Here is a 144,179-nt window from a genome sequence, read left to right as displayed (position 1 = left end):
ATCTTTGTAGGGAGTGACCCTGTGTAGTTCCTCTGGGGCTGCTCTAGCTAGGGAGTTCTGGTTGTGTAAGCAGCTCTGGTTTGTGACACACCAGGATCCAGCAACAGGGCTGGGGGTGGTGTGCACGGTTCTGGGAGTGCCAGGCGCCCAGTGACTTTGGCAAAGAGAGCCCAAGGCTCCAGCAGTCTCTGGCCAGGAGAAGAGCTTTGTGCAGAGGCAGGGAGGGCTCCAAAGGGCACACAGCTACCAGAGTCCTTGTCCAGATGAACGGGCTAGTGTGGAAGCTGGGAGGACACAGGAGGGAGGATGCAGGGTTGTGTGGCTCCCACAGTTCCTGGTCAGGGAATGTGGAGGCCCGGTGGGTGCGGGTCACCGGTCGGGGGTCGCTGCACAGCTCTTATGGAGGTCTGGGCAGCGCCAAGCCCAGGAGTTTGAGGTTGCTATGAGCTGTGACGTCACGGCACTCTACCCAGGGCCACAGCCCAAGGCTCCAGTGTGCCAAAACTGTCTCACTCTGCCCCTAAGGATTAAGGCTGTAAGGCAGCTCAGTCCCCGCCTTTAGGCTGCTCAGTCAGTAGGTTACTTTGACCAGCCCAATCCTTGCTCTGAGACCCTGAGGGCAGAGCTTGCTGGGGCAGTTCTTTCACAATGGCTTCCTGCGCCCAGCTCAGTGGCTCAGTCTGGGGCCCCAGACAATGCCCAAAGTTCTCCACACTCCTGCTCAAGCTCTCCCCAATGCAATTCAACTGAGCACCAAGTCCAAGAACACCAAAACAGTTCACAGGTAACTTTCCGGTTTGCAGTCTCACTGCTGCTTGTACTTACAGTTGCTGGAGTGATTAGGTCGATCGAACACACGCAATCACTTGCCAGTTTTCCACTGTTTTTGTCCTCCAGAAGTCCCTTGTTGGGGTCCAGAAGTCCCTTGTTGGCTCCCTGTATCCTCAGAGGGATGATTATAGGCAGATCCCACCAGCCAGAGATGCCTTGAGTCTTGTCTCCCCAGACTCGCTGTTCCCAGTTGCAGGGAAGCTGTTACTCGGCCGCCATATTTAATCTCTCTCCTTTTTTTTTGAGACAGAGTCTCACCATATCACTCTCTATAGAGTGCTGTGGTGTAACAGCTCACAGTAACCTCAAGTTCTTGGGCTTAAGTGATTCTCCTGCCTCAGCCTCCCGCATAGCTGGGATTATAGGCGCCCACCACAAAACCTGGCTATTTTTTTGTTGCAGTTGTCATTGTTGTGTTTAGCAGGTCTGGGCTGGGTTTGAACCTGCCAGCCTGGGTGTATGTGGCCGCCACCTTACCCACTGTGCTAGGGGCACCAACAGTAAGTATATTTTTATATGCTAATGAGATGACTGTTGGCTGGGGGCTCCTAGATGGCCTCAGGATAGGAGTGGTTGCCAGGGTAACCAAACAGAGGATTGGAGGGGTGGGAGAGGTAGGAGAGAAGGGCTGAAGTTTGAGTAGATCTCAAATGCCCAATGATTTAATAAATCATGCCTACATAATGAAACCTCCATAAAGACCCTTTGGGCTGTGTTTGGAGAACTTTGGATACTTGAACACATGGAGGTGCCTGGAGGGCAGCAGGACAAGAGATGGCATGGCAGCTCCATCCCTTTTCCCTGGGCAGCTCTTCTGTCTGACTCTTCTTCTGTATCTGTGTACCCTTTGTAATATCCTTTATAATAAAAGGGTAAATGCAAGTAAAGTGTTATCCCGAGTTCTGTGAGCCACTCTAGTAAATAAATCAAACCCAAGGAGGGGGCTGTGGGAACCAGGATTTATATTTCATCTGTGAGAAACAGAGATAAAACCACTAGGGGTACATGTGAAACCTAGTAAATGTAGAATATAAATGTCTTAACACAATAACTAAGAAAATGCTGGGAAGGCTATGTTAACCAGTGTGATGAAAAAGTGGTCTATAAAACCAGTGTATGGTGCCCCCTGATCGCATTAATGTACACAGCTATGATTTAATAAAAAAAAAAAAAAGGGAAGTGAGAAAACAAACAAACAAAAAAACCCACAAGGGGCTTGTGATTAGCATCTGAAGCAGGGGAAGTCTTGTGGGACTGAGCCCTTAACTTCTGAGATCTGACATTGTCTCCAGGTGTTGCAGGAAGACGAGGTCCAACCGAGAGAATGAGCCCCCAAACACCACATTTGTAAGAGGAAGGGCTTTATTCACAAGCCGGGAGCTTATGGTATAGAAGAATTCCAAATGTCTGCGCTCCCCGACTGGCTTGGTCTTTCCCTTTTTATTAAAAGTCAAAAAGTTCCACCCCACAGGTACCCTTCTCATTGGTCAGTTTGAATCAAGCGGGAGATGCTATTCCCGCCCCTACAGAACTACAGGATTTCACAGAACTTGGAAATTTCCAAGTTCCAGGAAGTTAAGTTTACAAATTCCCAAGAGCTGAGTCACCATGGAGAGGACCCTGCATGTGTATCCTTGTGGTCTCCTTGAGAAGACCTGTTCTCCTAGACCTCACCCTTCTCAGCTATCCTCTCTCACAGGTAGGCAGAGTCAGAATTGAATTAGAGGATATGCAGCTGGTGTCTGCTGAAGAATTTGAGGTCACAAGTATTGCCATGTTGCGTGACTGAGGAGGAAGAGCACTTTGGTTTTCCTATATCTCAGAGGCCGCCCCAGGCTGGTGCAGTGGCCACAGGTGTATTAGACCCAGTCTCCTTAAATCTCCTGCTTTTCATCTGTCGAGACTCAGGAAATGATATCCCAAAATATGGTGCTTTGGCATACAAAGTGCTTTGAACAAAGGAGATTGAAAGGCCACAGAAATAAACCTCAGAACCATGACCTCTCTCTGACGTGCTCCCAGCTCTTTTTTATCCCCAGTGCAGGGAGGAGCTGCCCCTGAATGTCCCTTGCTGACCAAGGGAAGCTTTTCCAAAAGGAATGCAGTTGTCTTGAACCCCATCTCTAGGGCTCTCATCAAACATCCAGGGAAGATTAATCACCAGAGAACAGATTAAAAGTCATTACCACACCTAGGTAAGCTATTGCCTATTCTTCTGGAGGCTGTTTGAAAGCAACTTTTATTATATGAGACACTTTTATCTGCATAATAAGACAACTTTTGTTCACCATGCATTCCTCCCTTTTCTCTCCCATAACTTGTTGCCACCTCCCCCCACAGCCTGAAGCCCCCTCTTCCTTTCTGTATTCAAGCATCGGTCATCTAACCCCTCTTTGAGTCTCATATTTTGTGTGGCTCCTGTGTACAAATGTATGTTCATAAATTTGTATGCCTTTTCTCCCGTGAATATGTTTATTATCAGTTTATTTCAACAGACTCGGGTAATCAAATCTGCAGAAGGAAAATTTAACTATAGACCCTTACATTCGTCCCCGTGGTTGCAAGACATCTGCTATGCCTTGGCAGCTCTTTTGAATTCCAGGCAGGAAGAAGGGGGATGTACCTTGGCACCTCTCTTTGAGAGATCTTTCTCTTTGTGTTCAGAAAGGGAAAATCTCCTTGGGGATCATATGGCTACCCGTAGGTGCAAGGGATACTGTAAAGGTGTGCATTCTTCTCTCATCCAGTTGCCCTCCATAGCAGAAGAGAACAAAGGGAAGGGTGTACCCAATAGTTTTTAGGCAGCCAGTCTTTATCTGCAACTGTGTAACTAATCCTTTATTACTATTTTTTTTTATTTTTTTTTTATTGTTGGGGATTCATTGAGGGTACAATAAGCCAGTTACACTGATTGCAATTGTCAGGTAAAGTCCCTCTTGCAATCATGTCTTGCCCCCATAAAGTGTGACACACACGAAAGCCCCACTATTTTAAGATGGAGATCCTATAAAAGGTTTTTCCACTTACTACTATAAACTTTTATTTAAGATTTTAAGGACATTTAGATTGTGTATATGTAGCTAGTGATGAGCGTGATGGTCAGATAACAAAATGCTGACCTTAAATATAAAAAAACAACCTGCTGGTGGGAGGATTATAAATTAAGGCTCCATGTTCACAAAATTCCTCAGGCACACAGAGTTGTTTGGAAAGAAGGGTCCCAAGAAGTTGAGTGGATGCATGGACGGGATTTTTTTCCTTCTTTTAAAAATGATTTTAGGTATAAAAATTGAATCCGAAAATCTGACAGCTAGACAGGCTGTTGTGAATGTAGGTTGAATTTGTAGCAATGAAATACTTGAAGTGTTGTGTTTGATCCAAGAGGGTTATTCTTTTGTGCCTTTTCTCTTAGATTTTCTATTCCTTTTGATAGGGAAACAGGCCCAGTTGTGTGAGCCATATGTTCCTAAGCAGTGTTCAGGAAAGCCTTACCTGACACCTGGAGAAGTTTATCCTTCACTTTGGGAACAGACGGACTCAATCTCATTTACATGTGTCACTGCAATCTTCTACAAATTTGTATTCTGTATTCCTTATCTCTGCTTTCTATGACTTGGTGGGAGGTACAGATAGTTAGCTTCTCTTTAGAACTAGCTTCAGTAGGGTCAGCCTATTGTCCCAAGAAAACGTCTCAAATGATATTTAACATCTGGATGGGGATTATAACTATGATTTACTGACTATTATTGTCTAGGTATATATAAAACCACTCCACATGTCTTATAATAATCCATCCCTCTGTAACAGAGGTAAAGATCTGAAAAAGGGCAAAATATATTACCAGTTGTCTCTTTAAACCACGCCTCCCTTTTGAGAACAAAACCTGCATTCCTGCCTGAGGCCAGGAATCAAAGGGGCAGAAAAATGTTTTTTTGTTCTTTGTTTTCTAGTATCTTAAACCTCAGGAGATGGATCCACAGAATTGTCTGGAGGTCAAGAAGATTATCCTCACCAGAGTTAAAGTCAACCAAAACCATCAACTACAGTTAAAAACGACATGTGACAATGGTCACATAAATGTGAGCCATTCTCCGAAACGCCTCGTTTAAAAAGCACCATATTTCTGCTTAAAAGACAACAGTTCTCTAAGACCCGAGTCTACCATCCTTCTCGTTTGCCAGCAAATCAGCACACTTCTCTTTCCTTTTTCTCAAAGCCCTGCTCTTGTTCTTGTTATTCATTCTCACTGTTTTGGCCTCAGGGACAAGTCCTGAACTTTCAGTAACACCTCCTCACTCAGGTGAGTGGTAAGAATTGTCCAACTGTGGTAAACGAGATAGATTCATGACTCCTTTCTGCCTGAAGGGAGACTGTCATTGCTGGCTGGCAACCTATGCAGTCGCTGGTCTTGTCTGGAACAGCTGTCACCTCTCATAGCATTTTGGCCATTGATACTCTTGCTGCTATGTGAGCCCCTCTGGCTCTCAGCTCTAGCTGTTAGCATTCTTATTTTCCCCTGTTTCTCTATGGCAGTTTTCTTCTCCTCCTTTCTCCTGTATGGAGGGGGAAAAAGTCTTTTTCTTCTTGGCTGGGTTTCTGTAACAAAAGACAAATCCAAAAAAACTCCAAAAGTTCATTAATATATATATTGCATACATACATGGGAGAAACTCGGGGATGCATAAGTCAAAGGATTGATCAAAACGTGGGTTAAAATTTCAACACAGAAAAAGGAACTTTGGGCTTCTGGATTGGACAGGCTTATCCAGAAAAAGTACAATAAGCATGGGTAAGTTTTGTTATGCTTTCTCCACTGGTAAGACACCAGCAGAAATGGAGATTTCCTTTATAAACGTGAATAGTCCTCACAACAGGGAAACTTATGCTCTGTCACTAGAGCTTTTCCTGTCTCTGCTGTTTTTCAAAATAATCTTTATGGCAAAGAGGTGTAGTCTAGGGTGGCATATGCTGGTCTCCCACATTCCTGTGCCTTTTCTTGGTTCACTGTCAATTTCTCAGGTTGGTGTTTCCTTTTGACGCCCTTCTCTCCCTCACAGCGAAAGGTGCTCTATTTCCTCTCAGGATGAAACCAGAAGAACAATCTCCTTAGAAACAGAATCCCCCTTTCTGGGAATTCCTGCCTTTTAGAAGTAAAACCAGGTAGATTTTCAAAATGTGTATGGTCATAGTTGGCAGGTGAGGCCTTCAGGGATCCAAACTGCTGCAGTTCAAAGGCTGTGTGCAGATCAGTGCTCTGAAGAGGCTGAGGAAAATGTGCCTTTGAATCTTATAGGTGGAGGCCACAATGAAAATTACACATTTCCTTTTTTTTTTGAGACAGAGTTACCCTGGGTAGAGTGCTATGGAGTCATAGCTCATAGCAATCTTAAACTCTTAGGCTCAGGCAATCCTCTTACCTCCGCCTCCCAAGTAGCTGAGACTGAAGATGTCCATCACAACGCTTGGCTAGATTTTTTTTTTTTTTTCTTTTTAAGAGACAAGGTCTCACTCTTGCTCAAGCTGGTCTCAAACTCCTGAGCTCAAGCAATCCACTGGCCTGGGCCTTCCAGAGTGCTAGGATTATAGGTGTGAGCCACTGTGCCCAGCCCACATTTACATGTTGATGGAGAACTGGAGAATGAAGAACCAGCAGCTTTCTGGGAAATGGCAGTGCCAACACCACAGGTGTTGGAGGAGGAGCCTGGCCATCCGTCACCACAGCTATGTGGGCAGTTATGTGGCCAAGTGGTGCTTCCAGGGCTCTCGTGAGCAAACTGGGAGAGAATGGGGAGTCAGCAGGAATAGGAAATCCAGACCATTCTCTACCTGTATGTGGACTGTGGAAAGAGCCCTGAACCCTAAATGAGGAGTCTTGGCTTTGTCTCTGGTTAAATGTGTGGATCTTACTTTCCACCATACTTTACATCCTTAAACTACTAAACCTATAGTTTCTAGTTCCAAACACATAATTCTATGATATCCTGGCATTTTCTATGCTCAGTGAACTATACCAACAGAACCCCAGTGAAGAACAAGGTTGTTCTTTGAAGACTGGTACCCATAAAGAATGTTTAAGAGGAGGCATTGGTAATGCAGGGCAGACATTACATTAAGGAGTAGCGGTGCTTTGTAGTTGGTCTTAAATTTTTTTTTTGTTAAGTCAGACTAGAACATCTCATGCTGTTTCTCGTGTGTCCTTGGAGTGATGGATTCAAAGAGCTTAAACAACTTCAGAGGAGAAACTTCAAAAGATATAAAATGGCATAGAGGCTTTGTCTCCCATCTTTTATCCCTCCTCCCCCTCCAAAAAATTAAAAAGCAGAAGCCCAACTCTCGGATAGCAGATACATGCTGAAACAAAGATCTTTCAAAAGTAGAAACTATAGCGACAAAGGGAACTTTCTTTTCACTTTCTGAAGGTTTGATAATTGAGTCTCTGGAATAAACTTTACAGTAGACAGGATAACAGGAGAAATGCATACTAATTTATGATGTGCATGTGAAGGCACATGTAGTGAGAATAGGTGGAGGCAATCAGGCTAGGGCTGACACGACACAGCTGGTCTGGTCGGCTTTAAGTCCTACATGACCTTCACCTCCTCTCTCCCATTCTTATTGTTTTGTAAATCTAAAGATGCCTATTTTGAGTACTTTAGGATGCCTAAATTGATTTAGGAGATTAACTTTTGAATTGGAAATATTATAATGGGTCACTGGGTTTTGATGATTATTATTTAAGAGTTAATGTGATCTTTGCTTTGAACTTTTACGTATAAAACTGTGGTTTTGGAAGTGGAAGGACAGAATAGTTCTTGGACTGGGTACTCTCACTGTTCTCCAGAATTTCTAGCCTTCTGTCAAACGAAGTTTGGTAGACCTATCCCTGTCTCTGCATATTGGCTGACGGTGACGGTGACAGGCGGCTAGACCCTCTTCGTTCAGTAACACATGTGCACATAGTACATCCATGAAATACGAGACTCAAAGAAGGGCCAGATGGTCCTGAAAGAAATAGTGGTTTGGGAGTTTTGGGGAGAAGGGCAACAGGTTGTGAGAGGTTGAAGGAAGGAAGTGCATGGAAACAAAGGCTGTCTTGTTATACAGATACCATCTCCCAGGAAGCTGTCCTCAGTAGTATGGGAGGTACTTAAGTCTCTTTTCCCGTGAATTAATCTTCCATGTTCAGTGAGACTATATGGAGGGGGAGCATGATAATTGCATTTTTTCTGGAGGGATTTCCCTTAAACAGATAAAGGAACTTCAGAGACAGTCCCTCCTACATTCACTGTGGCCCAGGTCCTCTCTGTTTGAAGTCCAAAGCCACACATTTTGAGATACTGTTTTCTGAGCGCCACCCCCCCCCCAAATACTTCTACATTATATGCCACTTTAAGGAAAGATCAGTGAACAAAAAAAGGTCAGTGACCAAGAGGGAGAGAGATATAGATAGAGAGAGGCCTTGACATTATGATTGTGAACTTTTGGGGGCAGAGAAGAGGTGAAAACATGGCAAGTAGAGTTACTTCTCTTTGACCCAGTGCTTCAGTTCCTGATAACACTGGCAATAATTATTATAATTACTAGCCAAGGTTTACTGGGTGCTGATGGTTAGCTATAGTGTTTAAGTGCTTTCCTCATTTTATTGTATCTTCACAACTGCCTATCGGTAGTTCACATTGTTATAAATGAAGAAACCATGGCTCAGATAAGTTATTCACTCAAGTTCTCCAAATGAGTAAGTCAGGTTGTCAGGATTTGCATCGATATCTGTAGGTGAAATTTGTAGCAGTGGAACATTTGAAGTGTTGTGTCAGATTCAGAAGGCTTATTCTTTTGTGCGGGATCTGACTCTAGAGGTTGTGCTCTCAACTGCTTGCTCTGGTGTTTCTGATTGCCATCAGGAGGTTGCGGCTTCACTGAGAGCAGCTGCTACCAACACCACCGTGAGAGATTAGAATATGCCATCCCCAAATATGTTACTTTGGCATAAGGATTATTTGAACTAAAAACATTTGAGAAGGAATAAATATAAGAAAAGCACTCTGCCCTCTCTCATTGCCTAAAAGCAGGACATAACTTTTGAATGACAAAGGTATCTCACCTCCCCTCTCTACCAGGGAAGACAAAGTAGAGTAGAGGAACTGCTAAAGCAGTCCTAAGACATTGGATTTTATCAGCCTGAAGTCTATGCCAAAGGAATTTATATAACGAACCCTCATTTATTTGCTACCCCCCAGTTTGTCATCCATAGACCCTCAAAATCCTCTTCCTTTGTCTTGTCACTTCTTTAAAAATTTGCTATTTTTTTTTTGTTGTTGTTGAAATGGAATATATGCTGGAATTCTAAGCCATCTCTTTTGAGAAATCCTCATTTCCTGGGAATTTTCCATGTATATATGAGGTATTCATGTTAATAAACTTCTGTTTGTTTTTCTCTTGTTACCCTATATTTTGTTCCTAGGGTACATCCCAGCTAAGAACTATGAAGGGTAGAGAGGAAATAGTTTTTTGTCACATGTATTGCTTCCAGCATTGAACTGTCCAGATGTTTCTTCCCGGAGGCCTGGGGATATGTGGAAATGTACTAGGGTTCTTATGAGGGTCACTTTTAAATTGGAGGTAGCCCCAGTCGTCATTTTAATTTTGTGAATAGTTTATTTTTTTCCCCTTGAGTTCAAGTCTTTTTTTCTTTCCTTCTCCAAATTGCATCTTTATCTTTATTTCTAATGCAATTAGAATCTGTTCCAGAATGCTAAATCTGCAAGTGTTTTTGGCTAAAGCAGAAAATTCATTACATTTGTATAATTGTAACCCAAATAGAAAACAACATGAGAATGAGATTTTTATTACAATTTCTACCCAATCTACATCTCTAATAACATTACCCTATTTTTCCACTGCCTGGTTATTCAAAGTTTCCTCAGAAGGGGTGGGAGAGGGCAGAAGGAAGGCTCTAGTATGACCACCTGGATGGGACTAAGGCATACTTGGGTCCTTGGTTATGACTTCATCGAAATATTGTCCCGGGGGCAGTGCCTGTGGCTCAGTGAGTAGGGTGCTGGCCCCATATACTGAGGGTGGTGGGTTCGAACCCGACCCTGGCCAAACTGCAACAAAAAAATAGCCAGGCGTTGTGGTGGGTGCCTATAATCCCAGCTATTCAGGAGGCTGAGGCAAGAGAATCGCCTAAGCCCAAGAGCTGGAGGTTGCTGTGAGCTGTGATGCCACAGCACTCTACCAAGGGTGTCAAAATGAAACTCTGTCTCTTAAAAAAAAAAAAAGCCCCAATTCATAGAAGTTGAGGGTTTCAAACAGTGTCCTCATGGTTTTCTCCATTTTGAGTGAAAAATGTTTAATAATAAAGGAAGAGGAAACCCGCTCCTCACATTTATTCTCAGATGTATGTTTTGAATGTTGGTATGCGAGTAGTTGTGGTGTATAATAGCCAGACTTTCAAAGTCAAGAGTTTCAAATTCAAAGTTCACAAGAACAATCAGGTGACCTCACCAAGCTGAAGTGCCCTGGGCAAGGGTGACAATAAGGACAGGTGAGAACTGTGGTAAGCATATGCCCTGTCTGAGGGGCTGTCCCTGGCCAGCTCCAGTTGACTGTTGCTTCCTGGAATTGGAAGTTTAACATAATCATATCTTGCAATTTTTCAAGAAGATCCAGAAGTTTACATGAAACCTCTCTTTCTTTCTCTCTCTCTCTTTTTTTTTTTTTTGAGACACTGTCAGCTGGGCTAGAGTGCAGTGGCGTTAGCCCAGTTCACAGCAAACTCAAACTCCTGGACTCCAGCCATCCTCTTATCTCAGCCCCCTGAATAGCTGGGAGGACAGGCAGCTGCCACCACACCTGGCTAATTTTTCTATTTTTAGTAGAGATGGTGTTTTGCTTTTCTTACACTGGTCTTGAACTCCTGACTTTTAAGTGATCCTCCCACCTCCCAGAGTGCTAGGATTACAAGTGTGAGCACCATGCCTGGCCACCAAACATCTCAATTTTTGAATGTTGGCAACTAACTTTGAAAGTATAAAACATTATGTAGAAAAAAATCCATGATGTAGGATAAACAGAACACAGATTTAGGACCACAGGCTTCCATTTTGCAAACTTTAGCACTTTATTGAGTGAAGGTAAAACCAGAATTTGGGTAAAAAGAAGAGCATTTGAACTTCTGACATTTCAGAGGGTATTAGGTGATGCTCTGGAGAGCTAGGCTTACTCCACAATTATCTGCATGAGAACTGAATGCCCAAAGATCTTGAGAAGAGGCTAAAAGGAAACCACATACTGGAAATGTAGACAGAGCACCCACTTGATGTGTGCTACCTTTGGCTTTCTTCTAGTTGCATAGGTCTGTTGATATTTATGCAATTAGGAAATAGGAGGACAAGTAGTTCCAGTTGTCTGAATCAAGTCCATCACTTTGGCAGAGTTGCTCCTTATGATATCTTTGAAAGGAAGGTAGGGGGCAGAATGCTGGGGATTAGACTGCTTGATGCTTGGGTATCTATGAGTAAACTAATCAGTGCAAGAGAAACAACCTAATTGGCACAAATGATATGACATTCAAGCTGAGAATAAAAGAATAGGAAGAATGTAGATAGAAAAAAAGCTTGGATAGGAAAAAAACACACTAACTTGGAGGAAGGTGCAGTGTGAGAAAAGTCACAGAAAATGGGACATCAGATAAGACAATTATGGCCCCAACCACAAGGGGGTTTAGGTCTGTGTCCATTTGCTTGTCCCACAAAGGCCCAATTATTGAGACAGTGAGGACTTCCATGGAAGAAAGGAATTTCTTTTCTTTTTTTTTTTTTTTTGAGACAAAGCCTCAAGCGGTTGCCCTGGGTAGAGTCCTGTGGCATCACAGCTCACAGCAACCTTCAACTCCTGGGTTCAAGCGATACTCCTGCCTCTGCCTCCCAAGTAACTGGGACTACAGGCACCTGCCACAATGCCATGCTATTTTTTTGGTTCAGCTGTCATTGTTGTTTGGTGGGCCCAGGATGGATTCGAACCCACCAGCTCAAGTGTATGTGGCTGGTGCCTTAGCTGCTTGAGCCACAGGCACTGAGCCAGGAAGAAAGGAATTTCTAATATGACGGCTATCTTGTAGGGGGAATGGGAGAAGCTGCCTCAAATTCATCTCTCAGACTAAGATATCATGGACTTTTAAAGAAGGGGCCATGTGCTTTGGGGCAGGTTATGGTGTATCTTACAAGGGGCTACATGCTTTGGGGGCAGGTTGTGTGGGATGGTTACTCTTGCTTTAGGAAATCTGCCCAGGGGTCTTCAGAATTTCAACTCCTTTGTCTTGTAGAAAATCCATTATTTCAGGCCTGGTGAAGTGGTTTATTTCTACAGTCTCAGCATTTTGAGAGGCCAAGATAAGAAGGGCATCTGAGGCCAGGAGTTGAAGCCCACCATTTCTGGAAAACAACTCAAAGGATCAAGTAGTTAGTTAGGGGAGAGGATTATAAAAATCATGTAGGGGTTCATGGAATAAGTTACACAGTAAGGCAGTCTTCTATAGTTAGGTTTGACTATATCTTTTATTGGTTTAATAAACACTGGTATAGTTTCTAATGAATTTACAAATATTAACTCATTTAATTCTCATAACATTACATTGAGGCAGTGATAATTAATGATACTAATTATGTTCATTTTATAGATGGCGAAACTTAACATTTTATTATTTAGACTTGTGTTAAGGTCTCATGGTGAGTGGAACAGAACAAAATAACACCTGGGTGGGTGAAAGACAGAGTATTTTATTACTTATGGCTCCCAATGAGAGGAGGTTAATTCCATGACTGGACTCTCCTCCCTTTTTGTGCCTTTGACAAGACAGCTGACATTTCACAATGTGTTCCTTTCTGATAAATTGCCACTGACCATGGACTGGTTCTGGTTAGTTTATAGATGGCATACACAAAGTGTCTTTATGCCCTCTGCTTCACCCTTTGAAGCCTAATTTTACTGTATCTTAATGTTAAGCCTCCACCCCAAAGTGAACATGAGCTGTGTATAACATACATGCTTACTTACACATGCCTGACACCTTCCTCAGGAATATTGGTAGCTCCTCCTGTGACCTATTGAATGTGCCTATTTTTATTTTATTTTTTTATAGATAATTATTTTATTTTATTTTAACAGAGTCTCACTTTGTTGCCCTTGTTATAGTGCTATGGTGTCACAGCTCACAGCAACCTCAAACTCTTGGGCTCAAGCAATCCCCTTGCCTCAGCCTCCTGAGTAGCTGGGACTATAGGCACCTGCCACAGTGCTCAGCTATTTTTAGAGGGGAGGTCTCACTCTGGCTCAGGCTGGTCTGGAACATGTAAACTTAGGCAATCCACCTGCCTCAGGCTCCCAAAGTGCTAGGATTACAGGCGTGAGCCACTGTGCCTGGCCTGAATGTGCATATTTAGCAAACAGATTTAGCATAAGACTCCTGTCCCACCCTTGCTATAGTGAAGTACCTGCTTTTGGTCTCAGCTGGAGGCTCCACTTCCTAGCCTGCAGGTCGAAACCCCTTTAAGAAATAAAACTGCCCTTCTAAATTTATATTTTTTTGATTTTTAAGTTAACAGTAGATAAGGGGAAAAGACCTTACAAATATGCCCTTAGGATTTAAATTCAGATATTTAAAATTCCTGGCTGGACTTAGTGGCTCACACCTGTAATCCTAGCAATCTGGGAGGCCAAGGAAGGAGGATCCCTTGAGCTTAGGAGTTTGAGAGCAGCCTGAGCAAGAGTGAGATACTATCTCTACTAAAAATAGAAAAATTAGCCAGATGTTGTGGCAGATGCCTGTAGTTCCAGCTAGTCAGGAACTGAGGCAGAAAGATTGCTTGAACCCAGGAGTTTGTGACTGCTGTGAGCTAGGCTGAGGCCAAGGTACTCTCGCCTGAGCAATAGAGCAAAACTCTGTCTCAAAAAGTAAATAAATAAAAATAAAACATTTCTTTATTATAAAAAATCCAGAAAGTACAGAAAAATAGAAAAAAAATCATAATTCTCCAACCTATATCTATTTTGGCATATTTCCCTTTAGTACTTTTGGGTGCATATATATTTCAGTGTTGTTGTGATCGTATGTCATATTGAAAATGGTACATATACATTTTCTGGGAAAATATTTGGCTTTAAAAATATAAAAATAAAACATTGTCTTTGCAGAAAATTTGAAAATACAGGTTCGTATTCCTGCAATATGGCAAAGTGGATTTTCAGAGAAATTCTTACCAGTGTATCACACTTAAAAATGCTATGTATGTGACCAATGCTAAAAATAAAATAAAAAGAATGCTAGAGAAGCTTTGTTTTTAATGCACAGTTGAATTAGAGGAAACTAAGGTAATATTCCTAAGGCAAAAGCACAGAAAGGCGGGAAATTAGAGAGAAACATGCTCTGGGGCTGGTGTTTGACCTGAGAATATCTACTGATCCTTATGAACCAAAGTGTGTTTAAAAGACCACTTATACTAAAACAAGATATCAGATAGGGTCTAAACAGATGGCAGATTAGAGAATACAGTCCCTCAGGAAAGCTGAAACTCCCTGAAAGGTAACAATATACTCGGGGTGGAACAAAAGTATGGGAAAAAACCCTGCCCTGTTGATAGACCAGATTGGAAGGCAAAGAAAAAAAAAAAGTCTCTCTATGAATTCCTAAGTTTGTAGTTGAAAAGGTTTAGGGCTAGAATTCATGCTTTTATTTGGCCTTATGAAAATCCAAGTTAAAAATTTAATTTAAACTGGTCCTGGATTTGTTGTGTCCTTGGGTATTTGGTAGGAACAAATGCAAATTATCTCTGGAGGGACTAACATTAAATTCAAGCCTGAAATAATTTCACAGATAATGTTCCAAGGAATATAAACTTGCAGGTATAAATCACTGAACATATGAGCAAACAAGCTGTGAAAGAGAGTCAGCAGAAATGGTTAGCCACATAGAATTAGATTGATAAAGACTGTACATGTTGAAATTATCAGTAATAAAACATAAAAGAAGTATGTTCATGTTTAAAGAAATTAAGTTGAGGGGTGGCACCTGTGGCTCAGTGAGTGGGGCGCCAGGTTTGAACCCAGCCCTGGCCAAACTGCAACTAAAAAAACAGCCAGGCATTGTGGCAGATGCCTGCAGTCCCAGCTACTCGGGAGGCTGAGGCAAGAGAATCGCCTAAGCCCAAGAGCTGGAGTTTGCTGTGAGCTGTGATGCCACAGCACTCTACTGAGGACAACAACAAAAAAAAAAAAAAAAAAAAAAAGAGAGAGAGAGAGAAAATAAAATGAAATTAAGTATTAAGTTGAGGTTAGTGAAAGTATATAAAGGGACAATTTATTTTTATAGTTGAAAAAGAACTGAATAGAGTTTATAGAAACGAAAAATGATGAAAATTAGAAAACCATGCCTTGGTTAAATGGAATAAACATTCACAAATCGAACTCCAATTAAAGGACAAAACTTGTCACATTGCAAAAATTTTTTTAAAATATATTCAATATTAATAAAATAAAAAGTTCTTTCAAAAATCAATAAACCTTTGGCCAAGATTAATTAGAAACAGAAAAGTAAGATCTCTAATAACCTCAATCAGAAATGAACAGGGAGAAATAACAACGGATACCATAGAGATAACAAAAGATCATCATCAAATATTACAAAAAACTATATATCCAGAAATTTGACAATGTGGAAGAAATGGACCCATACCTGAAATCACTGTACCTCCCTAGACCTAACCAGGAACAAAGAGAACTCTTGAACAGACCAATATCAAGCATCAAAATTGCAACAACAATATAAAAGCTTCCAACAAAATAAATGTCCTAGGCCAGATGGTTTTACAGCAGAATTATATCAAACCAGCAAAGAAGATCTTGTACCAATATTATAGAATCTATTCCAAAACACTGATAAAGAAGGAAGCCCCTAACTCTTTCTATAGGCAAATACCACTCTGATACCCAAACCAGGAAAGGACCCACCAAAAAAAGAAAACTATAGACTAATATCATTAATGAATATCAACACAAAAATTCTCAATAAAATCCTAGCAAATAGAATATAGCTACACATTAAAAAATCATACATTATGATCAAGTGGGCTTCTCCATAAAAGTTATTCACCATATTAATAGAAGCAAAAACAAAGACCGTATGATCCTCCCAATAAATGCATTGAGATCCTTTCAGAAAAAAACATTTGACAAAATTCAGTATCCTTTTCTGATAAGAACACTTAAGAAAATAGGCATAGATGAGACATTTCTTAAACTGATAGAATCCATCTATGACAAACTCATAGCCAATATCACACTCAATGGAGTAAAACTAAAAGTGTTTTTCCATTTGAAACTGGACCCAGACAAGGATTCTCTATCGCCACTACTATTCAACCACCATAGTGCTGGATTTTCTAGCTAATGCAGTCAGGCAAGAGAAGAACATCAAGGGTATCTAAATAGGGACAGAAGATGTCAAATTTTTGCTTTTTGCTAATGATATAATCTTATACTTATAAAACCCCAGAGAGTCAACCACAAGACTCCTGGAAGTGATCAAGAAATATGGTAATGTCTTGGGATATAAAATCAATTGTCCACAAATCAGTAGCTTTCATATATGGCAACAACGGTCAAGCTGAGAACCAAATCAAAGACACAATATGCTTCTTAGTAGCTTCAAAGAAAATGAAATACCTTGGGATGTACTTAACACAGGATGTGAAAGTTCTCTACAGAGAGAACTATGAAATCCTGAGAAAAGAAATAGAAGATGTTAATGAACAAAAGAACATATCATACTCATAACTATTGTTAAAATATCTGTACTACCCAAAGGAATCTATAGGTCTAATGCAGTTCCCATTAAAACACCACCATTGGCTGGCACAGTGGCTCACACCTATAATCCTAGCATTGTGGGAGGCTGAGGCAGGTGGATTGCCTGAGCTCAAGGGTCTGAGACCAGCCTGAGCAAGAGCAAAACCCTGTCTCTAAAAATAGCCAGACATTGTGATGGGCACCTGTATCCCAGCTACTCAGGAGGCTGAGGCAAGAAAATTGCTTGAGCCCGAGAGTTTGAGGTTGCTATGAACTATGACCCCAGGGCACTCTACTAAGGGTGACAAAGTGAGACTCTGTCTCAAAAAAACCCACCATCATACTTTAAAGAACTTGAAAAAATAGTTCTTCAATTCATGGGAACCAGAAAAAAACCATGAATAGCCAATGCAATTCTATGAAATAAAAACAAATGGAGGATTGTACTTACAAGTCTATAGTGATCAAAATAGCATGGTATTGGCATAGAAACAGAGACATCAATCTATGGAACAGAATCAAGAACCTAGAGACAAAACCAGCCTCATGTCACTGTCTAAGCTTTGACAAACCAAACAAAATCAAACGCTCGAGAAAAGAATCCCTATTTAACAAGTGGTGCTGAGAGAACTGGATAGCCACACGTAAAAGACTGAAAGTAGACCCACACTTAGCACCACTTATAAAAATTAACTCATGCTGAATAAAAGACTTAAATCTAAAACATGAAACAATAAAAACTCTAAGGAAGTGTGGGAAAAACTCTTCAGGAGACCAGCCGTGGGAAATAATTCATGAAAAAGACCACATTGGCAACTGGAGCAACAACAAAAATAAATAAAAGGGACTTGATCAAATTTAAAAGCTTCTGTACAGGTAAGGCCACAATCAACAAAGCGAATAGACAATGTTCAAAATAGGAGAAGATATTTGCATGTTACAAATCTGATAAAGGGCTAGTGAACAGAATATACAAAGAACTCAAGCAAATCGACGAGAGCAAACAGCCCCATCAATCAACGAGTGCACGACATGAACAGAATCTTTTCCCAAGAAGACAGACGAATGGCCAACAAACACATAAAAAATGCTCATTGTCCCTAATCATCAGAGAAATGCAGATTAAAACCACTTTGAGATATCACCTAACCCCACTAGGAATAGCCCATGTCACAAAATTGCAAATGTTGGTGTGGGTCGAAGAGAAGGAAAAACCTATACATACTGTTGGTGGGATTGCAAATTATACAGCCTTTTTGGAAAGAAATATGAAAAATCTTCAAAGAACTAAAAGTAGACATCCCATTTGATCCTGCAATTCCATTACTAGGTTATCTACTCAGAAGAAAAAAAAAATAATTTTACCATGAGGACATTTGACTTCAGGCTGTACTTACAAGTCTATAGTTATCAAAACAGCATGGTATTGGCATGTTTATAGCAGCTCAATTCATAATCACAAAGATGTGGAAACAGCCCATGTGCCCACTGACTCATGAATGTATTAATAAACTGTGGTATATGTATACCATGGAATATTATTCAGCCATAAAGAAAGATGCAGAACTTTACATCTATTATATTTACCTGGATGGACTTGGAGAACTTCCTTCTAAGCAAAATATCTCAAGAATTGAAAAGAAAGCATCCCACATACTCAGTACTAATATGAAAATAGTAGATCAAAAATCACAGGCCCACATCAAAGAAAAATACAATTAAATTTAAGAAGGAGGGGCTTGGTTAGTTCCCACCTACCAGGTACAATGTAGGAGTTCGTGGCACACTTCCTGAGTAAAGGACTCAACTTCAACTCAGACTTTGGACTTTACCTTACAAACACAAACAATGTAACCTAATTGTATGTATACTCAGATTAATCCTTTATAAAAAAAAAAAATCTATCCAATGACTGTTTACATAAGACATATCTAAAAATTCAGAACACAGAAAGGTTAAGGTTAAAAGCATGGGAAAATATGCAGGCAACTGGTAACAAAAGAAATATTGGCATATCTATGCATATTATTAGCAGATAAAATAGACTTCAAGGCAAAAGGCTTTACTAGAGACGAAGGGGTGTCTAAATGTTAGTTAAAGCTTCAAATCATCATAAAGGTACAATAGCTTTAATCTTGGATACACCTATTTATATAGTTTGTAACTGATGAATCTCTGAGGAGAAATAGAGATGCAGAGTAGGAGATTTTAACACACATCTCTCAATAACTGATAAACGAAGCATACAAAAAAATTAAGAACATGCAAGATTTGAACAATACAACAAGCAATTCTGGCAAGGTGGGGTGTCTCATGCTTGTAATCCTAGTGCTTTGGGAGGCTGAGGTGAGAGAATCTCTTGAGGCCAGGAGATCAAGACCAGCCTGAGCTACACAGCAAGACCCCTAAAAAAAAAGTTAGCCAAGCATGGTGGTACATCGGTCGTACCTGCTACTCAGGAGGTTGAGGTGGAAGGAGCCCAGGAGCTCAAGGCTGCAGTGAGCTATGATAGCGTCACTGCACTCTGGCCTAAGCAACAGAGTGAGATGCAATAGCAAAGAAAAAAAAAAAAGCAATCCTATTCTGATGGCCATATAGAGCCCTTTATCCAACTCACTGGGACTATATACTTGTATCGAGTTCTCATGGATCATTTAAAAGAAATGATTTTATGCAATTAAACAAATATTTACAAATTTTAAAAATTTGATATTATTCAGACTATATTCTATGATTGCAAGTCTAATAAATTACAAATAAAACCCAAAAAGATAACTTAATAAAACTCAAGTTTGTTGATTTCTTTTAGATAATACATATGTCAGAAATAATATTTAAAAAATATTTTAGGGCTGTGCCTGTGGCTCCAGGAGTAGGGTGCTGGCCCCATATGCCGAGGGTGGCAGGTTCAAACCCAGCCCCAGTTTTTAAAAAAAATTGTAAAAAAAAAAAAAATTAAAATGTATTAAAAGTAAAAAGCAGTAACTGAATTGAGTACTAGAGTAAATTTTCATTAAAAACCTATAGACATAAACATGTATAGATGTATACATGAGATACAGTCAGGAAATAGACTTCCCAAGGATACTTGCCAAAGTTTTTTTATTCAGAATGAGAGAAAATAAGGTTATTATACATATTTTTGTAACCAAATTAATGGACTGGTAACTTCACAGGGACTGAACACTATGTTGCCTTACTCTGTTCACTATCTTTGTATTCAGACCTTAAAGGCAGAGTTTATGGTCAGATTATTTATAACACTATTAGTACTAATTAGGCATCCATGGCTTCTTGCCTGGGGATTACCAGAAAATTTAGATAAGGCATATAGACTGTGACAGATAGTGGTTGTTGTAAACTGTCAGCAAAGTACAGATTGTAGGTATTACTTACAGGATTCTTTTGCATTTAGAACTGAAAAATAAAAAAACTACATAATAAAACTTATGGTATTTGGTTGTACTCAAAGGGAAATTTATAGTCTTAAATGTATGTGGTTCTTTGAGGGAAATGCATCGTTTATTATGCTCATATTAGAGAATAAGAAAGGCTGAAAAAACTAGGCAGCACATCCAAATTAGGAAGTTAAAAAATAAACTTTCAAAAACATAGAAGGAAGAAAACAATAAACAAAGGAACAGAAATTAATGAATTATGAAAAAAGTTATAGTAGAGGATCAATAAAACTAAACACTTTTCTTTGAAAAGCCTTAAGAAATTGACAAATCCCTGGCAGGAAGGCTTAAGAAAAAAGCAGCAGAAGCTACAAATAAACTAGAATATAGGCTATAAATAAATACCAAGAATGAAATGAAGCATAACTACGGATGCAAGGAAGTTTAAGGATATTACAAAAGAACGCTATGAATAGCTTAATCACAATGAATGGAAAAGTAAGAGAAATGTGAAATTTGTACAGTCTAAATTATCATAAAATACAAAATAGGGATAAAGTAGCCAAAATTCTACTACCTTTTCATGTCTGTCTTGTCTATAGCTCTGTTCCTGGCACCTGTCACACAGTAGGGTCACATAGTTAAATTCAGGCACGGAAACTGTTAAGATTTTGGTGTATTTAATTTTGCATATGTTTTAAAGTATGGTTCATTTGTATTGTGATTTTTAAGCATCAATAACACAAATACCTTCACAGATACTATATAAAAAATAAAGTGTAATGACAGCATCTGTTTTGTTGTTCTTTACCACTTAAAAAACTATATGAGTTTTAAAGCAGCTAATCTTATCTAAATTTCCTTGGCAATGAAACGAAAAATAAGTTCTTCATGCAACTACACCTTCATGGAGGAAAAAAGATTTTTCTAGCAATTCTTTTGGGATAGCATCATGGTCACATAGTGTTTGATCATTGCTAGCAAGGACTGGAAGAGGATTATTATTATTTTATGATGTTATTAAACAAAATTAGCAATCTCTGGGGAGTGAGGAATATGGCTTAAGATCCCAGTTTCCTGGCATATTGACAGATGTGGAAACAAAAAGGGAAAAACAGAGTGAAACCTTGTAAGGAAAGACTGCCTATAACCACAGACTTCATGTGGAAACACACAACTCTGGATTTTAAAATAAGTGGAGATAACCCTGGAGTTCTTTGTGATCATAACTTTTCTGTCTTCCCATTGATGAAATATTTTAAGAGATTTGTTTCAAAAAGGATACACGGTCTATGAACCAAGTGTATGGTGCCCCATGATCATACTAATGTACACAGCTATGATTTAATAAAAAAATAAAAAAAAAGGATACATGAGTGGTATATCTTTTTTTTTTTTGTAGAGACAGAGTCTCACCATACCGCCCTCGGGTAGAGTGCCGTGGCGTCACACAGCTCACAGCAACCTCTAACTCTTGGGCTTACGCGATTCTCTTGCCTCAGTCTCCCGAGCAGCTGGGACTACAGGCGCCCGCCACAACGCCCGGCTATTTTTTGGTTGCAGTTTGGCCGGGGCTGGGTTTGAACCCGCCACCCTCGGCATATGGGGCCGGCGCCCTACTCACTGAGCCACAGGCGCCGCCGGTATATCTTTTTTTTAGTGCTTGCTTATCTTGGAAGTCTTTTTGTTGCCTTCCCAAATGAAAGGCAACCTATCCAAGCAGAAAATTCTTCTTTTTGAGCCAGAATCTTACTCTGGTGCCCTGGGTAGAGTGCTGTGTGTCATAGCTTGCAGTAACCTCAAACTCTTGGACTCAAGTGATCCTTTTGCCTCAGCCTCCCGAGTAGCTGGACTACAGGTGTCTGGCTAGTAATTTTCTATTTTCTTAGTAGAGATGGGGTCTCGCTCTTGCTCAGACTGATCTTGAACTCCTGAGCTCAAGTAATCTACCTGCCTCAGGTTCCCAGAGTGCTGGGATTCCAGGCATGAGCTGCTGCACCTGACTGAAGAGAAAATTCTTTTTTTCCCCTTTCATCTTTTTTTTTTTTTATTACAATTTAATATGGGATACAGATGTTTAGACTACATTGTTTTCAGTTCCAAGGTAAAGTTCAAGCTGTAGCTGAGCCCTTCACCCAGGGGGTGTGCTGGACATTGTCATATTGTATATCTTAGGTGAGATCCCACAATTGCCCTCCCTCCCTCCTTCTCTCTCTCCTTTCCCTCCTCTTCTCTCCCCGGTGCTAGGCTATATTTATATTTTTTCTTTTGTGGGGGCATGTAGTTATTTATATCTTGGTTTCATATTAGTATTGAGTACATTAGATTTTTTTTTGCCATTCTTGGCATATTTTACTAAGAAGAATGTGTTTCAACTCATCCAGGTAAACACAAAGATGTAGAGCCTCCATCTTTTCTTATGGCTGAGTTCCATGGTACACAGATACCACAGTTTGTTAATCCATTCATGGGAAGACGGGCACTTTGGCTGGTTCTACATCTTGGCAATTGTGAATTGAGCTGAAATAAACATTCTGGTGCAAATGTCCTTGTGGTAAAAAGCTTTTTTTTTTCCTTTTGAGTAGATACTTAGTAATGGGATTGCAGGATCGAATAGAAGGTTGACCTTTAGTTCTTTGAGAAATCTCCATATTTCTTTCCATAGACGTTATATTACTTTGCAATCCCATCTGCAGTGCAAAAGTGTTCCCTTTTCTCTGCATCCATAACAGCATCTTCGCACAGAAAATTCTTGAGGACTCCCTCAACCTCACAAACAAGCATTAAGTATTTTTTTTCCTAGGTACATGTGTACATACATAAAGGCATAGAGAAAATTGAGAAAAAAGTACATTCTGAATTTTCAATAGTAACTATCTCTGTTGTATAAAAATGGTATTTTGAGTGTGTGATACTGGGGTTGGGTAGTGGTCAAAGACCCATTAATATTACCTGTAATATTTTAATATTTTTAAGCAAGGAGGAAATGAAACACTAATAGTAAATTTAAAACTTAAAAATCTCTTGGGTCATAACATTTTTCTGTCAAGATTTTCTAGACATTGTTTTATTGCCTTCTGGCTCTAAATTTCTTCAACAAGATTTGAATGCCAAACATGTATCATTGAAGAGGGAATACAATGATGAGTTGTACCAAACTGGAAGAGAGACCCTACTTGAGCAATCCTAAAACAAAAGCAAAACAAGACAAAATACCACTATGGTAAGTGATTTGAAAGGGAGGTATATGCTGCCTGTGACAGCAGGTGACAGGAGAATGGTCCTAATCAGGAGGTCAGGAAATCCTTACCTGACACCTGGAGAAGTTTATCCTTCACTTTGGGAACAGACAGACTCAATCTCATTTACAGGTGTCACTGCAATCTTCTACATCCAAATTTGTATTCTGTATTCCTTAGCTCTGCTTTCTATGACTTGGTGGGAAGTACAGATAATTAGCTTCTCCTTAGAACTGGTTTCGGTAGGGTCAGCCTATTGTCCCAAGAAAATGTCTCCAATGATATTTAACATCTGGATGGGGATTAAAATGATGATTTACTATTATTGTTTAGGTATATGTAAAAACAACCCCACATGTCATGCAATAATCCATCCCTCTGTAATAGAGGTAAAGGTCTGAAAAGGGGCAAAATATATTATCAGTTATCTCTTCAAGCACCCCCCACCCTTTTTGGGAATGAAAACCTGCATTCCTGCCTGAGGACAGTAGTCAAAGGGACAGAAAAACGTTCTTTATTTTCTAGTATCTTAAACCACAGGAGATGGATCAACAGAATTGTCTGAAGGTTACAAAATTGTCCTCACCAGAGTGAAGGTTGACCAAAACCATCAACCTCCAAGAGTTTCCCCTGAAGAAATGACTGTGTGAGGTAAGAGAAGAAAAGACCACTCCAGGGATAGTGAACTGTGAGTGTAAATTCCTGAGGTAGGATCCAAGCACTGAGGAGGGACCAAGAAAAAGTTGGTGTGTTTAGATAGCAGCAAGAACAGCTGGAGAGCTAGGTAGGAGCTAAAATGTGGAAAGCCTTGGATGCCAACTAAGGATTTGGTTTTTATACTAACAGCCACTGGAAGCAATTGATAGGTGTAAATATGAGAGTGACATATCAGATTTGTATCACGAGGAGGTTAGTTTGGATAATGTGTGGAAAATTGAATGCAGAGGAGTACAGGTGAAAGTCGGAAGACCAAAGAGGAGTCGAAGGCAGTAGGCTGAGAGAGAGATAATGGTTCCTCAGACTAGAGTGAGGGTGGCTGTAGAGATGGAGAGGTAAGTATATTTGAGAGATGCTTGAAAGATAACATATATAGGACTCTGTAATCACCTGAGTATGGGTGGATGAGGGAGAGGAATGTGTCAAGGACAACTCCTAGGTTTCTAATAAAGTGACTGGAGTGAGTGATGAGGATGGCATTCATGGAGATGTCACAAGAAGAGACTAGGTTTGGAGAGAATATTATACATATAGTTTTGAATGACCTACATCTGGTTGAATAATTTTTTGCAAATTATACATACAACTAGCATGTCTCAATCCTATATCTAGATATACAACTGTCACTTGAATTCAGCAGTTGCACTGAACTTAAAAAAAAAGTCAGAAAGCTGAATAATGTATGGTATAGTATTGTATTGTAGGGATTTTAATACGCATCTGCAAGTTCTTGGACATTCTTCCTATTAAGAGGTAGAGAATAGTTTCCCCTCACTGAATGTGGGCTGATGGCTTGACAGTTTGCTTCTAATGCATACACTGTCTTGGAAGTCATGCTACATGATTTCCAGAGCTAGATTCATGGAAGTAATGTTGAGTGACTTCTAAGACTAGAAAGGCCATGTGGAAAGAGACAGATGCCTAAGATACAGGCAGATGCCTAAGGAGTATCCCTAAGCTGGGCACCAGACATGTGAATGAGACTTGAATGAAACTTTTTTTTTTTTTTTTTTTTTGAGGCAGCTCCAGCCTCATCACTGTCTGAAATTGTATGGGAGACCTGGAGTAAAGACCACCCTGGTGAGCCCAGTCAGCTTCCAGAACCATGAGAGTTAATAATGAATTTTTGTTGTTTGTTTCATACCATTAAATTTTGAAGTAATTTGTTGTGAAACAGCATTTGTTTATTAAGAATTAATTTTTAGTATAAATTTTAAATATACCTGCCATGAAATTATTTGGTTTAAAAAATTAAAAATTAAAATTGAAGAGAAAAAATAGTTTTAAGTGAAAACATCTTTTTCCTGTCATAAAGATGAGAAAAAAGAATATAAATAAATTTCAAGTAAGACTTTGTTATTATATCTTTATTCTTTTATTTTTTTTAGGGACAGAATCTCACTTTATTGCCCTCAGTAGAGGGCTGTGGTGTCACAGCTCACAGCAACCTCCAACTCCTGGGCTTAGGTGATTCTCTTGCCTCAGCCTCCCATGTATCTGGGACTACAGGCACTTGCCACAATGCCTGGCTATTTTTTGTTGCAGTTTGGCTGGGGGCGGGTTTGAATGTGGGGCCAGCACCTTACCCACTGAACCACAGGTGCCACCCTACATCTTTATTCTTAATGAATATGAATAACTAATACTTTTAAAGTAAGTATGCGAAACTTGGTAAATGTAGAATGTAAATGTTTTGGCACAGTAACTGAGATAACGCCGGAAAGGCTATGTTAACCACTGTGATAAAAATGTGTCAAATGGTTTATGAAGTGAGTGTATGATGCCCCATAATCATATCATTGTATACAGTTATGATTTAATAAAAAAAATAAAAGCCATTGAAAAGAGAAAGCTGATATAGCTAATAAAAAAAAAAACAAAAAAAATAAAGTAGAAAATCTGAAACAGGCATTTCAATAAGCTAAAATGTTAATCTAGTGCATCTAATAGATTGTTCATTTTGAATATTAAGAATAAAGTTTATAATTTTAGAATAGCATATCGTTTTTTCCTCTTTCTTCCCCATCTAAACAAATGTAGGACAAATATTGAAGAAATATTTGTTTGAAGGATCATCATAATGTTAAGCTTCATTGTGTGCCTGCAGGAAACAGGGCAAAGAAGAGTACCTTAGTGCAAGGATAAGCTGCTCATGTTCCCGTTTGGTATAGACCTTGGGTCCTAGAATCAGGATGTAGGAAGGAAGAGGAGGTATGGCTATTTTCAGGCTTGGTTGCCAGAAAGAGAGAAATGAGGCATGAAATAAATTTATTTTCTCAGTCTCGCTTTCTATAGTTAGTAAAAATTCCTTCCATATTCTGACAGTTGTTTTTTTGTTTGTTTTGTTTTCTCTATCAGTGATTTTCTTATCATTGGGAGTTCTAGTAAATGTATTTTCATGGGAATTTTGGAGAGTTGGCATAGGGGCTGCTGGGTAGATGTAATTTAAATTGGGAGCCATCATCTCACTTGCATAAAAAATGATAAATTACCCCAAAATGGTGTGCTACCAGCTATAGAAGTTCCTCGGGGAGCTTAAGATATTAATGGTCTAGTGTGCAGAGGGGCAGAAAAACAATCAAGGGACTAAGGCTAATGGAGTCCCTTAGTCATCCCAGGAGACAAAGAGGTTGAGCAGGGCCAATAAAGTGCACATGGCGGTACAGACTGGGCAGAGCCACGTGGGCTGATTGGGGCTGCGATTCACCAGTCCTCTGCTCAGATGAAGGGAAACTGTTATTTGGCCCTTTGTAGGAGGTGCCTTTTGTTAGTCTGCACAAAGGTAATTTATTGGCCAGCAGAGATTCTGCTTGGGTGTGCACGTGCATATTTTTAGGACAATATACAGTGATAGGTGATGAAGATGAGTTTTCAAACCTTGGGATTAATTTCTGAGTCATGTCTTGGGAAGTCTGCACTTGTGTAAGCTGCTATAATTGAGTTTCTGCTACACGTTAATGTAACAGAATATAGCTGATCCTTCTCTGCCTACTATACATTCCTTCATGTTCCCTCAATCTCTTCTCCCTGTTCTGCTTATGCTAATCATGCCTACTACAGAGTACGAGTAAGTGCTTGATAAATGGCAAACACTAGTTATGTAATATCAAGGTCAAGGGGTGTAGAAAGAATTTCTTTAAAAAAGAAAAGTATGCTTCTGACTACATGAAGGTAAGTGAAGATATTTATCTGACATTAGTGCCATTTTGATGCATCAGGCATAACCTTGGGTTGTTAACCTTTCTTAAATGAGGCATGGTGGCTCTTACCTGTAGTCCCAGCACTTTGAGAGGTCAAGGCAGGAGGGCTGCTTGAGCCCAGGAGTTTTAGACCAGTTTGGGCAACACAGCAGTATATTTGTTGACTCTACAAAATTTTTTTAATATTAGCCTGGCAGGGTGGTGTTCACCTATAGTCCTAGCTACTCAGGAGGTTATAGCAGGAGGATCACTTGAACCCAGGAATTTGAGGTTGGAGTGAGCTATAATGGTGCCACTGTACTGCAGCCTGGGTGACAGAGTGACACTGTTTCTGAAAAACAACCCCGTGCTGTTTCTTAAATGAAAAAAAACCGTATGTGCTATATTTTGTGATGCCAAGACAGGACTAGTACAGCAAGAAAGAAGCACCTTGCTTTGATTAGGTAACTTGAAGGAAAGAGAGATTTACACCCTGGAAAAAGTCCTGAGGCTGCAGCAGATAGGTGTTCCCTTGGGAGAAATATGAAAGCCAACCAATCCCTCTGATCAGGAGTAGCCAGACTAAACTGCCCCGACTCCTGGCATAGGAGGTGCCCTTCCTGGAGCTAAAGATTTCATGCCAGCCAGGGAACTCACTTTGACCATTCTGTGCTGTCTACCACTCTATAATGAAGACTCCTTTTAAAATGTCTGGGTATATAGGACAATTGAATTTGATCGAATACCCCTGGGGTTAGTCAGGCTACAGAACAAGGTGCTCCTATTGCTGGGGGCAGTTTGGTCAAATTTTTAGTCCAGTTCTAGATCTGGATTTGTAGTGAGGTGCCCTGGGAAGCAGGAATTCTCTAGAATTGTGAGTTCAGTGGAAAGTGAAACTCCAGCACTTCCTCGAGCCATAAGGCTCTGTACTTAGACTACACTGGAAGTAGAGGAAACCAGAAATCAGCAATGCCTCCTAGATTTAGTGTTACTACCCTATGTCCCCAGGAAAAAATATCCCTCTGTCTGCTTTTGATATCTCCTTCCCTAGGAAGTTCCTTGACATGGTCTGTCAGGGAATCACAGCCCAGACTCACCTAAAGCAGAAAGTAGTCTCTGGCCAGTTAACTTCCCTCTCTTCCTTTGCTTCATCTGTGCTGCTGACATCATCTGGAGGATGGAATGCTTTTGTTACAAATGGGGCTGACCAAGAGAATAGGAAGAATCACTTGAATTATTATGTCTGGGAATCCAGGGAAGGTGTTTTGAACAAAGCCCGTGTGAGGATAGTTGCTTTACATGACCAACCAAGCATGACCAACCAAGCAAAGACTGGAGGCTGGTCATGTAAAGCAACTATCCGAGAGGCTGTCAGCAGTCCTCCACTGGGACAAGGAGTTCAGCAGTCCTGGACTTTTCCTCAATCCCTGGGAGTAAAGAATGTGTTTATTATCTGGCTTGAAGAGGTTCATGCCCAGGAGATAGCCAGTTTGGAGCATGACATTGGCAGACTCTGGCTGTGTCCTGTGGGCCAGGAGCTATGGCACCAGATCTGTGGATGGAGACAAGGGGGAAGGTAAAGGAACTGCCTTTTACTGCCTGTCTTCAGTGGCATCTTGTTTAGCATTAAGAAATGCTCTTTATTGGGGGCTAGAGAATCCATGGTGAATGAACTTTTAAAAGTATAAGACCTGGGCTCTGGAGATTAATTTACTTCTTTTTTTATTTTGAAGTATTACAAGGTACAAATATTTTTGGTTACATGGATCGCTTTTACAATGCTTGAGTCAGGGTCATATGTACACCCATCACCCAGATAGTGTTCATTGTACCTGTTAGGTAGGTATTTGCTCATCCCCTCCTCCCTCCACCCTCGCCAGTTCCCAGGGAGTTTTACTTCCCTCTTTGCACATGTGCTCGATTGGTTAGTTCCAGTTTAACAGCACGTACATGTGGTGTTTGTTTTTCTATTCTTTAGATACTTCCCTTAGGATAATGGTCTCCAGTTTCATCCAAATTGTTGCAAAGATATTAAGTAGTCCTCCTTCAGGGCTGAGTAATACTCCATGGTATACATATACCACATTGTTAATCCATTCGTGAACTGATGGGCATTTGGGTTCATTCCACGTCTTTGAGACGTAATTGTGAATTCTGCTACAATAAACATTCGAGTGCAGTTGTCTTTTTGATAAAATGATGTCTTTTCCTTTGGGTAAATACCTAGCAGTGAGATTGCTGGATCAAACGGTAGGTCTACTTTCAGTTAACATTTAGTTTCTTATCTCAATTAGATCCTCCCTCCTCTTTGGAATCCAGCTGTCCCTGGCAATTTTGTCATAAGCTGGAGGCTTACAAGGTCTGGAACTGAGCTTATTACAAATAAATGAACCTGGGTTCAGACTCCTGAGGGTTTTGTTTCTGAAGCTAGGCACAAATAAAACCTCAGCTGCCTAGACTATGCATTTTATATTTTCTGGGTTGTATTGATCTCTAGAGGATCAACTTTATCTATTTCTAAGTTGTTTGTTTTGTTTGTAACAGAGGAGATCAAATTTTAAACAACCCTCAATTATCAGAGAATCCCCCTATAAAATTTGAGCAGTGAAACAACTATTTTAAAATATCCCTTTCCCAGTCAATATCCTGGCTCCCGGAGCTGTGGTCCTGGTGCTGACTTCACTGGTCAGTCACAACTTTTTGCTCCAGTTAGGATTTGTTGAGTCCAACACAGTTATAGGCTGGGGAATGATTTCTAATTTTTCTGTTGCCTCATCAGCAAAATTGACAGCTAAATTCCAAATGCTGAGGCTTTATTACTTTTGAAGATGTGAGAGGCAGGAAAGGAACACAGCTGGGTCCCTCATCCCAGGAGTTTGCAGGACTGGCGGATAGAATTAAAATCAGCTTTTGATCCTTAAGGGAGGAAAGTTAGTCGGGAGGTGACTGTGGGGAGATGAAATTTGAAACCCCTGATGTTGATTTCTGTGGATACATTTCCAGGAGTGCATGTTGGGGTTCAGCACCTCTTCTGTTAAGTGTGATGTAAAAGGCCAAGGGACAAAATGTTTGAAGAAGCTCAGCTGTTGCAGTGAGGCAGCTATGGTGGGTTGCTGTGATGGGTTAAGTCATCTACCCAGCATATTTGCCTATCTCCCTCTTTCCTGGAAATGCCACAGCCGAGAGGCAATGGAGCTCAGCCTGAGGATGCAGTGGAATCGTGGTGCTGTTTCTTGTTATGTGTAATTCTTTGGGCAGAGGAAGCCACAGAAAGCCTTTCAGGACTAGGGTCTTTGTTGAATCATTGGATACTTATTTTGTGGCTACAAATGTTCAGGTTTCTATTTTCTGAAATGCGAGCTTACCCTAGAAAATATCCCTATTACACAACATCGGATGCACATTCTCAACCATCCTTCCTCGGTGCCTTTGCTCGAGGTGGTAATTTACTGAAAGAGTGTAATTATGCAAGTGAAAGGCTTTAAATTAGATGGGAGGGCAAATGCTGTGGACCTTCTCAAAATAGACTAGGTGCTGACTATAAGGTAACGTGACAGACATGTACATTATTATGTGCCTGTATAAAACAAAAGCTTTTGAACTCTGACTTACCTCTTCCCTGGCTTAACTAAGGGTGATGGTGGACACACTGTGCTAGAGCCATGTTTTCTCTATTTTTAGTTGCAAACTCTCATGGAGGGTTCCTGTTTCTTATTTATTTGTTCATTGTCTCTAAGGAGGGGAGGTCTCTTCTGATCTGGGGCTCATGGATGAAGAGGGCAGAAGTTGCTTCGTATGTCCTCACACATGGGCACATGGGTGCTTTTAGAATCCTCTCAGCTCCTGACCTGGAGCTGTGGTGGAGGTAAACAGTCAATTTCTGGCAGTCTTTCTTTTGTTCTCATATTTTCCAGAGAACTCTAAGAAAGAGGTGTGGCAGGTCACCAACTTTCTACCATTTTATCCAGAAATCTTTCCTCTGTTATTTTAATACACTCCCCCACCCCCCTCCATTTTTGTGGTTGGTGTTTGAGTAAGGAGTTCTATGGACCTAAAACTCTTCTGGTTTCTTACTGGAGAGAATCTTAAGGCGCTTGAAATTAACATGGGTATTTTGCAACACAGGCATTTCTGACATGTGAGTTGCACATACATTCCCTAAAACCATTATTTCCCTTGGAACTAGTCACCTTAGGACTCCATGCACTTATTCCTCAGTGATGCCATTGTTCAGACTGGCAGCCTATCTCCTCTTCTGGAACTTTCCCCCAAGCTGATCGGCAAATTGTGTGGGAAAACTAGTCATAAAGTAATGCACAGTCTCACCGCCCCCACCCTTTTTGACCAAATCCAGTATTGCACACTTGGGTCACCTCCATCTAATTTCATTTATCGAAATGGGCTCCAAGTAACTTTTTTCTGAAAATCAAATTCGTCTTCAAAAGGTGAATATTTACCAGCCATCACCAATAAAAGTCTAAAGAAAATGCCATAGGCTATGAAAGCAATTCCTAAAATAAAGCTCCATGAATTTTTTAAATGGCAATAGTATTTGAGTAGTATAAAAACTCCCAAAGAGACTTTTTTTGGAGCAAATAATACTTGTTTAGATGTACAAGTTCTGACAAGTTGGTTAAAAAGTCTTATTTGGTCTGGGAAAGAAGATAAGCTGGTTTATAAGGAGTGTCTCATTTGATCTGGGATAGGAGATAAATGGGTCCCAGCTCTGCCAGTGAACACAGACGAAATCCTTAGCATCTCTAAATTTCTGATTCTTCACATTTAAAATGAAGGGTATAGGTAAGATGATCTCTAAGGAGTCTTTTAGCTTCCATACAGTATGATTCATTCATCAAACATTTATTGGGCAACTACTGCAAGTGTTTTAGAAAATGTAATACGAAAACCCTGTCCTAAAAGATTTCAAATCTAGCCAGGCATATGGATAATATATAGTTTTTATATCATCAATATTATTATATGATATATTCATATATAATATAACATAATATTTTTGCCAAATAAACTGACTACTATCACAAGATATTTTTCTTTTCTCCCTGGGACTCATAGGCTAGACTCTTTTCCCCACCCAGACTCTCATGTAATTAATTAGGTGCAGCCAACTAACTGGCTATCAGATGTGGGCAGAAGGGTGAATGCCACTTCTAGGCCTGATCCATGAAACTCTCTTGTGTGTGAGTCTTTTCTCTTTCTCTATCTACTTTCTGAATAGAAAGAAGTCCACAGCACCAGAAGAACACAGAGCCTCAAGGTAGACAGAATCTGGGTCCCTAAATGACTGTATGGAACATAGGACTCCCCATATATCCTGTTAACCTGCAGTGATGTGAGAGAGAAATAGCATTTATTGTGTTAATGTATTCCAAATTGAGACTTGTTGTTACAATGGTTAGTCCTGCCTAAGATGTTTCCCTTATAAAGGCAGAAGCCTCAAGTCCTCAGATGAGAGTAGTGAAGGTACCCTCAAGTGGGCAAAGGGCTAAAAGAGCATGAGGGGGAGAGGAAGCAGAGTAAGCATATTAAAGGAAGAAGGTAATATATATAGAGAGGGACAGACAACAAAGAACAGAGATTGGCGTAATTATTAGAGTAGTTAATTGCCTATCCACAAGATGTCTTTTTAAAAACTTACTGAAAGCGTGGGCTAATCAGGACTTTTAGAAAAAGTGGGGAGATAATGAACAAATGATCATTATTTTATTTCTCTAACACTTACAAAACAAAAGAAATTCTTTTGAAAATCATGTAGTCAAAATGAAGCCTGGGTAACTGGTAAGAATGTTATCTGAAGTGATGACTCTGAAATGTGATTGCTTACTATATCGCAGTTCAGAATTGGATGTGGGGTTTCCTAGAGATTTAAAATGCCATTTTAATGTAAGATTATGCTGATAACATTAAAGATAAAACCTAAGTGAATGTTCAAATTCATCTAAAAGCCTATGTTTTGGCTATTTTTAGCCCACTTCTAAGGAAGATAGAACTAAATTCAAATTGAAATTATATTGTAGTAGATAGATTAATGGCCCCCAAAGATGTTCGTATGCTAAACCCAGAAACTTGTGAATGTTACCTTACATGACTATGGGGATTTTGAAAATGGGATTTAGTAAAAAATCTCAAGATAAGAAGATCATGCTGTTTTATCTGGGTGAACCCAATGCAACCACCAATTTCCCTTACAAGAGATAGAAGAACAGGAGAGAGTCAGAGTCAGAGTAGGAGATGGGACGAGAGAAGCAGAGCTCGGAGTGATATGTATGTATGAGAGGTCTTCATAGATTCCTGGAAAATGTGTATTATGAAAAAAATGCATGGATTTAAATTTTTTTACACCAAAATAAACTCATACTAACTTGCTACAACATGTCTGAACAGGATCTAGTTTAAGACACTAAGCAGAATAAGATATCAGTTTGAAAAGAACCCTTATTTATTTGAACAATACAAATTCTGCTAAAATCGAAGTAAGAACAAACATCAAATTCATAATAAAACTTGGGTAGAAAAATGATGACGTCTTTGATGCTTTATGGAATATCTCTTGATTTAGATTAGTCTGAGGCTTTCCGGTGATTAGAAGGAGGCTGTGCAATTTTTGCATGTATGCCCTGCAGTGATGCTGTAGTCTTCTCAGGGCATCATATCAGGGAGTTCACGTTGTCAATATGTCTTATTCCTAATGATGTTAACTTTGATCACTTGGTGAAGGTCATATCTCTTTACTTGAAAATTAGTACTTTGTGATTAGATGTGTCTTTTGGGAAGAAGATACTTTGAGACTACACAAGTATTCCTTTTCTCCTCAAATTTTCACAAATATTTGTATGTGAATCTTTACTGTGATATTTGCCTAATGGCAATGTAAATTCTTTAAATTCTTAAACAATCATTTTGACACAGAATATTAAGATATTCAGTAAAACGCATTCTTTAAGAACAAAAGTCTACAACTCAATAATAAAAAGACAGATAATGCAATTGAAACAGGAAAGGTCATTTCTTCAAAGAAGACATACAAGTGAAAAGAAGATATGCATTTATCATTAGCCACTAGGGAAATTCAAATCAAAGCCATGATGAGATATCATTTCACACCATCTAGAATGGCTGTAGTCAAAAGGATTGGTAACAGCAAATGCTGGCAAGAAGACAAAAGAAACTATAAGCCTCATCTATGGCTGATGGGAATGTATAAAGGTGTAGTTGCTTTGGAAAAGAGTCTGACAGTTTCTCAATATACTTGCCATATCACCCCACCATTCTACTTCTAAGGATACCCAGTCAAAATGGAAAGATATGACCACACAAAAACTTGTGATACAAATGTGAATAGCAGTATTGTTCTTAATAGCTAAAAAGTGACAATGGCCCAAATGTCCATCAGCTGATGAATGAATAAATTAAATATGCTATATTCATACAATATTATCTGTCTATAAATTTAAATGTAGTAGTGATACATGTTACAACATGGATGAACCTGGAAAATATTATGCTAAGTGAAAGAAGCTAATCACCTGAAGACCACACATTATATAGTTCTATTTCTATAAAATGGCAAATATATAAAAGTTAGTAATTGCCTAAAGTTGTAAGGGTATAGGAAGGTGGAAGGCAAAAAATGACTGCTAATGAATATGGGGTTTATTTGGGTGGTGGTGTAAATGTTCAAAAATTGATTCTGGCAATGGTTGTACAACTTTGTGAATAAACTAATAAACATTGAATTATACATTATAAATGTGTAAATTCTGTGTATGTGAAATATATTTCAATAAAACCATTTTAAGAAAAAATAACAATGGTGAAGTAAAGACATTTCTGATAAAAAAAAAAAAAAACCTGGGAGAATTTATTGACAGAAAATTTGTACTACAAAATGATATAGGAATTTCTTCAGATTGATAGTCAATTATACTATATGAAAACCTGAATCTTTAGGATGAAATAAATAACACCAGCAATATAAGTATTTATGTAAATATAAATGATTTTTATTTTCTTTTCTTTAAAATATAAACAACTTTTCAAAGCAAAAATGTTAACATTGTTTTATGGGATTTGTTATGTAACAATATATTTTAGGTCTTAGTTAATGCAATAAAACAGGAATAAGAAATTAAAGATATGAGGATTCTAAAGCTTGTTTGCATGAAAAGTGGAGAAGAATTAGAATTAATAATGAATTTAGTAAAGTCACTATATAAAATCACTCTACAAAAATTAATTATGGAGCTTGCTTCAGCGGCAAATACACTAAATCTGATTAAAATAAATCTCAGATACTCTAAAAATAGTGTTTAACTTCATTGGAAATACAAATAAAAATTACAACAAATTTCTACAACTTACCTAAAAGAATAGCTAGAGTGAAAAAGATTGAAAATACCAAGCATTTCTGTAAGAATGTCCACATAGTGCATAGCCTGCCAGTGGGTGTAACTATTTTAGAAAACAGTTTAACACTCTGTGCTAAAGTTGAGGACATATACACACCTATGGCCTATCTTCCACCCCTAGATACACACTCAACAGAATTGTATGATATGTGCATCCAAAGACATGCACAAGAATGATCATAGTAACATAACTCATAATAACCCCAAATTAGAAATAACTCTGATGTCCTCCAAGAGTAGAACGCATAAGAACATAGCAGCATATTCATATAATAAAATACTAAGAGGCAATTAAAATGAATGATCTACAACTCTGCAAAGGGAACCTCACGCCATTGAGTGAAAGAAGCCAGACAGCAAAGTGAATATAATGTATAATGCCATTTCTGTAAGATTCAAAAAACAGGCAAAACTAGTCTATGGTAACCGGAGCTGGAATAATAGTTTATGTTTTAGGATGTGGGCTGATTACAACCAAAGAAAGGCTACTTGTGCGTTCATGTTTCCTGATGGCAGTGATCTTCACACAGGTGTGTTCACTCTGTGAAAATCCACACAGTTATACATGTAGGGCTTGTGCAACTTTCTGTGGAATGTTATAGTTCAACAAAAATGCTGAAAAATCTAAAGAGAATTTTTGCATACAGAATCATCATTGTAAGGACATATGTTGTATTGTTATAAATACTTTTTAATCATTTTGATTCCTCCCATTCCCTCTCCTCACCATTCTCTCCCATTCCAGTTTATTCCAAGCTTGCGAACGTTAACTTCCCCAAACCTCTTAAATCCATCCACGTCCACCTTAGGTCCACTGCCACCACTGTGCTTTACTTTCCTAGGATACATTCCCATCTAAATGGCCTCCCTTCTGGTTAGATAACCTGGATCCTCTACAGTCTCAGCTCTTCTGCCTTGTCGCCAACAGTGATCTTTCAGAATGCTAATCCAATCATGTCATTTACCTGCCTGTACCTTTCAGTGGCTTCCCATTGCTTTTAGGACAGACCCAAATCTTTCACATAATCTTCAAGGACAGCGTGGCTTGGCTTTCCTCTGTTTGGTTTAGTCTCATCTTGTCTCACACCCTCCTTTATCTACTGAGCTCCCCTCATTGGAGTATTCTTTCACATTTCTTTCTTTTTTTTTTTTTAACCTTTTATCTTGAAGTAAATTAGACTTGCAAAAATAATACAAAGAATTCTTGTAAACCTTAACACACGTTCCTCAAATGCAAATTTCACCACATCTGTTCAATCATTCTTTATTTTTCTAAACCTTTCAGAGATTATTATAATAAAACATTGATATATTAGCATTTTCTAATATACAAACCTTTTTTTCATAATTCACTAACTGATTGTCACATTAATGTCTTTTATAGCAAAATTAAAAAAAAATTCAGCTCCAGAATCACAGATTCTACTTAGTTGCTGCCTCTTTCAATTCCTCAATCTGGGACAATTCCTTAATCTTTCTTTGTCTTTTAAGACCTTGACTTTTTTGAAGAGTCTTTGTTGATTATTTTGTTTTTGTTTTAATTTTTATTTTTAGCAGCCCCTTCTAGTGATGCCATGGCCAATTACTTTGTAGTGTATCTTGTTTGGGGTTTGTCTAATGATTCCTTATGATTAGATACAAGTTATAAATTTTTTCACAGGACTATTACAGAAGTGACTTTGTATCCATTTTAGTGCAACATACCAGGAAGCATCTAGTATCAATGTATCCCATTACTGCTGATGTTAATTTTTAGCCCTTGATTAAAGTGATGTCTGTCCCATTTCTCCACTATACAGCTAGTATTTTTCCCTTTGTATTAAAAAATAGCTTGTGTGGAAATACTCTGAGACTACACAATAAATTTTCATCTTCTAATATCAGAATCTATTGATGATTTTTGTCTTGTTTGAAATGCTTATTATTGTGGTGGTTGTCAAATGATAAGGCTTTTATAAAATTTAAAATATCATGTTCTCTTCTGCTAGCATAGTTCCTGGTATATCTAGGCTGGGGGAGAGGCAGCCCTTCTTTTCTCTTGTCTAAATGTCTCAAAACATTTGGGGGAGGGAGTTATGATTCAAATCCAAAAACTGTGCTCACTCAAGGACTCTCTATTGCTTGAAATCAAGTGGAAGTTTCAAGACTTAGAGAAATTTGAAAAGAAACAAGCTAGTAACAGCAAAGAGTTTGGAAAGAGGGATCTTTGGTGAATACATAATTTCAAGAAATTCCCAGAAGAGAGCAAATGAAAGTGTGTTAATTAATGAACAAAGCAGACGAAACCATAGGTCAGGTGAGTTCTGCAGGGGAGGTGGGAGCTGATCTTACCTGTGAAACTTAAAGGGTGCTGAACTCTGGATAAGATCAGAAGAGCATCAGAAGTGGGTCCCACACTTTTCCTCTCCTTGGCATTCATTTACAGAACAACTAGTAGCTTGAATTTACACCCAGACTAACTAACAAATAAAATCCAACAAGAAATCAAACCCGGACAAAACACTCTATGAAAGAAAGAAAATCATTTTTAAAGAGCAAAGACTTGTATATAGGTATTGTTGCCCCAGAATAAAGCTTTTTTTTCTCCAGAATTTGGGCAGAGTGTAAAGTAAATTTGAGGTGCCCTGATCACCCCAAAGCAAACCCTGTCATTACATAGAATATTTCATCCAGATACACAGATTACAGTAAGTGTTACTATTCAGGGCAGAGGTTTATTGGGGAGAAATAATCATATAGTTTCTGTAAAGCAGGAGAAGATTATTATTATTATTTTTTTTTTTTAGAGACAGAGTCTCACTTTGTCACCCTCAGTAGAGTGCCATGGCGTCACAGCTCGCAGCAACCTCCAGCTCTTGGGCTTGAGTGATTCTCTTGCCTCAGCCTCCCGAGTAGCTGGGATTACAGGCACCTACCACAATGCCCGGCTATTTTTTGTTGCAGTTTGGCCAGGGCTGGGTTTGAACCTGCCACTCTCGGTATATGGGGCTGGTGCCCTACTCACTGAGCCACAGGTGCTGCCCTGTAGGAGAAGATATTCTATTACCTGGAATAGAATAGAGAGCCTTGTCTCTCATTCTTGAATATGCATGAACAATATAGGAGTATAAAGAGAAGTATGTAAAAGCAAGTTCAAAAATAAATAATATTGATCCTGAGGAAGTAGAGCTATTAAGGAAATAAAAGATAACTTAAAAATAATCTGATTATATGAGAGAGAATTCAGAAGACTTTGTGTTTAAGACAAGAATAGAAGGATATAATAAAGGGATTGTCAAAGAATTCAATCTTATAATAAAGTATTAAAAATAAATAGCAAATTTTGATAAAGTCAAAGCAATTTTCTAAAGCTGTAGAGTGAACAGATAAATGGAAAACATGAGAGAAATATAAAGTGGAACATCAATCCAGGGTTCAACAAATGACTAACGGTAATTCCAGAATTTTGACTATGTGATACAGTAGAACTTTTGGTAATCACGAGGAAAATTTATGTGAGTAGAAGAAAAGCACAAGTCTTCGGTTTGACATCAAATGCTGAGCCATAAAAAAGGGAATTTTGACTCAGAAAAGTCAAAATTGAGAGAAGACCCCAAAAATTTTTAGAGTGAAACAAACTAGCAAATCAAGTAGCCTGTATTGTAACAAAAAATTAGCTAGCATCAGCAACGGGGATGCTGGAAGTTTCAGAGAAATGCCACGAAGTTCTAAGGGAAAATGATTTTGCCCTGGATTTAATGTGACCTAGAATTCTGTATCCTGCCAAACTGTCAATCAAGTGGGAGGAAAAATACATTTTTAGACATACGGGGACTCAGAATATTTGCCTGGCAGAACAAGGGAGTAATTTTTAGCAAAAACAGGAGGAGAGAAAGCTGTGATTAAGGAAAGAGTAATTCTAACCCGATAGTGTGGTGAAGGAAAGTTCCAGAACGGCATTGGGCCTACAGAACCGTGACCCATGGGAAAGAAGATTGGAAAGCTCCTGGAGGCTGTCTCCATGTAAATCTAGGGTTCCATGCAACACTGCCACTGAGAAGCAGGAGGCACGCCTTAACAGTTTAACAATCTTCTTTCAATAAGAAAAATGAAAGGCAATTAGAAATCTTATGAAAAGCCAAACAGAACTAAGTTATGGGTCACATTGAAAGTTCACTGTAGGCTGGGTTTGGTGGTTCAGTCCTATAATCCCAGCACTCTGGGACGCTGAGGCTGGAGGATACCTTGAGCTCAGGAGTTCAAGACCAGCCTGAGCAAGAGCAAGACCCCTTCTCTACTAAAAATAGAAAAATTAGCCAGGCACTGTGAAGGGTGCTGAGTATTCCCAGCTATTTGGGACACTGAGGCAGGAGGATCACTAGAGGCAAGGAGTTCAAGGCTCCAGTGAGCTATAATTGTACCACTGCACTCCAGCCTGGGCAACAGAGTGAGACCCTGTATCTTAAAAAAGCACAGAGGATGGGTGAGGTGGCTCACAACTGTAATCTGAGCACTCTGGGAGGCCCAGGAGGGAGGATCCCTGAGCAAAAGTGAGACCCTGTCTCTACTAAAAGTAGAAAAATTAGGTGAGCATTGTGACATGTGCCTGTAGTTCCAGCTACTCGGGAGGCTGAGGCAAGATGATCACTTGAGCGCAGGAGTTTGAGGTTACTGTGAGCTAGGCTGACACCACAATTCATCTCTGCCCTCCTAATTGTTCTGGACAGACAGGTGAAGCTTGGAAATGTCTGCCCTTACCACAGCCTCATCTAAGGCATTGGCATGCACTGGCTTCTAGCGACAGAAGGAATTGCTGAGTTCTGAGCCTCACTGCCGTAGTTTAGACCACATAGACCAGTAAAGGTGTCTGATGTACAGATACGCAGATCCACAGGCTAACTACCCTGTTTCCCTGAAAATAAGACAGTGTCTTATTTTAAGGTGTGCTCCCAAAGATGTGCTAGGTCTTATTTTCAGGGGACGTCTTATCTTTCCTGTAAGTAGGTCTTATTTTCAGAGGATGTCTTATTTTCGGGGAAACAGAGTAATGGCAGCCAATGACAGATGCCACACAGCTCGAGAGCTCTGCCAAACAGGACAACTGCCTCAGATATTTGAACTAGCATTAGAGGGAGAGGGCAATCAGTTTGTAGGAGTGACAGGGTGGGTGGGTGGGGCAGCATTCCGTGAGAAGACGGTACACAGATACCATGATCTGGAAGAGTCTGAAGTACGGAGGAACCACAAGCATACAAATTCTCAGGTAGAGAAGTCACGAGCATAGAGGCTGACATGGTTTGTGGAGGCAGGAGAGGCAGAGGCAGAGAACAAGGTGATGCCAATGCTGGAGCTCAAAGAAGACGCAAATGACATTCTGCAGGAGTGAGAATGTCTGAAGGAGGCTCTGGTAGTCCCTCGAGGCCTGGTTCTCAGCTTCAGGGCGTCACCTTGCTACCATGTGTGTCCTTAGGGAGCCCCCCACCATCCGTGTGAACTCACCTTCATGCGTGTCTGTTCTCTGCAGTCCAAAGAGCATGGCCAAACACACCAGCTCCTCTGTGCTGCCTGTCTAGCTGGACCCACTCTTTTGAAACTGCTTTCCTGAGGAGATGACAAAGTAACCGAGGCAATAATAATAAAAAAAAGTCTGAAGCAAAGAAAATCAGCAATGCCCCGTAAAGCCTGAGAGCAGCACACCAGTGCAAGTTCTTTTCTGGAAGTTCAGGGAAGGCAATTGAGAGGGAACTGCTAAGTGCTTGGGGATTATGCCAGAAACTCATTCCTAATGCCTCCACTGTCAGGGGATCCCCACCTTCCCATCCCACCCTCCACCAACCACTTTGATTTTTCTCCATGGATACTGGGTTTTGGAAAGATTTAATCTAGCAAACCATCTGTGTTGATATAGCTAATAAATCATTTTCTCATTCGGGTAGATATGAACCTTACCCAATAAACTCAGGGTACATAGATAATAACCTTATTCTCTATAATGCCCCTAATTTGACACTGGAGACTTCTGTCACTCTTGAGGCTATGTTTCCCAAGTGAGATAGGGTGTAGGGAATGGCACTGGCCATCTCTGTCCCCATGACCAGCTAATTCTGAGATCTCTGTGGTCCTTTCAGCTTCATCTTCCACACCTCCCAGGACACGACTGGTCATTGAAATGTTCATTGTGGCTGGAAACTCAGCACTAGGGTCCCTTTCCCTGAGTGTGGCCCACAGCCACGCCTTCTGACCTCCAACCCTTGCATAGGAACATTGTCATGGAAAAGAGTGATGGCCCAAGATTTTTCTCTTTTCCTTCTGGGCAGGTTGGAAAATCTTTGCTGTGTATTTGGGGAGAGCCTCCCCTGTAAAACTAATCTGGCTAGTAGGAAGTTGAACAGCAAGCCCAGTGCCCGTGGGAAATATACAACTGTAACTTGAGCTCTCAGCCCCCCTCCCCACACATGTGTTCATGTGAATTAAATTTTTCCCTAAAACCTTGTTTTCTCTCTCAGAATTGAATAATAGTTATGTTGATTGAATGTACACTGTTAGGAAGCAACATGGCAAGTATCAATAAGCTGATGGGATTTCTGGAGTTTCCTTTGGTTGAATTCCAAAGCAAAGAGAAGCCATGTGGATTATAGAGACACTCATAAAATAAACTCCACGAAGCAAGTCAATGAACTGTCAGCTCAGTCTCATTAACTTTAGGAAGACCCCAGATGAGGCCTGATTTCTAACGTATCTGGTTGTGGGAAAAAACCTGCAAATGTCTCCCTAATGTCTCTTGTTACTACTGAATTGCTTCCCCCTTAATTCTCACCCTGGGTCTCTGCAGGAGGAACTGAATCAGCGAGGGTCTGGGAGTTCTCCCCCACCCAGATCCTTGTTCTCCTGGGAGTGCTCTCTTGCCCTTCACCATGAAGATAGCCCTCTTTCTGTGCATCTCTCATTGTCTGTGATAACAGCCTTGAAATTATAGACTTGTTCCCTCTGACTGGTAAGTGCTGGTTCATAAGTTCCGATGTTCCTAAAATGTGTCTTTAGTAGCCTATTGGGGTGAGGGGGTGGGAGAGGGAAAGAGAGCAGGAAATATCTTCCCTGGGTCCAATGCCTTAAGTTCAGTATATTTGGGACTCTGTGAGTATCTTTTTTTTTTTTTTGAGACAGAATTTCACTGGATAGAGTGTGGTGGCATCATAGCTCACAGCAACCTCAAACTCCTGGGCTAAGTAAGTGATCTTCCTGTCTCAGCCTCTGAGTAGCTGGGACTACAGGTGCCTGCCACCACATTCAGCTAGTTTTTCTGTTTTTAGTAGAGACTGGGGTCTCACTTTTCCTCAGGCTGGTCTTGAACTCCTGAGCTCAGGGGCCTTGGCCTCCCACAATGCTAGGATTACAGGTGTGAGCTACCGTGCCCAGCCCCATGCCTATGATTTCACTTGACTTCATGCATCCCTGTGTGGAGAGGTGGTGTACTCATCTCATAAATGTGAAAAAAGGGGCTCAGAGAGGGGGAGGCACTTCCTCAGGGTCACAGAGCAGAGCCAAACTGGAAGCCAGCTCCTCTGTTCCTCACTCCTGACCTCTTTGCCCAATGCTCAGACTCCTTCTCAATGGAACCACTGGTCAGTAGGCATATGAGGAGCTTTTAGTGTGAACAGAGCACTAAGGAACAGACCCTGAGGAAATAGCACAAAAATTATCACACACATTCCTTGCCCTCAAATTGCATGCAGCTGAGTTGGGTGCTTACACTGGTCTGCTCATGGCACACAGTTAGGTTAAGCCAAAATGCAATTCTTGTCCTGAGGAGCTTATATCCTAAAAAGAAAGTCAGACTTGATACTTGGCTTCCTTGTAAAAGGTGCAGAGAACCCAGATTGGACCTGTTTTCCTTTGCTGACCTCCATGCTCATCCATTCTGCCTCCCTTCTCATGCCCTGGATCCTGTCCCTGAGCCTGCCCCGGATCCTGTCCCTGAGCCTGACCTGGATCCTGTCCCATCTCATGCCCTGGATCCTGTCCCATCTCATGCCCTGGATCCTGTCCCTGAGCCTGCCCCAGATCCTGTCCCTGACTCTGCCCCAGACCCTGTCCCTGAGCCTGTTCTGACCTTTTATTCTTGCAGGGCAGGAATGGTCACTCGCTAGGTCATTCCCATCCACATCAAATGTGTACCACAGTAGCTCCCAGCTTAAAAAAATGTTACCCTTTCCTGACCCTGCTTTTCTCTTCTGCTACTACAGCCTCATTTCTCTGCTTCTCTTTGCAGCAAAATTACTCAAAAAACATGCCTGTACTCTCTGTTTGTGCTTTCTCTTCTTCCACTTCCCCTTGAGACCATTCGAACAGGTTTTTATCCTCACCACTCCATAAAACAAGTCTTGCTAGGGTCACTGTGGGCCTCTTGCTGCAAATCTGGTGGCTCAATCCTACCCCTCCTCCGACTTGGCTTGCTACAGTATCTGATGCTTTTCTGTCCCTGCTCCTTGCAGCCTTTTCTTCTTTTGGTTTCTGGGACACCACTCTTCTGGTTTTCCTCATACCCTGTTTCCTGGCTTTGCTTCTTCCAGATCTCTAAACTATCACCTGCCTCAGAACATAGTCCTCTTTTCTCATTATATTCACTCTCCAAGAAGTCTCTAGTTTTGCTTTGGAAAGAGCAGATACACACTGTCAGTTCCTCTGAGCTCCTGACTTTTACACCCAATTACCCACCCAATGCCTCCACATCTATTCTCTTACACACCACATCTATTCTGTCAGCAAACCCTGCTGGCTGCATCTTCACATTTTGTTTAATATTCCACATCTCACTTCCCTTCATCAACTGGTCCCAGCCATCATGGTCTCTCTCCTTTACTACCACAGTAGATCCCTAAGTGTTCCTGCGTCTCCACTTGCCTCCCCACAATGAGTCACTACATGACAGGCAGCAAGAGTTATCCTTTTAAAATGTAAATTGTAGGTCATTCTGCTGTCCAAACTCTCCAATGGCTTCCCATAAGATTCTAGAGCCTGCAAAGCCCCCACATAACCCCACCCCTACCTATAGCTTTGATCTCATCCTCTAACACTCTTTATCACTTTGCTCCAACACCACTGGCTGACTTGCTATTTTTAGCACATGCCAGGAGCACTATCTGCAAAAAGGTTCCCTGTGCCAGACCCTTTCCCCAGACAGTATATGGCCTGTTGCAATAGTTTTCTATGGCTGCAGTAATTAACTGATTACTACAAACTTAGCATCTTAAAAAAACACCTGTTCATTATGTCACATGTCAGTAGGTCAGAAGTTTGCCACCATGTGTTGGAACATTCCACTCCTGGGTGTATGCCTGATAGAGCCTATACCCGTACACATGAGCACCAAGACACATGTGTAGCAATGTTCAGAGCAGCATTATTCATGACGACCTTATGTCGAAAAGAGCCCTAATACCCATAAGCAGCACGATGGATAAATAAATGCTATATATGCATGTGATGGAATGGTAGACAATGATTAAAAAAAAAACACGTTATGGCTACACACAACAACATGGATAAATCTAAATAACTGGGGGGAAAAAAGTAAAACATTTTATATGTGTGATTTATTTAGTTAATTCAAAACTAATTGTACCTATGATATTTCAGGATGATGTTTATATGGCAAAACTATAAATAAACAAAAGGGATGATTACAAGTCGAGATGGCAGTTTCCTTTGTGGAGGCAGAAAGGATAGATAATAGGGTCAATTCTGAATGTTCTCTTTTTGATCAGGGCAGTGGTCACATAGGGCATCACTTTGTGGAAAATCACTGAGTTACATAGCTTTTATTTTTGTGCTTTTTTGTATATGTTACAACCAAAAAAGAAAAATATATATATAACTCTGGAAATATAGGCTATTTTCTATCTGGAATGCTAGACTGCGTCTGGATTTTTTTCCATAGTATTAAAAGTTGAAGTGCCCATTAGTTAGGCAAGAATATGATCTTTTTACTATAATATCAGGAGAAATCCAAATAAAAGGGAAATTTTCCTATAATACCATCATTTTTGTCTTTGAATACTTTTTTTAAAACCATCTTTACTAGGTAAGTGGATAAAACAAGGTATTTTAATACTTTTTAAGAAGAAATGGGTCACTAACCAATCTTTATAGTAATTTTTATTGACTTTATAATATTCATTTGAGCAGATTTACCTTAATTTACTTAACCGTTCTTTTGTTATTGCTTCAAATCCTTTCTGACATTTCATTTTATAGGCAATACCTCATAAACATTGTTTCCTCATTGAATTATTGCCTCAGAATACATTTGTAGAATATCATTTTAAGGTCAAAGATTATGAATATCTTAATAAATATTGATACTTGCAAATTACTTTCCCAAAGAATTTTTGATAGCTTATATTGTCAGCCAGTACATATGAACAAATTCATTCACTCATTTAGTCACTCACCAAGTATTTAATGAACACCTATTATGTTCCAGGACTATCTCAGCTGTTAGAGAGTTTAATGTCCAGTGAGGGACATACACAAACAAAACCCAGCTACAGTTAAGGGGCCACTGAAGGTCCCCCAGAAGACCAGGTGCACAGCTGATGAGCTGTGAAATGTGTTGTGCCTATGATTTGGGGTGTGAAAGCCGTTGACTGTTTTTGAGTAGTGATTTGTGCAAATAGATAGGCTAGCCTTTCTAAGTGCCTTTCTAAAGCCAGGGTAAAGCCCACAGATGGGCCACCCCTGTACTCCTAATTGAGAAGAAAGAAATCTGAAGGTGCCCAGTCAAGGGAATGTCTGCCTGACTATCCCTGTATGGGGAAATCAGCAGTGCAGGCAAGCTGAGGCCATCAACTAGTAGCTTAGGCTAGAGAAGCTGAGATGTCTTTCTGAGGAGATGAAACGTGCTCTCCCCCTCTCCCTTCTGGTTGCACCATTATCTGGCCACTTCGGATGTTCCACCACCCTATGTCCCTGTTTACTCTTTACACAACCTTCCTGGGGGCTGTAATCTCCCTCTGTCATTCTTAACTTTGACTGCTGACTACTGACTGCTGTGCAGTCTTGCACATGTACTCTGTTACATACCCAACAAAAGGACTCCAGGAAATGGGACAGGTGCTGTATTGTTTTTATGCTGCCACCAGGCACATAAAACAGAGTATGCCCTTACAGGCTTCCATTTTTATGCACTAAGTTTGGTGTAAATTTTGTGATTTCCTCAGTGCCGTCTCCCTTGCTGACTACTGTCCCAGGTTGGGGGTCCACTATCCACCCTAAACTGGTGCCAGAACAGACACTAAGGTCAGCTCCAAGGAGGTGATGTGATCCTGCAAAAGCCCAGGTGGATATGGGAATGACTGGTCACTCATTAAAGATTGAACAACAGGCTATGGTGGTAAGTCCAGTAGACTGTTGTTGGGATTACATTTTCTGTTTCTGTTTATTTCCTCAGAACCACTTCCCTTGCTGGCCACTGTTCCAGGTTGGGGTCCACTAGATGCCCAACACTGGTTGATATAAGTAAAGTAGCACTTTAAGAGAAATTGGTTGGGGAAGTGACTGGTGCCAAGGAGAAGCATGTATAGCTTTGGGGATAAAGGCAATAAAGATTCCTTAATCAGAGAAGTGGGGAAGGAAGAGCAGAGGAGAGATGACAATGGCTGTAACACTATTTAACAAGCTAGGAGATAATGTGTAAGCCATATAAAATGTTAGAGTATAAACACAAAGTATGATCAGACCATTAGCACTGACAATTCCACACTGCAGATGGATAATTGGCTTTGGGGGCTCATTGTGACACCCATCAGCCCTGCTCAGTGCTATCCACAACCTGATGGTTAGATAATCATGTGGCTTGGTTAGTGTGGCTGTGGGAACCTTAACATTTATTTCCCTAATTTTCTGTGCATTTAAAAATATGCCCTAAATGATACTTGAAGGTAGCTTTTTGCATCCTGGATATATGTGTGATTTGCCCATGACGCTGCTGGCCTTACACCATAATAGACACTGACCGATACATTTGCTCTTGCAACACCATCACAATTTATTGTTGAACGTGAACACAAGTGGCATCAAAATGCTCCCCAGCAGCTTTTACCAGCTCTCTTCGTAAAGTGAGGAGGCCATAAATCAGGCAGATATTAAACATCTGAGCCGAAGCTGCATCTCTAGGCCTGAGCCAAAGCCTCTGGGCTGGCACTGATGTGTGGCTGGGAATGGTTTATGCTTGTCTTCCCTGCCAGAGCATATGGGACGGCACTAACCAAGAATTACAGTCTCGGGATCCTGAAATCCCCACAAAATTAATGAACTGTAATGTTTTTATAGAGATGGGGGGCATGGAAGGAGTATAACTTGGGAAAATGGCTTGGTCTAGCAGCCCTCAAGCTACTGTTATGCTGCTTTTATGTGTGTGGGTGTTGAGGTCCCCAGTGCTGTGTGTGTGGGGGGATGGTGGCACATGTTGCTGCTAAAAGCATTCAAACCAACACAAGGAGATTTTGAATGTTCTGAAGATATTTACTTGACTTAAATAATTTAATGTCTTATAAAATAGGAGCAAATCCTGAAAAACTAAAATCTACATAAAAGAAGCTTAGGTGTTCATATTTTATTCTATTTCTATTGGCTGACCATGAATTCCTCTGATCTTCTCTTCACTTTCCTTCATGTAAGTTTTGATTTTTCCTGTTCTTCCCAGTGATTTTTTTTTTTCTAATCTAATTTTATCTTTTGTGTGCCTGTGGAACATGGAGAACTCTGTTAAAATCTTTCAAAACAATATAGGTATCACCTACTACTTACTGCATTGTTTCCTTACATAGCTCATTTCTATAAAGTTATCATCATCTTTTACCCAAGACAGTGGGAACTCTGGCTGGTTACGTATTGTCCAAGGTTAAAAGTTAAAGTGGTTTATTTGGTATCCAATTAATATCTGACTGACTCGAAAACTTATTTTTATTTCCATTCTGGCTTCTATCTCCCATCTGAAACTCAATAAAATATTATAATCTAAACCCAGTTTTTCTCCCTTAAGAGTTTTGCAGAGTTTGATGTTTTATCAAATTTAATTGCACATTGCACATCATTACTGGCTCCAGCTCTCAGGAGTGATTAATGCCTTGCTAGGCTTCAAGCTACAACTCTCTTGGACTCAGAGGCCTGGCCAGAGTTTTGCAGAGAGTAAGGAAAATCCCATTTCCTCCAGGCTGCAGACTTTGAGCAGTTTGGCTGCTGAGTCTGGGTCTTGTCCTGGAGCTGAAAAATATCACTAACCATATCCTATCTGGCAGATAAATCCTGCTGTCATCATGCCTGTTGCTGGCCACACCTCACATGCCCCAGGCTGTCCCCAGCAGGATTGCTTCTCCAGGTAGCTATTTAGGCCTGAATCACTGCTGCATATGTCACCCAGGCAAATCAGATGACAACAAGAGCAAATTCATCGCACATGTTGAAGAGCGAGTTCGCCAGGTAAAATACATAATGCATTGCAGTTGATCTAGCAATCGCCAAGGCAACTTTGCTAAGCATGGGATGGTGGGTTATTAGGAAAAGCAAGGGGTTGAGAGAGGAGTTAGGGAATCACCACAAAGTCACTGGCAAGTCCACAGTGAGGATGAGCTCCTAAAACAATGCTGCATAAAAAGTTGTCACCTGTTCATAGTTATTTCCTTTCTTTCCTTTTTCAGTTTATGACCAGGGCTGGGTTTGAACCCGCCACCTCTGGCATATGGGGCCGGCGCCCTACTCCTTTGAGCCACAGGTGCTGCCCTCCTTTTTTTTTTGAGATGGAGTCTCACTTTGTTGCCCTCAGTAGAGGGCTGTGCTGTCACAGCTCATAGCAACCTCAAACTCTTGGGCTCAAGCGATTCTCTTGCCTCAACCAACTGAGTAGGTGGGACTACAGGGCCTGCCACAACGCCCAGCTACTTTTAAAGATGGGGTCTTGTTCTTTCTCAGGCTGGTCTCGAAACTCATGAGCTTAGGCAATCCACCTGCCTTGGCCTTCCAGAGTGCTCGGATTACAGGTGTGAGCCACTACACCTGGTCTGATAGCAATTTTCAAATACACTAAAAATTAGTGGAAAGGAAACAGTAAAATGAAGCCTCACACACTCATCAAACCAGACTTAATAATTATTAAGATTTTGTTACATTTTTTTCATTGATCTCTAAAAAACCAACTTTTGGGGTCAGAAGTAGCTTATCAGCTCACAGGCCTCAGGTCTGCAGGAGTCGAGCTCAAACTTTCTATTTCCCCCCCCAGCAAATACATACTCATTCATTTGTTTAAAAATGCTTACCAAGTTTCTACTATATGCCAGATGCTGCTGTGCTTAGGCACTAAAAATGACAACAGTATGTTGTATTGGAAAGAAAGTTGGCCCTGTCATACACCAGGTGCTCAGCAAATGGTCGTGAACAATAGTCATGGAACTATAATTACTGTGATACTATCAGGATAAGGTCCTGCCTGGAAGGGGCTCTCCAACTCATTGAATGAGGCAGGTATTCAAAATAATAGATAGACTCTGAATTCTGTCTAATTAGGATTCTATTTAATGGGATAGAATTATATATGGGGCATAAAGTGGAAAACAAAGAGGGGATTCATGGTGTTTAAGATGAGTAGTAATTAGACTGTTCCTGGACAGATATAGTAGGTGCCCTCTAGGTGGGGGCTTGGGTGCAGGTGGGGGTGGGTAGAATGGCAATCCTGACAGAAGGAAGAGCCCGAGTAAAGGCACAAAGGTAAAAAACCCTATAGGGAATTTATGGTCCTGCAGTTCATTACTGAACTGGTGGGTAGACAGGGGCCACTTTAAAAAGAACCATTTATACTTTGAACTTTGAAAATGGGGAGCCAATGAAAAATTTCAATCACAGCAGTCACAGGTTTATATTTGGAAGCCATAGGTGATGGGGAACTTCTAAGATTGGAGGCAGGGAAACTAGTTAGTAGGTTAGTCCAGGGAAGAGATGATGTGTAAGTAACTTGTGAGGACAAAAAAAAGAGACTAGATACTAGGACCCCTGAGGTGCTAAAATAAGCAGAATGTAGTGATTTACTAGATCTTTGAAGGGGTGAGGGACCAGAGGTGTCTGAGGAAGAAGGAGTGCAGGCTGACTCCAGGGGTCCAGCTTTGGTGGCTGGGCTGGGAGTTCATGCCAGACTTCACAGACATAAGGAACTCAGAACTCTGGTCGCAGGCAGGGTTGGTCAGAAAGCAGCTGATCACATACTGTGATGCATCATCCTACGGTTCTCGTTATCATTATACTTCGGCTTTTACAACAGGTCCCTCAGGAACTTTATAGGCATATAATATTTATTTAACAGTTTTTTTAATAATTACTAGGTTCTGCTGTTCTGAGTACTGTGAATATTGATGAATCTCATTAAAGCAGGGATCCCCATGATTCAATCTCAAAATAGGATCATGATTAAAACAAAAGTGCATCAACTAAAAAAGAAGTTTCCAGATCACCAATTTTTAAAATTACCATTCTTAGACTTGTTATAAGGACCCATAGACGTGAGAAACATTTATTTTTTTATAACCCTTTTCTCTTTCATTGATTTTTCTCAAATACCTCAAACACTCCTCCACCTCCTTCTAAGTCACCCCTGCTAAGCCTTCTCCCAGCCCTCACTCTGCTCCACCTCCCTTCCAAGTCGCCCCTGCTAAGCCTTCCCCCAGCCCTCACTCAGGGCCCTCTTGTTTTCTATCCCTCCCCCTTCTCTAGATTCTGTGCTAGAAGAGGCCAAACACCAGGGGTAAGAGCAGGCAGAGACTGGTCAGACTGACAAAGCTAGATCTCCCTTTAGTAGTGAACAGCGAGAGAAAACAGACTGGAAATATATATATACAATTATAATTTTGGTTTCATTATGCAAAGATGAATGAACCATCTGTGATGATGGACACCTCGCTCCTCAGTGGTGTGTATTTCATAATCATTTCGTGTTTATTTTTGTTGTGGGCAACTTTCATCTTGTGGATGGCAATGCCAACATTATAATGAGCCAGGAGAGCTTGCTTACTGGAAGAGGGCTTGAGGGCAGCTTCTGTTAAGGGAACTGCCTTTGCCAGTAAGCTGAAACTATCTGTTCTCTTTCTCTGAATTTGCACTTCAGGCTGCTTTTGGCTGATGTTTTAGGGAGGTGTTTTGGGATTGACTCTCACAAGGGTAAGGGAGTATCAGTAAGGCATTCAGGGCTGAATCAACAGACTGCTTTGGCATTTGGGGGGGGGGGGTCTCCTTGCTGTTGGTAACCTGTAAATATTTTCTGGCCTGCTGGCCACTCATGCCCAGCCTCTTCAGCATTTCCAATTTCTGCCCCTGTCTTTGTCTAGTCCCTTTCCTGTTTGCTCCAAAAGCTCCAGGGCCTTCTAATAGGTCTTAATGTTGGAGACTGTTTGCTATCTAGCCTTTACCCCCACTGCTGCTGTGCTTCCTGAATTTCCAAGGGCCCTGCTTCTGGCCTGCCTGCTTAGGACCAGAGAGCAGCAGTAGCAGGTCATGAGCCAATCAAAGTCATCCCATGGAAAAGCATTAAATTCACAGAGAAGGTACCTTATGAGGAACTGGTAGAGTATGCTTTTAAATTCTGTGGCACATTAGAGTTGCCTAGGGAGTTTAAGAGAGAGAGAAAAAAAAGATTGGGTCTCAAACCAGTTAAATTAAAGTCTTTGGGATTGGGCCTATGGAGGCCGGTCTTGAAGATGGTCCCCAATGTTCTTTGCCCCCGATGTTTACACCCTTTTATAATTTCCTCCCATTGAGTGCAGATGGAATTTAGTAACTTGTTTCTAATAGAATAAGGTCAGTGAAGATACATGACTTGGAGACTGAGGCAGTGTGGCATTGCTTTGGGGAAAGCCAGATGTCATGGCATGAGCAGCCTGGTGGAGAGACCCACCTGGTGAGGAACTCTCAGTTCAGTGAGTGAGTGAGCTTGGAAGTACGGTGTATCCTCCTACCCAGACAAGCTCAGGTGACTATAGCCTCAGCTGACACCTTGATTGCAGCAGGATCATAAGAAACTCTGAGTCAGAACCACTTCACTAAACTGCCACCAGACTTCTGGCCCACAGGGCTCTGACATAATGTAAGTGTTTTAAGACACAGCAATAGACAACTAATGGGGCTCAAGCATCTGTATTTTTTGTAAGTTTCTCAGGTGATTCTGAAGTATAGCCATAGTTGAGAAGCACTGGTACCAAGGATTGAATGAGAAAAGCAGCTCCCTGGGATTTGTGAAATGGAACAAATACTGTGTGTCAGCAAGGGTGCCATCCATTTGTATATGACTTCTCTTGCAGAGTTATGTGCTATCATCCCTGTTTTACAGATGAAGAAACTGTGGCTTAGCAAAGCAAAGTTGCCTGAGTTAGGAAGACTTGGAACCCAAGTGTAGCCTTATTCAGAAGCCTGTGTTTCCTCTGCTGTTTCTAACGCAATGTCCCTAATTCCCTGGGAAAGAGCTAGGGCCAAGGAAAGGGGTTTGGCTCTTGCTAAGTCAGGAGCTAAATTTGCCTGTGTGTCAGTTTGTAGCTTCTGCTCCAGTGGCTGGTGAGCGCTTGCCAGAAGGGGTATTGATTTTGCATTCACCAGGGATGGTATGTACATCAGCATCTAGTACTCAGTAAGCTTTGCTGGGGAAGCCTGAGGCAAAAGTGCTTTTGAGGAGAAGAGGCCAGGCCAAGCTGTGCTGTCCTGCCAGTCCTGCCCCAAGTGGGGGGGGGGGAGGCCTCTCCTTTCATCCCCTGGGGAATACTGGGAGACCTGAGGTCCTGAGCTGCTGCTCTCTGACATTTTATGTCACCATTTAGACAAGATTACTAAACATGAAGCCTTTCTGATTTCACCCACAATGTACTGAAGTGGCCCAGTGTGCTAAGTGTGCCTGGATCCCAGTCGCTAAACACACACTGCCTAAGTCTACGCCCATTTCCAACCCCAGGGAGAAAATCCGCCTTGAATTAAAGATGGCTGTAGAATGAAGTTTAGAGAGCAACTAGCCACAGAAGAAATGAGAAAGCATATCTCCTTCCATTGGAACTTTACTGGAGGTTTTTTGTTTGTTTGTTTGTTTTAAATCATATTATCATCCAAGCTGCATAGTGTTCATCAGGCTTCAGCTACAAAAACCATTGCTAAAAGAAACATATTATCATAATTGAATAATCTTTAATTACCGATTCCCAAATGAAAAACAGCAAAACAAAATCCAAACCCAGCTCTCAATTTATGTTTAGTAGGGATTACATAAAGTTAATATCTTGTGGAAATAGCTCAGTAAATTTAATTACTCAGCAGTGGTGTCCTATAAATCTGGAAGTAAATAGCTAAGTCAATTAGCTGCTGCAACCTAGCTTACACTATCTTCACCTTCTATGGCGGCTTCTGGGTAAGTGTCTTTAGTGACCCACAGCTGTTTTTTTTTTTTTTTTCCCTAGTCCTCAAGCATTGGAGATAATCCTGGGGCTTTGACAAGGAATAACAGTCACAGGGAGACACCACATTCCTCTAGTGACCATCTATCACTATAGGACAGAGAGCATAATGAAGCAAAACACACCAAAGCAACCAGAGGCCTGGGACGCCGGGAAAGTGGAAATCAATGAGGTGCAAACAGTTCGTCCATGAGGTCAAGGCAACGTTTCCCAGAGCCCTCTTTGTTCCTGCTCTTCAAGTCTGAATACCATTTGAAAACGTATGTTTCAATAAAGGTAAGAGTGAGATATTTATGGCGTAAAAACATTTTCTTTAATATGGAAAAATAAGAAGAAAATAAAATCACCTGGTTTCTCATGATCCATAGATAACTTTTGTATTATTATTTTTTTTTTTTGTAGATTTTTTGGCCAGGGCTGGGTTTGAACCTGCCACCTCTGGCATATGGGGCTGGCGCCTACTCCTCTGAGCCACAGTCACTGCCCCATAGATAACTTCTTTCAATGTTTTGGTGTTTTACTTTCTAGTCTTTTTTTTTTTTTTTTTTTTTGATACAGGGGTATTGTGTATCTGCATAGTTTCCCTTCTTGCTTTTTAATTCACAATTATGTCATGAACATTTCCTCCTGCCGTTTAAAACTCATTTAATGGCTGGTCAGCATTCTATTGTTAGGCAGAGTCACATGTTAGTTAACCCATTCGTCTTCTACTTTTGGACAAGCATTCAACCTTTTGTTTTCAGTTTTTCACTATAAGAATACTGTGTCTATAAACTTTGTTCTGCATAAATATTTGTCTATTTCGCTGATAGTTTTTTAAGAATAGTTTCTAAGAAGTGAACTTCCTGGGCCAGAGAATTGCACCTTTTCAAGTCCCTTTAATCAAACTATTAAAATCTTCTACCCCTTCAGATACAGGACTAGCTTATTTGCTTGTGAAATTTGGACACTTCACATAAGGGCCTAGCCAAGAGGATGAGCTAGGGCTGCAACTCACACTGCATTTCCACTGTCCAACCTTTTTTCCAGCAAGTGCAACACCACATAGAGAGAAAAGAGCACTTTCTACCTTGCCCCACAGCTCCACCAGGTTGCTGTACCATACCACGCACCTGTAGTGGGGTGACAGGCTCTGTCTACGCAGAGGGGACTCACATTTCCACTTTGTCTCCCTACACAGGCAGACTTTGGCTAAATTGTACATAGGTAGCGTATACACTAGCTGGAGTTTGGCTTGAAAGTGTAGTGTTTTAGAAACTGAAAAACTGATAAGCAAAAATTGGTATCTCATTCAAATTTATATTGGGTGTCTCTGGTGGTTTAGATTGTCAAAAACCTCCCTTTAAACCATCTCCCCTATTGTATTGCATCTTATTCTCAAAGTGTCTTCAAATAATTGTTCTCTGGATCACAAAGTTCTTCAAATTGAGCATTCAGTCTTATCACAATCAGCACAGGCCTGATCTAGTGATGCGGATGTTTCTTAGCAACCTCCTCTGTGCGTTCAAGCTGGGTTTGCTGTGAATCTAATGCAGCTTATGATTCAGGGCCCTTTTCAAGGCCCTGAATCTAATTTGGTATTAGCAATATTTTTAAGGAGAGTCACCCAAATTGTATAACCTTCAAACCCAGCAAACATGATTCACCTCTGCCCAGGATCTACCCCCCTCGATTATTCCCAGTCCTAAATTTCATTTGAGTTTCCATGAGCATGAGCTGAGGTCTTAAGAAGCCACAGATATAGGTGACTACTATTTTGAAATATTTTATTCTGACTAATCTTTTCTTTTATTATCTACTCCCCTCTTTCTCCAGTTACTGCCTCAGGATTATAATAATCTCTTCTGTCCGTCATGATTTTTTAAAATATATATAATTTTAAAATACACATATGTTTGTAGAACTTTTGGCTTGTTTGTTCCTCAGCCTCACATGCTCATCATTGTATGTCATACTCTCATAGGGTCCCCAAACATCGCTGGTTGACATCAGGGCTTCCTGGTTATATTCATGATGACTTTGAGTCTCTTGACAACAGGCCTCTGGGCTCTTTAAATATATACACATTATTAGACTAATTTTTTTGTGAGGTACCTGTTCCCATTTCAATGTTGCTAATGGGTCTAGCCTTGCTTTCTAACTATAACTAGGGAGGTTGAATTTAACAGTAGTTTAGTCAAACTCTCTGGTGGTGTAACCAGTTACGTGAACAAATTTCAGTGACCCCTTCCCCCATATGTTTTTTATAATCCTCTCCCCTAAATAATTACTTGGTCTTTTGGGTTTTGTTTCCCCAAAATGGCAGATTTTCTGTAAGATAAAGGAGCTGAAATTTTGAAGGCACCTGGCAGACTTCCTGATGCCAAAATTGACCATACTTTATAATCTTCCCCCAAGGCACAAAGCCCCTTTTAAGTTACACCACACCCTGCCCTAAGGCACATGGCTCCTCATATAAAAGCCCATGAGAGACAGATTTGAGGCAGCTTTTCCTATTCTCTTGACAGTGCTTCTGTCTTATTAAAAGATTCCCTTCTTCCTTGGCAATCCTTGTCTCAGTCATTGGGTCTGTGCAACAAACAACTGGACCAAGAACAATATCCCCTTGCAATTTCTGACAATTATGGGGGCTTCTTTTGGATGGCATTGCTCTTAGTTCAGTCACTTCAGAATGGGGAGAAACCAAAGCTTCCCTTGGCAGCTGCCTGGCCTTATTTGCCAGAGGGCAGCTTTGGACTCAGATCCAGATGCTCCAAGGCATCTTACTGGCTTCCCACTCATTGATGTTGACCTCCTGATTACCTGCCAAGACAGGACTTCTGGAGTTTGAAACTTGCTGGGTGGATGAATACATTTGAAGACGCCACACAGTGGGGGACACCACTCTCAATTTGGGGACTCCTGGTGTTTTGGGTTGGAGAAGCCACCACCCATTTCTGAGGGTGGGAACTAACCTGTTTTGATTTGGCACTCCAGGGGTTTATGAGGTGAAATTGCAGTTCATTTGTTTGAAACCTCCTGAATTTGTCTTTATATTGAGTGTTTATCTGTATTGGTGTGTGACATGTAAATGTGGAGTCTGTTAAGCTCTTTGTCTCTATTTTCTTTTTGCCTGTCTTAAATTTGTTGATGATGATATTGTAAGTACATTTTAACTTCTGGAAGGCAAAAGACACTTCCAAAAGTATTTTCTTTTGTGGGAGGTTCTAAGACCTGATGAATTAAAAGACACCTCTATCCTAACGTATGGGATGTTAGAGACACTTCTGTTCTAAGGTCTAGGAGATCAGAAGACCTCTCCATGTATGGAGGTAACTGGGCCCAGATGCAGGGGCACCCACTGTTGGACAGGGAAAGAGGAATGGAAAGATATTGTATATAGATGTATGTAGACTCTCATAGGATCTCATGGTAGAATTCTTAGATAAAAGCTATTGAAACTTTGTGTATGTGTTTTGTGTGTGTACATGTATTATATGTCTATATGGTACCAAAATTGGCTTGTAAGTAAGAGAAGCTTTCATACATTAGATAAATAAGCCCAAATGCTTTTCAAGTTCTCATGAATTTAGAAGTCTTTAGTAAACAAACTGGTTTTTAAAAATTATCAATACAACAAGAATAAAAATGTTTTCAAAATTGTCAGTATATATTTTTGCTTGAGTTTATTCATCATCTGCATATTTGAAGGTATCTGGGTTTGAGAGTAAGGTTATAAAAGTAAAAACCCCGCCAACACAAAATGGTCTGTATTCGTATGATTTTAAATAAGCAAGGCTAGTTTAAAGTTGTTGGTTTCAGAAAAACAGCTAAATCACCTGCATTATTGGTAAAAATACTCATGTGTTTAATAAAGGTTCTTACTGAGGTAAAAATGCAGATAAGCCTGAGCAGAAATGGGAAAGTAAATTAGAATAAATAAAATTCTACTGACAGCACAAACCCAGAAACTTATGGTCAAAGGTTTATGAAGGTATTTTGGTTCTGGTCATTCATTTCTGAGTTCTGATTGTAAGCTAGCTTTTCATGTGTACATTGTGTTGCCATAGCAAAGACCTTCGCCAAGAAAAAAATTTTTTAAAGAATCCATGAACTGATAATTTTTGTATGGTAATTTATTTCAAAATGAAAAGAAAAGGTTATTCTTCGAATCCAAAGAGAATCTCAAAATAATTTTATTCTTTGAAAATATTACATGTAATTGAATTTGCACTTAAGTAGAAAAGCTCCCATACATTAAATAAATAAGCCCAAATGCTTCTCTGAGACCAGTTACATTATTGTTAAAATAACTTGATCTTGATTCTTATGTAAAAAAAAAAAAAATGTTATGACTTTTTGCCATTATATGAGATGCTAAAGACTGATGATAGAGGTTTACAATCTGGTGATGTCATGTCAACCAATTTTATTTTGGCTGGTATTTTGGTATTGGTATTGGTATTTTAGATCAAATTAGTTAGCATCTTTAAGCAGGACAAGTTCTAAAACTTCTACTGTATCTTAAAGAACTTAAAGATGTTACATTGTTCAGAATAGCAAATCTTAACTAGAATACTTACATTCATTATTTTGGAAGTTTTGTTAAGTTTAAAAGAGATAGTTAAAACTGTATTTTGTGACAATTTCCGGGTCTATATTTTAAAATTCATTTTTGTCTCATTTCTTCCAATTACATTTATGAAAATATGTTTAGATATACTATTGGTGGGATTGCAAACTAACACAGCCTCTAGGGAAAAAAGTATGGAGAATCCTCAAAGTGCTACCCTGTTTCCCTTAAAATAAGACATCCTCCGAAAATAAGACCTACTTACAGGAAAGATAAGACGTCCCCTGAAAATAAGACCTAGCACATCTTTGGGAACACACCTTAAAATAAGACACTGTCTTATTTTCAGGGAAACAGGGTAAATATATACATTCCATCTGATCCTGCAATTCCATTACTAGGTATCTACATGGACGAAAATAAAGCATTATATCACAAGGACATTTGCACTATGATTTTTATTGCAGCTCAATTCACAATTGCCAAGATGTGGAAGCAAGCCAAGTGCCCATCAACCCATGAATGGATTAATAAACTGTGCTGTATGTATACCATGGAGTATGCATATCCATCCATCCTGGATGGAACCAGTTCAGGGAGTCACAGCACCTTAGCAACAATGGGATAAAATTCAGCCATGAAAAAGATGGAGACTTTACATCTTTTGTATTTATGTAGTTGAAACACATTCTTCTTAGTAAAGTATCACAAGACTGGTAATGCAAGTATCTAATGTACTCAATACTAATATGAAACCAACAAAAAAACAACTACAAGCCCACAGGAGAGATAACATAACTACAGGCCAGGTGCAGTGGCTCACACCTGTAATCCTAGCACTCTGGGAGGCCAAGGCGGGTGGCTTGCCTCAGCTCACAGGTTTAAGACCAGCCAGAGCTACAGCGAGATCCCGCCTCTAAAAATAGCTGGGTGTTGTGGCAGACGCTTGTAATCCCAGCTACTTGGGAGGCTGAGGCAAGAGAATCATTTGAGCCCAGGAGTCTTAGGTTGCTGTGAGCTATGACAGCATAGCACTCTACCGAGGGTGACAAAGTCACACTGTGTCTCAAAAAAAAAAAGGAATAAAACAAGTATATTCAAGTGGGGGAGGGAAGTGGAAGCAGGATGGGCAAACGCTCACCTATGGGCACATTCTGAGGGTGTACAGCATACCCCCTAGATGAAGGGCTCAGCTTCAACTCAAACTTTACCTTAGAAACACAAACAATGTAACCTAATCACTTGTACCTTCATATTAATCTGAATTTAAATAAAGGTTAAAACTGACAAAAGAAGCTAAGGATTTTTCTGTATTTATGGTCTTTTGATTATCACTCTTGACTTAATGAATTGCTATTACTACACATTTTACAATAACTGGTGGTTTTGTTTTGATTAACGTTCTGATCCTTTCAACATCTCTGACAAATAACCACAAAATCTAGATAATTTAAGTGTTTAGCTACCTGTAAGTTTTCGTTTTTCTGTCATTATTGAAAGTAGGCAGGACTTATAACCTTTTGTTGAGAATGTTTCTTCATCCTGATATAAGAGTCTCTAAATCTTTACTTAGCTTAAATGGTTGTAACAAATGCTTATGTTTTACATAGTGAATTCCTGTAAGTTTGACAGTTGCTCAATGCTAATAGATAAATTAGTTTTATAACCTTGCTTTTGGCTTTTAAAAATTTTTTGTTTTAATTTTTTTTTTTTTTGAGACAAGTCTTGCTTTGTTGTCCTGGGTAGACAGCTCACAGCAACCTCCAACTCTTGGGCTTAAGTGATTCTCTTGCCTCAGCCTCCCGAGTAGCTGGGACTACAAGCACACACCACAATGCCCAGCTATTTTTTGTTACAATTCTCATTGATGTTTTAGCTGGCTTGGGCCAGGTTCAAACCTACCACCCTTGGTATATGGGGCCGGCATCCTACACACTGAGCCACAGGTGCCACCCTGTTCTAATGTTCTTATGTTACTTAAGAAGAGGTTTCAAAGTTTGTCAAATGGCTGCCCACCTCCCATCTGGCCTAGAATGTTTGATTAGTTATAAGATTTTTGACTTTAAGTCCTTTGGCCACATGGTCCCACAGAGGGACTGGATGGAACCAGGTCAGGTAGCCACACCACTCCAGCAACAATGGGGTAAAACAAAATTTGGTGGTTGATATTATCTCTAGAAAATCTTAGCCAAATGTGGAAAAATATAAACTAAAATGAAATCCTAGGCACCTCCCCTGCTGACCGAATGGACTTTATCTAGGCCAAGGAATATTAAGGGAAAAAACTAAAACTGAATTCCTGGCCATGAAGGGAAGGGCAGATGGACATGCCCCATTTTGTTATACCCCCATTCTGTCAGTCAAAAAGAGAACAACCCTGAAACTCAGGAATACCGGTTTATTCAAGATCTAAGGGCAATAAACCAAACAGTGGAGGATATTCTTCCTATGTTACCTGATCCTTTTACCCTCCTTACCATTTTATTGGAAAATTTTGCCTGATTTTCAGTAATAGACTTAAAAGATGCTTTCTTTTGCATTCCTTTTGCTCCCATATTTCAAGTACTCTTAGCTTTAGAAAGGGAAGACATAAAGACTGAAACCAAATGTCAAGGTGTGGTGGCTCACGCCTGTACTTGTAGCACTCTGGGAGGCCAAGGCAGAGGATCCCTTGAGAGCAGGAGTTCAAGACCAGCCTGAGCAAGAGTGAGATCCTGTCTCTACCAAAAATAGAAAAATTAACTGGGCTTTATGGCATGCACCTATAGTCCCAGCTACTCAGCAGGCTGAGACAGGAGGATTAGTTGAATCCAGGAGTCAGGTTGCTGTGAGCTAGGCTGTTGCTGTGCTCTAGACTGGAGCAACAGAGTGAGACTCTGTCTCAAAAAAAAAAAAAAAAAAGCCACCCTCCCACCAAGGTAGTAAAGTATATCAAAAGATGTACCTATCTGCATCTGGGATTTCTCCCAGGAAATATTGGTCCAGTATTCCTCAAATGGAATCTCTATCCTAAAATTCCTGTAGTCATTCATGAAAACTGTTTTAGGTAGCTGATCCAGCAGAGAGCAATAGATTAAGAGATTTTAACCAAAGAATTGCCTTGCCAGATAAACAAAAATCTTCAGAGGACAAGCTAGATATTCAGGGTATATTGTTCCAGATGTCCCAGGGAGTGTGGCTTGTGCCTCTACTACCTTTTGAGTGGTAACCATAGCATCCCCAGCTTTGCATTGTCCCTGTTTTATAATGCTGCTGCCAACCAGAAAGAACTCCTCGCCTGGGTTCAACAGGGACTGATCAGTCATATCCTGGAGACTAGAATACACCTGTTCAATAATCTGAATGTAATCATAGAACGAGGAGCAGGAGTCCTCAGGCAGCAAGGTGGATGGATTTAAGGTGGACACCTGCTTTGGAGTTACATTAGGATTATCTAACAAAGTTGCCTAACATTTATCCATCTGGCCCCTGACAATTGACCAAAAGCCTCCCCTTTTGTTCTAGTAGGCATAACACACAACGCACAGTGTGAACAGCCACCAGTTGCCAAAAAGTCAACTTTTCAGCTTCCTATAAAATATCATGAGGAGCCGCTACCTACTCACCGACAAGTGGGCCATACGTCTGTCACACATTCAATTGCTCAGACAAATAAGGTCTAGGTCACTTATAATCCTCTAAAGTTTGTGTCAATATCTTGAGTCCAATTCCTTGCCTTCCTTGAATGAGCAGATCAAAAGCATTATATGACTCCAAGGGGCCCCTGGAAGGAGCAGTGAAGTTAGAAATCAAAATCCAGCAATCTGGAAAGAGTTTCTGAGTTTCAAGAGACTGTTTTGAGATGCTTTATATACTTTGTTAGCAAGTCCATTTGATACAGTTGTGACATGTTGGGGAATTATTTTTTAACCCAGGAGTCAGGTTGCTGTGAGCTAGGCTGATGCCAGGGTGCTCTAGTCTGGAGCAACAGAGTGAGACTCTGTCTCAAAAAGAAAAAAAAAGCCAACTATTTTCAGAAAATTCTGGCTGGCCAGATATTTGAGAGAAATAATTTTAGGCAAGGAAATGACTTTATAGTTTGTAGACAATGCCCTGATAACCAGTGAGACGAATGCTCCGTCAAAGCAACAGGCTGGGTTGGAGGGAGGCTGTACATCAAATAGCAGTCTACACCACCCACAAGCAGTTGTGAGGACTCTTGGACACAGCCGGGTTTTGCTGGCTTTTGATTTCTAACTTCAGGCTAGGAGGAAAACCCCTCAATAAAACCTGAAATGGGGGAGGAAAATTACTTACTTGGACTGGGGAATACTATAAAGCTTTCATACTGTACCTCCATTGGGCCCCACGAGAGATGGATTTAAGGCAGCTTCTCCCATTCTCCTGATAAGATGTCTGTTGTATTTAAAAACTCCTTTCTTCCTTAGCAATTGTTCTTGTCTCAATAATTGAATCTTTGTATAATGAGCAACTAGACCTAGACCAAAACCTCCTTTCAGTTTCAAGAACATTGCACTGTGTCTATGCCCCTCTCTAGCTTGAGCAAATTACTTGAACTTTTTGATTTTCACTTCTGTAAAATGAAATCAGTAATAATAATACTTGCCTCATCAAGTTTTCTGAAAAATAATGAGACAATACAGATTAAATATTTAGGACAGAGACTATAACTTCAGTGGTTATTATATAATATTTATTATGTTTTTAAAGCTGTTAAAATGACCATTTTGGAAGAGAAAAGGTTAGGATGAAGTCTGTTTTATTTATTGCTATATCCTTGATGCCTTGAGTAGTCCCTGCCACCTAATAGATGCTCAGTAGATTTTAGCACTTAAATGAGTGAAAGAATGAATCATAAATTCAGAACTTACTGCATTTGAATTGACAGTCCCCCCAAAATTGAGGTTTGGTCCAAGAGACTGAAGCAGCAGATGGAGGATGCGGTGTTTATGATTTAATCAGAGATTGTCAAAACCTTCATGTATAGTCAATCAATAAATAAGACATGATTTACTTAAAGGAGTCTGGGTATATTCTCCAGACCCAGGAAACAACTACTGAGAAATCTGTAGTACCAGTTCAACTGGCAAGCAGCCAACCAGTTGGAGCTGGTGGGATGAAGTGGGGTAGAAGGGATGATTCTCCAGAGTGACATCCTTGAAGGTGTAGCGGCAGAGGCCCTGCTTAGAACAGAGCTTCTAACCACGATTGTATTGAATATGAGCCCACAGGTGAGGGGAAGGTTGTGTGTGAACCTCTTTAAAATTGTTCCAGGATTTGGGAAATGTCTGGGAATGTGCATCCATGCGTTATTCTGGGGATCCCAGTTCTTCTGACAATTCTCATATAGCTCCATGGCTCAGAAAGGGGAAAGAATCTTTTCAGTTGCTTCTCAAAATCAAGAAGCTAGAGGGAGATGGAGGAGGGTTTAGGGTGGAAGATGAAGCTATAGCTTCCATCACTTTTCCTCTCAGGCAGGGACAATGGTTTTCAGACCAAACTTTGTCATTTCTCTCTAGTGTGACACCTATGGGTTCTCACCAAACATTGGCCAGCCTTACTATACTTCTCAAGCCATCAGCTCAACGCTTGGCTTCGGCAGGGGATGTAGACCAGGGGACATCTCTGCCCTAAAGACACCTAGCCAGAAGACACAGAGTAAGCTGCTAGATCAATGTCTGTGTTTATCTCCTCCTTAGTGAGAGGTGCCCACCTTCTTTCCTTTAGTTGTATCACCTAGGAGATCTGGGAGGAAAAGCTTCCTGCAAAGACATGGAATTTTAGGAAGGAGTTTTCTAGAGGAACAGCTGTTGACTTGGATGCAAGAGTTATGAACTCTCACTCATCAGGAAAAATTGGAGTGTTCCTAACTCTGCCAGTTTAGGGGTGAGTTTTGATGGACATGAAGCTGTCACTTTCAGGCTAGCAGATAGTGTTTGGTTTTAAAAAGCCATAAATATAAAAAGCAGCTTTACAGATTAAGCTTCTATAGGATCAGTCTGACTATAAGTTTCTTTACATCCAACAGTCCCATCCATTCCATGTTGTCTCCAAATCTCTCTGAGGTTTGTTAACATGGCAGTCAGATGGGAGCCCAGTAGTCAGACAGGGGTATTCAGTTTCTGTGACCTGCCACCTTCTTTTCTTTTATTGTTTGGGATTCATTGAGGCTACAAAAAATTAGGTTACACTGATTGCATTTGTCAGATAACGTTCCTCTTACACTTGTGTCCCACCCCCAAGAGATGTGCCATATATCATGACCCCATCCCCCTCCCTCCTCCACTCTCCTCGCTACCTCATTCCCCTACCTCACCCCTTGTATCAGCTCATCTACTGGCTCCATATTAGAATTGAGTATATTGGATTCTTGCTTCTCCATTCTTGTGATGCTTTACTAAGAAGAATGCGTTCCACCTCTATCCAGGTTATTATAAAAGATGTAAAGTCTCCATCTTTTTAATGACTGAATAGTATTCCATGGTATACATATACCACAGCCTATTAATCCATGCCTGGGTTGGTGGCCATTTAGGCTGTTTCCACATTTTGGCAATTGTAAATTGAGCTGCAATAAACAGTCTAGTGCAAATGTCCTTATGATAAAAGTATTTTTTCCTACTAGATGCCTAGTAATGGGGTTGCAGGATCAAATGGGAGGTCTAATGAATTATTTGAGTATTCTCCATACTTCCTTCCAAAAGGGTTATATTAGTTTGCAATCCCACTAGCAGTGAAAAAGTGTTCCCTTCTCTCCACATCCACACCAGCATCTGTAGGTTTGAGATTTTGTGATGTGGACTATTTTCACTCGGGTTAGGTGATATCTCAGGGTAGTTGTGATTTGCATTTCTCTGATGATTAGGGATGATGAGCATTTTTTCATGTTTGTTAACCATTCATCTGTCTTCTTTAGAGAAGGTTCTATTCATGTCTCTTGCACAGTGATATATGGGATTGTTGGGTCTTTTGTGTTGATTCATTTGAGTTCTCTGTAGATTTTAGTTATCAAGCTTTTGTCAGATTCATAATATATAAATATCTCTTCCCATTCTGACATTGTCTATTTGGTTTGGTTATTGTTTCCTTAGCTGTACAAAAGCTTTTCAGTTTAATAAATCCCATTTGTTTATTTTTGTTATTGCAATTGCCCCTGGATGTCTTCTTCATAGAATCTTCTCCACATTTTCTTTAATGATTTTTATTGTTTCATGTCTTAGGTTTAAATCTTTTATCTATCTTGAATCAATTTTTGTAAGTGGTGAGACATGTGGGTCCAGTTTCAGTCTTTTACATGTGGTTATCCAGTTTTACTATGTTGAATAGTAGTGGCGATATAGGACAACCTTGTCTGGTTTTAGTTCTAAGTGAAAAAAAGCTTTCAGTTTTACTCTATTCAGTATAATATTAGCTGTGGATTTGTTGTAGATGGCTTCATTCATTTTAAGAAATGTACTACTTATGCCTAAATTCTTAACTGTTATAATTAGAAAAGTATGGTGAATTTTATCGAATGTTTTTTCTGCATCGATTGAGAGGATAATATAGTCTTTGTTTTTGCTTCTGTTGATGTGGTGAATTATGTTTATGGACTTTCATATGTTAAACCAGCCTTGCATCACTGGGATGAAACCTACTTGATCATGATGAATGAATTTTTTTTAATGTGAAGTAATCTATTGGCTAGGATTTTATTAAGAATTTTTGCACCTATACTCATTAGTGAAATTGGTCTAATTCTCCTTTTAAGTTGGGTCTTTTCCTGGTTTTTATATCAGGGTGATATTTGTTTCATAGAATGTGTTGGGGGAAGATTCCTTCCTTCCAATGTTTTGGAATAATTTCTGCAGTATGGGTATAAGCTCTCCTCTGACGATTTGATAGAATTCTGGTGTGAAGCCATCTGGACAACAGCATATTTTTGTGGGAGAGTTTTTATTGTTTCTTCAATCTCAGTTCTTGAAATCAGTCTGTTCAAGAGGTCTATTTCTTCTTGATTAAGTCTAGGGAGAGGGTGTGATTCCAGGTGTTGATCCATTTCCCCCATATTGTCAAATTTCTGGGCATAGAGTTTCTTGTAGTACTCAGAGATGATCTCCTGTATCTCTGTAGCATCTGTTGTTATTTCCCCTTTATCATTTCTGATTGAGGTTATTAGAGATTTTACTTTTCTGCTTCTAGTTAATCTCACCAAAGGTTTATCAATTTTATTAATTTTTTTGAAAAACCAACATTTTGGGTTTTTTTGAATGAAGCTTTTGTTTTCAATTTCATTAATCTCTGATTTAATTTTGGTTATTTCTTTTCTTCTTCTGGGTTTGGCATTAGATTGTTCCTCTTTTTTCCAATTTCATAAGATGGATCATGAGTTTGTTGATGTGCTCTCTTTCTATTTCTCAAATGTAGGCATCTAATGTGATAACTTTCCCTCCTAAAACTGCTTTTGCTGTCCCACAGGTTTGGTAACTTGTTTCTTCACTGTTGTTATGTTTGAGAAATTTAACAATTTCCTCTTTTATCTCTTTCTGAACTCAACTATCATTCTGCATAAGGTTATTTAATTTCTAAGTCTTTGTGTGGAGATGAACATTTTTGTTTTAAGTTGCATTCCACCTTTATTGCTCTATGGTCTGAGAAGATACAAGATATAATTTTTATTCTTTTAATTTTACTGAGGTTTGATTTGTATCCTAGGATGTGGTCAATTTTGGAGTACATACCATGGGCTGATGAGAAAAATGTATATTCCTTAGTTTTGGGATGGTGAGTTCTTTATATGTCTATTAATCCCATTTATTCTAGGGTCACATTTAAGTCCTTTGTATCTTTGTTTAGTTTCTGTTTAGAGGATCTGTCCAGTTCTGTCAAAGGGGTGTTAAAGTCCCAGCTATTATGGTGTTATGGGATATCATTTTGCTCAGACCTATGAAGGTCTGTTTAATAAATCTGGGACCATTTAAGTTGGGTGCATAAATATTTAAAATTGAAATGTCTTCTTGTTGTATTGTTCCTTTGACCAGTATAAAGTATCCATCTTTGTTTTTAGCTTCTTTAAATCCACTGTATCTCAAAATAAGATTTCAACCCCTCCTTTCTTCTGATTTCTATTTGCTTAAAATACTATTTTCCATACTTAAACCCTGAGTCTTGATTTTTCCTTCAGGCCTAGGTGTGTTTCCTAGGTGGTTTTTATCCAATCAGCCAGCCTGTGCCTCTTTAGTGAGGAATTCAATCCATTGACATTTACTGAGAGAAATAAATGAAGTGGAATTCTATTCATCTTATTTTGTGAAAGTCCGTTGTATACTGTTAGCCTTTGTGCCATTATGGAAGTTAAGTTTTGCCTGGGTGTTTACTTTGCTGGTGGTCCATTGTGATGGTCAATGTTGAGAATAGGTCTAAGTATTTCCTGTAGAACTGGTCTTGTTGTGGGGAATTTCCTCATTCTTTGTATATCTGCAAAAGATTTGATTTTGTCATCAATTTTGAAGCTAAGTTTAGCTAAGCCTTCTGAGCTGAAAATTATTTAGTTTAAGAATGTTGAAGGTGGATGACCATGCTCTTCTGGCTTGAAAGTTTTCAGTTGAAAAGTCTGCTGTCATCCTAATGGCTCTGCCTCTATAGGTCAGTTGGTGCTTACTACTATCTGCTTTCAAAATTTTTCCTTTCATCTTTATTTTGGACAGGTTCATTATAATGTGTCTTGGAGAAGCTCTGTTTGAGTTGAAATGACCTGGGTTTCTATATCTATCTCAAAGGAGCGTGCCGGGGTCTTTGGTAAAACTTGGGAAGTTTTTATTTATGATAGTCTCCATAACTTTGGGACAATCTTCTTCCCCTTCAGGAGTCCCTATTATTTGTATGTTTGAATGCTTCATGGAGTCCTGTATTTCTCTAAGTGCCTGTTCTTCTTTCTCTCTCTTCTCTCCCTCTTTGACTAGCTGAGTTAACTCAAAAACTTTACCCTCTGGCTCTGAAGTTCTTACTTCTCCATGGTCTAACCTATTTTTCACACTTTCCACTGCATCTTACATTTCCTGATTGTCTCCTTCATTAATCCTTAAGATCCTTCATATCCTTTCTATATTCCACATATCTCTTGTCTGACTTGCTTCTGTTTTTCCATTTTCCCATCCATTCCGTTTATTGTCATTATCATCCATATTTTAAATTCCCTTTCTGTTAACTCCATTAAATTTTTATAAGTGGAGTCTTCTGCTGTAGCTACCTAATGGTCACTTGGGGGAGTTCCTCTGTTTTGGTTTTTCATGTTGCCTGACTTTTCTGTTGGTTCCTCCTTATGTATTCTTTCTCATTGTTTACCTCCTTGTCCTTCTTTTTCCTTCTCACTTTCTCCTTTGCTTCAAATTACCTTGCCTCAGCTCTTAGGTCAAAAGGAAGAGAAGTAAAGATCAAGGAGGGAGAAACAAGAAAAGAAAGATGGAAAAAGAAGGAAAAAGAAAAAGGAAAGAAAAAGATAAAAGGGAAGGGGGATTAAAGAAAAGAATTGAAGAACCAGAGAGAATTAGGACAGGTGAGAATGAGGGCAATAGAAAACATGGTATTGATTGGCATGGTGTTAAGGACACTCGTATAACTGAAGGATTTTTGAGGGTCTGGGCTGGAAGGTTCCTTGAATTCAGGAGCTCCTTATTAGCCTGAGCCTAGACAAACTCTTCCTCATTACCAAAAATATAGGAGCCCTTGCTCTTGATGAAAGTAAAAATGTAAGTTGGGAATAGAAGCAACCAAACTAACAAAAACAAAATACAACAAAACAAAACAAGTTCAAATAGCCAAAGACTGCAACAACCTCAGCAATATAGAAAAGAAGAGAAAAAAATAAAGAATAGAGAAAGTGAAAAAGAATAATAATAATACAAATAAAAATGAAAAAATACTAAAAAAAAATTTATAGATAGTGGAAGAGACTGATTTTTTTTTTGGCTTTTTAAAAATTTTTTTATTAAATCATAGCTGTGTACATTAATGCAATCATGGGGCACCACACACTGATTTTATAGACCATTTGACATATTTTCATCACACTGGTTAACATAGCCTTCCTGCATTTTCTTAGTTATTCTGTTAAGACATTTAATATTCTACATTTACTAAGTTTCACATGTACACTTGTAAGATGCACCACAGGTGTAATCCCACCAATCAACCTCACTCCACCCATCCTCCCCGCTCCCTTCCCTCCCTCTCCCTCTACCCCATATACTTAGGTTATAACTGAGTTATAGCTTTCATATGAAAGCCATAAATTAGTTTCATAGTAGGGCTGAGTATATTGGATCCTTTTTCTTCCATTCTTGAGATACTTTACAAAGAAGAATATGTTCCAGCTTCATCCATGTAAACATGAAAAAGGTAAAGTCTCCATCTTTCTTTAAGGCTGCATAATATTCCATGGTGTACATATACCACAATTTATTAATCCATTCGTGGATCGATGGGCACTTGGGCTTCTTCCATGACTTAGCAATTATGAATTGGGCTGCAATAAACATTCTGGTACAAATATCTTTGTTATAATGTGATTTTTGGTCTTCTGGGTATATACCTAGTAGAGGAATTGTAGGATTGAATGGCAGGTCTATTTTTAGATCTTTAAGTGTTCTCCAAACATTTTTCCACAAGGAATGTATTAATTTGCATTCCCACCAGCAGTATAGAAGTGTTCCCTTTTCTCCACATCCACGCCAACATCTCTGGTCTTGGGATTTTGTGATATGGGCTAATCTTACTGGAGTTAGATGATATCTCAAAGTAGTTTTGATTTGTATTTCTCTGATGATTAAGGATGATGAGCATTTTTTCATATGTCTGTAGGCCGTGAGCCTGTCTTCTTCAAAGAAGTTTCTCTTCAAGTCCCTTGCCCAGCCTGTGATGGGATCACTTGTTCTTTTCTTGCTTATACGTTTGTGTTCTATGTGGATTCTCGTTATTAACCTTTGTCGGAGACATAACTTGCAAATATCTTCTCCAGTTCTGAGGGCTGTCTGCTTGCTTTACTTACTGTGTTCTTGGCTGTGCAGAAGCTTTTTAGTTTTATAAAGTCCCAGTAGTGTATTTTTGAAGCTGCTTCAATTGCCCTGGGGGTCCTCCTCATAAAATACTTGCCCAGACCTATTTCTTCAAGAGTTTTCCATGCACTCTCTTCTAGTATTTTTATAGTTCCATGTCTTTAGTTTAAATATTTAATACAGTGAGAGTCTATCTTAGTTAATGGTGAAAGGTGTGAGTCCAGTTTCAGTCTTCTACAGGTTGGCAGCCAGTTCACCCAGTACCATTTGTTAAATAGGAAATCTTTTCCCCACTGAATGTTTTTAATTGGCTTGTCAAAGATCAAATAATGGTAAGTAGCTGGGTTCATCTCTTTGTTCTCTATTCTGTTCCATACATGTATCTCTCTGTTTTTGTGCCAGTACCATGCTGTTTTGATCACTATCGATTTATAGTATAATCTGAGGTCCAGTAGCATGATTCCTCCTGCTTTGTTTTTATTTCTGAGTAATGTCTTGGCTATTCAAGGTTTTTTCTGATTCCATATAAAACGAAGTATTATTTTTTGAAGCTCTTTAAAGTATGATAGTGGAGCTTTAATAGGGATTGCATTAAAATTGTATATTGCTTTGGGTAACATGGACATTTTAACAATGTTGACTCTTCTCAGCCATGAGCATGGTATGTTTTTCCATTTGCTAACATTTTCAGCTATCTTTTCTTAGAGTTTCATAGTTCTCTTTGTAGAGTTATTTCACGTCCTCTGTTAGATAAACTCCCAAATATTTCATCTTCTTTGGCACTACTGTGAATGGAATGGAGTCCTTAACTGTTTTTTCAGCTTGACTATTGTTGGTATATAAAAGGTTACCGATTTATGAATGATGATTTTGTAACCTGAGATGCTGCTGTATTCTTGATCACTTCTAAGAGTTTTGTAGTAGAATCCCTAGTGTTTTCCAGATATACAATCATATCATCTGTGAAGAGTGAAAGTTTGATCTCTTCTGACCCTATATGGATACCCTTGATCACCTTTTCTTCCCTAATTGTGATGACTAAGACTTCCATTACAATGTTAAAGAGCAATGGAGACAATGGGCAGCCTTATCCTGTTCCTGATCTGAGTGGAAATGATTTCAATTTAACTCCATTCAATACAATATTGGGTGTGGATTTGCTGTAGATGGCCTCTATCAGTTTAAGAAATGTCCCTTCTATACCAATTTTCTTAAGTGTTCTGATCATGAAGGGATGCTGGATATTATCAAATGCTTTTTCTTCATCAATTGAAAGAATCATATGGTCTTTGTTTTTTAATTTGTTTATGTGCTGAATTATACTTATAGATTTACATATATTGAACCAGCCTTGAGATCCTGGGATAAAACTGACTTTGTCGTGATGTATAATTTGTTTGATGTGTTGCTGGATTCTGTTTGTTAGGATCATGTTGAATATTCTTGCATCTATATTCATTAGTGATATCGGTCTATAATTTTCTTTTCTTGTTGGGTCTTTTTCTGGTTTGGGGAAAAGGGTGATGTTTGCTTCATAGAACGTGTTGGGTAGTCTTCCATCTTTTTCTATATTTTGGAACAGGTTGAGTAATATAGGTACTAGTTTCTCTTTAAAGGCTTGGTATAATTCTGATGTGAAGCTATCTGGTCCTAGGCTTTTCTTTTTAGGGAGATTTTGTATTGTTGATGCTATTTCAGAACTTGATATGGGCCTTTTCTACATTTCCACTTCATTCTGGCTAAGTCTTGGAAGGTGATGTGATTCCAAGTATTGGTCAATTGCCTTCAGATTTTCATATTTCTGGGAGTGAATTTTCTTGTAATATTCATTAAGGATTTTTTTGATTTCTGAGGAGTCTGTTGTTATTTCGTCTTTGTCATTTCTGATTGATGAAATTAGAGATTTTACTCTTTTTTTCCTGGTTAGGTTAGCCAAAGGTTTATCTATTGTATTGACCTTTTTAAAAAGACCAACTTTTTGATTTATTGATGTATAATCCTTTTGTTTTCAATTTCATTTAATTCTACTCTAATTTTGGTTATTTCTTTTCTTCTACTGGGTTTGGGTTTGGAATGTTCTTCCTTTTCCAGTTGCTGTAGATGTCCCATTAAGTTGTTAGCTTTCTCTCTTTCCATTCTCTTGAGGAAGGTGTGCAGTGCTATAAATTTCCCTCTTAGGACTGCCTTTGCGGTATCCCAGAGGTTCTGATAATTTGTGTCTTCATGTCATTTTGTTCCACAGATTTGGCAATTTCCTTCTTAATCTCATCTATGACTCACTATCATTCAGCATAAGGTTATTTAACTTCCATGTTTTTCTATGAATATGCAGATTCCTGTTGTTACTGAGTTCAACTTTTATTCCATGGTGGTTCAAGAAGATGCAGAGAATAATTTCTATTCCTTTAAATTTACTGAGATTAGACTTATGACCTAAAATGTGATCGATTTTGGAGTATGTTCTGTGGGCTGATGAGAAGTATGTGTATTCAGTTTTATTCAGATGGAATGATCTGTAGATGTCTGCTAAATCCAAATGTTGTATGATTAGGTTTAAATCTAAAATTTCTTTGCTCAGCTTCTTCTTGGAGGATCTATCCAACAGTGCCAAAGGAGTGTTAAACTCTCCGACTATTATGGAGCTGGAGGAAATCAAGTTGCTCATGTCTGTTAGCATTTCTCTTATAAATTGAGGCGCATTCTGGTTGGGTGCATAAATATTAATAATTGAGATCTCATCATATTGAGTATTATCCTTAACAAATATGAAGTCACCATTTTTATCCTTCTTTACTTTTGTTGGTTTAAAGCCTATTGTATCTGCAAAAAGAATTGCAACACCTGCTTTTTTCCAATTACCATTTTCCTGAAATATGGACAACCATCCTTTCACCCTGAGTCTATATTTATCTTTTAAGGTAAGATGTGATTCTTGTATGCAGCAAATATCTGGCCTGAATTTTTGTATCCAGTCTGCCAACCTGTGCCTCTTTAGAGGACAGTTTAAGCCATTCACATTAATGGAGAATATTGATTTTGGGTATCAAGTTTTTTGAACGTCCAGTGGACATTTTTAATCCTTTTTCCACTATGGAAGTTGGAGTTTGATGAAAAGTTTCTGAGTGAGTTTACTTTTGTGGTAGAGGATTGGGCTGGTCATTATGGAGGATAGGTCTGAGAATATCCTGAAGATCTGGTTTGGTTATGGCAAATTTCTTCAACATGTGAGTGTCATTAAAGTATTTAATTTCTCCATCATAAATGAAACTCAATTTAGCTGGATACAGGATTCGGGGTTGAAAGTTATTTTGTTTCAGGCGATTAAAAGTCGATGACCACCCTCTTCTGGCTTGAAAAGTTTCAGCAGAGAGATCTGCAGTCATTCTAATATTCTTCCCTTTGTAGGTAATGGTTTTCTTACGTCTGGCTACTTTCAGAATTTTCTCCTTCATATTAACTTTAGTGAAGTTAACTATGATGTGCCTGGGGGATGTCTTATTTGGGTTGAGTCATGCTGGAGTTCTGAAACTGACTGCTATCTGAATTTCTGAATCTCTTGGCATGTCTGGAAAATTCTCTTTCATAATTTCATGGAGAAGGGCCTCTGTGCCCTGCAAAGCTACTTCATCACTTTCAGGGATTCCAATGAGGCAGATATTAGCCTTCTTCGAATTTTCCCAGAGCTCTCTGAGAGACTGGTCCGTTTTTGCTCTCCATTTCTCTTCTTCTTTGAGAGTTTGGGAGTGTTCAAAAGCTTTGTCTTCAATGTCAGAAATCCTTTCTTCTGCTTGCTCCACTCTGTTTCTGAGGGATTCTACTGTATTATTCAGATATTTGAGGGCTACAATTTCTTGGTTCAATGTGTCAAAATCGTTGGTGGTTTTGTCTTAAATTTGTTGAATTATTCAGACAACTTTTGAATTTCTCCTCGAATTTCTAATTCCAACTTTTTAATTCTTCCTCAAATTTCTAATTGCAAAGTTTCCTCCATTCCATTCTATTAATCTTATTTGCGAGCCAAATTCTGAAATCGATTTCTGACATCTCATCTGTCTGTTCATGAATGAGATCTTCAGTTATATCTGCCATATCTTTCCCGGGGGAGGGGGGTGATCTACTCTGGTTTTCCATGTTACCAGAGTTTCTCCGCTGATCCCACCCCATTATTACTTTACACTATTTGACTTTTCCCCTGTAGTTTGCCAAGGATCCGTAAAGTGCTACAGCCTGAGAAACCGGGGATCTGTTTGGTGTGGTGGGGCTAAGTGTCTCTGTCTTGTTTTCAGCTGGTCTCTATCCAACCCTAGTGAAACAGTTACTGTGGGTTGAAGTCTCAGAGGTGGAGAAATACCAGCAGTTAAGTCACCCTGCCCCCAACAGGCAACAATTAGAAAAGGAAAATCAAACCTTCCTACAACCACACACCCAGGGCACCATTTGGATAGTCCTTGGGCAATTGGCTCAGTTCAAAAGGTCCAAATCAATTGTCTCAGTCAGCACCTGTCTCAGGTGTATGAGTTTAAAAGGTCTCTGGCAACTAGATCGCAGAGGTTTGTTGACAACTCAAATATGACTTGCTCTGGTACTCTGTGAGGTCAGGAGGACCCACCCAGGAAATAGATTAGTCTGGGAAGGTTGATGCACCTCTGTCACACCCCACCTTGCACCTCTGTCACATCCAGTCACTGATAACCCCACAGGGCTGTGACCCAGTTGCCTCCAATGAGCAGATACTCTAGGGGTTGGCACCTGCCTGATTCACAAGGAAATCTATGTCTCCTCAGCCAGGCCACTGCTCTCTGCCTCTATCTGGCAGGCAGAGGTGAGGCCTGACAACCATGGGGCTTGATAGAGACTGGGGGCTGTTCACTCAGTTCTAGCGCCACCTCTGATTGATGTTACTGACCGAACAGAACAACTTTGCGGAATTTGTTTCTGTCCCGGCTAAATTTTCCTGAAGAATATAAGCTGTTTTGAGTTCATAGAACCTGCACCTCGGGCCCTGTCTTTGCTGCTGCAAAGGTTTGTATTCGCAGCTCAGTTAGCTGTCAGTTCTAGCCTCCTTCCCTCTTTTGTCTAGGCTGATGATCACCTGAGGGCTGGGTGCATCTTTGGCTCAGTAAAGCAGTCCTCTGGGTCAGCCTTGCCCTGGGAGTCAACCGGCACTGTGCATGCGTTTTCTACTCCCCACTCTCTACCCAGGCTGGTACCACCTCAGGCAAACCCTTTACTCACAGGGCCTGTGTTTCCATCCCAGATCTTCCATCGGTGGTTGCCACCTGAGAAGATGCCCGGCTTCCTCTGGTTGCCCAGAGGGACAGGGGGTGTGACTCCAGAATATCCAGGGATGAGCCCTATTGTTGCCAAAAATGGCTGCTGCTCTGTGCCTCGGGGCACCGCCACTCTGGCATGGTTCCCTCTCAGCCGACTGTCCTCTCCTCACTCCCATGCCACAGAATCGGCACTGACCAGCTGCAGTCCAGGCCCTGTCCACACCCCTCGAGAAATCACCCATGAATTCGGACTCCTGGGGGGCAGGCCTCCAGACCTCAGAGTGAGAGTGGAGGGGAGATCTGGGAGCTCAGAACTGCAGGTAGAGAATATATACACAGTTTTACACAATTTTATGCCTGGCAGGAGATCCCCCGGCACTCTAGTAGGGGAAATAGGTCCAGTTTCTAGAGCGTCTCTCCCATTGGGTATAATGGGAGGACTTTTGAACTCTGCTCATTTGTTTATGGGGTACTCCAAGCCATGAGGGGACTCCTGTCTTCTTGGTGATGGATTTTGTACCTTTTGTTTGTATCCCTGGGGTTGCAGCTCACCTCAACAGGGTTGATGTGCGTTCTTCAACCTTCTCTCTTAGTGCAGCTCTAATCCACCAGGTTACTTGCTAAATTTCTGTCCTTTAACTCTCCTTCTGGACAAAAGCCTCTGTGGAAAGCTGGCTTCTGTCACCCATCTTGTCTCCTCCCTGGAACAGACTGATTTTAATAGGAATATATATGTTGTAATAAGTTGCTGGGCCACCAGGTAGCTCTGTGATTTTTTGGGGGGGAGAGAACACAGCCAGCAACCTCTATAGTCCTTATTCCTAATTTAGTTTTCCTCAGCATTCAGACCCTGCCATGAGATCTTATAGCTCTCCAGAATCCTTCAGGAGCCAGTCTCACAGTGCCCCCTGACTCTGGTTCCCGTGGGGTGTGGTAGTCCCTCAGCCTGTCCCAAGCATGGAGTTCTGATCCCAGCAGACAGTTAAGATGGCCACGCTTTAGGTCCCTGCTAGGACCTTCTCACAACCTTCCCACAAAGGCAGTCCCCTGGACGTGGAGACCTTCCCAATATGGCTGACTTGCCAGCCACCAAACCAATGGCAAATCCACTCCAACAGGTGTTCAAATCTGGTTGCTGTATACTGTTTGAGTCTGTCCACTCTTCCAAGCTTTCCACTCAACTTGCAATCCCACCCACCCCCCCAAACTAAAAACTCTAGAAAGGCTTCCTCCTATCCTGGATCTCCATGGGTGGGGGGGTGGTCAACTGATACTGGTGGTGGCAATCACTTGCCTAATGTACCACATTAGGTTATATCACAGCTTATATCCAGATCACAGGTTATATCCAGCTGATCACCTCCTCACTATGCTCCCTGAGCTATGACTCCAGACAAGGTTCCCATGCCAGGTATGGCTGAGTTCTCTCTTTTTCCCCAGCTGTACTAGGAGAGCTCAGCTGAAAAATTCTTCTGGTCTCCCATGTTGCTCTGCCTCTGACCTGCCACCTTCTAATTCATGGCCTATTTGAGGCCATGAAATCTTGAAATCTAAGAAAGTGGAGGCTTACTTTGAGATTGAATGTAAACAAACTATTCATTTGATTTTGAGAGCTTTGAAATACTCCTTGAAATGTCTATTTTCTTTTCTGCTAATAACTTTTTAAAAGGTATTTTTAGAAAGAAAAATATGAAAATCAGACTTGAATGACTCAAGATTTCTTTTATTTTATTTTTATTTTTATTTTTTTATTAAATCATAACTGTATACATTGATATGATCATGGGGCATCATACACTCGCTTCATAGACCATTTGACACATTTTTATCACAGTGGTTAACATAGCCTTTCCGGCGTTATCTCAGATACTGTGCCAAAACCTTTACATTCTACATCTGCCAAGTTTCGCAAATACCCCTGTAAGATGCACCACAGGTGTGATCCCACGGATCCCCCTCCCTCCACCCCCCCCCTTTCCCACTTCCCCCATTGTTAAGTTGTAACTGGGTTATAGCTTTCATGTGAGAGCCCCAAATTAGTTTCATAGTAGGGCTGAGTACATTGGGTACTTTTTCTTCCATTCTTGAGATACTTTACTAAGAAGAATATGTTCCAGCTCCATCCATGTAAACGTGAAAGAGGTAAGTCTCCATCTTTCTTTAAGGCTGCATAGTATTCCATGGTATACATATAGATTTCATAGGGTTAACTTTCCTACACATAAAGGGATCATACTGATTCCCATATTGTTGGTTGCATGCAAATACCACCCCACACTCCAAGTACACACATAATTTAGGTCAGGGACTTTAGATTATGTGACCTTGGTGGGGTGTAGTGGCTCACACCTATAATCCTAACACCTTGGGAGGCTGAGTCAAGTAGATTGCTTGAGCTTAGGAGTCTGAGACTAGCCTGAGCAAAATGGAGACCCCCATCTCTACTAAAAATAGAAAAATTAGCAGCACATTGTAGTGTATGCCTATACTCAAGAGGCTGAGGCAGGAGGAATCCACAAACCCAGGAGTTTGAGGTTGCTGTGAGCTAGGCTGATGCTATGGCACTGTAGTCTAGGCAACAGAGACTCTGTCTCCAAAAAAAATTTTTTTTAAAGAAGAATAAGATTATGTGACCACTTTGCTGCCACCCTGCCCCAAATATCATATCTTGTCTCTCTATAATGAATATGATTCCAATTATCCCTGCGGTGTTGATGTCCTATATTAACAACAATCTGGTATGAAGATGAAGATGTGGGGAAAAGTGACACTCATACGTGGTTCTATTTTTCTGATGTGTCTTCATCCAGGAGAAAATTTTATTCAAAATTATGCTGAGCATGTACAGCTCATAGTGTAATGAAGGTTCAACCCTATCATTAGTTTTAGCTCCCACTGCTTCTCTAAATTTGTCCCTTGCCCCCAGAAAAAGTTTAGAAAATAATAGATGTTCCTATGGTCATTTTAAGTCATAACACACAATGTCGATTCAGTAAGTAGAATAAATCCAATACATGATATTAATCAATGTCTTTAGCAGGCTAAGGCTGGGGGTTGGCAGCTGCCTGTCATTGAAGTTTTTCTTTCCTCTACTCATCTCCTTGCAGACTCCCAAACTGCTATTTTATGTCCTGCAAAAGCTGAAGGGGCATAGAAGAAGGCATGAAGGTACATGAAAAGGAAAGCTTTGACTTGGCTGAGTGGATTTCTCCCATGGTGTGGAAAGTGGGTAAAATTCATTCTCTTTCTCTCAGGGTCTGCAGGTATGCTGATCACTGGGGACCACTCACACGCACATGTAGGACTATGAGGGGTGCCCTCTGTTCTCTAGGAAGCTGCTTTCCCCTATCCTCTTGGCTCAGAACTTGGTGGTCTTCCCACTGGAGTGCTAGAGCTGGTTTACAGCACCATCAGCTGATGAAAGCTGAGTGTGCATATCACTTCCAACTACACCTTCAGGGACTTCAGACTGGCAGCTAGAAATTGGCCATGTGGAAGTATCCACCCAGGAAACTGGAAAATACAAAAAAATGAAGGCTTTTTCTTTTCTTTTGGTTCGTTTCCAGAGAACTGGTTCTTAAACATTACTCCCATACCCAGGGTCCACCCTATCTTTTCCTGCTGTTTGTGTCCCCTTGCTCTCCTAGGAAATCTTCTTGGATGGGATTTAACCATCTCTGGCCCAGCTCTCTCTTTCCTGGGTCTACAAGAAATCTTTGTTATCTTTTGTCCTACCAAACTCTGGGAGGAGCACAGGCAGAAACCAAGGTAGAATTAGAAGCGCCTCTCCATCACACTCTTTCCCCTCTCCATGCTTTTGATTCTTTTTTGAGAGCCTTTATCTTTCTGAGGGTTCCCAAGAATCATGGAACCAGTGAAACTGATCGTCTTTGTAAACTCTGCATCTGGGGAGGCTGTCTCATAGTCATTTTGGTATTTTGGTGCGTAGGAGTCTCATTTTAATTCTTCTTCATCCATGTGTCATTCTGGGCCAGGTGATAAATCTGGGGCTTCCAAAATGCTGGGGAAGTGAGCACAGTCCCTCATCACCAGCACTTAGCATCTGTGCAAGCGCCACCTTGTGTGGCTACATTAAAATTTAAAGTAAAGTAAAGAAATTTGGTTCTTTAGTAGTGCTAGTAATTTCAAGTACTCAGTAGCTATATGTAGCAAGTGGCTTCTTATTGACAATGTTGAATTAAAGGGACACTGCTGGGAGGGAAGAGGAGAGAGGAAAGGGGAAGAGGGTGGGGGATTGTTAAACTCTCACCTACTGTGCTCAGTGTAAGGGTATACAGCACACCCCTGGGTGAAGGGCTCAACTATAACTTGCACTTTACTTAACAAATGTCAACAAGGTAACCTAATCATTTGTACCCTCACATTAATCTGAAAGAAAATGAATAAAAATAATTTAAAAACCAATTGTTTTTAATAGTCTCTGTTATATATTTTTTCTATTTTATTAATTCTCCTTCTTACTTTTTTGGAGATATTTATATCACTGATTTTTGTCACAGTTTATTTTACTTGTAACACCTTTTAATATTATAAATCTTCTAAATTTGTCACATCTCACACATTTTTAATTTTTTTTAATTACAATTCAGTTTAAAACATTTTATTTCCATTATGATTTCTTCTTTGATCTAGGGGTTATTTAGAAGTGCTTTGTTTAATTGAAAAATATGTGGAGGTTTTCCCATTTATCTGTTACCTATTCCTAGGTTTTTTATTTATTTATTTTTTTGAGAGTCTCACACTGATGTCCCACACTGTTACAGATTTCTAGGGTCTTTTTGAGAGCCTCACACCATTGCTGCAGGTAGAGTGCTCTGGCATCAGCCTAGCTCACTGCAACCTCAAATTCCTGGGCACAAAGGATTTCCTTGTCTCAGTATTCTAAGTAGCTGGGACTATAGGTGCCTACAACCATGCCCAGATAGTTTTTCTATTTTTAGTTGAGATGGGGTCTTGCTCTTGCTCAGGCTGGTCTTGAACTATTGAGCTCCAGCAATCCACCCACCTTGGGCTCCCAGAGTGCTGTGATTATAGGTGTGAGCCACTGTGCCTGGCCCAGATTCTAGTTTAATTACATTGTGATCAGTGATCAAATTCTATCTGATTTTAAACCTTTGAAATGTTTCAGAATTTGCTTTAAGGCTTATCATATGGTCTATTTGAGTAAATGTTCTACGTGCACTTGAAAAGAATATAAATTCTGCAATTGTTGGTATAGTGTTCTATATATCTCAATTAGGTCAATTTTGTTAATTTCATTATTCAAATATTCTATAGTCTAATTTTTTGTTCACGTGTTCTATCACACATAGAGAGATGTATTACAATCATCCAAACATGATTAGGAATTTGTTTTTAAAAAATAAAATAATGGGACTGCCATGAGTTTACCATAGTAGGGATCTGATATGATAACAAAGGGCAGCCCTAATTCAAAATAAATGCCAGTGTGTATTAGATTAAGGTCCTTAAAGTTTAGTTTGTACAGGCTACACAGCATTCCACAATTAAGATTCCACCACTGAGTGCTAGGGGTGGGACAAGAGACTGAGACTGTCCCACCCTGTGACCTTTCTCTGTGGTGCCACAGGAAACAGACAGATTCCTTGGCAAATGTCATGTACATTTGCAGATTTTGACATGTGTACTCTTAACTGTGTCACTTGCTTTTGAAATATGGCAGTCTGTTTGACAACATCAACCTTCCACTGTTGCTAGTCTGGCTGGAGGAGGAAGTTGGGGTGTGGGACTCAGGGAGGAAGCTCAGAGATGTTGGTCAGTGGCCATTGAAAACTGGTAGTTTCAGTAAAGTCCAAATTTTATGCACTCCAGAAACAATGTACTCCATACCAAGCTCCAGAAATTTTTCCAGTTACATGGGAAGTTTTCAAGATAATTAGACTTGATTCAGAGATTTTGACCAGTTCTTGATCAGTTCTTATACTCATATAGGCTGTGGGTTTTCCCCAGTCATGAGCAAGGGGAGTTAACATTTAGTGTGGGTGTACATGTGTGAAGCAGTATATGTTTTGAGGTAGTCAAGCTGGATCTGATCACCAGCCCTGAGATCTGAGCAATGGGTCATGCCTCTGCAATCCCTCAGGGTGATCACCATCAGATTACTGTGCAGTAGTGCGAGACCCCAGGAGACAGAATGCTTGAGTGAAAAATGGCTTTGGTCTTGGAAGTGGCCTTAGGAGGGCAACCCATCAAGTGCAGTGCTTGAGGGGTTGTGTAAGCTGTGAGAAATCTTTATAACCTGGAGCAGAGACAGCAGCGAGGCAGTTTTGCTGAAATATGTAGGCCTAATGGTCTTGATACTGTCATCCTGAGTTATGAGGCTTTTCCAAGGCTGATGGTGGTGGAAAGCCTGAAGGCAGAAGAGGAAGTCAAGGTGGAGAAATGAGACGGGCTCCCATGGTAAATCAAAGAGCCTACGCTGGGTGTAGGAGAGTTGGGCTTGGCCTAGGAAGGCCTGTTTTCCCCTGGGACTCACAGAAGTCTTTCAGGAAAGATCATTAAATCCCTAAGAGTAAGAAGGACATACCCCAAATATTACTTGGAGATTGAAAGGCAAACAAAAGGTGGCTATAGTTTATTCTCCCTTCCCCTCTCTGGGGATGTGCAAATATGGAATTATTAAGTTGGCTGAGTTTCTAGCAACTGGGCAACAGTATCAGCCCCTTCCCTCTGTTTACAGTGTGGAAGCTCAATACTTTCCTTTGCCTTTTGGGGGGTGTTGGGGGTGAGGGGGTGGGAAGTGCAGGAAGAGAACATGGTTACTCTTGGAGAAGTCAAAAAATAAAGCAGACTGTATGCCTTGAACTTTTTTTTAATCTTGTTTAGTTTTCAAGAAATAATATGTATCAGTGTCTGCCTGGAGGAAGTTTTGCTAGCATACCTTAGCCAGGTGTCTTCAGCTGCCTGCTTAACCTGGGTCAGGCAGACCAGAAAGGATGCCTGACTCCACAGGTACCAAATGAAAACTTGAACCCTAAACCAGAAGACCTGATTCTAACGTTCGTCTTACTACTGGTCTCTGGTACCTGAAACTATTGCCCTAATTCTCTTTTGGGGTCTTTCAATCTACTATAAAGCATTTCTTCTCCCTTCCATTGGGATATGGAAAGATTTCCATTCCCTATTTTAATTTTTTCTTTTTTTTTTGTTCTTGCCATTCAGACTTCATCCCTGGAGTCTCAATATCTGAATGTCTACATCCCAGATCATCAGCTGGAATCTCCACTGATAAGCTGCTTCCAGAACTATTAGAAAAAGGACACTGCATTTATTATGGACACAGGCTTAGGCTTGCTCTCCTTATGATGGTATTTTGGAAGCACCAAAGTGAAGAAAATGGATTTACCTAAACGTTGCTTTATTTTTTAGTTACAAATACAGTCATGGGGTGGCACCTGTGGCTCAGTGAGTAGGGCACCGGCCCCATATACTGAGGGTGGTGGGTTCGAATGTGGCCTCAGCCAAACTGCAACAAAAAAATAGCTGGGCATATGGTGGGCACCTGTAGTCCCAGCTACTTAGGAGGCTGAAGCAAGAAAATTGCCTAAGTCCAAGAGATGGAGGTTGCTGTGAGCTGTGATGCCATGGCACTCTACTGAGGGCGAGAAAGTGAGACTATTTTTAAAAAAATGAAAACAAAAACAAGTACAGTCATAGACAGCATAATGATGTTTTGGTCAATAATGAACCACATATACAGCCGTGGTCCCATAAGATTATAATACTGTATTTTTATTGTACCTTTTCTATATTAGATAGGTATAAATATACCAATACACACCATGTGTTACACTGTTTGCAGTATTCAGTACAGCAACATGCTGTACAGATTTGTAGCCTACGAGCAGTAGGCTATACCATAGAGCCTAAGGATCTGGCAGGCTGCACCATCTAGGTTGATGTAAATACGCTGTATGATTTTCACGCTGCGACAAAATAGGCTAACAACACATTTCTTAGAACATTTCCCTGTCATTAAGCAATGAATAACTATATTTTATGAACACTTATTGTGGACATTAACCTATGGAAAATATGGAAATGTATATGACAACTCTATACTTAAACTTTAGTTAGATAAATAAAACAGAAAAATTAAGTGAGACAAATATAAATAGCCAAGGAATTAAATTTGTACTGCATGCCAGGAGATTTACTTATATTATTTTAATCTTCAAAATTATCTTATCTCCACTTAACAGATAAAACCCCCAAGTTTACTTAGTTAACAATTTGTGGTGCCAGAGCCTGTCTTCAAAATCAGACCTTTTCCCTCTGAAATCTATTGCCTTTACATTTGTTCATTTTAACAAGGATAGAGATTATCACTATATATAATATTAGTACTTGGCAAAAAGAGCTATGAGGAATTCTGAAGAGGGAATATATTCCGTGGCCTGGGTGGTCGGGAAGACTTTTTGTAGAGGTGGACTGACTTTATCTAAGGTCCAAAGAATGAGTAGGATTTACTCTTAGTTATTTTGAAATATACCCTTGCATTGTGCACATTAGGTGAGATCCCAGCAAATGCCCTCCCTCATCCCACCAGTCGTCCTCCCCTCTTCTGCTCCCTCTCTTCTCTCCCCTCCCCCTTGCTAAGACTATATTTGTGTTTCACCATTTGTATGAGTGTATAAATGTTTATATATTGGTTTCATAATAATATTGAGTACATTAGATATTTTTTTTTTCCTAAGAAGAGGAAAGAGGGATCAGCCTATGTGCAGGGGACTGACCGGCTTGAGCCACAGCATCCCAGAGTAGGTTTGGAGGTACAGTTTAGTCTCATCTTAGTTCCAACTGAGAGGCTGCTCAGACCTGGAGAAGTTCTAGAGATAAGACTTAGTGTTAGCTGCTGTCCCCATGGTTGGGTTACCTGCCAACACACAGGTCTGCTCCTAGAAGATCTTCTTGTTTTGTTGTCCCCTGGGGCCACATTGTATATAGGCACTGGGAAAAATTGGGGGGATATAAAACAGTGTGGGCAGCTCACTTCTTCTTGGTGTAAGTTTTGCGCCCTAAGACTTGCCTTAGAGGTTTAATAACTAGGCTTGGGGTTTCTTTGGCTTTATAGTTCCTTAAAAACTCTTTAGGCTTTGAGTCTATGTATGTGCTTCTGATCCAAAGTTCTTACCTATGTGCAGAGCTGTTGAGCTCAAGAATCGCTGTCTTATAGCCAAGGGGCTGTGCTCTGATGTCTCTCAGGTTGTCAGATTATTAGTTTGGGGGACCATCTGTATGTAACCTTATCCTGTAATACCAACTTGCCCACCTTGTTCTTCACAATCACCCCAAAGGCAGATTCTCTTAGTACCCTGATTTTACAGATGGCAAGACCAATTCTTATAGCCATTAAGACACCAAATGGAAAGGAACAGAGGTCTTCAGGATTCTCCTTCCTCTCTGGATTGGATACAAGTTCCCTGAGGTGACCCCAGGCACATTCCTCACAGTACTAATCCACCTTAGCAAATGCTTTGCATGTGAAGCTTTTCTTAGGCCACCCCCCTGTTCCTGATCTGGGAAACCACAGACCACAGTCCAGGGAGTGTCAGGCCTCTTGACTCATGGCTTCTCTTTTTTGGAAGAGTCAGTAGCATGTGAAGCTTCACAAAGTGTACTCGGCCTCCTGTGCCTATCAGAAGCACAGGGAATAAATCCCTTCTTGGCCCACAGTAATCAGCTCATGCCTTGGAGTGTGAAATTTGATTAGCCCTTTAATCTCAGCTGCATCACTTGGACTGGGTCATAAAATTTGCTAAGCCCCTGCCGTGCCCACCCATCTGTCAGTGTGACCCTGGTGTAGGGCTCGGTGACCTCCAGGCAACAGGAGAGGGCCTGGCTGCCTACCAAGTGAGGAGCTTTGCTTGTTTTCATTTCTATGAATTTGCATTTGTAGACTAAGGTGATGCTGCCCCAAAAGGGAACTCATTTATCAAGGAAATCTAAGGGTTACTGAGGTTGATTTTTGTACCTTTAATGGACCATTTATGTGGGGGAGGGAAATAGTACACATGCTATCTTGTGTTTGCAATGCAAATTCTGTCCCAAATTATAAGAAGAGCCACATTTACACTGTTGACATGAGTTGATGGCTGGATCTGGAAACAGTAGCCTAAAGTGATTTCCAAAACTAATTTGCAAATTAAAATATTCTAAGAAGCTATAAAAAATATATTCTCAGCACCTATATCATATAATTTGCATTTGAATCCATAATTCTGAGAATTCATCCCAGAAATCTATATTGATCATGCTGGACTGGTGTTCTGGGATGCACAGATGTGCCTAGGCTTATATGCCTCGAGGACCAGGCATATCAGGGCTTGGGTGCTGTGATCTAAGGACACCTTTTCAAAACAATCACTCAAGCTTGAGTAAAGAGAGTTTATTTTGAGGGTTCAACAGGGCATCAAAGCTAGGAGAAAGAGCATTCTCCTGAGCCAAGTGGGGACAGACACTATAAGTAGGAATAGAGTCAGGACAAAGGTTTCCCTCTGGTTCCTCTGGGCCTCTGCCTAACAACAGCACATGCCTCACTCTGCCTGCCCATGACCCAACCTATTCTGACATGCTGGCTGATTCTGCATTTTGTGATCCAAATTTTTTTTTTTTTTTAGAGACAGAGTTTCACTTTGTCATGGCATCACAGCTCACAGCAAACTCCAGGTCTTGGGCTTAGGCAACTCTTTTGCCTCAGCGCTGGGACTACGGACACCTGCCACAATGCCTGGCTATTTTTTTGTTGTTGTTGCAGTTTGGCGGGGGCCGGGTTTGAACCCCACCCTCGGTATATGGGGCCGGTGGCCTACTCACTGAGCCACAGGCGCCACTGTGTGATCCAAATTCTTGAGAGAAAAAAATGTCACCTCCCTGCCAACAGTCTGGTGTCCTCTCAGCCAGATTGACTTGAAGTGAGAAAGCCAGGTCAGTTAGCCTCCTAGGTCTGCACCTGCCAGGGCCCTGAGGATCCTCCTCATTAAGATATAAGGGACAATGAGAAGGACAGGCACGCTGACCATTGCAGAATGATGACATAGGGCATTTTAACAAATACATAACTCTTACATAGACCAGGATTGCATTCTTTTCCTCTAGTCAATATGCAAGGGAGGTCAAGTCAAAGATAGTCTTTCTTATTGTGCTACTACTCTTCCTTTGATTTATTAAAAAAGTATTGACCTTTTGGGGGTGAGACCTAATTTTATAGGAGGGACTTTACCTAACAAATGGAATCAATGTAAACTGGTTCTTTGTACGCTTGATGAATCCCCAACAATAAAAAAAAAAAAAAAGTATTGAGAACACAGGACCTTGGTCCTGTTTAGGTGCAGAGGATACTTTTGTGACCAAATTAGACAAAGATACTTGCTTTTGAGGAGCTTGCATTTTAGGGGAGAGATACAGAAAGATGGATAATAAACAACAAAAACAATAAATAAGTACATTAGGTGCTGTGTTACAAAGTGATTATTTCTGTTGCGGGGTGGGGTGGGAATATGTTAGGGTTAAGAAGATCAAAAATGCCAGAGGGGTGGATTGCAATTTAAATGGTGTGACCAGATCTCATTGAGAAGATGACATTTGAGCAAAGATTCAAGGTGCAGATATGTGTTGGGAGAGCATTCTAGGCAGAAAGAACCGTTTATGCAAAATCCCCAAGGATGGGGGAAATGCCATTGTTACTAGAATGGGGAGTGAGGACAGGGCCTTATGGCTATGGAAAGACTTTGTAAAATCTTTGGAAAGACTTTGGTTTTTATTCTGAATGAGATGGAAGTCAAGGTGAGGTTGTAAACAAAATAATTTAACTTATTTTTTTCATTAATTATTTGTCTTAATCTTCTTATTATGGAAATTTTAAACAAAAATAAAACAGACAAAATGGTATAATAAACCCCCATGTGCCAATCAAATAATTTTATAATTATCAACTCATCCATATTTTATAAATATATTCCCCATTCACTTTCCCTTCTCCCTGAATTCCAGATATATTGCCATTTAATCAGTAAACCCTTTAGTTACATAATGTCTTTTGATTGAGATATAATTTTCAGTAAAGTAAAGCTTCATGAATATTTTCATATGAATATACCTTTGAGACCACCATTTGGATCAGAATATAAAACATTTCTTCTATTACTTAAGATTTACTTGTTAATTCTCAATTCATAATCCCACTGCTGCTATCTACATTATTCTGAAAGCTATCATCACAGGTTAGTTTTGCCTGTTCTTGAATTTCTTGTAGAAGGAATCATATAATATGTAGTCTTTATTGTCTGGCTACTTTAGCTCACAGTTTTGTCTGCAAAGTTCATTGATGTAATTGTATATAGCAGAAGTTTGTTATTTTCTATTGATGTATAGTATTTTACAAATTGGGTATACCACAATTTATCTATTCTGTTGACAGTTTGGTTGTTTCCAATTTGGAGCTGCTATGAATTTCTTGTATATATCTCTGGCAGACATATGTTCTCATTACTCTTGGATATATACCTAAGAGTATTGCATCTACGAGTGTGATTGCTGAGTCATAGGGTTGGCAAATATTTAGCTTTAGTAGATATTTTCAAAGTAGTAAAACTGATCTGCCACCCTGGAATAGATCCACATCCTCACCAACACTTAGTATTATTGTTTTTTTTTTATTTTAGCCATTTTGCTGGGTATGGGAATTTGTACTTAAATAAGGAGTAACATTATTGAACATATTTTTTGAACATATTTTTATATACTTCCTGGCCATTTGAATTAATCTTTTATAAAATATCTGTTTAAGCATTTTTCTCATTTAAAATATGTTTGTTTTACAGTTCTTTTTATGTTTTAGAAACAAAATCTTTATTGGATATTTGTATCATGACTATCTTTTTCTAGTCTATAGTTTGTCTAATAACTTTCTTAATAATTGTTTTGAACAAAATTCTTAATTTAATAAAATCTAATTTTTCCCCTTAATGATTATATTGTCTGGCTTTTACATTCAGGCATATAATCTACCTAGAATTATTTTATGAGGTAGAAGTCAGAGTCAATTTTTTTCATAGAATGTGCGATTGCTTAAACATCATGTTTTGCAAGGATTATTCTTTCTCCACTAAATAGCAGCAACTGGCTTCCCTTCACTTCCTTTTTTTTTTCATGCTCTCTCTCTTTCTCTCTCCGTAAATCAAGTGATCACATATGTGTAGGTCTATCCAGTCTACCTATTCTGTCCCACTGATCTATTTGTTTACATTTTTACCCATACTTCACTGCTCTAATCACTATAGCTTTATAGTAGGCCTTGAAATCTGATAGTGTGAATTCCTCTAACTTGTTTACTCTTCTTAAACATCATCTTCATTATCCTAGGTTCTTTGCATTTTCATACATTTTAGAATCACCTTGTCAATTTCCAGAACACAATCTTGCTGGGATTTTGATTGGGAGTTAATTGAACCTATAGATCAATTTGGCAAAAACTGGAATCTTAATGATATTGATCTTCCATTCATTGTACATGTAATATTTTTCCATTTATTTTGGTTTTATTCAATTTCTCTTTGCAATGTTTTATAGATTTTTGTGTAGAGGTTTGCACATCTTTTGTTAGATTTTTATTGGGTATTTGCTAATTTTTGATTCTATTGTAAATGGTACTTTTTCATTTACTTTTTCAATTTTTTTCTGTAAATACAGACATGCGAATACAATAATTTGATTTGTGTGTTCACTTAGTATCCTGCAACCTTGTTCAACTCACTTACTGATTTAATAGTTTGTAGATTCTTTGGGTGAATTTTAATATATACTACTACATATTATGTTATCTATGAGTAAAAGAGTTTTACTTATTCCTTTGCTCATTATCACCTCCGTGCATTGCTAGGATCTTCAGTACAATTGTTGGAAAAAAAATGGTTATAGTGGACATCTTTATTTTGTTCCTGACTTTAAAGGAGAAAGAATCCAATATGTCACCACTGAGTATGGTGTTAGAGGCATGGTTATTATTATTATTATTATTTCTTTGTTGAAGAATTTCCTTTCTGGATGGATGCAGTGGCTCACACCTGTAATTCTAGCACTCTAGGAATCCAAGGTGGGAGGATCCCTTGAGCTCAGGAGTTCAAGACTAGCCTGAGCAAGGGCAAGACCGTATCTCCACTAAAAATAGAAAAATGAGCTGGGCATTGTGGCAGGTGCCTATAGTCCCAATTACTCGGAGGCTAAGGCAGGAGCATTTCTAAACCCAGGAGTTCAAGGTTTCTGTGAGCTAGGCTAACAGCAGGGAACTCTAGTCTGGGTGATAGATTGAGACTCTGTCCCCTACCCCCCAGAAAGAGAATTTCCTTTCTATACCAAGTTTAGTGAGAGGTTTTCTTTCTTTCTTTCTTTTTTTAAATTAAGAATTGGTTTTGGATGGCCAGGTACAGTGGCTCGCACCTCTAATCCTAGCAATTGGGGAGGTAGAGACAGAAGCATACCTTGAGGCCAGGAGTTTAAGACCAGCCTTAGCAAAATATTGCAACCATGGCTCTACATAAATAAAATACAATATTTAAAATAATTAAAATAATTTAAAAAAATAAATAAAAAAATAAAAAATTAAGTAGGTGTGCAAGGATTATCGATTTCTTGCACACCTACAAGAAATCAGGTGTGCAAGATTCATGTGCAATACCATAGGCATGCCTATAGTCCATCTACTTATTTGAGAGTCTGAGGCATGAGGACTGCTTTAGCCCAGGAGTGGGAGGCTGCATTGAGCTATGATCATGCCCCTGCATTCCAACCAAGTGACAGTGAGACCCTGTCTCTAAAAAATAAAGAAGAAATTAGTTTTGAATTTTATCAAATAATTTTCAGCATCTGTTGAGATGATTATGTGATAGTCTTTGTTATTCTGTTAACACAATGAATTACACTGATGAATTTTCAAATATTAAATATTTTCTGACTTGAAAAAAGATTTCTCTGACTATTATGTTGGAAATAGATTGGAGTGGCCACAGAGAGAAGCAATGAAAGTTATGAAGAAGTTGAAGAGGTTATTGTGATCATCTAGGAGAGAAATGTTGGTAGTTCAGACCAGTATAATAGTGATGAAGATAGTAAGAAGGAGACAAATTGTGGCTGTATTTTGAAATGCAAGGTTTCCAGACATATTTTATATTGAAATATAAGAAAAAACATTAATGAATTCAAGATTTTTGGCTTGAGCAACCTGAAAGAGTTGCAATCAACTGAGATTGGAAAGGATGTACTTAAAACAGATTGAGGAATGAGGAATTAAATTCAAGACGTGTTAAATGAAAATGCAGAGATGTCCAGTAGGCAGTGAGACATGTGGGTCTAGAGTTCAGGAGTAAGGTCTGGACCAAAGATAAAGATTTGAGAATCATTGAGAATTAAATAGGATTTAAGACATAGAGGTGGGATCAGTTCATGAAGGGAAAAGGTCAACTCCAACATGAAGAGATTAGAGGGCAAAAGAACAAACAGATAAGGAAGTTAAAAGTGAAATAAGTCACTGGGATAGAAAGGGGTAAAAAGAGTGGGCTTTCCAGGAATCCAGTGGGGAACAATGAATAAAGAAGGAAGGTACGCCAAGTCATGCCAAGTCACGCCAAATGCTGCTGGCAGATCAAGTGGGGCTAGGACTTCCAGCACAATTTTTGAAAAATATGGTGGTAATGGACAACATTATTTTGTTTTTGACCTTAGGGGGAAAAGATTTCAATATTTCACCATTGAATATGATGTTAGGTATAGGTTTTTTGTTAAGAAATTTCTTTTCTATTCCTAGTTTAATGAGAGTTTTTCTTTTTTTCTGTTAGGAGTTGGTTTTGGGTGGCCAGGCATGATAGCTCATGCCTATAATCCCAGCATTTTGGGAGGCCAAAGTGGGAGGATTCCTTGATGCCAGGAATTGGAGATCAGCAAGGGCAGTATAGCAAGACCCTGTCTGTACAAAAAATAAATTAAAGAATTTGAAAAGGACTTTTGAAGAGTTTGATATAAAAGAGAGCAAAGAAATGGGGTCAGAGCTAGGGGGAAAGTAGGGTTAGGAGAATGTTTGCTTGAAAGATGGGAGAAATAATGGCATGCTTGTATGCTCATTGTAATGATCCATTGGGAAAAGAAAAACTCATGATGTAAGGGAAGAAAGAATTTCTGGAGCAAACTCCTCGGGTAAATAAAAGGTTTGGAATCTCATACACAAGGAGAATTGGCTTTAGACAGGGAAAAGAAATCAACAACACCACGAGACATTGATGCCTTAGGGACTGAAAATATTTGCAGAGGCAAGATTGGTAAGCTCTTAGGTCCCAAGTATCTCTGACTTTGTCAGATTGGGAATAAGATTCAAATCTCAATGGTTCTGAGCCCTGCTGCTTGCTGTTTAAATCTCAAGCTTTCGCAGATTTATTTTTTCCCAATAGGTTTAGGGACCCAGAGATCCTACTTATACTTATACACACATGAATTCTCTTTATTTGTAGCTATCACAGCTAGATAAATTTAAATATCACACACTCGGCCCTGACAGTTCTGCAGGGGTCAAAGCCAAGGATCTTTTCCCTGTTCTAAAAAATACGTCTTCTTAGTTATGCAAAGGCTCCAGAGCCTGGCTGTTTGTGCAGACTCCTTCTCAAAGGCACATAGCAGATCTGGATCAAGATAGATTCTAGTGTCTAGCTTTGCTACACAAAGCTGAGTGCCCTAGCATTGGGTTTGGCTCATCCTCACTCAAGTGTCCTACTGTGCACTCTCAGTGCTCCATTACGCTGGCTTTCACTGGCCTCCCTGCTCCACACCAAACTAGGGCATAGCACAGATGGAACAAGGGGCAGAGAAAGACACATGTCTTCAGGCATTACTCTATGTGGGCACCAGAAACTAACCAACTAGAGATTTCAGTGCTGTGGCAGCAAAGCACAGGGAGGGGAGGCACAAGGACGTCACATTGTCTCTGGCATCCTGGACCCCCTTCTTGCCACTGCATCAAGCCCTGTCATATACTAGGTTCACCAGCTGTGCTGTTTATAACTGAAGTCCAGGATTGGAGGCTCTATTCAAGTGACTTCTCAGCCTTTATGTAGATCCAGGAAGGGGGTACAATAACCTCACTCGCCCAGCTCCTACTCAATCAATATATATGGAATCAAAGCAAAGAATGCTTAATTAAATGTGTAATGGTGTGGGGCTAAGAAGGCAGTAAGGACCTTTTGACAAGGGCATCTGGACCACGTAAGTGTCTCTTTCCCCAGGACACTGATGTTGTGGGCACTGCCAGTGGCTGCCTTCATGACTTTTTTCCGAGTGTCTTGGCTGACCAACCCACATTTGCATAGGATCTTTTTTTTTCTTTTACTTATGTTAATTAAATCAAAGGTGTGCCAGCAAAGTTTTGCAAAATTTAGAAAGGATTTAACTTAATGAATTCTAGAACTTTTGCATTAATAACCTTTGCAAGGAAAGTATTTTGTTGGCCAAAAAATTGATGAGGCTTGTAAAAATCACTAGGAGAGGGGACTCCGTGTTCCTTGACAGCCCTTGCACGTCTCCTGGGTGAGTCATGACTCTATCAGTGGAATTCAATCCATTTGCTTTAAATGAAATGATCAATCTGCCTTTCTCTGGCCCCCAACATATACATTTATCATAATGTAAATCACAGCATTGGAGCCTCATGACACTGCTGTTACTTGTCAAGGATGACCATGAGCAAGATTCCCAGGAACCTGGCGTTGTGGTCTCTGTGTAGGTCTGGTCTCCGGTCCTTCCCCAGCTGACTCCTGGGAAGACGGCCTTTGCAGAGATGCTTCTCCTCCCAGTGCTCCACAGAGCTGTGGGGAAAGCTGGGCTTCCAGTAGCCACAGACTGGAACACCCATTGCTACTGCTTCTTTTGGTCAAGAGTCCTTCTCCTTTGTACTCTGTGTCCTGACCCTGCTGGCTCAGCCTACGCAGCTCTGCAATTGAGGCGCTGTGGATTGTGACAGCCATTTGCCTGGCATTTCCCAAGTGAACGATTCAGATGGGAGAGCAAAGTGTCTTCCCTTGACATCCACATCCCCGGGACTGATGGTCTGGGTAGTGCATACAACACTCTTCTCTGAGCATTATTTCCAAACATGCCTCTATTTCCATGGGCATAGTAGCAAGAGGCTTTGGAACAAAACCAAGCTGATTCAAATTCCAGTTTTGCCACTGATTCTTTGACATGGGGAAACTCACTTTATTCATTATTATTATTATTAAATCGTAGCTGTGTACAATAATGCATTAATGGGGTACAATGTGCTGGTTTTATATACAATTTGATATGTACAACAAACTGGTTAACATAGCCTTCACTGCACTTTCTTAATTATGTATTAAGATGTTTATATTCTTTATGAGCTTCAATGTTCTCATCAGTAAAACCAGGATAGTAATACCTTCCTCATAATCCTAAAAGAATCTGAGCAGAGAAGCTGGCTCATGGTACAGGCTTAATGAATGTTCATTTCCTTTCTCAAAGAAATTCGAGTCTTCATGAAATTCCAACACCAGGTAGGACCTTGCAGCTCAGTTTTTTCCCTTGGGTGTTGTGAACATGAAGGCTGACCTGTCCAGTGCTGGCCAAGGTGGCAGTGTGGAGAGGACCTCACCTACCCGACCACAGTGCCCCAGCAGAGGCCAGCTCTGACCCAGTCTGTTTGTGGACAGCACAGCATGGCACCCCACATAGAGGAGGTCCTCAGTGAACATTTGTGGAGTGAATTAAGTTCGGTAGGTCTGAAAACTTAGACTTCTATGCCAATGTTTCCATTTAAAGTTATTTGCCCATGTAGAGCCACAATCACAGTGGAGCAATAGTCATCTGGGTGTTTTAAGGTGATGCTTCTTTACATGAGATGATGGTTTTTAGTTAAAGTGGGTTCACAAATCCAACTCAGTTCATCCCCACTATAATCCTGAGAGGCTGTCATGAAACCCAATTCTACTAACAAGGAAAGGCAGCCTGGGCAGGGGGAAAGGGAGGAGAGAGGTCTCCTGTCCAGGGCAGGGATACTGGGCCTTCTCCCAGGCTTTATGGAGAGAAGGCCAGTGTTCTTTTGTTCTGTTCTTCATGCCACCATCAGTACCTGTGTGCCTGTTGGGTGTATTTCTGAAATTCTGATAGGCTATTAGTTCTTAGCTGGGGTTCCACAACCCCTAGGAGACATTTGAAAACATCCAGAGATATTTTCAATTGTCACACCTGCAAGGTGAAATGCTCTGACATCTTAGTGGGGGGAGTTCAGGGGTGCCTCTAAACACAAGGAATTACCCAGCCAAGATGCCAATGGTGCCAAGTCTGGCAAACACAGAAACAGATATAAATATGACTTCGTCAAAAATGAATGAGGAATGTCCCCCCGTGTTTCCTGAGTTCTCTTGAAGAGAATTGTATTCTAAGTATGCACTAAGCGGTGAGATGACCAGAATGTTCCTCTAGATCAGGGGTCCTCAAACTTTTTAAACAGGGGGCCAGTTCACTGTCCCTCGGATCCTTGGAGGGCCAGACTATAGTTTAAAAACAAAACAAAACTATGAACAAATTCCTATGCACATTGCACATATCTTATTTTGAAGTAAAAAAACAAAACAGGAACAAATATAATATTTAAAATGAAGAACAAGTAAAGTTAAATCAACAAACTTACCAATATTTCAATGGGAACTATGGGCCTGCTTTTGGCTAATGAGATGGTCAATGTCTGGTTCCATATTTGTCACTGCTAGTCGTAACAAGTGATGCAAGTGTGCAGCAGTTAGTCCGGACACTGAGAAGAGGAGTCGGAGAGTGCTGTGCACATTCCACACATGCGCACTGCAGCCCAGGACAAGTCAGCTACTAAGCAGGACAGGCAGCGGTGACAAAAACACTCGGTGGGCCGGATAAATGTCCTCGGTGGGCCGCATGTGGCCTGTGGGCCATAGTTTGAGGACCCCTGCTCTAGATAGAAGTGTTGTTTGCTCCTAGATCCCTGGGAACTTCTTGTATTTATATTTTATCTTCTTTTCAATTCATGAACTTTTGTGGGAACAAAAATTAGATGCCAGTTCTTCTCATGTCTCCCCAGAGAGCGATGAGCACTCCAGAGCCCTGCAAAGGCACGGAGTGAGGAGCAGATAGGAGAGCTTTGGGGAGCCAGAACCAGGAAGAGCTAGTGCCTGATCAGGTGTGAGGGCTGAGATAAGAGGAATCTTGGATGGCTCCCAGCAATAGGGTAGCTGTGTGTGGCACCATTCATGAGAGGGGAAGCTTGGAGGAAGAGCAGTGTTTACCCATGACAATGAGGGAGGTGGGCGCTAAGGTGAAGGTGTCCAATGTGACAGATGGGAGTTCAGTCATGGGCAAAACCAGCTTGCTCAGGAGAATATGGAGGAAGAAGCTGTCGAGATTGAGCTCCAGGGCATCTGCACATTTCACAGGAAGCCTGTGAGGACATGAAGGAAGGACGCCCAGGGGCTGAGAATGAGAGCAATGGTGGTCACTGAAATCACATTTCAAAAGCAAGGAAGTGGTCCCCCAAGGTCATTACCACAGAGAAGTCAAATAACACGGAGCCCAGCTGGTCCTTATGAGGTCTGTCAGCAGGTGCTGTTGACAACACCAGGCTGAGATATTTCGGTGGCAACTGCAGAGGGTGATGGGGTGAAGCAGAGCAAGGACACCAGAAATCTGACTGCAAGAAGTTACTGCTTTTTGAAATGACTTTTTAAAAAATATCCATAAATCCAAGGTGCACAACAGGAAATCCTGAAATGGCTTGCTTGATAAAGAATAGAATCCCTGCAAGTAGGAAACTCCTGTGTAGACAATTTAAAAGACAAATCTGTTTTAAATTCATAAAATGAATTTCTTTATCAAGAAAGTAATATGTCAGGAGTTGTTTATACATTTCAGAAGTTCTAACCACTGGTGTGCTCTGTGACAAGGCTTACAATAGCTAGGAACTTATTTATCTATTAAATTCCCTCAGAATACACTTCGTATCTTTTTTGAAGGCAAAACTTCCAATAAATGTATTTGTCAATGAGTAGTGTAGTTTATGGACACTTGACAGCAAAATATCCGAATTTCAAACCAGTAACCTTTGTAGTATCAGATCTTCATATGTTTTTATATGTTGTTTTGAGTTTCATAAGTTCACATAAATTTACCTTCCCATCTCATGAGAGTAAGGCTCATATTTTGTGTGGAACAGCAAATATCAGAATTCTCTCTCAAATTTAGAGTTCCTAAATTTTTATAAAAATTCCAAAGGTAATATTTTCTTTAGAACTAGGACATGTGTTAATATTTCAGGTGAAATCTTGCTAAAAAGTGGTATCAAAATATCAGAGAGTTGAGGAGAGAAATCTCATACTTGGAAGCGACTTAAATGAGCTCAATTCCAATTACACTGTTTCCTACTGAAGTGTCACAGAAGTCTCCAGGAGGAAGGTTGCTTTTGAACTAAAATTTGAAGAATGACAGGCATTTTGGGGATGAAAGGACCACCCACATGAAGAGAGTGGCATAAGCGGAAGCCCGGGGTCTGGGATATAAAAAGCCAGTCGAAAAAGAGTAATTTAAAGGATAGTGCTTATGAAGAAAAGTAGTCGGAGGGAGGAGATAAGACTAGAAAGGGTGATTAATATCCGAGTTTTGAGAACATGGGTTAGGCTTTGGATGTTTAAGAAGTCTGTGTTTAGTAGGGTGAGAACCAGTTTACTTAAAACTATTTTTGAAATCTCAGCCAAATTATGAAGTCTAACCTCACACCGCCTGATGAATTAGCAAGAAGCAGAATCCAAAAGGGGTAGTTAAATTCTGGCTCTGGCTCACAGGAGGCAGGAAGATGGGGGAGTCAGGCAGCCACAGTCCGTGAAGGGCTCAATGTACTACCAGGTGGGTGGGGCCATGCTGGGCTGCAAGGGGCAGGTGTGCCCTGTGGAGTGGTTAGGGTGGTGGTGCCAGTAGCTTCACCCTGAGCCCAGCCTGACCTGGCTGTGGCTTCCTAGTGTTGGCCCAGCTTTTCTTCCACATGCCCTGAATACCCTGGGGGACATGTGCTTTCCTGCTGGTATCCATCACCCTAACTTGAACTTGGCTCCTCCTCTGGAAACAGAGGTTTCTCTGTGAGGTAATGCTGACTGGTAGGTTTTAAAACATTCTCTGGGGCCATTTTTATGGGAACAGAAAGAGTTGTTGAGAGGTTAAGTATAAGTTGAGGAAAACCAATAAATTGGATTCTGAGGTAGGTATTTATTATTGTTTTGTCTGCCTGCTTTCTCTTTTACCCTTCTCTAGCATCCCCTTTCCTTGGGGGAAATGTCTATTTTTCTATTTCTTGTGGTTTTAGAGGGACTACCACTTGTGTTCTTTTCCACTGAGCCACAGGTGTGGGCACAGTTACCAGAGTCTGGCTAATCATGGTGTCTCATCCTCTAGACCACAGTGATTGGACTAAGATGTGGGCATGTGATGGAAGCAGGACCAATCAGAGTCCTGGAATTTTCTAGATCTGTAGGATGATGCTTAGAAGGTGCATCTACGATTGCTCTTTGGTTAGAGAGAATGAGAATGGGATTGTCACACTGAAAGAAGCAGAGTGGAGAGGGAGGGAGACCTGGTAACTTCCCTTTGAATTCCTAGCTCTACTGTACTGGGCCCTCTCCCCACTAGCACTTTCTTTTTTGCTTGAGTTAGTTTGAGTTGTGTTTTTGGTCACTTAGGTGTGAGTCCTGATTAATATCAAAATTGTTTCTTTACGTTTGTTTTATGATTGGCTGCACCTTTACAACGTTCTGTGTTCTGGACAACCAGTAAAGCCTTCTGAAGGTGGGAGCCTTCATTTAAGCTTAGAGAGATACACTTACAGATGTGACATTTTTCCTGCATCCCTTAGCTTTGTATTCTCTAGTCCTTGGAGTTATGCATTTCTGAGGAAACCTCAAATTACTCTTTGGGTTTATTTTCACAACAAGGAAAATAGATTTTGCAGAGTATTTCTGAAAAGCTAGATGAATACTGTAGTAATATCATACATTAACTACTAAAAAGAAAAGTGGTCCAAAGAAAAGGCATTATCTCTTAGAGTATCATTAAGGTATTTCATTTTATAGCAAATGAGATGCAGTTTCACTTACGTTTAAAACACTGCAAGTGTATGTGTGTATGAAAATTTGCTATAGAAAACAGGGCAACTTAAACCCATTACAAAGTCTTAGATATTTATATTAGGAAAATATTTCACCTGCATGTGTGTGTTTGTATATTATAAAGTGTGCTAATAATATACTTCTTGGTCAGGAGCATTGCTGCTATCCAAACTCATGCATGCTCAGCTGTGACTAAGTTGGGGCTAATTAAAGGGGGAGCCAGGAAAGTCCATGACTTGAGGCCATCTCACCCAGACTCACCACTCAAGGTGAGTGATGGGGCCAGGGGCAGAGAGGTGTAGCATCAGAGTGGTCAGGCCCCTGGGATGATGCTGGGGGCTGCAGTGGAGCACTGTGGTTCTGACGGTTCCTCTCTTTGGAGCAGGTCTCTAGACATCAGCCTGCAAGGGTGGCAGGATGCTCTCTGACGCTGTCAGCTTATACCTGGGCAAAGCTGGTTAGCACAGCAGTGAAGAGAAAGTGGGCCAGGGGAAATGAGACAGGACCCAGGGAGCAGTTCTGTCATTATACTACTGGGATCTAGTCATGTCCCTCATGAAGTTGAGTTTGTCATGGTAACTTCAAAAGGTAATCAGCCACCGTGTCTACAAAAGCCTTAGGACAGGATGGTAACTATAACTTGCTATGGTCTGTGGTCTTACAACTGATTTCATGGCCTCAATCAGGATTTGTCCTCTACCTCCTCCACCATGACTCCTCTGGTTCCCTCACCTTGGTGGGTCAAGGCTGCTAGCCTCTGGGATGGCTCTGACCTCCCTCTTCAAGAGGTCTGAGCCTTCCCAAGCCATGGTTGCCCAAATGACCCATTTATAGTTATCTTGGAGCACAGGAAGCCTGGAGAGACACCCCAGGGATCTCTGGGTTCTAGACTCGCTCCTTCCTACCCATGTGGAAGAGTGGCAGCCTAGTTCCTTGTGGCCATCAGGGCCAATTACTCCTGCAGATGGCACAATGCCTTGCCTTGCCAGCTCATCTGATGCTGAACAGTTGTGGCTTCTGGTAGAACTTCACCCATGTCCCCACCTTGGGGTCTGGGGCTGCTTGCTAGCCAGCAGAGCTGTCAGGTCATGAGATAAGGGCCACTGGGGGTGCTGGTGGTTATGCTTTTTCAGTACTGGTCTCCCTGACAGCATAATATGGAGCAGAAAAGGTGGCCAGTAAACTCAGGCTCTCCCTTCCTCTGTGTTCTGTCTCTGCCTCTGTCTTCCTCTCTGTTCTCTGCCTCCTCCAACCCTTGACAGCTCAGCCCCAGTCAGAGGGCAGACGCAGCTATGGAGGGTGTCCTTGTACCCTGTGGCCATCCCAGCTACTCTTTACCTGAGTAGCTGACTCTTCAGGATGCTGAGGACCTTTAGAAAGCGAGGGCAGAGGGAGCCTGTGAGTTTTGCCTGCTTGCGAAGGCAGTGCCCAGAAGGAAGGAAAATTCTAGAACAGAAGGCTCCACCTACAAATTTAGCCAAAGATTACCATTGTTAGAAACTTGAATTTGGCTGAATCTACCCCAAGTGGAACATCACTTCCTCCCTTCCTGCCCCACATGTGGGGAAGTAACAGGAACAGATGGGAGATGCTCCCTCATCCTAAGACCCAGTCTGGGACTCCTCCTCCTCACAGCAGGAGCTCTGCCAGCCATCTGATCAGGCTTCTTTCTCCCTTAGGCCCACACAGCTTGACAGAGGAGGCCCCTTTTATATCCTCCTTAAAACTTTACTAATTTTTTTCTAGGCCCAGCCCAAGTATCATTATCTTTGTGAGGGTCCAGGTGGAATTAATTGCTTGATTCTCAAGTATTCTATGTGCCTTTGATGATATATCTACATTGGAACTAAAGTGCTTTATACTTAATTTAATCCCCATTATAATATTTGAGAGAGTTTATTATTATCCCTATTTTACAGACAAGAAAACTGAGTCATGGGGAGATTAAAAAACTTGCTGGTGACAACACAGCAAGTAATGTCACATTTCAGGACTATGTCCTGTCTTCACGTTGGCACCTCTCAGTGCGTGTCTGTCACATAGCAGCCACAGATAATGCTTTGGATGCTAGCACTTGTTTAGAAGAGCCAGATCAGGCCGGACTCAGTGGCCCATGCCTGTAATCCTAGCACTCTGGGAAGCCGAGAGTGGGTGGATTGCTTGAGCAAGAGTTTGAGACCAGTTTGAGCTAGAGGGAGACTTTGTCTCTAAAAAATAGCTGGGCATTGTGTGGGCACCTGTAGTCCCAGCTACCTGGGGGGTGAGGCAAGAGGTTTGCTTGAGCCTAAGAGTTTGAGGTTGCTGTGAGCTATGATCCATGGCACTCTACTGAGGATATCAAAAAAATAAGAAAATTAGAAGAGCCAAATCAAGTCTGATTTAAGCATAAATTATGAATGGTGCTTTTTCAATTTTTTTATTCCTTTGGTTTTTCTGAGACAAGTTCTTGCTCTGTTGCTCAGGCTGGAGCGAAGTAGCACTATCATAGCTCACTGAATTGCTTGGCCTCCTGAACTCAAGTGATCCTCCTGCCTCAGGCTCCCAAGTAGCTGGGACCTACACATGTGTGTCACCACACCCAGATAATTTTTTTGTTTTTGTTTTTTAGAGATAGGGTCTTGCTATGTTGTCCAGGCTGGTCTCAAACTCCTGGCCTCAAGAGCTCCTCCTGCCTAAGCTTCTCAGACTGCTGGGATTGCAGGCATGAGTCATCATACCTATCCTTGATTGGTGCTTTACAAATAATTCCTCTACTAGGCATATACCCAGAAGACCAAAAATCACATTATAACAAAGATATTTGTACCAGAATATTTACTGCAGCCCAATTCGTAATTGCTAAGTCATGGGAAAAGCCCAAGTGCCCATCAATCCACGAATGGATTAATAAATTGTGGTATATGTAAACCATGGAATATTATGCAGCCTTGAAGAAAGATGGAGACTTTACCTCTTTCGTGTTTACAAGGATGGAGCTGGAACATATTCTTCTTAGTAAAGTATCTCAAGAATGGAAGAAATAGTATCCAATGTACTCAGCCCTACTATGAAACTAATTTATTACTTTCATATGAAAGCTATAACCCAGTTACAACCTAAGAATATGGGGAAGGGGAGAGGGAGGAGAGGAGGGGGGAGGATAGGTGGAGGGAGGGTGATTGGTGGGATTAAACCTAGGGTGAGTCTTACAAGGGTACATGTGAAACTTAGTAAATGTAGAATATAAATATCTTAACACAATAACTAAGAAAATGCCAGGAAGGCTATGTTAACCAGTGTGATGAAAATATGTCAAATGGGGTGGCGCCTGTGGCTCAATGAGTAGGGCGCCAGCCCCATATGCTGAGGGTGGCGGGTTCAAACCCAGCCCCGGCCAAACTGCAACAAAAAAATAGCCGGGCGTTGTGGTGGGTGCCTGTAGTCCCAGCTGCTCGGGAGGCTGAGACAAGAGAATCGCGTAAGCCCAAGAGTTAGAGGTTGCTGTGAGCCGTGTGACGCCACGGCACTCTACCCGAGGGTGGTACAGTGACACTCTGTCTCTACAAAAAAAAAAGAAAAAGAAAATATGTCAAATGGTCTATAAAACCAGCGTATGGTCCCCCATGATTGCATTAATGTACACAGCTATGATTTAATAATAAAATAAAATAAAATAAAATAAAAAATACCAAAGCGGGCCCTTTTGTTTGAAAACTCTCTGGACCTTTCAATCCTCTCTCTACCTCTTTTCTTTCTGGTTTCCCTGTTTATTTCATTCTCTTCTGGATAGAGAACATAAAGGAAGCTTCCAGAGAGAAACAGGTTTGGGGGAGAAGTTGAGGACTTTGCTAAATTAGGTGCTTGGTAAATCCATTGGCTTCATGATTTTCTTCAGGGTTAAATAAGATTCGGCTTCCGGCAAGTGTGGAATAGGGAAGCTATCCGAGCACCTGGTGAGAAATTAAATTCAGACGGGGGAATGAAGTGGAATATGTTTCCCTCAGTCCCATTGATCTTCCTTTCCATCGAGGCGTTTCCTGCAGGCTTCATTTAAAGATGTAGAATTATAGGAATTAGATATGTTACCCTCTCTACAATGATGGCAGGATCATTTGTCAATGAAAAAATTCAATTGTAGTGTTTCTGGAACACTCTTCATGCCTGACTTGTTTCTGAGATATTTTTAATTAGGTTTGAGTCTTTTTTTTTTCTTTTTCCTTTGGACAGAGTCATCAACCCTGTTCCACTGAGCAAAAGGAAAAAGTGAAAGGCAGTTTGACTGTCAGGGAACCCCGAGTGAAATGTAAGGGTCAGAATCTATGCCTGCCCTGTGTGGTGTGGGGCTCCACACCTGTTCCTCACTCACTGTTGCCTCTGCACTGCTGAGGGGAGGGAGTGACACGGTCCACTATGACTGCCTTTCTCACTAGAAGTTTTCTAGGATATGCAGCATCAGAATCGAGGGCTAAGTCATGAGAATTGGAAATGTGCTGATCTGGTAACAGAGGCACGAGTTGTAGGAAATGGTCTCTGTACTTCTGACTCTGTTGTTGAACTCTGGATTGGGAGAAGTAAGTATGTTAGTGTTGAAAATGTCTCCTCGCTTGTAATAAAAGGGAAGGGAATGAATGAAAACATTGCAGCCTCAGAATTGGGTTCCAGTTTAGAACAACAGGTCTGCATTCAGATACGGGCGCACATTTTTCTTTATTTCTCATTCCCTCTTTAAATCCTCTCTTCAGTCTTTAATCCATCCCCTCTTTAATTTTTCTATTCTGAATTGTGTCCTAAGAATCTAGAGCAGATAAAGATGATAGTGTCCATGATGATGGTAATATTGTTAATGATAATCACATTAACATTAATATGAGCTATACTTTATCAAACAGTATGTATTAGACACAGAAACACATTTAATGCTCAAAACAATGCTAGGAAGTAGAAATAATTATTCCTATTTTACAGAGGGGAAAAGTGAGGTCCAGAATGGGAAAGTGATTTCTGCAGGATAATAGTAAGGTAACAGCTGAGTCAGGATAAGATTCCAGAATATGTTTTACTCCTAAACTCATGTTCTTAACCAGTGTCTTACACTTAATAGGAGGAGAATTTTGTTCCAGTAACCTCCCAATGCAGACTCTCTGGCCTATCAGAGAGTGCTCGTGTTTAATCATCATTATCTTTCTTAAAACTCTGTCCCTGTTGTCCTGGAGGATATGTCTTTATGTTCTGTGGGGGTTAATGTATCAACTTGGCTGGGCTATGGTGCCTGTACCTTTGGTCAAACATTATTCTAGATCCTTCCTAATGCCACGGCCCTTTAATACAGTTCCTGTGGGTCACAACCCTTGAGAACTGCTGTTCTAGACATCTCTGTGAAGGTGTTCTTTGGACGAGATTAACATTTAAATCAGTGAACTGTGAGTAAAGCAGATTGTCCTCCACAATGTGGGTGGGCGTCATCCCATTAGCTGAAGGGTTGACTAGAACAAAGACTGCTCCCTCAGCCCCCAGCCCCAGCAAGGAGGAATCCTGCCAGCCGGTGGCTTCCAGACTTGAACTGCAGCCATCAGCTCTTCCTTGGGTCCCTAGATTTGGGACTTGCCAGCCTCCATAATTGTGTGAGCAATTCCTTGAAATAAATCTCTCTCTCCACCCCCGAAGCTCACTATAAATAGAAAAAAATTAACAAACTCGTATTTTGTATTATGTTATATTTTATATATTTTATGTTTTTTATATTTATGTATCAACACATATAGAGATATTTTATAAATTTTTATAATGAAAATTCTATAAATAAAGATACAGTTTGCTGTAATTTCCCATTTTCCTTATGTATGTATATATGGCAACCTTTGGGAAATCCTGTATACCCCACCCACACGCACACACCCTGTTGGTTTCTCTGGAGGACTCTGACTTACACATCTTCCTCCTTATACTTTTCCTTCTCTTTCTCTTCCATATTCCTCTTTCCTCCCCAATAAGAGGTTTTCTCAGTTTCGGATAGCTGTCTTCTCTTTTCTTTCTCTGTCCTTGCCCTCAGAGAACACCCACAGTCACCCAGTGTTGAAAATGTTTCCTTGCTTGTAATAAAAGGGAAGGGAATGAATGAAAACATTGGATGTGAGCCCCTCCAAGATGGGTTTCTAACCGTCCAGATCAGTGGTTCTCAACCTTCGTAATGCTGCAGCCCTTTAATACAGTTCCTGTGGGTCACAACGCACAGGTTGAGAACCGCCACTCTAGATCCTGCCTGGTCCTCACTGCTGGGTGCATCTTCAGAGGAGGCTGGGGTCAAACTCAGCAGCTGATCACTCAATTGGAACATTCCAGGCACCCCTCCACCTTCCAATCATGGGATGCTTTTAACTTCCTAGGCTTAAATCCTTGGAGTTTTGTCCTCTTCTCCACCAGCTGATGTCTCACATTACGATCCTTGGGGCTGACTTGGTCTAGCCTTTCTGTTTCCTTTTCACTGTCAGCACCACCCAGTTCAGGCTTTTTCACCTCCTTTCTAAATGGGTCTCCCTGTCTTCAGGTCCATCCTCTTCTAGTCCACCTTTCACAGAAAGGGTAGACCAGCTTTCCCTTTTTTCTTAATTAAAAAAAATTTTTTTAGCTAAATATTGTCAAACCAACAGATTAGCTTTCCTGAACCACTGACACCTTCATCTCTCTTCCTCCTAATTTGGCAGGACTAAGAGGCCTAAATCTGTCTTGAACCAATGCCAAGAATGGACCTGAAACTGATCTTTACTTGAGAACGAGGCCCTGCTCAGCCTCTCAGCACAAGCTCCTGGGTACCAGCCACGGAGAAGCTTGCGCTCACTTAGAAAGTTCTCCACACCTGCCAGTCTCTTTCTAAGAGCTGCAAACATCTGGTGGCACTGGGGAAAGCTTGGATTAGACTTGGACTTGGTACCTAGGGTAGGAAAGAGACTAGGCATCTAGGTGGCATCTAGGGTGGCACCAGGGTCCAGGACTAAAACCTGCATCAGTCTTCCAGCTCTCAGGGGCTCTTTCCTACCACCGGCCTTGGGCTGGTCAGGTCAGCTCCCTCTTTCTCTGTGGTGTCAGACTATGCTTGTATCCCTGGAATCTGAACTCAGATGGTGATGTCAGAGAGGGGCAGAGGTGGAGAAGCAGCTCCAAGTAAAGTAAAGAATTTCTATACTTCTGAATGTTACTATAACTTCAAGAACCTTCATTGAGCTCCTGAAGACCAATAGCTGCTGGGGCAGGGTTGACTGAAATAATTCACCTGTAACTATTCAAGCTGGAAGGAAAGCTATTGTTTTTTGTGGGGGAGGGGCAAAGCATGGGGATAATATGATTTTTTTGTTGCCTTCAAGTTTAATACAAATACTATTACAACATTTTGACAAAAACCCTTTTCTTACAACATTTTGACAAAAACCTTTTCACAGAATTGGACCAAAGTTATATAATAATAATAATAACAGCCACTATTTATTGAGTACTAATAGTGCCACACACTGTGCTAAGTGCTTTGACTATATTAACTTATATACTCCTCACAATAACCCTATGAATTATAAGCCATTATTGTTTCCATCTTACAGATGTGAAAACTGAGGCATAGAGAATTTATCCAAGGTGACAGCTGAAAAGTAGCAGAGTCAAGTTCTGAACAGTCAGACTGCTCCAAAGCTCATGTTCATAGCTACTTAGACTTCTAAGACTCAGGGTAAGAAGGATATCTTATTGACTCCTTTGACAGGTAAGAATTCAAACTTGAACAGTGAGTGATATTCATGTCTTTAGGTCACAGAGGAACAATGATCACTGAAAAGGGACTCATTAACAACTTTAGCAAAAGCATTGGAAATAGGACAGTCCTATTCCTTACAGAAAAGTGAACCATGCCATTTGGGATAAAATTTGATGTTATAATGTGATTCTGTGGTGACTGGCTGCTCAGACAGGGTACATTGCTGTAATCCACAAGTATTCATTAGGCGCCTACTAAATATTGGTTCTATCCAAAGGAATGCACAGGGAAGAACTGGCTCCTGTCCTCATGAAAGGGTTGACTCATTAAAAGAAAAGCTTTTAAACTATGGTTCAAAAAGAGACAACTCCAAACATAATCTTTTGTTTGGCTGGACTAGTCCCCTGAATAACAGGGGAGGAGTCATTTAGCTTAGCGAGTAAAAGAGTGGAAAGAGGCTCAGTGAATCCCCAACAATTAAAAAAAAATTGTTCATGTGTGTGGCGGGGATTCTTAGTAGCTTATTCATCAGGAAACATGAATTTGGAGAACTGATTATTGGTGACCATGTCTTTGCAAGAGCTTACATTGCTCTGTTCCCAAGACCAAATCTTTATTCTCTATGCTTTACATTGTGTCCTGAGAACTTTTTTATGATCCAGGGGTCCTCAAAGTGCGGCCCGCAGGCCAAATGAGGCGGTGTGATGGTATTTGTTCCCGTTTTGTTTTTTTACTTTAAAATAAAATACGTGCAGTGTGCATAGGAATTTGTTCATAGTTTTTTTTTTTTCAAACTATAGTCCGGCCCTCCAATGGTCTGAGGGACAGTGAACTGGCCCCCTGTTTAAAAAGTTTGAGGATGCCTGATACCTTGTCAAATGTCTGTTAGAAAATGAAATGTCTTTCATTACAAAGAAAAGGTTTTAACTGCATGGCATCTCCATGAAACATCTCTGGGTATAAATGAGAGAACATGGTCACTTCCCTGGCGGTGGGGGGAGCAGTGAACAGCTGGTGTATATATAACTTTTCCTTGGACAAATCTCTTTCATTCAGCCTTCCCAAGACAAGTGGCTATGGGGTTTCAAATCTCTAATTTTTGACACTAATCAAAAAGCAATTTCATGAAGGAAAAGGGCTGGGAAACTAGTCTGAGCACTATCTGATTATAATTTAACATTATCTTGAATAGAAAATACAAGATTTTGCTATTTAAAAAAAAAATCCCTTTGACCAGTATATGTCTCTTCTAGTTCTGAGCATTACAGTTACTGTCTTATAAAAATAATTTTATTGATTTGAGGCTTGACAAAGAGAAATGATCTACTCTTTAGCCAAGAGTATGTGACCTGTTTTGTTTTGTTTCCTTTCCGGAAACTCTTAGTATCTTCTCTTGTCTCCGGGGCTCTGAAATTTCACGATGCTAGTCCTCGGCCTTTGTGCTGAGTGTTTGGTGGGAGCTGTGTCCTGTGGTCTGGGACCTTCTCTCCTTTTGTGCTTCTTTGAAAACCTCATCCCCTTCTGTTTGGTCCTCCTGGAGCTCATAGCATTCAGGTGTTAGATTTCCAGGACTAAACCTGTAACTTCTTCAAAAATCTTTCCTCTCATGATTTCATTCCCTTGATCTTTTATTAATTATTCTTTTTTAAATTTTAAAACAAACCCAAACCTACAGAAAGTGGCAGATCCAGTAGAAATAAACTTGTTCCTAGGTCATTAGAAAGCAGGTTGTAGACAGGACATGTTGAGATACTTTAATAATACTTTTGTAAAAAAAAAAAAAAATATATATATATATATATATAAAATAATACTTTTGTGCGCATTCCCTACAAACAAAGACGTTCTTCCACAAAAGCACAATATAACCATACAAGTTAGAAAAAAATTTTTTTTTTTTTTTATTGTTGGGGATTCATTGAGGGTACAATAAGCCAGGTTACACTGATTGCAATTGTTAGGTAAAGTCCCTCTTGCAAGTTAGAAAATTAACGTCTATACATTACTCTGTCTAATTCTCAGACCCCAGCCAAGTGTTTTCCATTTCCCTTCATAATGTCCTCTACAGCAAAGCGATCCAGTTCATAATCACATGTTTAACTCCTTCAATCTAGTCTTTCCTTCATGATTTTGACATTTTCAAAGATACAGGTCAGTTATTTCACAGACTTACCCTCGACTTGGCTTCATCTATTGTTTTCTCTTGATTAGATTCGTGTCCTGAATCTTTGGGGGTAGGAGCATCACAGAAGAACTCCCGGGGGCTTCTCCTTGCCTCCTCTCAGTGAGTGCAGGATTTTGAGGCGTCTTTATTTCTGATGATGTTCTCTTTGATTATTTGATTAAGGAGACATATGTCATACCTCTCAGTGAAGTTTCACTTTTCCCCTTTGTAATTAATGACTATTTGATGGGAAGGAATTTTTAAACTCTGTAAATTTCCTTTTCCTCGTCGAACTTTCGATATAGTCAAGTATTTGTATCAGTGTGGCCTGTGGTCTCCTGCTGTTCTGCAGGTTGTTCTCTTTACTCTCATTAGATATTTTCATGCTCAGATTGTTTCCATTTTGAGCCGGTTCCTGGTTCTTTTGATGTTTCCCCTCATTCTTTGAGTACTTTCTTGCTTTCAGACACAGAGAAGACTCCAGACTTGTCCCGTATTCCTCTGCCTTAGCATGAGCCAACTTTCTAGTGGCCAATAGTATTTAGAAAGCAAGGTCCGGGTTCTGTGTGCTCGTTGCTACCAGGGAACTGCTGTTACCATGCCTCTCAGAGGGCAATACACACAGTGCACACAGACACCACGCGCACATGTATATACACATAAATATGTACATACAGATGGGGCCAAAAATGCATACACATTTTTTTTTTTTGTCTTTGTTTTTTTTTTGTAGAGACAGAGTCTCACTGTACCGCCCTCGGTAGAGTGCCGTGGCGTCACACAGCTCACAGCAACCTCTAACTCTTGGGCTTACGCGATTCTCTTGCCTCAGCCTCCCGAGCAGCTGGGACTACAGGCGCCCGCCACAACACCTGGCTATTTTTTTATTGCAGTTTGGCTGGGGCTGGGTTTGAACCCACCACCCTTGGTATATGGGGCCGGCGCCTTACTCACTGAGCCACAGGCGCCGCCCAAATGCATACACATTTTAAGAAAGGAAAAAGACACAAGCATGACTTGTATGCATCGTTTGTATATATTGAGTATTACAATTTTAATATAGTTTTTTCCTTTCTTAAAGTATACATACATCTTTGGGCACCATCTGTATACATTTTTATTTCTATATCTATCTACAAGTTTATATGTTAAAAGCTATGTAGAAATTCACTCAGTATCTCAGATACCACAGGGGTCATTCCAGCACTCTCCTTTTCCACATATTAACTTTCTTCCCTGAGAGTGGGGTAATCCTTAACATCTCCATCCACTTATTTGATCATCACTCTATGTAAACCAATCTTTGATCACAGCGACCTTCCCCTCCCCCGTGGATATTCTCCTTATCCCACTCAGACTCCGACACCCTATGCCAGGCTGCCACTAGCCCTGCAACTGAGTGGGTATCTTCGTCACCTCTCTTGTGCTCAGGCCCCCACACAGGGCTTCTGACCCTGTGCAGATGCTACTCCAGGCTCTGCTTCTCCAAAGCAGGCAGGCTTTGGAGAAGGGAGGCATCCCTACCCTGCACCAGGCCACCACAACAGCACCCACCTGGGTCAGCTCCACCGCCTCCACCCTCCCCCCAGCCACCACCTCCCCAGCCCCTCTCCAAACCTCCACACAGTCAAGATTCTTATTTTTCTCAGCCTCGACCTGAGGGCTTTGAGACTGTGTTGTTCAGGAAGGAAAAAAGAAGAAATTCTCTTGACCTGTTTATTTTGCTTTCTGGAGTCTCTTGTCTCCTTTCCCTTTCAACCTTCCTATTAAACTTTAAAATTTTTATAGCATCATATTTTTAATCTTTAAGAACTTTGTTGTTCCCTAAATGTTCTTTTTAAATAGCACTCTGATCTTGTCTATGGGTGTATTTCTTCTTATCTGGGTGAGGTAAAAAAAAAGTTGCCTTTTTCCCTCCATTCTCTGCATTGTTTCTGATAGTTCTAAGTTTGTCTTTGTCATTGTTTATTATGGAACTTGCCTTCCATGTAGGAGACTTCCTCAAATACCTGTGGATGGTCTGTCCATTCATATTACATGAATGTGAATATGAATATGAATATTTAGCCAGTAGAAGCTGAATGGGGGATCCTCTGTGTGTGGATGAGGCTTGTCAGCAACTGACCCCTTATGTCTCCCTGGTTCTCTTTTGTCACAAGATAGCCTTATGGGAGGCTTCCCTATGCCACAAGTGACGTCTGACCATGAAAAGAAAAAGAATGACTGGGAAGAAACCACTGACAGCTTTCTCAAGTTATTAATCTGTGTGTATTTCTACATATTTGTCCCATGTGAAGATACATGAAGGAACATCTGTAACTTCCTAGACTTGAGAGGGTGGAGGAGTTGAGCCACTGTTGTGTTTGGGCATCTCCATTTCTCCCTCTTATGAGCAGATTTTAGTAAATGTCAATCTCAATGCAAAGTTTGAGTCTCCATTTAAAAATTAACTGTAGGATATAGATGTGTGTGTATATATGGATTTATCTTCTAGTTCTGTCTGTAGACAGGACTGAGAATAAATGATACCCTGGTAGCTAAGAACATGCTGAGAGCCAATCCTAGTTTTTAAGTATCATTCTCTAGTAAAAGCAATAAGGGTTCCTTAAAGAGACAACTTATTCCTGACTAGGTTAGAAAAAGTACAAGATGAACTGGGGACTATCTTACGAGTCTCGAAAGTAAGAAAGTACTCAAAAAATTATGAGGACATGTTCAAAGGTCAGAAAAGCCTACTTAAAAAAGTTTTCATTGGCTAAATCTCGGATAATTTGAGCAGCAAAATGAATACAGTAATGGCATGTAACCCATGGAATAAGATAAATATCCATGAGTATCCATGATGTAAATAAATAATTTAATAAATAAGTAATTGGGGAAAGAAGAAATATCTCACTCTGGAATTTCAATTAAAATTGAATAAGGAGTGATGGATAAAAAGAAAATTGTCATTTGGCAAACACCATAGTAAGAGGGTTTATAGGCCAAGAAGCAACAATGCATGCAAAGATTAGTGGGCCAAAATTTTTGGAAAACAGAGTAGTTTGCTCTTCTCAAGTAGCACTAGAGAGGACAAGGCTTGTAACCTCCACCTCAACTAAGCGATCAAAGCTAGCATCACCAGTAATAAGATATGTGATGTCATTTGCTTCCTTTTGTGGTGCACTAAGTAAGAACTTTCTCCAAGACAACTGACCAGCACTCTGAAAGTATCACAGTCATTCAAGACAAGGAAATAAGGAAGGTCTGTTCTGAGCTGGAGGAGACTGTGGAGACATGACAGCTAAGTGCAATGTGTGGTTCAGGGTTAAATTCTGGATCAGAGAAGGAAAATTGGTGAAATTTGATTAAGGCCTATAGATTAATTAGTAGTATTATATAAATGTTAGTTTCTTGATTTTGATCACTGTACTATAGCTATGTAAAACATTAACATTTGGGGAAGCTGGGTAAAGGGCATATGGTGACTCTGTGTACTGCATCTGAGATCTTTCGGCAAGTCAAATTGTTTCAAAATGAAAAGTTTAAAAAAAAGCTTTTATTAAAATAATTGAATCAGAGCTGTGCCATATTTCTCTGGTGCTGTTCGTTTTCTCCAAAGAGTCTCTCTGTCAGCCCTCTGGGAGAAGGCAGAAGAGGGGGCTAGGAGTTTTATTATCATTCAGTATATAGACATTCATGCAATTCTCTTGTTGTCATTTTAGTGCTTTACCCTTTATTGAGCCTCATGTCTCCATGCCTGACACCTTTTTGGCTCAGTTTCTCCAAGGAATACTCTTCCTGTTCCCTCTAGAGGGTAACATAGGGCTGGCCATGTGGTTGCATGAGGCAGGAGAGAGGACGTGACTTGGCCGTAAATGCTTCTCCTTAAGGCTTTGCCCAGTCAGGTTGTTTTCAGCCCCACTACTCATCTCACCATCAAAGGCACCTGGTGTCTCCAAACCCAAAGCCTTTGAGGGGCTGTGTGGTATAGATCAGCTTGCTTCTCACTGGCCGTTCCTCCGGAGGCCACTGGGCTTCAGAGTTCTCTGATGAGTCACTACATATCTATTCACTTTCCATCATCTTGCTTCCTGTCTCCCCTCTCGTTCTCTTCGTTTATATGGTTTATTCTTTTAGATTTCTGTACTGTAACTTTAGAGGCAGTACAGTGGACCATCAGAAAGCAAAGATAAATACATACTTTCGATTTCTAGGCCTTACTGGAAGTCCTCAAAAATATTTTCTCTGAGCAGGTCCATCTGAATATCATGCAAAATGGATTTGGGCTGATGCTGTCACATTCAGAATTCTGGACATGTATAAGAAAATTAGACACCTCCTTTTAACCCTTGCATCCCTGGGACAGTGGTATTTCATGTGGTATAGCCCAATGTAGGTTTTCATTTTAGAAAATAGTGCCCATAAAAATATCCAGGCACTAGACCTCCAGGTGTATCATAGATGTCACTTTCTACTGGAGGTCTGGACTCCATGAGGTCTCTTGACTAAAACTTGAGATGCAGCCAGTCTGGAAAGGGAAGAAGTAGAAAGTGAAAAGGGAAGACAGCACGCTTTTTGGAGCCAGACTCTCTGGGTTCGAATCCCTTCCCAGCCACCTGCTTACTGCATATTCTTGAGTAAGTTCTTTATCCCTTAATGTTTTCAAGTTATTCGCATATGAAAATGGGTAGAATAATTCTCACTGGCCAAATCTCGGATAATTTGAGCAGCAAAATGAATAGAGTAATGGCATGTAACCCATAGAATAAGATAAATATTCATGACTATACGCTGATGTAAATAAATAATTTAATAAATGAATAAGTAATTGGGGAAAGAGAAGAAATATCTCACTCTGGAATTTCAATTAAAATTGAATAAGGAGTGATGGATAAAAAGAAAATTGTCATTTGGCAAACACCATAGAAAGAGGGTTTATAGGCCAAGAAGCAACAATGCATGCAAAGATTAGTGGGTCAAAATTTTTGAAAAACAGAGTAAACATTGGTTCATTGTGAGGATTAGGTAATGTAATGTGTATAAAACATAAACTTTATTCCTCTTACCTATTAAAATGGTTTACCTTCTAGACCTTCCCAAGATAACAGAGGCAAATAGAAGTCTTGTGCTCATTCAGGAGGTGAATTGTGAGAATCTTGCCACTTAGAACTGAGCTGGACAGCGTGGACCTTATACTGCCCTCCTCTGGATGTTCTGATGTGCTTTTGGAGCCTGAGCCATCCAGGCAGGAGGAGTCACCTTCCTTGTCTGTACTCTTCCCATGAGTGATACACTGCTCCCTCCTTAGCAAACTAGAGATCTTTCAGGTGAGGCTTCTTGCCCAAATGTTCTATTTTTGTTCTCCTTTAGAGTTTGATCAGCAAATATTCCAGCCTCTTTCCTTTGGAAGTTAACACTCTTGTGTATCTTTGGTATAAAGTGCTGATGCCCAACCAAGGCCTTTCCAATACTCCAAGCAGGAAGAGGCTGCATGTCTGTCCCAGGCATCTGTGGGACCTTTCAGTGGGACCACTAGACACATAGGAATGCCATCCAGGGTCTCGGAGAGCACACTTTCTCCCTCTCTGCCTTTGTTTTCATCTTGTGGGAGTTCATAGCAGGGCCAGTTTATAAGCTCCATCCTGCATGGTTAGCTGCTGCCTTTCAGGGGATCTTCTGGATCAAAGAGAGGTCAGGGATTGGTGGACTCTGCTCTTGAACTTTAGTTGTTTCCCTCTGAGGAAGTTATAAGACCCATCTCAGTGCTGCCAAGAAAGTTTCTGTTACAACAGTAAGAAAGAGCAGCTGTTGTCTCCAGGACTGTTGTTCCAGAAACTCATAACAGCACGAGCCTCAATTTTAATATTCTTTTATAGAGGGGCTTAGAGAAGAGTTTTACAGATGGCAAATGTTTTTAATCATAGCAGGGCATGTGTTCATTAAGAAACTCTGCAGAAACCAAAGGGATGCTGAGTGTGACTGGAAGCCTGGCAGTTTCTGTAGAGAGCAAAGTCGAGAGGAGACGACGTGGTGATTGTTGTCTTAGAAGGTAGAAGAATCCAAATAACTTCTTTTAAAGGCATATTTTGGGTAATAAGATTGTTTTCACTCATATACAAGTGTTTTAAAACACATATTCTTCTCTTTGGATCATGAATAAAACATCTTAAAGGAGAGGGAGATCCATTCCATGCACATGGAGCCTAGTGACAAATTCAGTTCTTGTAAGTACTGCTTTTTCTATTATAGATGAAAAATTTTGAAATCCAGTAAGTAGTGCTGTTCTCAGGCCATAGAAGAGGATTTGGGTACAAATGGATGTTGAAGTTTGTCTGTGCAGCACAAACAAAGAATTCGAGCTCAGGCTTCAGGCTTCACAGTCCAAACATGTCTTTCCTCGGCTCCTTCACTGGCACCCAGCCATTGGGTATGGACCACCAAGCAGTTGATTGCATGTAAGAAAAAACCCAACCCTCTTGTTTCTCTATGAAGCTGAAAAGTCAAACACAATCAGAGAAAGAACTGGATAAGTCCAATGAACCCATCTTCACAGACCATATCATTAACCAGTCTCAAGATTAAATGAATCTAAGATGCATTCTGAGTAAATGGTCATGCAGAGTTTAATAGGTAGGAAATTATTTTTAAAAGCCAAGATCTAGGAATACTGTGAGCAAGCATTAAGAGTTCAGCTGGTTGCCCAAGCAGGCTTCTTGCAGTAGCTCTTTGTGGGGATCTTTGTCCTATACCCGAGTCCAGCACTGAATCTGTGCGGCTGTGTCCTAGCTCTAGCCAGGAGGAACCTTCCAAACTCATGTGGCACTGATTTGTAAACACATTAACACAGGATTTCTACAGTGAGAGGCTGCTTTTTCAGTATGCAGATCCTTACATTAACCTATCTGGATCACCTGTCTCCCAAGGTCTTTCTTCCCTGGAGACCATAAGGTTCCTTGGTGGATTTACAGTCAGAGAAAAGACTACCCAGTCTCATGGGGAGAGACTGAAAGACTTACCCCAGTTCCACCAAAAAAGACACTTTTCTAACAACCAGAAACCATGAATTGGTCAGACTACTCTTATAAAAACCCGGACTAGGACTTCTCTATTTTTCTCCTGTCTCTGGGCTACATGGAGAGCTTTCCATTTGCATTGGTCATTAGCATGTTATAATTTTCAAAACTGTTGATCATCTCTATAAGCTAAAGTCCATTTGAGATTAGTTATTTCCTGCAGAGACACAGAAAACACCTGGGGCCTGTTACCGGATTTGAGAGATACTCCAGGCTTATCGGTAATGTTTGCCAAAAATCTCTGAGGATGGATGGCTTGCAGGGGATGAATATCTGTCAGGGGCCAATCCCATTCATTGCATATTGATTTGTGTCATTTTCAGTTTTCAAAGTTGTCATTTTCTGGCCTTATTTCTAAATCCCAGTGCTAATTTTAGGGATTCTGTTTGACTATACAGAATTATGTCTTTTGTAACATTATTTCCCAGGTCTTCAGAGAAACAACTTGTTATAATTCTACTTAGTTGAGCTGCACACATACAAAATCAAAAGGAAGAAATAAACAATTCCATGGCTTGCCCCATCAGCTTGATTCACAGGTACGCAGTTTCAAAATTCCTCTCTCTGACTTAACGTGAGAAAAAGAATTGTTATGCTGCCTCCCAAACCAGTGTGTCATCCAGATGGGGTCATGAAGAAGTGTCACCTCATCCCCAGTGAATCAAAAGCCTGACAGTTGGGGCGGTGCCTGTGGCTCAGTCGGTAAGGCGCCGGCCCCATATACCGAGGGTGGCGGGTTCAAACCCGGCCTCAGCTGAACTGCAACCAAAAAATAGCCGGGCGTTGTGGCAGGCACCTGTAGTCCCAGCTACTCGGGAGGCTGAGGCAAGAGAATCGCTTAAGCCCAGGAGTTGGAGGTTGCTGTGAGCTGTGTGAGGCCATGGCACTCTACCAAGGGCCATAAAGTGAGACTCTGTCTCTACAAAAAAAAAAAAAGCCTGACAGTTTTGACCCTGGTATTTGGCCACTGTCTGTGCACCTTGGTCTGGAGATTCCACAGCTTCTCTGTAAAGCTCCTCTGGATCTGTCCCTTGGATACACATAGTACAGTGGTCAACTGCTGAGATGGACCAGGACCTGAGGAAAACATTGCAAATGCAACTAGAATCAGTCAACTTTACCATCTCACAAAAAAAAAAAAAAAATGGGCTAAGATGCACAGGTTTAACCTATGTATTTATGTGCAGTGAAGAAAACACTCAGAGCCTGGGAAAAGGAGCCTAAACCTTCTTAAGCCCTCCCCTTGGCCAGGGCTATGTCCGCCTCTGACATATTTGGGAAGATCTTCCTGTGTCCTGAAGAAAGCCCTGGAACTTTTGCCTTAAACTCTATGGAAGAATTTGATCCAGGATATTGGAAAATCTTTCAGGAAAAGCTTTATTATCAAAGCTTTTACTGCTTCTCTATCTTATTAAAGGTTGCACTCAACATTCACTTTGATTCTTTGTTTAGGAAAAAATTGATCTGTGGGAACTTCATTTTTTAGAACCGTTCAAGACAGGCATGTCCACTGTGAAGTTACTCTTTTCTTATCTTTCTTTCTGTACTCTTCTCTTTGGAAGGAAGTCACTAAGCGCAGTGACCCTTGAGGAGTGGGGAGTTACACTCTTGGAGGACAGCCAGCCTGTGCACATAAATTATTTGAATTCTTCTGCATGGGAGATTTATTTCTCCCTCCCACCCCACCATTTATTAATCCTTTCGACCATTTATTTATAACAGTATGGACTCGTGGATATTCACTTTATAGTACATCATAATCTAGTAGTACTTAATTTTCTGGCTCAAATTGTTTTAGTACTGGCCACTGGGAGTTTCTTTGACATATTCTTTTCAATGTGGATTTTTACTTTTTACTTTCTAGTATTACAAGATGCTCCAGATCTATCCCGTAAAATTTTTACTTCAGGCTTAGAACCAGCCATTTCTCCAAGGATCGCTGGTTCCTTTTTCAAAAGAATACTAATAGAAATAAAGATTCGGGTGCTAGATGGGCTCTTTGATAAAGGAACATCATTTATTCTAGGCCCTCTGAGCTAGAACAAAGAAATATATGTGTGTATATCAGCCCCAGAGTATCCACATATCTACAAATATTGGACTAGATAACTGTATTTGTCTGTATTAAGCTAAACGTGTGTCATCACTGGTGTCTCCACATCTATTCCATTATCACGTGGATCATTCCAGCCTCCTCCCCTTGCTCACCTGTAAATTTCCATCCATCAGTGAAAAATTTGGCTGTGCAAGAACTCTTTTATGCAGAGTAAACCAATGCTAATATTTAGTTAAAAACTTTTCAGCCATTTCTGTCTTTGTCTCTTTCTGCTAGTTTCCAAATATATATATATTCTTATGTATACCTGTATATCTATGCATATGGATGTTTTTCTGCTTTCACATAAACGATACATCTTCCTATATACTGCTTTGTAATGTGCCCCTTTCCCACATCACTACGTGTCAGAGCATCTTTTCATGTAAATTCTGATGTATATTTTTGTTTTTGAACATATGCATTCCATAAATTAACTGGTTCCTCATTAATGAATGCTTTAGTTGTCCCCAAGTTTGTCACTGTTACAAACAGTGCCACAAAGCAAAATCCATCTGCACATTATCTCTGCAGAAAATATTCCTAGAAGTGGAACTCATCCTATGAAAGCACTTCATCCTTTCAAAGCACTTCCAGGAATATATAAATTTCATTCAAACTGGACTTCAGGCATCCAGCCAAATCTGGTAGTTTGTTTGGGGGTGTGTGTGTGAATGGGGGCCTATTGGCTTTGTCTTGGTGCCACAGTGGAGGGGGATGCAGGAGGGGCCCAGGACTGTTTTAGTCTCTGCCCCTGAACTGATGCCTTCTCCCCTGCTGGTTGCTGCGGACATCACTGTCCTTCAATCACCACCTGGGATGTCTCGAAAGTCAGTCTGGGTCATCGCACTCCATTGTTCCCTGGATGGTCTGACCTCACTCAGGAGCCAAGTGAGCCATGCCCCCTCTCCCTCACCATTTCTAGGTCGATTCAACCCTGACCTAATTGATCACTGACAGCTCTGAGAGTATCAGCCTCTGCTGTGTCCCCAAAGCACCATTAACACATTTCTTTAGGTATCTGGGATAGGTAAGTCAATTTGCAGATCAAGCAAGAAAGAATAGAAATTAGATTAAAGCTTTGCTCAAAACTTAGAACTGAACCCAGGGCAAGACCTACCAGAAAGTCAGAGGTAGGGGCTGTGTCTTTGACATCCTGATGTGCTGATTCTACTAATCTCTTCCCCAGTGTCAACTGCTAAGCTGCTTGCTGAAAAGGTCATAGAGACCTTCCTTACAGGTATTTTCTTTGAAGAAACTCTCAAGGATTAGAAGCCGCCATGATTCAAGGGAGTGAAATTCTAGTGAAATGGCAGATTGACAGGCAGCAGGGTCTGGGACCCCTTCTAAACCCATGCACCTGGGTGGACATTTCTTTTCCTCATGCATTTGTTGTGAGAATTAGAGAAGAAAATGAAGAGCATTTGGCATTTAGTAAGTATTCAGTAAGTACAAAATAACAGCCTCAAATAGCTAATATTTATCTCACTCTGCACCAGATACTGTCTGAGAATTGTGCGTGTACTAACTTATTTTGTCTCCCCAATGATACTGTGAATTGGGTGCTATTATTTTTCCTAATTTTATAGATGAGGAAACTGAGGTACATAAAGGTAAAGGAACTGGCCCAAGGTTATACAGGCAGGGAGTGAAGGATTTGAGGCTTTCTGTCTTTAGAGCTCCTAGCAACTTTCCCACGTCCACCAGCATCTCTCAGGAGGCCTCGTATTCCTTTGGGATGAGAGCTGCCTTTGGACTCGGGGGCAGACACTGCTAGACGCCTCCCCGAAATCCAACTTCTCCTTCCTCCTTACTAATTGAACCCCAGCATTTTTTGTCAAGTGGTAGCATGGCCAGTTAAAAATAAACATCTCCTTAGACTGCCTTGCAGCTGGGTGGATGTGGCATCCAGTCTGGTGATGACGCATATGGCAAAGGGACAGACTCAGCTGGTACCCACCGTCCCATCTTTTCCTGCCCCCTCCTGCTGACTGTGGCTGTGCTGCCCAGATGTGCAGCAGCTTTCTCGTGAGCAGGGGGATGAGCATGGGCCCAGGGCAGGGCAGCAGGAAGACTGAGGGGGGCTGGGCACCAGCCCCACACTGTAGCATTCAGCCCTGGAGTGTCCTCAGTGGACCCTTTCTTTTCTTTTTTTTTTTTTGTGGTTTTGGGCCAGGCCTGGGTTTGAACCTGCCACCTCTGGCATATGGGACTGGCGCCCTACTCCTTGAGCCACAGGCACCACCCAGTGGACCCTTTCATGAAGGAGTAAAATGATTTCCTGGGTGATTAATTCATGGAGTCTGGTTTCTGTTACCTGCACCCAACAGCAGTGGTAAGTGAAACAAAATCCAAGCTGTACTAGTAGTTCCCTTAAGGAAGGGGTGTGAATGCATGTGCGTGTGTGTGCGTGTGCGCGCGTGTGTGTGCACGTGTGCGTGTGTGTGCGTGTGCGTGTGTGTGCGCTCGTGTGCATGTGTGTGTGCATGTGTTTACTTCATAAAGCTCCAAGCCTCAGTTTGTATATTTGTTCTTATTTCTCACGGTACACCCCACGATACCTGGAGAGGGAGGTATACAGTCCATGACCAGTGAGAAAGAAAGAAAAAGGAAGGAAGGGAAAGGCAGAGGGAGGGAGGCAGGGATGAACACCACAGTCCAGAGAATGGTACAAAGCACGACCCACTGAGCTGCACGGCGTTAGCCTCAGATGGATGCCCAGGAGTTTTGTGTCCCCTGGCGTTGGCTCTACTTCCCTTTTTTAGCCCCTTTCCTTCCCTTAGACCCCTGTTTTATCTTGCTGGTGACCTGTGGTGAAAGCCGAAGAGATCTTCAATTTTGGTTTTGCCCTACAAGGGCAACAGGGGACTCTCTTGCACTCGTCTGTGTGAGAGTTCGGTGGGCTCTAAGACTCCCTAAAATTGATAGTGGGAAGAGCATGGATGCGGCAGCCAAACTAAAGAGGTTTAAATCCTGTTATCTCATTCCAGCTGTGTGACCTTGGAGATGTTACTTAGCCTCTCTATGCCAAGGATTACTTGTCTCTAAAAATGAAGGTAATAACAGGACCTATTTCATAGAGCTTTTATAAATTTTCGTGTGAAATATTTAGAATAGTGATTCTTGATTGGGGGAAATTCCTGCCCCCTACCCCAGCAGACACTTGGCAGTATCTGAAGATGTTTTTGGTTGTCACAACTCAAAGTGAGTGCTTCTGCCATCTCTGTAGTGGCCAGTGGCCAGGGGACCTGCTACATGTCTTAGAACACACAGAGAAGCTCCCTCCCCAAGAATTGTCCAGGCCTAGCTATCAATAATGCTAAGATTGAGAAACCCTGGTTTAAGATGATGCCTTATTCATGATACATGCTACATAAGTTGATGTAACTTTGATACGTTATGCTGAAGATTTCCTTTCCACTCAGGGTGAAGATAGAACAAAATCAAAGGGGAAATGGGACCTGCATTCTATTATGCCATGTATATAGGAAGCAGAAAGATGAAAACCCTCTTTTAAGATGGTTGCAAGTATTCAAGATATCCCTTTAACATGCCCAGCGCTGTGCCTGGAATGCAATAGGTGCTCTGTAAATGAGTGATTTCAGGATGATAGCATCATTGTCATTAATTACTGTGAGGATTGCCAATCGTCCTAAGTCAGAGTTGCTTTGTATCTTCCTGAAGGCTTTTGATAACAGGATATGAGGTGTGTGAGGGTAGGGAAAATGCTGGAGATGGAGTGTTGAGTTCTGCCTTGGGGGGAGTCATGGACGCTGCCTCTTCCCTAGGAACGTTGCCATTCAACGAGGGAGCGCTAGCCTGCTTGTAGAGTTTAACATGCAGCATATTATTTTTCAGTTGAGGTAGGAGGGTTGAGGGGTGGTAAGACTTGAGCATCCAAGGCTAACTGTTCAAGTAAATGTAGGCCAAGAGGAAAAATTAAGAGTGAAAACAAATTGCTACAATCTTTTATTGAGAAAATTAAAAGCTATATGTACACTAAATCTGAGTTCTATATAATTTACACCTATCGTGAGATATGTTGTTTTTCATTTTTTAAAACCATTTAAAAGTGTAAAATCTATTCTCAGTTAGCCCTGGATGTACAGGTGATGGACTAGATTTGGCCCCTGAGCTTTAATTTGCTGATCCCTGGCTTACAGCATCATCACCTCAGCCTGCCCATGACTGCCCCTTCCCTGAACCCCTAGCTTTGACCCTCTGTCACCGACGCAGGTCATGTTCCTTGTCATCAATTCCTTACTGGAATCTCAGACTCTGAAATGAATAGCTGTCCAGTTAGTTTCCCAGGAGTCAGACTTACTGAAATAGGCTTTCATCTCCCAGGGCACTGGGCACCTTGTTCTGGGCTCAGGATTACAAATGTGAAAAGGATGTGACTCCCCCCCCAACAATGGCCTAGCTCACTACCCAGGACTGTAAGATGCAGGCCAGTACTGGGGGATAAGGAGCACCACAGGCCCTCAGGAAGTATCAGGAAAGCTTCATGGGGGCCTTATGCTTGAGCTGAGACCTGAAAAATACAGAGCAGCATTCTAGAGATTGAGGGGTACAGGGTGTAAATTTTTTAGCAGCTGGAAAAATCATGTGCAAATGTTGGGGGTAAGATAAGAGGGCACACCATGTTCAGGGACCTAGAGATGGGTTCTTTGCAATTGCCAGCATGTAGCTGGAGGAAGGGGACTGGCAGGCTACAAAGCTTGACCTACAGGAAGGGTGAGCTTGGCTTGGGGATCTGTTCTGTGGCTGCAGAACCCTCCCTTGTTCTTACCCATCACCCACCAGCCCGGTCCTGCTCCCCATATTCCCCTTGAGACTGGGCCACAGCTGGTGCTGTCAGACCTTACAGCTGCCTAGACTTCTGCCTGTCACCCAACCCCAGCCTGGGCCACACCTGCTCTTGCCCACCTATAGCCAGCCCTCCTGTGCATGCCAATCCACCTGCCATGACCCAGGGAATTTTCTAGTCCTCTGGCTTTCTCACAAAGAAAGCTTCATTTCTGATCAATTAAATGGTCCCCTAGAATTTGACCTGTTTCTTCTCCTTCCTCCTTGCCAATGAGATCTGGACTCACTTTTTGCCTCACCTGATTTGTAAATAAGAGAAAGCGGAGATTCCACATGTGGGCATTCTTTTTCTTTCTTTCTTTCTTTCTTTCTTTTTTTTTTTTTTGTTGTTGTTGTTGTTTGGCCGGGGCTGGGTTTGAACCCATTACCCTCAGTATATGGGGCTGGCGCCCTACCCACTGAGCCACAGGCGCCACCCCACACGTGGGCATTGTCACCTAATAGATCTAGGAGACAGGGTGTGTGATGTCCTTGCTATTCTGAGCTGCACAAAACCCCTGTCTTGGATGACAGCTGCAGAGACACTTGGGATCAGCTCAGATTCATCCCAATGCTATTTCCCCATTTCAGATTCTAAAATTCTGACTCTGTTGCTATCCAATTGGTTGTATATTTGCAGTCTACAGGAAAGGATCCAACGTTAGAAATCAGACATCTGAGATCTTTAAAAAGTGAGTAAACTGGAACCTTTATACATACAATGTTGGTGGGAATATAAAATGGTATAGCTGCTGTGGAAAACATGCTGGGGGTTCCCCAAAATGTGAAACATTTGACCCAGCAATTTCATTCTTTGCTATTTACCCAGGGGAAGCAAAGACATGGATCCACAGGAAAACATGTACACAACTGTTAACAGCAGTGAAATATTTATAATACCCTAAAAGGGGAAACAACCTAAATGTCCATCAATTGATTAATGAATAAATATATGTGGTGCCTCTGTTACCAGCCACTGTTAACCTGGACAGACATTTCATGCAAGGTGCCGCCGCTCAGGCCCCGACAAGGCTGGATGAGCCCACGTGCTGATATCTGGAGATTGTTCATTCACTTCCAGGACCTTTTGTCATGGATAAGCTGGGGAACTGGACTCCACAGTACTGGTCAAGGACTCAGGGCATGCTATGCACCCAGTGAAGTGTGTACTAACTATAAATTTAGTTTAGAATAAAAATGCTTTTTATTTATTTATTTATTTATTTAATCATAGCTGTGTACATTGAAATGATCATGGGGCATCATACACTCACTTCATAGACCATTTGACACATTTTCATCACAATGGTTGACATAGCCTTCCTGGCATTATCTCAGTTACTGTGCCAAGACATTTACATTCTACATTTACCAAGTTTCGCAAATACCCCTGTAAGATGCACCGCAGGTATAATCCCACCAATCCTCCTCCCTTTACCCACCACCCCCCGCCCTCCCCTCCCTTTCCCACTTCCCCCTATTGTTAGGTTGTAACTGGGTTATAGCTTTCATGTGAAGATAGGAAGGTATTGTTTAACTTTGTAACCTATGAAGGGGAATCTGTTTGACGTTCCCCCAGGATGCTGAGTAGCCGTGGATGGAGCTGGAGGGTGGGATACGAGGGAGACCAGCCCTGGGCGACACCAGGATTAATACTGATGTTTACTTCTACTGTGAGAATAAAAAGTAAGAAAGATCCCCAGTGCTCTCCCGAATCGCTGGCTTTTCTGTAAATAAAAGTGAAACTGTTGATCTCTCCTCTGCTTCTCCATTGGTTGGCTGGGGTGAACGGCGGATGGACTCCTTGGTCTGGACGCACCTCCATACCAAAGGATACTGTGTGGCCATAAAAAGGAAGGAAGCCTGGATGTGGTGCCGTCACATGGATGGCCCTTCAAAACACTGTGGTAAGTGAGTGAAGCCAGGTGTAGAGGACCACATTTTGTATGATTCCATTTGCAGGAAACAATCCGAACAGGCAAACCTGGGGGACAGGAGGTGGATTAGTGGCTGGGAGGAGCGGGGAAGGGGAGTGACTGCTTAGTGGGCACAGGGCTTCCTTTGGGAGTAAACAAGTTTTGTGGTGGTAATGGTTCAACAATATTGTGAATGTATCAGAAGCCACTGAACTTTGTTCTTTAAAAATCGTGAATTTTACCTAACCAAAAAATCTAAAAACATGAAAACATGCAAGTGAGGTCAATGTTCAGCTTTCTATGCAGACAGTGATTTCTGCAGTGTCCTTCACTCCTAGCTATTACAGGGTTGGAAGCCTGGTGGTCTGAGTGCAGATTAGGCCACTCTCCTAAAGAAGGTAAAATGCAGTACTGGCCCACCTCCAATCTCAGGAGCAGGCAGTGATTTCTCTCCCATGACACCACCGAGCAGACATTTATATTTTTATAGCTCATCTGTTACTCTGACGGATGGCAATGTTGGCACCCGGTTTCTCCTGGAGGCACCAGGTCTTCTTCCTTTCACCAAGTCTCCCCAGTCTTCTGTAAGCTCCCTCTATAGCCTCTTCAGTTTGCAGGCTCCACATTCAAGGGCAATGCTTTAGGCTTTGTGCCAGGTGCTGTCCTAGGCCCCGAGGATGCAAAATGAAGAAGACATAGTTGCTGCTCTTGGAGAATGAGCAGGGGGGCAGAGAGGGGAGTGCAAGTCCAGCTCCAGTGGGATGGAGGAAATGGGCAAGGCATATGGTAGAAGGTGGCCCGGGAGGGACAAGTAAGAGTTCACCAGGAAGACAAGGCAAAGAGACAGAATTTTTAAGGCCATGGGTATGTGAATAGCCTGGAATCATAAGGCAAAGAGCTGGGAATGGGGGTGGTGGTGGTAAATAGATGAGTGGATAAAGTTGGCTCAGCCAGGCAGGAACAAGGCTTGGAATGCCTGTATTGCCAGCGTGAGTTTGGAATTTATCCTAATAGCAAGAGGGAAACTACTCAAGGATTTTACAAAGGGAAAGTTCCAGCATCAGATTTACATTTTAGAGTGGAAAAACATTCTGGATGCAAAATAGAGGCTGGGTCAGAGAGACAGAGTAGGGAGTCTACCGCCCCATCCATGCAAGAGATGGATGAAGGTCATTGGCAGTGAGGATGCAGGGGACAAAGAGAGAACCAATGAGGAGAGGATGCTGAGTGGCTGTGGATGGAGCAGGAGGTGGGATACGAGGGAGACCAGGATGGGGGACACCAGGTTTCTGGTGTGGGCAGGAGTCACTATGTGACAAGAGGAGCAGATTTAGAAGGAAGTGACAAGCTGAGTTTGGGGTGGGATGAGCTGACAGCCTGAGGCACATCCAAGTGGAGAGGTCAAGCATGCCACCAGGGCTTGGAGCTGGGGCTCAGGATGGATGTCTAGTTCTAAGACAATGTCCTCAAGTGCATGTCCCATTTCTGCCCAAGAGTGTAGTCTGGAGCCAAGACCTGGAAGCTGCCGGTATCTGTTCCTGTCAAGGTTATACTGGCTTAAACTCTTTCTCCCTGTTGGCATGTGATTGCATGCTTTTCACTGCTCTCTTTAAATGGAAATGCATAAAATGATCTTCACCCTCCAGTGGGGATGGAGATTTTTCCCTCTCTCAGCTCTGACACCTGCTACTGTCTCCCTCACTGTTAAAGAGCTGTGTAGCTGGGTGGCATGCTTCAGGCAGTGCTGAGCAGAGGTATGGGAGGGCTGCAGCAGTGTGGGGATGACCCAGCAGCAGACAGCAGGTGAAGACACACTGCATGTGGCCCAGTGTCTTTGCAGAGCCTCAGAGTAGAGATGTCAGCTGACTCTGGAATATAAGGCCCTGAGGCTTTCAAGCCACCTGCTTCTTAGGATTCCTTCCTGCGGTTCCTTCTAGGAACCTTCTAGGTGTGTCATTCCCACAGGGCCACTCCCTTAGCTAGCTCCCTCACTCAGAAGCGCTACCACGGCCTTGGCTGCTGAAATCCTACCCATCATCCTATGTTAGTTAACTACGCTCTTGTAATAAGTTGCCACATGCATGGTGCTTAAACAATGCAGATTTATTATCTTACGGTCCTAGAGTCCAGAAATCTGGCATGCATCTCACTGGACTGAAATCAAGATGTTGACAGGCAATGTTCCTCTCTGAAGCTCTAGGAGAGAATTTGTTTTCTTGCCTTTTCTATTTTCTAGAATCTGCCAGCATTCCTCAGCTCCTGGCCCTCTTCCATCTTCAAATCCAGCAATGATGAATTCACCTTCTCGTCTGCCTCCCGTTCCCACTTTAAAGGACCTATGTGATTACATTGCCCCACCCTTGAGAACTCAGACTAATCTCTCCATTTTATGGTCAGCTGATTAGCAATCGTAATTCCATCTGCAGTCTTAATTCCACTTTACCTGGTAATATATAAATGGGTTTCAGGATAAGATGTGGACATCTCATTATATACCAAAGTAGTACCCTGAACCCCATGAATGTATCAATGTACAAAGTTATGTAAAAAAAAATAATAAAAAATAAGTGAATGACAGAGGGGAAAAAAAAAGACGTGGACATCTTTGGGAGCATTATTTTGCCAACCACATCACCCTTCAAGGCATGGTCTTCTTCTAGGTCCCTCCCCCTAAAGTCACCTACAACCTAGTATCCCAGTTCTCTGTCTCCTGTTATGTTCTTTGCTCTACTTCAAAACCCCTGAGGCCAGGGCTGGATCATCCAGATTCTGTGTTCCCCATGGTGCCTCGCATGGAAACTGTGACACTGGAAAGGTGAGACATCATCATTTATGTAGACTTCTTCCAATTAACACCCTTAGTCCTTTTCCAGAAAATTGGAAGTACCAACCTGAATGGTAAAAGTAATGTGTTGCATGTCCATCCTAAATACTCAACAGCCCTTTCTGAAATGTAGCTTAAAAACACAGCAAAACACCCATGCATAGTTAGTAAATACCCAGTTAGGATGTAAAACCATCAAAACTGTGTTGGGAAATACAGTAGCCCCAGGCACATTTGGCTATTTACATTTACATTTAAATGAATCAAAGTTAAAATACATTATTAAAAGTTCAGTTACCCAGTAGCATTAACCACATTGCAAGTGCTCAGTAGCCACTTGTGGCTGGTGGCTGCCGTATTGGATAGTGCATACGCAGAATATTTCCACAACTCCTGGAAGTTCCATTGCGTAGGGGTGGCTCGGAACTAGGGATAAGTTCTGCAGGATATTCCTGAACTTGGAATGTTTAAGTTGGAAAAGAGTTGGAGATAGAAGAAGAGGGAAGGTAATAACCACCTTCAAATCTTTGAAGGACCATCATGTACAACAGCTACTAAGTTTTGTTCTCATGGCCAGTGCGTAAAATGTAAAGAAGCATTTTCTTTTTTTTTTTTTTTTGTAGAGACAGAGTCTCACTTTGTGGCATCACACAGCTCACAGCAACCTCCAACTCCTGAGCTTAAGCCATTCTCTTGCCTCAGCCTCCCGAGTAGCTGGGACTACAGGCGCCCGCCACAACGCCCGGCTATTTTTTGGTTGCAGTTTGGCCGGGGCCGGGTTTGAACCCGCCACCCTCGGTATATGGGGCTGGCGCCTTACCGACTGAGCCACAGGTGCCACCCAAGAAACATTTTCTTACAGATGAAGTTAGCTGGTTCTAGTTCTGGTTCAGGGGTCATATTCTATCAGAGGTCGAGTCCCTTCTTTGTATTTCATTTTATTTATTTGTTTTCATTGACAACTAAAAATTGTGTATAGTTACAGTGTACCTGTTGTTCTGATATATGTATACATCATGGAATGGCTATGCCAAGCTCTTTAACATAGGCATCATCTCACATACTTTCTTTTTGTGGTGATAACACTTAAAATCTACTCTCTTAGCAATTTTCAAATACAGTTGAACCTCAGAACTGTGTACACCCAAGGGACTGTACCAAGCTGGTCAATGCAGGTGGTCAACATAAGGAACTAGGCCTGCTGTATTGATCCATGTATGTGGTGCTTGTCCGGTCACTTAAGGAGGTGGTGAATAGGGAGGTGGTCGACTATGAAGGTTCTACCATTAACTATATTCACCATGATGTATAATAGATCTTTTGAAGTCATTTCTCCTGTCTAACTGAAATTTTGTGTCCTTTGACCAAAGCTAGGTCATTACTTAACATGAACATTGTAGGTGAATTCAAAGTGTTAGGTAGTTAGCTGGAAATCTGGCTCACCTGAAGGAGGACAAGGGACAGGGGTGGGACCCCCAGCTCAGTGCCACCCACCTTACTTCTGTCCGGGTGATTTCTCACACCTAGAGATGAGGGAACCACCTATCAATCTACTAATCAAACCTTAAAGTGACAACTGCAATAGAACATAGAAGACTCTAGCCCAGGGGCCTGGAACAGGTACAATAGAGTCTTGAAGGTGACCTAAAACAGCCTTAGGACTAATTATCATGCCATTAGCTTAAATCTACATCGCAGTCCACACACACCCCAAATGGGCCCTCAGAGAGGCTCATGGGAGGTCTGTAGTAAGACTCTCCCAAGGTGATCTCTGAACCAAAAGGTAGGCCCAACCCAGACAGCATAGAACAAAATCACTGGCCATAACCCATGCCTCTTTGCCTCTTTGCCTCTTTGCCCCCTTGCTTTTGTCATAAAAGTGGAGTCCCATCTGCTGACTGTAGCAGACATATCTTTCTCTATAAATCCACATCTTGCTTTGTAAGCCTATCTGTCTCTTCCTCAATAAACTTTATTTCACATTTGCCTTACTTTGAGGTATCTTGTCATTTTTTGACCAAGAGGATTCCAAGAACTGAGGACCCAGGCTGCTGCCTTGAAACCCAACAGTTCCATCTATAACAACATTGTACTGTTGAGTCTATGACCAATACTGATTGACTAAAGGGGAACTTGGGCAATCTGGGTAAAACTGTATAAATTGAGGTATTAAATGTTTAGGCATCATGATGTGAGCAGTATTGGGTCTGTAGAAAGATCTTTGATTCACTAATTCATTCAGTAAAACTTACAATGAGGCTGATACTGTGCAAGTCTCAGGAATATAGCACTAAATCAGACAATTTGATCCAGACACCTATAAACAGATAATGTTTGGGTCTGCCTATATTAGATTATCTTCTAGGGAAGACATTATGTTTGAGAAATGACTCAAACATAAATGAGGGGATCTCGATTACAATAACATTAGCTAACATTTATTGAGCATTTAAACTATATGCCAGCAATGTGCTAAGTTTTCATGAATTTTCTCATTTGATTGTTAGAATAATCTATTTATACCCACTTTATGGATAAGCACTTTTGAGGCTTACAGTGGTTAATGGGCTTGTATAAGGTGCCATGGTTTGTAAGCAGTGGAGTCAGAATTCAAAGCTGGGTTGTAGGTGGCAGTCTGTGCTCTCTCTCCACTGTGCTGCCTCTGTCATCATGAGGAATGACCCCATCAGGGCCAGAATCAAAGGCAAAGTGCATCCAGCCATGAGTAACTCAAGGGGAGCCCCATGTGTAAGGCCAGTTGTCAGCAATGAGATATTAGGGTGGGGATAGAGGAAGGGTGTTCTCTGCATCTCTGTCTGGCTTTCCTTGGGGCCTGCCGTGCCTTGGGCTTCTTCTCCTCTTTAGCCCTGCTCAGTCTGCAGGGTGAGGCAAGAGCTACCTTCTCATCCCAGCTTGTTTGCCAATTTATTATCTTGCAAACAAGTCCTGCCTTGTGGTATTGTGGCTGTAATAGAAAGTTCATCTATTTCCAATTGCACAATGTAGGCAGACTTTTAAGGGGCCTGTTTTCTGTTCACATATTAACTTACCTCCTGCCACGGGTCCGAATAGCTTCTGCTCCTCAAAGCAGGATTGCAGGGAGAAAGAGGGAAGGGAGAGGAGGAATACTTGTGTATAATTCCAGATGGAACAAAGTTAAAGGGACCTCACCTTGTCCTCTCATGGGATAATAGCTGAAAGAACCTGGACAAGATAAAAATCCAAAACCTTTATCCCTGAAAATTCTTTGCTTAACACTGATAAGAAGCATGTGTGTGTGTGTGCACCTGTGTGTGTGAGCATGGGCACGCTCTCACACGCATGGTAAAGATGTTGCAATCTCAGGCTACCTCTCCTTGGAGCAGTTTTGTTCCTGACTGGAGAGCTCTGTTGTTTCAGTGGTCCTTATGGCTTCCTTTTCATCTAGGGGACACCGCAGGTCTTGCAAGGACTAAATCAAGCAGCAGGAGGTTCTTTGGTCCGCTCGTGAGGCCAGCCAGGGGCACATTTTTCATCATCTTCTTGTTTTCCCCAAAGCGCTCTGGGCTGAGACCCTGCCAGTTAGAAATTCTGCCTTGCCAGGCTTTTGCTGACATTTAATCCCCTAATCCATACAATGCCGTGGTGTTATCTTATGTTTAACGAATGGAAAAAACACGTCTTCTCAGCCTCAGAGGGCAGACTCAGTCAGAGTTAAGTCGTTGGGAGGCCATGAAGTAAGACCCATGGCCTGGACCCGGGAGTTCCACGGTGCCCCCTCCATTGCCCTTTGTTCTGGGCCAGTCCCTAATGAGTTTAAGAATTTGGAGTTCTGGGCGGCACCTATGACTCAAGGAATAGGGCACCGGCCCCATATACTGGAGGTGGTGGGTTCAAACCCAGCCCCGGCCCCAAACTGCAACAACAACAAAAAAAAGAATTTGGAGTTCCAACCTAGAAAAGAAGATTGAAATGTCCTCAATTCTCTGCCCTGAAACGGTTGTTCATTAAAACCCTAATGTTTTACTCTTTTTTTAGATTGTATTTCTTGATTTATCTCCCCCCTCCTCACTTGGGAACCTAGTGACTTTCAATTACCATTATCTGAGAGGAGATGTGTTTGTGTACATAGCTGGAGGCTTAGAAGTGTGCTGGCTGTTTGCAGAGCAGTTTTGTGCTCTCCCAGATTTTTCTTCGCCTGTGCGACACTACTTAAGATTTCCTGTGGAATCTTCACTCTCTGGTCTCATTTGCTTTTAGGCTTCTGGGCCTTTAGTCCCACAGGGTTGCCTGCTCCACAATGTACACACACTTGTTTTTAAGTAAGAAACCAAACAGAGATTAATTCGTTTTTCAAATTAGGGGGTGAAGATGGATGGGAAATCACAGATGCCCCCTCCACAAGTTATTCTGGACATATCTCTTTAAAGCCCTCTTCCCCACAGCAAGAGGAGGCTTGCTTTTTCTCCAAATAAAAATCCAAAAAGCCCTGCTGGGGGTCCTGTGCTGGGGACACATGTCTGTAATCTCTGATATTGCTCAGCTCCGTTCTTCCTGCCCTGCGGAAATGGTTCAGCAGGGAGAGCGAGGCTGTGTCACTGGAATGTATCTCATGTTGATATAAGAAATTTCCAGAACTTGGAAGACAGAAGCAAATTGCATCCTAGGAGAATCTTGCAAGGCTTACATTATTGTCAGACTTTAACCTTTGCTCTTATTGATTAGTCTCTTTCATTCTGGAAATATTGGAAGCAGTATTCTGATTGAGGATTATTCCTAGACTCTTTGTTGTTCCTCTAGTGTGTATTTGTCTCTGAACCTCTTAGATGTACTGGGCTTGACTAATGCCTCATCCTAGGGTAGATTTTTCTCCTAGAATGAACCAGCTGTGATTTTGATTCCAAGCAATGTGGAAAGTGGGCATGGTGCTTATGGCAGGGAAACCCAGAAAGGCTTCTGACAAAGATGTTGATGCCTTTGTAATGCAGTTGAAATGGTTGCAAGTATGGCCTCTGGGGTTAGAAAAAGCCCTACCACCTGTAAGTTAACTGACCTTGGACAGGCTATTTAATACTGTTAAATCTAAAAAACCTCATCTAGGGGAGGGAGGAAGATAGAGAAGAAGGCTATAAATGAGACATGACATTTTAACACTGACCACCTTTGTAAAGTGTTAGAAATCACATAATTACCATTGAGTTTGTGAACAAAGATTTAAAAAGTATGACACTGAATGGGAAATGGTTAGAAGTCTGACATGTGTAGATAGATGCACAGGATGGTTTGTGTTGAAGGCTGCTGTCTCCATAGCAACCACAGTGCCCTCTACTTAGCAGGTCCCCTGACGAATAAACTAAGGCACTATTTTGCTTATAGCTCAATGTTTCCTGGCCATCCCAGGTGATTCAACAGGAATGAAGAAAGGTTTTCTTTTTAATATAAGCATATCTCCTATTAATTTTAACTCTATACATAATACATCAATACAGTCTCTTTATTAAAAAAAATTAAACATTACAGATAAGGCATAAGTCCCTTTTGACCATATCATCTCCAATTCTCATGTCCATCTCAGAGCTAACACTTGCTATCAGCTTGCATTTTACCACACACTACAGACCCACAGTGGGCCTGGCACCATGGGCACACGTGTAATCCCAGTGTTTTGGAAGGCTGAGAAGGGAGGATCTCTTGAGCTCAGGAGTTCAAGACCAGCCTGGGCAACATAATGAGACTCTGTCCCTACAAAACTAAGAAAAATTATCTGGGCATATTAGCACACACCTATAGTCCTAGGTCCCTGGGAAGAAGCAGGAAGATGGCTTGAGCTGGGGAATCTGAGACTGCAGTGAGGTATGATGATGCCACTGCACTCTAGCCTGGGCCACAGAGCAAGAGCCTGTCTAAAAAAAAAAAAAAAAAGAAAGAAAAGCCCATTGTATCTATACTCACAGAAAATACACATGAGCATTCTTACCTACAAGTTATCATGGTATATGTCATTTGCAGCTTGATTTTTGTTCACTTGTCATTAGGTTTTGGAGATCTTCCTGTGTCAGCACACACAGGTTTTTTAAAAACTGCTGTATATATGTGTGTGTGGGTAGTATGGATGAACCAGTTTATTTAACCAATCTCACTCTGAGTTATTTTCATTATTACTGAACTTGTCTGGGGTAGATATGGAGAACTGGGATCACTGAATTATAGAGTGTGCATTTCACATTTTAATAAATACCACCCAAATTACCAGTTTACTAAAGAATATGAAATAGCTTTTCTCCCATGACCTGTTTTCCCAATTTAGCAGGTAAAAAAATTTCTCCTTAGTGTTTGAATTTCCATTTTCCTGACTACTAACAAAAGGGAGCATTTTTGTCATGTGCTTTGGGGCTATTTATATTTTCTTTTCTGTAAGTTGCCATTTTATATCTTTAGAATATTTTCCTATTGCATCATTTTTTGTTTGTTTTTGATCTGCAGAGGTTCTTTATATGTTCTAGATACTAATCCTTTGCTGCAAGTATTTTCTACTTTTGTCTTTTAATTTTGTTTATAATGTCGTCTGTCATACAGAAGTTTTTGTTTTTAATGTAGTTGAATGTGTCAGTCTTGCATGTATTTTGTTTTCTGTGCCTTGTTTAGAAATCCTTTTCTATGCTTAATCATAAAACAATATTCCTACATCATATTGTAGGAATGTAATTTTTCTTACATTTAAGTTGTTAATGAGAGGTGTTTTTTAGGTAAGTAACCCCCATATCTGTTGCAGGTGGATCCAGAACCAGGTAGGCCTGACGGCGGGGAGGGCTCCGCTGGTCTAAGTCCAGGGAGGACTGAGCAGTCCCAACAGCTTCCAGCAGAGGGCAGTGTCGAAGCGGCTCTTCCTCTATTGGGGCCCAGAGGGGTTCCCTGCCGCACCTAAGGGAAAGTTTTAACTGCTCTGAAATGAGCAAAATGCAAGAAGGGAAGCGAGTGTCTAGTCAAGGGGAAGACCAGGAGCAAAGTCTGCTTCTCAGTGTACTCCACAGTGGGAAATAAAACAGAGCCGAGGAGAAAGTATTCTGGTGGACTCTGCTTATGGCTGCCGAGGGCAAGAGGACAGATCAAAGGGAGCAAGGATCCCAGAGCGTTCTCCCCAGCGGGGCTTCGTGGTCTGCTTGAGTCTGGTCCACACACGTGAGATGAGAGCGCCGGTTTACAGAGGAGATACTATTTACTGGACAAACAACTGGTGGGATGGAAACATGCAATCCCCAAACTTCTCCTTTTCATTTCATCAATAATTCAAGCCCTGTCTCCTCTGGTGTGTATGTGGGGAGGTTTAACAGGGAGAACAGAAGAGACCGGTGGTCAGAGGCACAGCTGATCTCGGAGGGGGACCCGAGGAAACAAGAGACAGTGCTGATTTGGTACCCCACACCCCCACCTCACCCCAGGTGCCTCCTGGGCTAGCAGATCTGTTTGCTGTTGTTGGTTTGTTTAATACTATCAGAGTGGGATATAGTGTATCATTGTGAAACCGGAGAGCATTGGCGGTGAACTCCCTAGACCTGCATAAAGATATTGATCCACAGAGATTTGCAAATCTGAACCAGTCTCTTGGGTCGTGTGCTAGGTTTTCTCTGCTTGGCCTTGCACCTCACTTTGTACCTTTCTCTGCCCTTGCTCTGTGCCCTGGAGGCTGCCTGTGGGCTCCTCACTCATCGGATCCTGGTTTGGAGGGACAGATGGGAGGCACCTGCCAGAGGAGAGGTCTGGGTATTACCCTCTCAGGCCCTGTTCCCATGGCCTGTAGTGGGCAGTGGCACCAATCTATAGATTCAGGACAGGCCTCTGCCACAGCTGTAGTAATAATTAACCTTGCTCTTCTCTTCCTCTTTCCTGCCTTGGGGCGCTGGTGGTTTACTGACAGCCTGGTGCTTCTCTGTCCCTGATTGGTTTACCCTGCTTGTATGCTTAGAAAAAGTCCCTCTATTAACTTACCTCCAGTCATCTCTTCTGAGCATACTGTTTGATCTCTAGCCAAACCCTGACTAATACAGAAACTTAAATCTACCTTAATTCTTCATCCCGAAACAGACCAAGTTCACAATTAAAATTTTATTGTAGTTTTGGACTCTCTCTTCTATGCTTTCTCCAAGCCCAGGATGGCTGCTGCCCTTGCACCTTTTCAAGAAATGAGCAACAAGTCATTGCAAACCTGCCAGTGAAAGCCCCGGGCTGAATTCCTTTAGCTGTAACCCTCTAATGTTGGTTTATCAAAGACCCTTTTCCCTCAGGCTCACAAAAAGGTCCCATTGCTATACGTACGCTGCAATTCGGTTCTAAATTTTAAAGGCAAACAACCTGGAAGATGAAAGGATCACAGGAACCAATCTGGATGCCTTGAGGTTTGACTAATTCATTAAGGGATGGGTATACAAAGTTGTTGGAGATATAAATTGAATTTCTATGTGGCCCTTCCTTTCAGGGAGAGGATTACTGTTCTGTGAGCTGGTTGGCCACAGTAAAGCGGTGCTCCAAGTAGGTAAGGCACCTCACCAGATGACTTGACCAAGTGAGCTGGCCCCTCACACCCCTTCCCTCTCCTTCCACCTGCTGGTGAAGATGTAAAAGAACAAAGCCCAGAAGGGGCAGCCAGAGACAGAAACCCTAATCAACACATGAGATAATGTGGAGGAACTGAGAGCTGCCAGGCTCTGCTGTAATTAAACACTGAGTCTGATCGCACGCAGACTGTTCCAGTTTTTGTTACATGTCCTTTCTGGGTGCACCTCTCCTACACTTGTAGCTAGAGGACTGCCTCTCTCCCAGTCCAGCTGTCACCCCATTTTTAGCTCACCTAGTGACCTGAGGGAGGCCCTGGACACCTTCTCCCCTCACCCTGATTATGGGAAGGAGATAAAAGGGGCTACAGGGAGGTGTCCTCTGGACAAGAAAGTTAGAAAGAGCCCTGAGCAAGATAAGAAATTTTGACCTAGTTTACCAAGTATGTGCTATCCCTATAAAATACAATTTCTAGCTTGTGATCCATGACCTCTAACCCATGAATAATCCTCCCATAAAACAGAGGCAGTGACCCCCCCGCCCCCATAAAACAAAGATAAGGGTCCTGGCCCAGAACGATGTACACCATGGTTGCCACAACCATCAAGAGACTAACAGATGCCACTATACCATTACTAGTAAAATAACAGTTCATAATTGTTGACACAGAGTAAACCAAATTGGATGTACATGACCACTGAGGTAACCCACAGCCAATGAAACCAGGGCAGCATGCCTGCAGGCCTCGGGACCAGCGGGAATCCCACAGGTAAGCGCAGGAAGAACTGGGATGAACGTGCTTGTCTCCGTGTATTGCTTCAGTGTGGGGTCTCCTCTCCCTTGGGAGGGGGGACCCTTTCCACTCTCTGGAAAAATCTATGCTTACCTCTGCTTTCCTCTTCACTTTACATAAAAACTTTGCTGCTATTCCGCTGTATTAAAGTCCCACCGCATCATTTTCTACTCCCCAGTGTCTTGCTCTCCCCGTGACTCAGCCGAACCTGCTACTTCTGCTGCCTGAACTGAACCAGGTCCATGGAACAGCTCAGAGGTGAACTCTCACCTCTAACATACCCTACGCCTCATTCATATCTAAGGCCTGTGGGTTTCACCCAAGTCTCTCTCTAGCCTGCACCTCTCCCACCAGTGCTGATTCCCAGCCCCGTGGACCGCTGCACCAGCGTCGTGACCTCCTGCGCCTGTGCTTCCACCTCCACGCACAGCCAGACTGAGCTCTGTCATGTGCACACCTGTCCTTGACACTCTGCTGCATAAAACCCTTTGAAGGCTCCCCGTTGCATTTAGGATAAATTCCAAAAACTTCGTAAACCTGCAGCCTGGTCCAGGCTACCACTTCTGTGCCATCTGATGCCACCTCCCTCTGCCATGGCACCTTGTTCTGATCCTTGAACCTGTTGTGCTGTCTCAGCTCACATCCTTTTCCTTAGCTTGTGGTGTTCTCCTCAGCACCCGCCTTTCCTGGTTGCCCCGGTGCACCCTTCAGCATCCCAGCTCAGACAACCTTCTTCATGACCAGAGACAGCACAGGTTCCTCATCACACACTCCGCTGATGAGCCTGGGCTGTCATCACTGTATACTTGATTGAGAGATACGCTCTGGGAGGTCGGGAGGTACATGTCTTTGTGCACCTGGCTGTGCTCCTGGCATTGTGCCTGACTTATAGGACTATCTCCACAAAGGCTTGTTGAGTGAATGAATAAATGAATGGACACTATTGTTCAGTGAGTGGTGAAGAAATGGAGGTCTTCGGTCCGGAGAGATGCAAGCATGATAGTGCTCAGAGTGGGAGGCAGATACATGGTGGCTGTGACAGCCAGCAGGTCTCTAATGTGGGGGTACCCGTATCCTCTTGCCTCCTCTGTATGCATACTCTCCTCCCATCTGGTTCCACCCTGTGCAGGCGTTGTGCACACACCCACCCACACCCCCAGCCTATGACCTGGGGGGAGAGCCCCTCCAAAGTCCCCCTTCCCTGTGGCTCCATGCCCTTGTTTATTATCCAGCCGGAAACCGAGGCCTTCCACTCCCAAGCAGGCTTCTGACCAGATGCAGTTCAGAACTTAAAAGCCGGTACATCTCCTGGAACTTCCTCCCATTAATTATTGGCAATGCAAATGAAGGATTAAATTGCAAACAAGAGAGATTTTGTTCAGAAGCTTGAGAAATCCCCAGGGTAATCAAATGGAAGAGGGGAAGCCAAGCACACAAAGCCTTCCTTCCATTCTCCAGGCTGTGTGGCAAGGCACACAGCCTAGGGGAGGTGTAGAAGCAGAGAGCCAGGGCTGGGAAGGGTAATTGTCCATACCAGGCCTTCTTGAACTTTAGCACCCATCAGAATCACCTGGAGGGACTATTAAACACAGGAGGCTACGCCACACCCCCTAGAGTTCCTCATTCAATTATTCTGGGGTGGGCCAAAGAATAAGCATTTCCAGCAAGTAGACAGGTGGTGGTCTCTGGGGACCACACTTTGTGAACCCCAGTTCTACATTATACTCTTTGCCCACGTATTCTAACTCAGTGCCTCACAACCTTCAGGGTGCATTCCACTCACTCTGTTAAGGCACAGATTCCGAGAGAGGAAGTTGGAGCAGAGATTGAGCTTCCACAATATTAACCAAGTCCCAGGAGGTTGCCGCTGCAGCAAGGCCCACATGTTGGGAAGGAACGCTGGGTAAGCAGTTCTGTTTCTCTTCAACAGATATCTCTCCCTCCCTTTATGCCTTTTTGGGATGCTGGGATATTTTGGAGGACCTTATAAAAGTTGGGTGCCAGGGAATATCACTCTCACCTACCTTTCCCCTATTCTCAGTGGCCTGGCCAACAGGAATGCAGTGTCTGTAAACCAGAGAAAGCTTTGTCTAAGCTTCCAAAGGGACCTTGGCCTTCTCTTACCCACCTTTGCTGGAGAGATCCTTCTACAGGACGTTGATGGGTTTGAAGAAGAAATGCAGTGAATTCTACACTGGTCGGATCTCATTGCCCGGTCAAATAAGTAGACCACATCTCCCTACTGGAAGTTAGTGCCACTGAAGTTATGAAAGGGCGGGGATTTGCAAGAGAAAAGTAAAGCTTTCTGCCTTTACAAAAGAACTATTGTGTTGCAGCATTGTGTTTAAAAGCATCAGTTCTGACTCAGGTTAGGAAACATGAGCAAAGCCATGTCTCTTGAAGTAGCTTTTGCAAACTGTTTACTGCAGGGCTTGGCCCTTAGTGCGTAATGAATGACAACTATTGTCATTTTTTAAACAGGAAGTACAAATTATAGCAGAATCAGAATCCATATTGGTGGAAAATTGGCAGCTTGAAAGTCTATAGAATAAAAAGCCTATAGGATTTTTTAGCCACTGGGATCTCCTATTCTCTGCCTACCTCAGACCCCATTTGTTAAATAAAAGAAAGGAACTATGTGGGTCCTGGGAAATTGATGGGGGGAGAGGAGCTATGAGCTCAAGGAAATTGTCCAAAAGAAAAGAATTATGAGAAAACCTGAATTCTTCTAAGTGTAGACTTTCAGGCCCGAGGTAACCTTGCTCAGTTCATTTATTACTGTCACTGCCTTACAGGGTTATTGAGAGAAATGTTTGGCAATATATGTTAATTGGTTAACTGTAAAGCATAAATAAAGAGGAGGAACTACCTAACAGATCATTCCACTGTGGCAACTTCAGTGATAATTTGAGAGTGAAAATGCCCAGCCCTTAGGTTTTGTCTGATATGTTAGATTTGGCTTTCTGACTGGCTCTTGTCTGCTAGAAAAACCTATGAGCTTCTTAATATCATGTGCTAAATAGAATAGGAGGCTTTTCAGAAGGCCTGAGTACAAGGTGGGCAAGAAGGTAAGGCCACTGAGAAGGGCTCACCTTGGCTGGAGCCCAGGAGCCTGGCTGGCCTGGCGGGGAGCAGCTCTCAGATCTCCCCTCCTCCTCAGCCAAATGCCTCTCATTTATTGTTAATGCTGTTTCCTCAGGCTCATTTGCAAATAACCTGAATAAAACATCAAAGCAGGGTGGGAGGGGTAGTCCTCTCTGTCTTCCCTGACTGCCTCAGCCACATTCCTTCTCTCCTTCCCTTCCTCCCTTTTCCCTCCATTACCCTGATTAATAATCTTTATCTAATTGGCTTGTCACGAAACAGCCAAACAGGGCTCTTGGGCTCTTGCAGGAAAGGTAGGGGGTGGGGTGGGAAATCAGGCAGGCCCTGCATTTGTTTTTGGTTTTGTTTTTCTGGATGTAGAAAAAAGTAAACACTGAATTTTCCCAGGACCTCAGAGAAGAGATCCAGGAATAAAGAGGCTGATTCCCAGAGGGCTGAGTTGCAGAGAACTGCCTCAGTCCACAGAGGAGTGGCAGAGGGTTATTCCTGAAGCAAACCATTCAGCTCAGGGTGTGAGGTGTGAGGCCCATGGTTGCTACAACAGGGAATGCAAATCCGGTTGGCAAACTGATGCATAATCCTAAAATAAGGCAGACTAGTGGGCATGACTCAGTCCACATACACATTTGCACAGGAATTAGTTTCTGCTATTTTCTCTAGTTTAACTTAATTACTGACTATCCTGATTCTTACAGCAACCACTTCCTCACATTTCTTTATAGCTTTATTGCAAAAATTGTGTCTCCAAGACACTAATTCAACTTCTCTTATTTTTTGAGAGTTAGCCGTGCCTTTTAAGTTTTAATTCACAAGTTCCACCTAGATTTCCTCATATTCTTACATATATTTTTTTAAGAACCTAAGCCTTTGAACCTGTAAAGTTTCCCACAGTCTGGATGTTGCTGATTGCATATTTAAGGAGCAGTTCAATATGTTCCTCTGAACTCCATATTTCCTGCAAACTGGTAGCTGTAGCCAAAGGCTGATTAGGTTTAAGTTGGTTATCCTTGGCAAGATTTTGGATGGTGTTGTGTTTTTCATTGGGAGGCAAACACTGTGTGTGTGTCCCTTTCTGTGATGTTAGTCAGTTGAAGTTCAATACCTAGATCCATTAATTCACCAGGGGTTGCACAACAGTGATCTTCTAATTCTGTCATTTCTTTTTCGTTTATTAGCTGCAATACTTCCAAAAAGAGATGTTTCCTTTATGATTCAGTTATGCAATGGTACATTTCACAAAAGAAAGATGGGACAAATACTTGATTCTTTGTCTTTAGTTACCAGTTTCAAGTTGACAAATAGGTGCCTTTCGTCTTCCCAAAGTGGCCAATTTTTATAAACATATTTGTTAGCAACCCATGGATTTAAACATATTTGTCAGATTTAAACACATTTATACAATTCTTACTGGAAAATCTTTCTCGAAATATAAATGTCCATCTTTGACAGTGGGACTTTCTTTAGTTGGTGTCTGAGTCCTTTGGACATAACCCTGGTTGTCTTTTAAGTTTTTTTTTGTTTTTTTGGAGACAGAGTCTCACGCTGTCTCCCCAGGTAGAGTGCTATAACATCGTAGCTCACAGCAACCTCAAACTCTTGGGCTTGAGCAATCCTCTTTCCTCAGCTTCCCAAGTAGGTGAGACTACAGTTGGCTGCCACTGCACCTGGCTAGTTTTTACATTTTTAGTAGAGATGAGGGTCTCCCTGTTGCTCAGGCTGGTCTTGAACTCCTGAGCTCAGGCAATCCATCCACCTCAGCCTCCCAGAGTGCTAGGATTACTGGCGTGAGCCATCCCACCCACCCAACCAACACTGATAGTCTTAAATGCCTCCCTGCTGTCTGGAATAACAAGATGCCTCATGCCCATCTCCTGCCCCAGACCTAAAACCAGTCATTTCTCCAAGAAGCCTTGATTTCTTCTGTAAGTGGTTTGGTGAGACCTCAATCTGGTATTGTAGATGCTCCTTGCACTCTACCATAAGGTTAGTCACTGTTTTAGTCCTTTCAGTTAGTCCTGAGAACCTGGGGTGAGCGGAATGGGAATGTATACACACGTCTGTTACAATACTACTTTTGAAAACACTGATTTATCTACTACTGAACCACCCTGCACATACCTGATCTCATCTGAAAACAGCGATTTGTTCAAGCACAAATGGTATACTAGGAAACAAGTGGAGTACAACACAAATTTTATGTTTGGCTATAGGTGATTTTATATAGGAGAAATATAGTAGAACCTCTCTAAGTTGACAACCCAAGGGACTATACAAACTGGTCAATATACAGAGATGGTCAACATAAGAATTAGGCCTCCTGTGTCAGTCTATGAAAATTAAGTCAGTTTAGAGAGATGGTCAACCATGGAGGTTCTACTGTATTAAATGAAGGCAGAAAACTGCATCAAGCCAAGCCATGTAAACATACATAAAACAGTGAAAAATTTAGGAATAATCTTCTTCAAAATCAAAGAGAAAGAACAAAAGGCCTTAAACAGAAATTCCCAGATCCTTCAGATATGGTGTCTTTACTGCTGTGAATGACTTGGTTAGTGGTTTCAAACGCCACTACAATTTTTAGAGTTTACGGCCAAGGGGAGAAAGCAGCAAAAGAATTTCCAGCAATGACACAGAAGCTAGCTGAAGAAGGCTGCTGGACATTGCATAAAATATTCAATTTTAATGAAACAAGTTATCTATTATAAGTGCATACCTCAAAGGGCCTCTGTCTCAAACACAGAAAACCATAACCTTAAGGAGATAAAATATCAATTAACCAAGTCAAGTGTCCTCTGTTGGGCATCTTGGTGTTCAGCACTGATGCCCAGCAGAGGACAATGAGCCACATCCATCAACCCCTGATGTGACAACTTTCCATCAATTTTCAGATAATTTTCTTCCAACCCCCACAATAACTGACAAGCTGAGGTCCTTCCAGTGTCCACTCCCACAAGCAAACTTCAGGTCTTTTTCAAGGCAAGGTGCCATAATTATTGTATTTACATATTTCTTAGCCATGTGTATAATTACTGTGCTACACTTTTGCTAGGCTTCTGTTCTTTTAAAATTTGTCACTGATGAAGATTTTTAGGGTGTTGTGCCATTACCCTCAATTTTATGATAAGCCCAATGGTTTTTAATTGTGTGGTTTTGCACACTGAGGCTATTTTTTAGGAACACATCACATAATATCATATTCTAGCAGAACTGAACTCACATGTACATGCCTCATGAATTCATACAGACATTTCCAATTCAATTTCAGAGCATTGTGGTTTTTGCTTAACCTAATCTATAGCACATCTGTACTTCCTTGCCAAAATCTTGATTCTCAAGAACACAGGAGATAATACACTATTCAATTACCCATTTGCCATTTTATATACATAATAATCTCAGAATAGCAATACAAATATGACCACCTATGTAATTACTGAGAGCACTCCTGGAGGGGTCCCTGACTATTCACTTTCTAGCACTGACAGGGTAAGGTAAAGACTGCTCTGGTCTCTTCAGAACTCATTACAAACACCTTTTGTCCTCACCACTGTTGGATGGATATGATGGTTAATTTTATGTGTCAACCTGACTGGGCTAAGGGATGCCCAGATAGCTGGTGAAAGATTGGTTTCTACAAGGATGTTTCTGGAATAGACGAGCATTTTCAACCAGTCTGAGGAAAGAAGATACATTCTCACTAATGTGGGTGGGCATCATTCAATCCATCATGGGCCTACCCAAATCGGAAAAAAACCAAAGTGGGAAAAGGATGAATTTTCTCTCTCTTCGTAAACTGAAACATCATCTTTTGCTGCCCTTGGACATGGGAGCTCCTGGTTCTTGGGCCTTTGGACTCTGTGACTTACCCTGGCTGCCAGGCCTTTGGTCTTGGACTGGGAGTTAAACCATCATCTTCCCTGAGTCTAAAGCTTGCAGATGGCATGTGGTAGGACTCTCAGCTTCCATAATCATGTGAGC

The sequence above is a fragment of the Nycticebus coucang genome, chromosome 9 (genome assembly GCF_027406575.1).
Source record: "Nycticebus coucang isolate mNycCou1 chromosome 9, mNycCou1.pri, whole genome shotgun sequence".
Lineage (NCBI taxonomy): Eukaryota > Metazoa > Chordata > Mammalia > Primates > Lorisidae > Nycticebus > Nycticebus coucang.
The sequence above is the reverse complement of the archived record's forward strand: the minus strand, read 5'-3'. Positions refer to the sequence as shown.